This window comes from Rhea pennata, chromosome 5 (genome assembly GCF_028389875.1).
Source record: "Rhea pennata isolate bPtePen1 chromosome 5, bPtePen1.pri, whole genome shotgun sequence".
Lineage (NCBI taxonomy): Eukaryota > Metazoa > Chordata > Aves > Rheiformes > Rheidae > Rhea > Rhea pennata.
Window position 1 is genome coordinate 58,645,883 of NC_084667.1, and position 130,993 is coordinate 58,776,875.

General features: G+C 40.5%; 2 protein-coding genes across 10 annotated transcripts in view; one reads left to right on the forward strand and one right to left on the reverse strand.

Annotated features, from left to right (window-relative positions):
* The window catches only part of AMN (amnion associated transmembrane protein), a 24,537-nt gene extending 20,351 nt beyond the window's left edge, over positions 1 to 4,186 (forward strand). Inside the window, 4 exon segments of the mRNA XM_062577696.1 lie at positions 103 to 289; positions 1,665 to 1,848; positions 3,245 to 3,347; positions 4,076 to 4,186. Coding sequence (XP_062433680.1) covers positions 103 to 289; positions 1,665 to 1,848; positions 3,245 to 3,347; positions 4,076 to 4,186 — 585 coding nt within the window.
* Positions 4,187 to 9,008: 4,822 nt separating this feature from the next.
* Positions 9,009 to 102,421, reverse strand: CDC42BPB (CDC42 binding protein kinase beta). 9 transcript variants are annotated; one of them, XM_062576792.1, is made up of 38 exons: positions 102,218 to 102,421; positions 74,638 to 74,729; positions 62,355 to 62,438; positions 58,865 to 58,960; positions 55,335 to 55,483; positions 50,176 to 50,269; positions 48,617 to 48,817; positions 46,612 to 46,860; positions 45,265 to 45,344; positions 44,062 to 44,228; positions 43,833 to 43,952; positions 41,618 to 41,751; positions 39,543 to 39,785; positions 38,220 to 38,330; positions 37,398 to 37,642; positions 37,141 to 37,246; positions 36,459 to 36,583; positions 35,291 to 35,396; positions 33,524 to 33,672; positions 32,843 to 32,937; positions 32,675 to 32,754; positions 30,047 to 30,136; positions 29,519 to 29,593; positions 28,994 to 29,099; positions 27,390 to 27,526; positions 26,677 to 26,816; positions 25,056 to 25,137; positions 22,008 to 22,224; positions 21,530 to 21,592; positions 18,258 to 18,854; positions 15,520 to 15,617; positions 15,323 to 15,407; positions 15,051 to 15,168; positions 14,833 to 14,950; positions 14,346 to 14,531; positions 13,593 to 13,701; positions 13,413 to 13,483; positions 9,009 to 10,748 (listed from the first exon to the last, which is right to left on the reverse strand). In XM_062576792.1, exons 1-38 carry the CDS (start codon positions 102,393 to 102,395, stop codon positions 10,617 to 10,619), a joined length of 5,328 nt encoding a protein of 1,775 aa, XP_062432776.1. In that variant the 5' UTR covers positions 102,396 to 102,421; the 3' UTR covers positions 9,009 to 10,616. The 9 variants fall into 9 exon arrangements, with proteins under 9 accessions (XP_062432776.1, XP_062432775.1, XP_062432774.1 ...); XM_062576791.1 differs by having other exon boundaries at positions 15,051 to 15,171; XM_062576790.1 differs by having other exon boundaries at positions 29,519 to 29,608.
* Between the last annotated feature and the right edge of the window lie 28,572 nt (positions 102,422 to 130,993).

Below are 130,993 nucleotides of genomic sequence, written 5' to 3' on the forward strand. Positions count from 1 at the left end.
TCTCTGGATGGGCCTAATTGGTACATCCATCATGGCTGTCTGTGGACGTGACTCTAATCTCTGCCTACTGCTTTCTTTGCATGTCTTTTGCATTTTGAAAAGCCCCAATACGCTGCAGTTCAGATGGCGATATCCAAGGTACACAAAGCACAGACCTTCCTGGGAGTCGCACTGCGAAGCTCCACGCCTGTCATCCAGGTGGTGCTCATCGATGACCGGACTGGGTCGCAGACAGGCACTGTTGCTGAGCAGATGGCTGCAGACATCATGAGCGACATCGCACAGCACGGTAACACTGCCTTTCTCCTTGCCTGGGCTCCAACGGCTGCATCTAACCCACCGCTGATGGCAGCTCCTTGCCTCCCCACCAGCAGCTCTTCCTCACCCACTCCTGTCAGCTGTGGCACATTTGCTAACCCTGCGTCCCTGCTCTTTCAGCAGCAACGCCCTGTGATGGGAATCACAGGCTATCAAGGGGCTGTTCGGTCGATGCTCCCTGCGTTGAAAACACTTGATTGCCTGGAAATGGCATCTGCTGTGCACGGCTTTAAAGCACTGCCTTTGTCCTCCTCCTCTCTATTCTAGTCTGGCTCAGCTCTAAACCTTCCTAAAACGCATGTGTGCTGCTTTTCTAAAGATTTTGTTGGTGAAATTTTGCTTACCCAGAAGTTGTACCATCATAATAGGACAGCAGTGTGAGAAGAACAGAATCACGGACTTAATTACTGAGGTTGGCAGGGACCCCTGGAGATTGTCTAGGCCAACTCCCTGCTCAGGGTAGGGTCAGCTAGAGCAGGTTGCCCAGGACCGTGTCCAGTCAGATTTCGAGTATCTCCAGAGAAGGAGACTCTACAACCTCTCTGGGCAACCTGTTCCAGTGCTCAGCCACTCTTACTGTGAAGAAGTATTTTTCTCGTGTTCAGGTGGAATTTCCTATGTTTACTTTGTGCCTGTTGCCTCTCCTCCTGTCACTGGGCACTGCTGAAGAGTGTCTGGCTCTGTCTTCTTTACACCCTCCCATCAGATATTTGTACACACTGATAAGACTTTCCCTGAGCCTTTTCTTCTCCAGGCTGAACAGTCTCAACTCCCTGTATGATGGATGCTCTGATCCCTCAATCCTCTTTAAGGCCCTTTGCTGGACTTGCTCCAGTATGTCCATATCCTTCTTGTACTGGGGAGCCCAATCCTGGACACAGTACTCCACATATGGCCTCACCAGTGTCGAGCAGAGGAGAAGGATCACCTCCCTCGACCTGCTGGCAGTATGTTCTGCTTCATGCACCCCAGGATAGCTTGTTTTACCGTGAGAGCTCATTGCGGTCCCATGTTAACTCCTTGTCCACCAGGACCCCCAGGTCCTTTTCTGCAAAGCTGCTCTCCAGCTGCAATGCTAGAGGTGGATACAGTCATATCAGTTGGGAGATGCTGATGGAAGCGTAGATCATAACTGAGGAACAAGGCACAAAGCTGTGTTAGTATAAGACTTTATTATCCTGGTTGAGGCTACATAGCTGTTTAGTTCCTCCTTGCCTTGGGGAAATGAGCTTAACCAGGGGAGCAGCAATGGCTGCTTGTGCATGAATCAGGGCAGTGTGCGGATGGTGGGGGTGAGTGTTGCACTGTCCAGACCTTACTTAATATTTGTTCTCACCGTTTCCCAGGTGAAGCACTTGGCATATCCAGCAGCAAAATGGAGGTGGCCACTGGCAGCATGTTCAGCGGGCAAGCAGGAATCAGCCCATTGAGGAAGATCTTAACAGGGACAATTTCAACCCTGCTCTTCTGCCTCCTGCTGCTCGGAGGGATGCTCTTTCTCTACAGGAAGGGAATGCTAAGGTAGGAAACGTGCTCCTGGAGGCACTGTATGGGTAATATTGGCAACCACTGCAGCATACAGTTGGGCAGCCCAGGCCAGTGGCGAATGCCCCAGCTCCTCAGCATCTTCCAAGCCTGGGGCTGCTCCTCAGCTTCTGCTACTGTAGGGCAACTTGTTACTGAACGCTGGCCTTGCAGCCAGCCTTGCACCGGGAACCACAGCTTCATCCCTCCTGCCACCTCTGGGTGTAGCCAGGCACTCCTCTGTTGTACTGGAAGATACTGGTTCCTTGTTTTGTTTGGAGGCAGGCATAAACCAAAGCAGGATTCATGCTATGCTCATTTAGATCAAGGATCCAGCCAGGGCAGGGTGGGAAGGTCCGAGATGACTGAAAAGGCAGCTTTATACGCTTACTCTGGCAATGCAGCTTCCTCCACAGCCAAGAGGGACCTGCTGCTTGGCGCTGTGCGGTGTGCTGTGCTTGGAGCAGGAGCAGGGCTGTGCTGACCTTGCTGCTCCGTGGAAACCTGCTGCTCCCAGTAGCCTTTAGTTTGCAGCCCTGCGTGGGGATGGAGAACTGACACTGCCTGCTTTTAAACAAAAATACACAGAAATGATTCAAAATATTTGTCCTACGGCTTCGTAGTCAGGAAAGCATCAAGAAAAGAAAAGAAAAAAAAGGGCAGTGCTGCCCTCCGCTAGCGCCGTCGTCATTAGTACTGCGCAGAGAGCAGCGCAGATCCACGGGGAAGGACGAAAGCGACCGCGGCACCCAAGCGTAGCGCAGCCGCGGAGCCGGGCGGAGAGGGCCCGTCTCGCGCCTCTCCTCCCTGCGAGGCAGAGGTGGGGTGGGAAGGGCTCAGAGGGCGGGAGAGCCGCCCCGCCAGCCCCGCGCGGCGCGACGCGGCCGGCCCCGCGCTCCTCCGGGGGTCCCACCGCCTCGGCGTGGCCGTGGCGCGCGGCCCGGGCTTGGTTGCCACCGCGTCTCCGGAGGCCGGGACGTGGCGGCCCGCAGCGCGCGAGGGGCCGGCCGGGAGCGGGGCCGGGAGCGGGGCCGGGCCGGGGGGTGCCGGCTGCCGGCGCGGTGTCGCGTTGGGGCGGCTCAGAGGCAAAAAGCAGGTGGCGGAAAGGAAACGGGCAGCGCAGGGACGGGCCGGCGGCGGCCCGTGACCCCTCAGCACCTGCCGCGCCGGCACAGCGTTTCCTAGCAATAAACCAGCGCCTTCATTTCATTCCTAAATAAACCTCCCGGCCCTGTAATTGCTCCTTGATGATTTATCTCCCGCTGACGCGCGTTTGGATGCCGGACACGCCTCCGAAACAGGCGCTGTCAGCACCAAGAGGGACCTCGGCTGCGGAGCCGCTCGGATGGGTACCCCGGGCGCAGGGCGACACGGGCAGCTGACCCCCTGATCTCTTCCGCAGGCTGCCCCGGCCTGGGCGCAGAGCGCGGGGCCTGGCGTCCCCGGAGCCGGCGAGCGGCAGAGGGTTTGACAACCCCATGTTCAACGCGCCCACGGACACCACGGTGAGTCACCGTCCGCATGGGTTCTGCCATTGCCGGGGGCTGCGGGGACCCTCCTGCCCGGATGCGGGTTTCTGTCCCTGCTCGAGAGAGACGGTGCTCAGCACTGCACCCGTAACGCTCAGCGCTGCACCCGTAACGCTCAGCGCTGCACCTGTGATGTGCACTGTCGCACCTGCAATGCAGCACTGCACCTGCAGCATGCAGCACTGCGCCTGCAGTGCACAGCGGTGCACCTGTAATGCAGCATGTTTCACCTGCAGCAAGCAGCACGGTACCCCCAAGGCACAGCACTGCACCCCCAACGCACACCATTGCACCCCCAATGCACACCAGTGCACCTGCGATGCGCAGCACTGCACCCCCAAGGCACAGCACTGCACCCCCAAGGCACACCAGTGCACCCCCAAGGCACAGCACTGCACCCCCAACGCACACCAGTGCACCCGCGATGCGCAGCACTGCACCCCCAAGGCACAGCACTGCACCCGCGATGCGCAGCGTTGCAAACACGGTGCACCACGCTGCAGCTGCAGTGCCCAGGGCGGGGGTTTCTCACAAGGGAGGAGCTTGTGTGACGGCCCCATCTCTGGTGGCCACACCAGGCTGGCCCCTCGCAAGTGCCTCGGCTCCAGAGCTCAGCGCTGCTGCGGCGCCTGCAGTGAGGAGGGGGCTGCTCGAGCTTTGCTTCACGTCTCCGGCGGGTGTTTTTCCCTCTCTTGCTGCTGCAGGAGCCTCCGGGCGCTGCCTCCGGTGAGGACACGCGGCAGGAGATGGCTCTCAAAGACAGCCAGGTCTTCTACCTGAACCCTCTGTACGACGAGCGCGAGGTCGACGTCTGACGGCGCACCCCAGCCCGGCCGTGGCAGCGCCGCCGCGGCCCCCCCGGCCCCTCGCAAGCCCCCTCGTGCAGCCAGGGCGCGCGGCGCTGCGAAGGCGGCAGCGCCAGCACCGAGGTGCCGAAATGCATTTCGCGATACGTCCCCTTTCCCTGCCCAGAGCCCCCGGAGGCCCTGTGGCTCGAACGGGTGATTTGGAAATTATGGAGATGCATGCAAATATATGCAAATTCACATGCTGCTGGGGTTTCAGTAGGGCTCGTTGGCATATACCATAAGGAAGCAGCTATTTTAAGTTTATAATACTTGGTTCTCATCTCTGGAAGACGTAATCTCTTCCCCAAGGCCTCGGAAGCCAGCGTCAGCTGCATCGCAGGCCGGCGGGCCGTGCCTGCGGCTGAAAGGCCTTGCAGCCTACCCGTGGCTGCCAGGGTCGCAGCGGGGACGAGGCGGAAAACCGCCGAGACAGGGAGCTAGGAACAGGGAAAGTGCAAACCGCCGCCGCCAGACCCCTTCCCCGGGCACGGCTGGCTGCCGGGGCCGCTGGGGGAGCGGGGCCGGGGGGCGCCCGCGGTGCGGCGCGCTGCAGGGCGCTGCCCCGTGGGGGCTGCACGTCGGGGAAAGCTGCCCGCGGGGAACGGCGCGGCTCGCGGCACCGCCGGCGCAACTGCCCCCCATGAGCAACCGAAAAGCCTCGGCTCCGCACCCGGCCAGCGCGTGGCTGCGAGCCCGCACGGAGGTTCGTGTCGGAGGCGACGGGGTTTCGGGAAACGCAGCAGATATTGCAGAGCGGGCGCGCGAGGGAGGCAGGCGTCCCTCTCCGCGCAGATCAGCGTCGGCTAACCCCGCCGTACTGGTGTGTACGGATGTGCTGCTCGCGAGGCTTCATTTTTAAAATGCATTAGCAACTCGAGGTCACTTACAATAGAGGCTTTAATTAAAGCAGAGATCAATTTTTGTCAGTGTGCTCGCAGAGCACACGCTGTACTTTTCCTCCAGGACCCACGTTTGCTCGCTCATACAATGAACGTTGCAGGGAGGGGGAAGTTCTGACAAAAAAAATGAAGCAACAGACCATTTTGCAATGGCAGGGGCCAGCAGCTGCCGGAAAAACAGATGTTGCCCTACTGCTTTGGCTTCCTTGCCGGTGCAAACACACAGGCCGTGGTGCGGGGAAGGTAACGCAACGGGTTTCAGTATGTAGGAATCTCTCTTGGGAGTCTGCACAAACAAGGAAATTAATTTGCAGACAGCTTTGCATTAGATCAGTCAGTGCATTAGATCCCTGGTTTATGTTTTGGGGGTTGTGCGTGGAACATGCGAGCACCTGATGGCTTTGTTTTGCTCTTAGTCCTGAGAGTCAAGGATTCCTACTGTGACAGACTAATGCGAAATGCATTAGTGTTAATGGCAAGAACGCAGGAGCCATTGGTTCCTAGGGTTTTAGAAGAAAAAGCAACTTGCACAATACTAATGGACATCAAGTTGCATCATTGTGTCAACCCTCAGCATCTCCCCAGAGCTCACAGAAGCGGTGCAAACCTGAACTCAAACAATGCACTTTGCTCAGTAAACTGCACCAAGCAGGTCTCAAAATATCTCAGAATCTACCAACAAATCTGGCCTCATCCACTTTTAAAATGTGTTAGCAGATCCGTTTAAAATGTTAAACAGACGTGGTCTGAAACTCCTGGGATCAGAGCTGGCTAAGCTGCTAAAGGGTGGTCAGCAGAGCAGTGGACAACTCATCTCACCAGCACTCGCTGCTCAGCACTTGCCCATCGCATTGCTGCTCCTCACGAGAATACAGAACAGGGACTGCGTAAGAGACCGGAGAGCAGGCTGGCTGCGAAAATCCAAGGGTTTTATCTATGATAAGGCAACCAATAAAGCTGCATAACCTGCTTAGTCAGGTGACAAAAAAGTGCTGCATCTTATTGGGGAGCAAGGAAAATGTTTACTGCAAGGACATGGAACTGGCTGATTTTTTGAGTTCATGTTCCTCCTCTGGTTGAATTGCAGCATTGCAGCTCCCATTTGTTAATCACGTCCTGCTGTATGCTGCTCCTGTCCTCAGCTCACCCCAGCTCTAATGGTATTCTGAACACCACGTGCAACTGAGATGCGTTATCCCAACACTTAGCTTTCTCTGACACCCCCACAACCGTCATGCAGCTAACGTCTAGTCTCATCATCACCCTGTATCCCTTGGAAGCATGTTTGGGGGGGGGGGGGGTTTGCAAGGGAGCACCTTGACTGTGCTGCCTCTTTCAAATTACTGTGCCTTCCCCTCTGCCTCCCCTGCCTGCTGACAGTGCCTCATGTCCCAGACTGGAGCCCCTGTGCCCCATGCTGCCACTCTGCCCGCTGGCTCCAAGATGCTTTGGAGCCCAAGGCTCTGGGGCAGAAGGTCTCACCCTGCAGCAGGGTGCTGCTCCCCCTGGATCACCTGCACTGGGGGAGGGTGGCAGCACCTGCAGCTTCTCATCCCTCTGAGCAGCCTGGCAAGGACTTTTCCAGAGAACCTTACTACTATGCAACTGATAGCCAAGGAGTTGGTGCAGGGGACTCCCAGCTGCCTCTTCTCCTCACTGCCCACAGGAAAATGTCTGGTGCAGAGCCTGTTTTAAGCAGAGGATGCTGGTAAAGGTTAGGAGCACAAAGCTGCTGAGGGGAGATGGAAGTTAATCAAAAAAACCAGAGAAGTGGGCTGAGTTTATTGGGGCTGACCAGGTGGAGGAAACTCCTGTCCAGGGAAGTGGTCCAGGCTGCCACCACAAGGAGAGGCCTGGGCAGGTAAACACTTTCTGCCATGTCCTCCTTCCCAATGCTTGCTGAGGGCCACTTGGTACAAAGCAGGCAGAATACAAACCAGAAGATGAGATGTGCCAGTAGCCAGGCATACAAGATTGTCAACTCTCGCCTTTTCTTTTTAAATAGGCTAGATTCAGCATCAAGACAACGTTCATGATGTGACAACTTCCTTTAACTGCTACTTGCTTAATTCTCCTAAGAGTGCATTTCAGTTCTCATGGTCATCCCTCAATGCTCCTATTTCTTAGTGCTTCAGACTGCTTTACCATTCCATGTGCCAGCTATTAAGATATTTATGCATCTGATTCCTCCCAAGGATGCCTAATTTGGCATTGTGGAGAGTTAGGGTGTCTAGAAGTTCAGCATTTCCATGCTGAAGTTCCCCCCAGTGACTTAGTTGTTTTAGGCACTCATCATGCAAGCATAAAGCATTTACACGCACACAGTAGTGGATGGCATTCACTTAGGAAGCAGTTTGTTCCCAGAATATCTGTAGAACAGAGATGCTGGTAGATGTTTAGGTCTTGGGCAGCGAGTGACACCAGGAAGCATTCCAAAATACTAAACCTTTCACATTGAAAAATCTGTGTAAGAAGTGACCAGAGTTTTCTGATGAGTCCAGCTCTTGGAGAAGTTTGCTGGATCACCCCAACCATCACTGGCATGACCCTACATAATGCCTCTGTGAAAATGGCTTTGGCACAGAAATCGACAGAGAGCAAATTAGCCTCCTGCCTTGCATAAATGAATTTCTTACTTGTGATACTAGATTAGTAACCTCCAGGGAAAAAAAAGCACACTGTCAGAGGAATATTTCAAATGAGTCTTGAATTTCCACTTTTCTGAAGTTCTCCTGAGGGTTTAGAAGGACTTTTTAGGTAACCAGCATTAGAAGTCATAAGGGAATGGAAGATTTGAAATGGGCTACAGTGAAGGACTTGGGGAGGAGTTCTGCTCACAGCCAGATTAAAAAAAAAAAAAAAAAAAAAAAAAAAAAAGATTAATATATTCATGCTAAGCAATTCATTTGTTTTTCTAGAAATGTTCTCATGCTTAAATTATATTGCATTATAAGCAAGCTCTGGCACTGTTGAGTGCTGTGATTTAATACTCCCATAATTAAAGAGTTTGTTGTCATCCAAAGTCCTTACCATGCAGAGAAAAATCAGCTCAAGAACAGCAGAAATGTTTTTAAAAGTCAAAGACTGGTAAGTGTGAATACTTGTCAGACTGTTTCTGGTACACTACCTCAAATCTCCTGTCAACTACCACCTACCCTGATGCTCCAAGCCAACCAGCCAGCCTCCTGGCCTTGCCCAGTTGGTTTGGTCAAGCATGGAACAGCAGGACCCAAAATACTCATCCAGGCCTTCTTCACTAAGATAACCTGAGGTAAGATGGGAGAGAGTAACAGAAAAGTAATCTGGGTATATGTAGGCACTCTGTAAGGGACAAAGCAAACCAGGACATGTTTGCAAAGGTTTTGGCTCTGCTCTAGCTATGACAAGTTGCACAGTGCTCAAATGTTCAATTTTGAAAATCCTTCATATATTGGGGGACAGGGGAGGTGCAGACATCAGACACCCTATTCAAACACCGTTCCTTAATATGTATGTGTTTCTCTGGGATTACTGTTTTGACAACAAGCATCTTTAGTACTGTATCACACTTGAGATGTTTGAGAGGATCCTGCAGCCTCCTTACTATGCCTCAGCCATAAGGAAATAATCATCTATATCATTTAAAATGAAGTCATAGGGCCAGTGACTCAATGAAATGACAAGTAATGCAGAGTGCAATTTCAACACCACAGTCCACTTAAAGAACTCCTCTTTCTCCTGAACAGGCATTTACATACAGAAACACACACCTTTCTTGCAGCGTTCAGGTATGGAGTTCAAAGTATCTTTTAGCTTATGTAAAATTTTCAAGTGGCCAAAGTGAATTTATTAGGAAACTAAAGCAAGCATCAATGGTAGACTGTTTTCACACGTCAAGACAGACAACTATGAACTTTAAAACCTCCCTCTTCTGCTTTATTGACAGGTAAATTGTTCAAAAATGTTCTCACAATTCAATAATTACAAAGACTTAGACTTACATTAAAAAAGTAAAAACCAGAAAACCCCAAAGCAGTAGTGTCCAGCTCTAACTGAGCCCCTTTATCAATAATCTGAGAAAAAGAGCAAGTACTGTCGAACACTTAACGTAACAGGATTAAATGTTGACTAGAACACTCAGTTTAAACTAAAGATAAGTGCACGTCCTATACAGTGTTTCAGAATAGAACATTAGCCATTGGTATATCATTAGACCATTTAAACCAAATTTTAAATAAGTGACATCCAACTGTCATAAAATTGGCACAGAAGGCACACTAGTGTGACAATGACAAACTGGATATGCCAGCCACTGAATTAATTACAAGCTTTTAATGAAACATGGTCACAAATCTTTGATTACTAAATGTATAATACATGGAAGCAAGAGATTAAATATACACGCAAAACATCACCACTGCACGTGGGCCATAGCAAAATATACAGGAGTGTGTTGTGCATTTTTCTACATGATCAATACTTGATTAATAATCATGGGGTCTTCATGCAGGTGAGGATACAATTAATAAAAAAAGCAGCACCCTCAGTTACACATCCTTCACGTTCCAATTTGGTAACCAGTAGACTGATGTTTTAGTGATAAAGTCCCTTAGATCAAGCAGACTTCAAGGGCCATGTGTCCACAAGAAGGTTTGCTAGCTAAACAATGTAGTGTGTCTTTACACCCAAAAATCCAGGAGAAGATTTCTCAGAAGGAGATAGCAGGAACTATGAGTAAATTTTTTTCACAGCAGTAATTATCAATATTTTAAAAGCTCTGACTAATGATTGTGATTGATGAGGACTAAAAAGCAGGGTAACTGGTAGTAGTACTCCTATGTACAAGACTAAAGTTGGTAGAAAGATAGAAAGACAGTTATGCAGCTGAATATGTAATGGCTAAATGAATTAAAAGGCCACAAAACTATAACCAACTTTTATTTCACTTCTTGGTGATTCTGTTGATACTGGGAACAACGTACGCTTCCTAGCATTCTCCTTAAGGGTTAGGAAACAAACAGTTATGGGAAAAAGGGAGAAGTATATTTATCTGAGGATGTAACTAGACCTGCTTGCATTTCCTATTCAGAGGTCTAAATTGTGTCTAAAAGGATTTCCTGCTAATGAGACATTACATCATTCTATAGAAAAATAATATTCCTGATATTGTAGCAACATTATCAGTATCTCTCTCTATTTCTTTTTCAGCATAAGAATAAGACTATTTACTGGTGGCCTTAAATGCTCCTATGCAATAAAACTGTGTCACAGCTGTGCAGAAAGGAATCAACCATAACTGAGCAGTGAACAATTCTGCATAAAAAACTCAATCACTATTTAGTAAAGAATTTTCTTCATTTCAATAGTTTGTATCTACAATCTGGATATATAATTATTCTTGTACAACACTAGCAATTCAGTGTCAGTCTTGGCACTAGCATCTGCGACAGCTTTGCCCTGCTCTGGAATACTCCATGGAGCAGTGGATGATTGAAGCCAGAACGGTGAGAACTGAAGTGTTATGCATCACAGGTTGACTGGTCCAGTCCATCTAGTGTAAGCTGATTCCTATGAGGAGAGTTGGGACTTGGGGGACCACTTGGATTTGAGCTGTTCGATGGAGTAGACTGTTTGGTGGAGTCTGAATCAGGCTGTTAACAAAAAACATAAAAACATTACATTTATTTATATCAATTCTTTCTACTCAAAAACTTTTGAAGCACTGAAAGGCAAAATTAGGGAGCACAACACACATGAAGTACTGTTCATTAAATTAATTTCAAAGCTAAACAGTAATACAAATGCTTTCATTATCTTCAACGAGCCTTAGTGCAGTCCTGGAGGCAATGTTTTGATGTAACATGAATTATGGCAATGTATATGGAAATTGCTCAGACCCCATCTCCTCTCCTTTAGCCACTGAAAAGTGTTTCTGATAGAAAACATTTATCTATCTATTGTTGTGCAGAATTTAAAAGCAATTTAAATAGCCAAGGAATTCAATCATTGGCCAGGAAGGCCATGGTATCCTTGGGTGCATTAGGAAGAGTGTTGCCGTCAGGTCGAGGGAGGTGATTCTCCCTCTCTGCTCAGCCCTGGTGAGGCCTCATCTCGAGTACTGCGACCAGTTCTGGGCTCCCCAATACAACAGAGACCTGGAGCTACTGGAAAGAGTCCTGTGTAGGGCTATGAAGATGATCAGAGGGCTGGAGCATCTGCCCTATGAGGAACGGCTGCGAGAGCTGGGCCTCTTCAGCCTGGGGAAGAGAAGACTGAGGGGGGATCTTACCAACGTCTAGAAGCACCTGAAGGGAGGGTGTCAAGGGAAGGGGGCCAAACTCTTTTCAGTTGTCCCATGTAACAGGACAAGAGGCAATGGGCAGAAACTGAACCAAAGGAAGTTCCATCTGAACGTGAGGGGGAATTTCTTCACTGTGAGAGTGACGGAGCACTGGAACTGGTTGCCCGGGGAGGTTGTGGAGTCTCCTTCTCTGGAGATAGTCAAAGCCCACCTGGATGCAACCCTAACATGTTCTAGGTGACCCTGCTTGAGCAGGGGGGTTGGACTAGATGATCTCCAGAGGTCCCTTCCAACCTTACCGATTCTATGATTCATATAATATGTAAACAATTACAGTGAAATTGTGCTCAGTTTGGTGAGAAGGAAGGAAGAAAGCAAGCATATGAACTATTTACTGAACAGTGCCAGCAACAAAGAAAAGCATGTTAAGTGCATGATAAGAAAGTGAAGGTTGCTAAGTATCGACTGGAAATCTTGAAAAAAGATGTACCTACTGAAGATGCCCCCCAGTCAACATCTAATAAAAACAGTCTATCTCTCAGTTACTTCTCCAGTGTTAGACTGGTTGTCGGATATTTGTCTCCAAAGCCTGGTCTTGCTTCAGCACGATGGGTGGCAAGTTTCACACTATTTTGCTCAGTTACAGCTCTGAGCACTACACAAATTCACAGCTAATGAAATAAGTCACAGGAAAAATTTCTACCATTGCAGTAAGTTACTTTCAGGAAAGAGCATACATATTTGACAAATCTATTGAAAAGTGACATCCTTGAATAATGCTGTTTGCAAGATTTTTGCATGGCTCAAACAACTACAAGATCACCTATAACAAGATTATCCTAATGATAAACAATGCAGCTCATGCTGTGATAAAGCTATAACCCATCGGAAAAATAATATAAAACCAGAAGGTGATATCACAGCCTTCTTTTAAAAGTTATGAGCTACTGTTTTTTAAATTTAAGAAGTTCTAAGAAATTGTAAGGTCTACCAAAAAAAGAAAACACTAAAAACTCTCAGTACCTACCGCTACTTGTGCCTACAGAGGGAAATTATAATATGGAACGTAACGGAACTTGGGAAGGATGCTTGTAGTAAAATGAAGTCAACTGAAACAGCCTGCCATGACCACCTTTGAAAATTCAAGACAGTTTAGGCACCCACATTATAACATGCTGCTTTTAATTGTTTGCTTAAGATGACAAAGGAAGTCAGTGATATGGCTGTGACTAGAACTCCAGACACTTCAACTTAGGGTGTACTAAAGTATCTTGCAAAGGTCCAGTTTCAGGAGAGTACTGAGTACACCATTCAAAATCCGGATCTTTACACGTGCCTAGTCAGACAACAAAAAGCTCTAAGAAAATGCAGAGTTCTTGGTCCAGAAGTTTGTCTCTTACTGATACTGCTCAGGTGGCAAAAGCTTGAAAAGCTTGCAAGAAGCTACACCCACGTCAAAACAAGACCCCCCCCCCCCCAAAATCATACACCTGTTCTCCTCAGACTCAGGAAAGGACAGCAGCTTTGTGCTGTCAGGAAGTTTTCAGGTTGGTGACAACTAGCACTTACAAACTTGCAAAAAGTGCTTTTATGTATTTCAGAATGTCGTTCCTTCTGAAGTTACAGGACAAGTTCCTTAGGATCGCACGGAAAGCTATCCAGCTAGCAGCATTACTTTGCTACTCTATGCTAACAGCCCAGAGAACATCTTTAGGGGCTTCAGGGATACTTTATCGATTAGTCAGATTTCCCTTCTCTACAAAGCTTAATTTGAAACACAGTCCATCTTAAAATATCATCATAAAAAGATATTTTCACTAAAGCTTTGCTTTAGTGGCGGCTTATGTAGTTTACAATCAGATGTTACATGCTGGAGAAAACATTTGCAGAAGAAAAACATCTCCATAAAAACATGATCTTTACAAAGTATTTCCTCAGATATTTAATATCTTGGAAAAAGAAAACCTACAGCAACAAGATGTTGTCAGTCTCCACATAATAAAAACCACTTTACCTCTTTGTCAAACTCCTGATCAGGATCGGACATACTCCGGGAAGGAATGGCTCCTCCCACATCACTGCCACCTGCAGAGAAAGAAAAAAAAACAAAAAGAAAAAAAATAGAAACAGTTTTACACATTTGTTGAGGCTGTAAATTAGAGCTTAGAACTGACAAGCTTGCTTTCAGCCTTACTTGATGAGGGCCAGGAAATGTATGTTTTGTTTCTCTGCTGCTGCTGCTGCCGTGAAAGGTTAGCTGTAGAGGGACACGGTTTTTCATCCTGGGCAGCAGGTAAAACACTCTACAGTAGAAATGAAACATCTTGTTAGCCAGTAACGAAAGCTGTCCAGTTAAGGCTTCTTTCCCACGAAAGCTCTACTGTGCTTTTGAAGCTATTGCAACCCAGCATTGGTAGAAAAGCTCTGAACTTACTTGACTACATCCACATATTTTCAGAAACAGACACAAACCCTGAGAAAGACAGAGAAAGAGCTAAGCCCCACAGCAGCCATGCTAGACACTCCTCCCACCTGCTGGAGACAGAAGCCACTGAAACCTGTCAATCAGTAAACCCTCTACAAGGGGGCAGTGAGGGCACCAACAGCTCTGCTTTCCCGATTCTTTCTGCTGAAAGGACAGATACATTATCCTTATCCGGGCTAGCTGAGAATGACAAGAAAAAACCTGGCTAGCAGCTATAAAGTGGAAGGTATAGAACATAAAAGCATCCCTTTGACCTTACTCTCACAGACTTGACACTAAAGTAGCTCACAACATGTTGTATTTGTTACATCCAAAGCCAAAAATAAAGCTATAAAGCATTGCAACTCACGTGCATATTAGTACTCATCTTCCCAGGCATTAATATTTCCCCTTTCTGCTCTAGAATTGGTGAGGTGCCACAGCACACCATTCCAGTTCCTAATGGTTTGTAGCTATTCCTACCCTTGCTAGGGAAGCAGAGGAGGGACAGGAAGAGGAAGAAAGCAGAGGGGAGCCTTGTAGTGAGGAATGGTCGCTCTGGAGAAAGATTTCAGCAGAGACAGGGCTCATGTGATAGACGTGCTCAAAGCCTGTTGGAGGTGATACCAGAGTAGAATGTCGAGAGGATGAGGGGGAAGGAAATTCATTCTATTATTTTAAGAAGACAAACAAGAAAAAAGGAAGGAGGAAAGACTGATTATTTATAAAAGTACTAACAAACTCCTGGCAATGATATCTGTTTCTTTTAGTGTCCCATTCTTAAGTCAGCAAACAGTATTTCCTTGAGCAGGATTTAGAAGCATTGTACATCAGGAAGGTTCACTTCTCTCAAAATGATTAGAAGAATTTGGCACAGAGACGAGAACTGACCCCTATGTAGCTCATCTTCACAGTTTTTCAGAGTAAGAACAAATGCACATATATCCCTCTCCCTTTCAAATATATTTACCAACGGGAGGTCCATGAGAACCTGCATTCCATCTCCTGGTCCCATATGAGCCACGTGGTTGAAATTTGTTGGGTTAGAAATCATCTTTGACCTTAGCTCAGGGTCTCTAAGCATTTCCCTGCGGGGGTGGGAAAAAGATAGAGGAAGAGTGATTTTTACTATTATTATTCTCAGTCTCTGCATGTCATCATGCATTAGTTGTGTGATTAAATTCTTACCGCCTTTGTTGTAACCGCTCTTCCTCAGGAACCTTAAATACAAATCTTCTTTTGCTCCTAGTTCGAAGCATTTGCTTTTTGCTGTTGTCAGATGTTTCCGGTACACTGAGGACAGCTCCTGCTGTAATATCACAATGCAATTTTACACACATAGGTACATGTTGATCCAGAAGTATCCAATACAAGTTTCATCTCATGTATAAGTAACATTGCTTAAAATTATCTAGTCACTTTGGTATCACTTTCCCATTTATGTCTTGCTCAATACACACCTGCAAACTTGTTCTTGAAATATATTAGTCTTGGCGGCTCACAGTTAAGGAGATTTAGTGTTCCATCCATGTTTAAGGGTCTGATCTGTTTTGAAAAAGGAAGAGGCAAGGAATTAACAAGCCCAGCATACAGTGCAAGGAAACTTCTCATTTGGAATTAGTCCAGTCAAGTTCTGCACTGGAAGAAAACTACGTACCCTTCGCAGGCCAATAGTCTGGACCCATTCCATAGTGTTAACATCAAATACATCAACACCATACTCGCTGTACACTGTTACATATGAAGAATTACAACCTGTATATTTTAAAAACAAACAGGAAACAATAATGATGTTTCAGAAATCTAGAATTGACATAAATCTGAGCAAATTTTAATAGTTACAAGTTTTCCACTATGTGTAAGATGCATTAAAAGCACTCCCCTCCCAGTCAAACTCTTTCAAACGAATATTTTGACAATAAATTTGCTACAACTACACCAGCATCACAGATTTAAATTTGATCCTTTCAGTATTTTTAATTTCAAATTATGATTTCATTAAATTGCAAAACGGCAGCTGAAGTTTCTGAATGCATAATAAATTGGTTATTTGGTAGGAATAGCCTGTATGAGGCTAGCTTTTCTAAACATGCAAGACCGCAACACTTTGGAAGCATAAACTACATCTACTGTGTGCAGGGGGAAAGAGACGGTAACCATCTGTGAGGTGGGTCATGAAGTCATGCTGCAGAGCTATTTTAAAATTCCTTCCTCTTTGGCTAACAATTATCTAGTTTTAGATATTCAAGCAGGGGTTGCTGCCACCAAGTTAACAGGAAAGGGTCACAAATACATAAAGCCCACAACCTGCTTTCTCTTCTAAACTTTTTTTCTTTCCTTGAAATAAAAGGTGTCAGCAAATAACTATTTTACCTCAAAAGAAAAGAAAATCAAGAACTATTACCACTCTTTGTATCAACATGCTTTTCCTCATATAAGGATTGCATCCTGATGTAAAGAGCAGTTACTAGAAATTTATGGACTCAACAGAAGAAACTCAGCTGAGAGAACTGCTTCGATAAACAGAAAGGGAAAAACACAATAGAATATTTAACGCATTACAAAATCGCCTTTCGAGAATTGAAATAAGATTTCAGTGGCGTGCTCTTAAATTCCCTCAAAGACAACCTGGGACAGCTACCATGAATGTGCATCCCAGAAGTGACTTAGGGTTAGCTGCCTGTTATACGGGGTCATGGTTGGCTTGAATGTACAGATGAAGGGAGGCCAGAGAGCATCAGATGTAGACACCAAATGCCAGCTCAATGGCAAAACCAGAACTTACCAAGTTGATGAGCTCAATCAAGTCTGAACTGGGTCCCAGAATGTCTAAACTGGGCTCACCCACATTACAGCTTCAAGACCTGCGCTGCCTCCAAGCACTCGCACTGCACCCCAGCTAACAGCCCTACAAAGCCTGAACTGGCTCAGCACAGCTTCAACACCACATGGTGTAACTGCAGCCGAGACAGACTGCCCAAGGTAACACAGCAGAGTATTAAAACAGAGCTCAGTCTCTCCTTGCATGAAGTGACTGAATAACCTACAAAGGTCTCCATCATTCCATAAGCTCTCTCAACAACACTGTACTTTACTGTAGCAGAAAGTTCAACAGGGAGAGATCTGTGTCTACTTCGATGATCACCTGATGGGACAGTTAACAGGAAGGGAGGAAAAGCCATCTTCAATAGTGAAAGACACCAGGACTGAGGAAGCAGAACAAGGCTAATGAAAAGGGAAATAATCAAACTTCCTTTGGGAGTGGACATAGTTGATATTACTACAAAAAAAAAAAAAAAAAAACGCCCAGGCCAACGCCACTCAGGATTGCATATGCAAGAATGGCATTAACAGTTTACAGTAAAAACAGATTATAATAATAGCAATAACAGACAAAACAATCAACTAACATCTCTACTTTGCTGAAATACAAAAACTATAAAGCTGATTAAGGAAAAGGAAACACTAGCTTTGGCTGATGGTGTTTTAAAGTAAATTTGTGACTATTTTCTTTCCTTTCATCTTTGCTTTAAATTTCTGCACAGAACAAGGTAAAGCAGGTAAACAATTTCAGTTCAAGACGATTAAAATAAAACAAACAAAATTAATCAGGGCCTAGCCTGATTAAACCAATGAGCAGCTAGCTGCTCAGCGCACTATTTAAACAGGATATTTCTTGCCTTCAGTCACTCCAAAAATATTAACTGCTATTTGAGCTCCAAATAGAAAGCTAGGTTTTATCATGAACTGCCTTTGACTATTGAGCCTGAAAAGAATCCCCCCAACATGCTTCTGTACTAACTAGCTGATAAATCTAGGTTCCTGAGAAGAGCAGAGTAATTGAAAAATTGCCTTTACCCACCTATTTTTTTTTTGGAAATTTTCTCCTTAAAAATAAAACAAAAATGAGTGAATTGCAACTAGTTCTGCCTTGTATTTTGTTATTTTTATGAACCTTTTGAGTCACAGTTACATCTGATCTTCAGCTTTCCATTTTACTTTCAGTACAGGACACACAAGACATCCTAAAGACAGCTATACTTTTATGCTCTTCAGGAGAGCACATATCTTTACAAAATTTTACAGAACCAGTAGTCTTGTACTGTCCTGCATTCAGGGCTACTCTCTGTTAAAGAGATTTTGTGTTACGTTATTAATTTTTCTGTGTCCTATAACCAGATAGAGCTTCTTTTCTTGCAACTTTCAGGATCTCTGTGCAAGAGATTGCCAAGTCCCAAACCATCATCAGGAAGAACTATGTAGCCTGGTCACTCATCAAAACTTAAAACTGTAGATATTGAAAGACAAACCAAAGCAAAAATAGAATACATGCCGATTATTTTTAGACAAGTAAAGCAGCAACAGGGATATGGCAACAGAGAAACATATACATACTACAGGCAACAGGAGTTGCAGGCCACATTAGTTCCTGCATGCGTGACCTTCGACCTTGTGAATCGACGTATATTCCCATATGGCTGAAGCAAAGCAGGTATTCCTCATTACTGAGCTCCACAGCACAAAGGGCATCAAAAGACTGCTGTGAGAGGAACATAAGCGAGGGGTCATTAGGATTTACCAGGTTTATAGATTGTCCATCTCCCTGGATGTTCAACAGAGAGAACCCAGACTGGTAGCCAACACAGAGTTTGTCCTTGAACACTGACATCCACTGTACAGTCCCTGGAGCCTGAATTTCACTGAATTTTTTGTGGAAAGGTTTAGTTCTGTGAATTTCATAGCAAAAAACCTGTCGCTTGATAGCCACAAACAAACAAGTTGAAGAACTTTTCTTCAGGGTTCCAGTTGTAATCAGTTGGCATCCTTTAGTTTCTGCAAGCTTCATGTCAAAGCTTCCTTCCGATCCATCCAGAGAGGCCCAGGGGTAGAGGTGGACGTGGTGGTTCCGACCGCAGATGAGGATGATGATCTTCTCTTTGGGAGCAAGCTCGATCTGGTACACCTTCTTACAGTCAGCAGCTCGGACTATCACTGCAAAGAGGACAAGAGCTACCGTAAGCTAAACAATACAACTATCGGGCCAAGAAACATGGCAGTGTTACGTACTGGTGTCAGAAAATAAATTTAAACACAAATGCATCCCCAGTAAGAAAGAGCACTCATTACACACGCCCTAGATGCTCCTTTATGAATTTTCAGAACAAAATACGCCTGTAACTCTTTCACTGATACAAAGTCTCAGCAACACTAAGCAGGAAAAGGCTGCTTAACTTCTAGTAAAAGGAGAAAAAATATTATAAATAATAATATTCTTAACATATCAATACACCACAAGATTAACTTCTGAAAATGGTCTCCTATTCAGGAAAAATATTGATATCTTTAGTAAATTACAGCAGAAGATAGAATTGGGAGAACAAAAGAGGAAAAATACAAAGTATTTAGTGTTGAGAAGTGAAGACACAAAATGCTGTATTGTTAGAAACGGTCTCATCCCAATACAAAAGGCAAGGCAATATGTGGATTTTAAATACCTAAAGGGAAAGGCAAAAACAAAACAAAACAAAAACAAAAACAAAACAAACAAAAAAAATTATATGTCTTGGAGTAATGGTAAGTAGCAACACGCTTAAGTTGCAGCAAGGGAGGGTTAGCACAGACACTAAGGAAAACCTAGTAAGTAAAGTCTAGTTAGGTCATCTATGGAAACTGGGGCATCTTCACCCTTCGAAGATTTTTTCCAAGAATGGGTTAGGTGAATCTAATAGGGTTAGGTACATCTTGTTCTACCTTTGGGATAGTGGGTATATTAGCATTTTCAGGAAGCCAGTATTTCAAGCGATTCAAATAGAAAAGACTAAAAAATTCCGAAATAGGAAACAATGCGTAATATACACAAGCCAGTTAAATTAAAACACCATATTCACTTATCTGTTGGCTGAATGTATTCAAAATATTTGTGAATCATCATCAAAACAAGAAATATTAACTGGAAATTATATGCATTTTTTTCAGTAATGGTTGAGTAGACTAGCCAAGTACTAGAATCGTTACAAGAACTTGACCGTTCTGTTTCACAAAACCAAGTGTTTTCGTGGTTTTTCCACCAAGCTCAAACACTTCAACAGATGATACAACTGAATATATTTTCTACAAAATAACCAGTGCTTGTACTTTACCACAGAGAAAAAAGATTTTTCCCTAGTTCCATTTCCAGTGTACAGTTCAGTCTATTTGTCAAGAACCAGTTGACACGCTGACCAAAGACCCTTGATATAACCATCCGGCAGTTAAACACTGAGAATAACGGTCATAAAATAGAGACTACTGTTCATAAAAATGCTATTAACACACAGATGTTGTCCCTAGAAAACTCAAAAGAAGCATTTAACCTAAAACTAAAGCTGACAAGTTGTTTTCACTTTTACATGTGATACAGTGATGCAGATGATTGTTCCCTTCTAGGACAGGCTTTCCAGTTAGATGTAGAATTTGACTACTATTAAAAGCTGTATTGAAATCTCTCTGGCATTTCTTGCCTCTAAAGTAGTTATTATATCTAAGTAGTTGCAAAATGGTGACCACTGGAAGTATATTCAAAGGAATGGCATTTATTACTGCTAAAAAAAAGAATTTCAAGAATCTGACATCTGCACGTATAAACCAGTTTCTCCTAGAATTGGGCAATAGCTTATTTTAAGCAAGAGGAAGTAATAGTATTTTGCTTTTCACCTCAAAACCACATTTCTGACTTTAACTCAATTTTTACTTAGTATGTCCAGTAAGTTTTTAAAAACTGTAATCACTGCTGTATTTTACGTTGAAACAGGAACTTTACATACTTCCATCAAAATTTTAGGACATACCATTTTTGAACTCTGACAGTAATTAGAGAGAGACATACAGGTTTTTTCACAGGAGGCTGTCACAGTAATTTATCTAAAGTTGGCAAAGAGACCCAACATTGCCAACAATAGATGCCAACAAGTTGGCATTTACTACTTTTACAAATCTGTATCACTGACCTCAACATCCCTAAATCCCGGATGGTTAAAGACAACAGAAGAACCTAAGCTTAGAAGCTGTGAATACAGGTGAAGAAAATATTAAGTATTTTGCTAGAAACAGGTTGGTCAGATAGCAAAGGCTGTTCGCTCTCATGCCATGAAGAGTAGGATTTAGTGTCCTCTAAACTTAGAGCAGCTCAGGAGTTATAAAAAAATATAGTTCTGCTCAAGGAATCCTTGGCTGCTTATGAAGACAAAAAGAAAGGTAAAACTATTATTTCCTAATGGTAACTTCAAAAAGGATATCAGAAAAGCAGATTAATTTTTAATCTGCATCACTTCTTAACGCTGCTCTGTTACTAAGTGCCTGACTATTCACAGAGCATCAGCTGCTGTAGTGTGTGCTCTGAGTACTGAAGCGTTTTGTTATCTGCTGTGGAAACAAAGTTAAGGTGAGAAATGTCAGAACACGCACTGTAACTTGGCTGACTGCCTATATTCAGCTGACTGGCTGAAATTAATGATAATGACCAAATTAGTGTTTATATCTCACATTCACTTTTCCCTCTCATCAATTAACTGAGTGCTTAGCTCACTATACATGAAAGGCTGTTGTGTCACCTACATTCAAACAGCACTAAAAGTTATGGTGCTCATTATTCAATATGTAATTACTACATACATTATGGCCTATCTTACCATCACGGGTCACCTCTATCACATACAGTCCTTCTTCTGAACCAATTGCTATTCTATCACGATCTAAACAAGGAAGGGAAAAAAAACCTATTAATTCAGTTATGTTTAATGTTATCTTTAAAACAGATCATTTCCTTTGAACAGCTAGAAAATTTCTGAGCAAAAAGTAACTGAACAATCTTCAACAGAAAATCAATTTTGCTTAAGTTTATGCAGTCTACCTTTCAAAAGTATGTTATATAAAATATACACTGTTTTGCTAAAACAATCTGTTAATTAACTAAACAGTATTATTTACTACAAATAGTTGCAGAAACTTGAGTATTAACGCAAGATTAGCATTTCCCCATTATTAAATTCATACGAAGGTATTTAATCCAGACAAATTTATTTCAAGGCATCAGTATTTTCTTTGCAGATGCCTACCTAAAAGCTCTAGCAATTCATACATACGTCGTAAAAGTTAAAACAAACATACCTACAATAGCAGCAGCTAAACTTGCTTTAATAAGAGGCAGTGTACTGTCATAGGCTTCTTGTGGAATATGCACAACTTGGTTTTTCAGCCTGTTTTTGTGCAGGATAGATTGCAACCCTTCTAGAATTCCAACCCACTTTCTCTTCTCATTTTCATTTTCCGTCAGGATCAGCAGAGAACAAGACTTTGAAGGCAAACCTAAGAGAGAAGCTGTCACCTTTTAACAGATAGAGAAAGTCAAATTAACATCTAGCAATAAAAGTCTATTGTCATCAATAAAATATACTTTACAGAGCTGTTGAAAGTAAAATGCACTTTTGTAACAACGTTATAATATACATAAATGGTATGGTAACACAGCACGCACATAATATGGTCACAGAACTTGGAAAAAATGCACAAACTTCACCATTTTTGTTTAAAAATACTGTCTTTCTTAACTGTTGTGAATCCTAAAATATGGGAAAGGAATACTACATTCCTTTCCTACAATTACCATTTTAATACATGCCAGTAAAAGGCTACTTCCTGTTCTGAACTGGAATTTTATTAGTATGCAATAATTTTTTCTGAACCCTCTCCCCTCATATTTTTTAATAACTTACTGAAAATGAAATACATGCTTTGAGTCAGATGCATTTAATGCAACCGTGCTGATACAATCTATTCTAGATTTTGATTTTGCTGCTCAGTTCTCAAAATACATGTCCAGAGAGAAAAGCAATTCATATTTCATATTTATATTTCATTAAAGGTTCAGAAGGAAAACATTCCTTTGAGAGTGAAATATTCCATTCTTCCCTTTTCCTAAGTTAAAATAAAACCACAGTGGTTTCATCTAATTTTCAGGGAAATTATCCAACAGATCTCCAAGCAGAATGCATTCTGAACAGGAAAACTATCCAGGAACCATCTGCTGGTCACAGTACACACTTATTAACCCTTTATTTTAGCTTGTGTCCTGTATGAAGAAACATGGAACTGTTTTCAGTCACAAACAGGGCATCAATCAGTATCAGGCCTCAAAACATTTTTTTAAAATAACAGTAGTTAAATAGAAGAAAAACCCAGTAGCGCAGAACTGAATGCTGTAACTATTTGTACGTGGAATAAAACACCTTCAGTCTATATGCCTGCATAAGAAAAATTACCATAAACATGGTTGACATGGTTAGGGAACCTACTCCTCCTGAAAGAGTAAATTAAGCAAGGCCACTCACCTTAAAGAAAATAGTCTGCAAATAACTTTGGGATAACGAGATGTGAAAGACAGAAATCCAGAAGTAAGATGAAAGTGTAATAGGAAATGAAAGTGTAATAGGAAAGAACTGACTGGCTTGCACTGGATCATAGTCTGTATTACTCTGCATCAGACTTTGTATATGTGCGGAACTGTAACTAAATATCAACATTTTAAAGATGGCTGTAGGTATAATGGACAATATTTCTACATTTGGGGGGAAAAAAAGGAGACTTCAGCTGCAGCTCTCTCTTTGAAGCACTGCCACGTAGCACTCCTCCATCTTTTCACGGTGGTATCTTTTATGCAGTCAAGTCTGAAAAAATGGTCATAATATACCTAGCCTTATTCATCATGCAAAAATCTCTTATTTGCTATGAAACTCAAGTCTTTTTAACTTAAACTGCTAACTTATGGAAGGATCTCACCTACAGGCACCATCTATTATTACACAGGTTAAAAATTTATCTATGGAAGAACTTAGACTGCACAGTGCCTGGATGTTAGGATAGCCTAACATCTAGCTTTAGTTGGTTACCACCGAGAGATGTTGGAGTTTTAGACACGTTCTTCCTTTTCTTGATTTCATGCAGGGTCAGAGGTGGCAATATCTTAATGTTTGGCAACGTTCTGGCGTTGGTTTTTGATAGCAGAAGTTCCAAAACAATGAAGATCTGTCTTTGGTGGGCCAAAGGACCATATCTTCTATACAGATGATATAAACTATTTTTAAGATGATATAAAGTATTTTTAACGGTTGGGTGTATGTTATTCTATGACATTATGCCAGTGAGACACAGACTTAGGAGACATGATGTTCAGAGTGAATTACATTTAATTAAGAAAATAGATTCTCTTGTATCAGATGTCACTGGTTTCCAATTGTAGGAATTCCTTCTTTAGAAGAGGACATAAAACTGAGAAAAGAGATACACTCTTAGCAATATCTTCTCTGGTCCCTGTCAACAGGGGATCTAAACAGATATTCTCACACAACATTTCTTATTTTCTTTCATTAATTCATCAGATATCCTTAGTGTTTAATAATCTGGTCAAACTGTGGAGACATTTAATGATGTTCGTTCACACAAATATTTTTATACGAGGATTGTCTGACAAAAGCTTTTTCTCAGTCAGATGCCCTTTCAGTTAAAAAGGGCAGGCAGAAATTAGAGTACCAAGTCACGCAGGCTATACTGTATGGATGCCCTGATCTTGAACAAATCAACCACCGTTCTGCATTGCTCATCTTGTCCTCAGAAGTCCTTTCCCCACAATATTCAGTATTTGCTAATCTGAGAAGAGGGTAGGCAAATCTAAATTAGAAAAACATACACCGAGAAACCAGTAAGAGGAAAAACAAAGTTGGAGCAGTGAATGATGAAAATCCACTGCAGAAAATATTCCCACAAAATAGCTAGCAGAGCCACAAAAGTATCAAGTAGTCAAGACATTTCCTTAGTAAAACCCTAAAGAACCAAATGAGTGGCAGATCAGAGATTGCAGCTGAAAACAGTGAGAGTTTCTGTATTTAAATTCAATGGATTATAGTTACTGGTTATTAATATATTTTTCTACTCTGTTACAGCATTGTCTCCAAAGCTGTCCTCTAGAACTCCCAACTGTGAGTACTGTATCACTTTTATACACATTTCATCATCTCTTATAAATTCTAATACTTCTGCAATGGGAAAAAATGAAGTTTGCTTAATACAGTAAACATTACATATAGATGACATACTTCACAATGAAAACAGAACACTGATATTTAATTTGTATTTTCTTTAAGAATGAATTGATAGCCATACCCTGAATATACAAGGGACATCTTTACGAGTTGCATGTATTACATCTGATGCCAGGACAGAGCTCACACAAAAATCTTCATCTCTAGTTAAAGAAAAGAAAACAACAGAATCATATACATATCCACACAGGCATATACTTGTGCAAAAATTAAACAAAAATCTAACTGATATTGCAACTGTTTCAACAGGCTGTAATCTTGTAACACTGCACAGAGGTCACAACTGGGATTACTGCTTTGTTATGCTAGGAACTGCTCTTGACCCAAAGAGCTCAAGCTTTAGTTATGATTCTACAGCATTCAGTACATGTAACTCAGTCCACCTGAAGTCAAGTGGACTGCCTTTGGTTTTTGGTTTACTGATCACACCGATTCTACAATTAGCAGCAAGAAAATTGCTCTTCCAGCCCAGCAGACACATTAGAAATGAATAATTCATACCTCAATGTGTAGCAAGAGAGGGGCCTTTGGAAAAAAAGAAAAATCACATAAAAAGCTCTTGGCAACATAATTATAGTTTGTGGGATGCAAATAAGGGTTTTCAAAATGACTAGATTTTATTCTCTATTACAGTAAAATAAACAGACATCAGAACAACTTTTGCATTTCACAGTGATCCACCCCAGAGGGCTTGTCTACACAAGCCTATTTAACTGCATATGACCAAGCTGATCACCATAATTGCCAATTTTAGTGCAAAGATTACACTAATGCCTGAAACTTGCCCACACTAGAATTCATAGTAGTTGTGGTTAATGTCTATTAAAACATCTAAGGATCCTCAGAAGACAGACTCAAAGAAGCAGCTACAATCAGCAGAGAAAGCATGGGACAGTTAGTACACTAACTAGCTTGGGTGCTTCAAGCAATGTAGTGATATGAACACTGTTATTTGCTATACATCCACACTTCTTTTCCTGCTGCTGGCAGGTCAAAGGGAACCATCGGTGCCAGCTCTCAGAGAATAACTGGGAAAAGAATACCAATACTGGTGCAACTCCACGGCAATAGTGTTCAGAAGGTGCTTGTAAATGCAAACTTTATACTGAACAGAGACAGAAGACACTGTAACAGTATAGCAGGATATTACACTTTCTTGATGTTTCAGTAAATTAGAATTAAAAATTCTTGTTTACTCTGATAAATATAAGTATCAGATCTTTTGCAGACGGTGTTCAGTGTTAAAATGTTTCATTGTGAAAAAATGACTTGTATGAGGATGGAGGTTCAGAGTCACACTGCAAATAAGTTGGTGCTTTTCTGAAGACTACTTAGTTTCTTCTTAATGTTCTTGAAATTCCTGGCCATGGGATGATGTGTGACTCACTATTTTGCTCAGAATGCAGGGGAAGGACCAATCTTGCAAAGCTTTTCCATTTTCCATTTGGGCATACAGAATACTAGGAAAGAACATGCTAATACTATAATCATTTCACTTAAGTGGCTTATCATTTTTGTGCCAATTCTTTCAGCCTCAACTTAGCTGAATTGTATGCTCAGAATACACAGGTCTTCTCAGACAAGAGCTCTTATGATCCAAAAGTTTCTTGTGTTATCATAAATAAATATTCTTGTTAAGGAAAAAGTACACAGGATTTCTACTCTATCATGACAATACAAACCTGAGATCCAAGACTTGACTTGCAACAACTCCAGGCTGCGTGGATTTCCCTTCAGGCACATCATATAAGAAGAGTTTACAGTCACAAACAACTGCATAAGCTCTCTGCCACCCTTTCTTAACTCCTGTAGGCTTCGGAACCTGTGTGTAAATAACTGATTGCTTATTACATGGAAATCCATAGAAGACACAGGAAGAAGGGACATTTAGTAAAGCTCATATTTACATTAATGGAATCTAAATACACTTTACTTGCCCTTCAAAACTGAGTGGAAGGGAAAAACAAACAAAAAACCCCACAAAGAACCAAGCAGTATTTTTCCTCCCTTAAGTTCATCTATTATCTGTTTCAGTTTAATAAACAATGTATTCCAATAAACAATTTGGTCTGTACCGTCCACAAATACAAAAATAGGACAATTTACTTTTTCTATTATGTTTACATCAACTATGACAGAAATCTTCCTTAAAGTAAGTTTTCTTCTGGTACTTCTGGTAGCTAAGATGCCCAGTCTTCAGCTGTTCTACTAAAATCCACTCTTTCTTGCATATCTAAAGCCATAAGTGCTGAATACACTACATAAATTGCACAAAAAGCCTTAAGGCTTTAATAGAGTTTATGAGATGTTTAAACATACTGAGAGCTTCCAAACTACATAACTGTAAGTGAAGTTTAGCATTGTTCTCTTATCCAAGAACAAAAGACTCTGTTACCTTGACGTAGCCTTTATAGGCGGTTCCTATTCCTCTTTGCACATCTACTCCAAGAGGCCTCTTGGCTTGCTCAGGGGGTATTGGACAGACCTGAGGTGCACTATCCTTGCAGGAAACATGGCATGCAAATGAACACACTAAATACAAAAGAGAAAATCCACTGTGAAATGCACATATGAGTCAATTGTAACAGGAAATGAAAGTGGTCTGCTCTCACAAACAGCAAATCAATTAATTATGCTGAAATTGCTGGTCAGATTTTGCAATAGCTCACTACACTAAAGGAATGCACACACCTAGATATTGTATGGGACAGCCAGGAGAGGGAGCAGGCCAGAGCAGTCTGCCTGGCTTGTTCTTGCAGCCACAATCTGCTCCCAGCAGGAGAGCTGAGGGTTACACACGAAGCACTGCAGGTGCTCACCACAGCCACATAATAAATTCACCTTTTTCAGAAGGTGTCGTTATTACACAGGTCACAGAACAGGGAAAAGCTACAGAATATAGCCAGTTCCACAAGCCTCCAGAAGTGCAGGCATGGCACCGCTATATTTTATGGTAGTCACCAGTACTTAGAAGAGAAGAAATTAGGGAAAACAAGTGATAGGGGGTGGAACATGGTGAAAATTTTGTTCTGCTGGAGATATGTCAATGTGATTCTAGTTTGTTCTGTAGCTATCAGAATCGAGTAGAAAGGCAAATGGGAAAATTCATGATGCAGTATTTAATCAAAAAACATAAGTAAAGACGACTCAAGTTCATAGAAACACTAAGAAAAAAAAAATACTGTTTTACATCTTTTTCTGCAAGTTTGGAACAAAGTTCAGAACTGTCAGCAACATGAGAAAACAAGGAGCCCCAGGGCAAGTGCTGGCAGAGCAGTAGGTGCTCTAAAGGAAAAAGAATTGACTATACCCCTGCCAGGAACATAGCCCTAAAGGGCCAATAAGGCAATTGGGACATGGTGCTGAAGGTGTCAGTGGAGAGAGTGCTACTAGCAAGGACTAAACTAGGCACAGAGATACAAGAAGATTACTTATACTGTAGCATTTTGCATAGATTTGTGAAATACTTCTGACTTCATGTTTTTAATCAAGGCATAGGTAAGTATTTTTACAGCAAAATATCCCCAAATGCTCATACTTGCAGTTCAGTAGACACACATGCATCAGAGAAAGCTTTCTAAATAAAACTAATAGACAGCAAGGCAGGCTAAAGGCCAAAAAACTTAGTATATGCTCTCCCCAGCACCGAGTTCATGATCAGCATAGCAAAAAACAGAATGTTCCAGATTAATATGTTACCATAGTATTCCCACAGCCTCTTGTGCACCATTACACATTTAGAAACCCTCCTCTCCCCAGCTCACACTATTATCACACTAACGGTAGCAGAATTAGCAGTGTGAACAGACCATGAGAGCTTAAATTCATTTGTTCACTTTAAAAGCCTGATGATGCAAAAGAAAGGAGAATCATTCAGTGGTAGTCACCTCTCTACCTTCTTGACCAAAGAAATTATTGCCTTAAAATATATTGATGTTTTGGGGCATTTTTTAGGGGGAACTGCAGATTACTGAAAAACAAAAAGGTTAACTGACTCACCATCACAGGCATAACCTTGTCGAACTAATCCCACCATAAGAGAGGTGCAATGACTACACTGAGTAGGGCTTGTAAATGACTTGATATTGAGCTGGTGAGCTTTAGGCTGAAAGACATGTTCAGGATAAAAACAAAAATTTTTCAGTTTCTGTATTTATGTAATGGAAGCATCTCCCCCCCGCCCAGTGCCCCTCTAATATACTACACCGTACATTCTGAAATCTGAGCTTCTTTTAATTAACAGCAGCTTGTAGAAGGTGCAAGACAAAAGTAGCATCTTTTATTTCCATTTGCAGAAGACACTCAAACCCAATCATACAACCAAATATTTTTTCTGATGCTCCTTCTGACAAATCAACACCGATCAAAACTTGTATTTGGGAACATCTGATTAAAAACATAGACCTAACAAACAAGCAACACATGACAAACCCAAACAGGACAAGAACAAACATGGATGGCTAATCTATAAATGATAATATCTTTCCTTAGTTCTTCAAAATAACGTTAGTACAGTCCCCCTACCTTTGGTACAGCTAGAGAAATGGACTGAATGGTGGGGGAAGGAACAGCAGGCATCCTCTGAAGCCGAATTGGTTCCTGAATCACAAAAAACTGTAATTGAGCAAAATGAGGCTTCAAGAATTTGTTTTAAAATTGGGGTGGCAAAGCTTATCGGTTCCCAACTCCCCCTTTTTTCTTCTTTAAAAATCATAAAAAATTTAATTGTCGTAAACATTGCCATTCTGATTTAATCTGATTTTCAAAAACATTTGTATTTTAAAGCACTCACAGGAAAGCCTGCACACTAACAAACAAGCAGCAATACAGAAAACATAGGAAAATGTGAAACATCAACATACACAGAGCCTGGAAAAGGTTTCGTTTGCAACTGTCCTCAAAGCAGGTGCAATTAACACTGACACATTACAAATAAGCAACATTCAATCCTGCTTTTTCATAATGAATGCTGCAACATATATTTATAATGATCCACATATACAGACACTTTCTAGTTAATTACTCTTCAGGATAAAATAACAGCTGCCTTACTTCTTGTTGTTGCTCTGCAGTTATAACTGAAGTAGATGGTGAAACTTCTGGTTTGGGACCTTGTGTTTCCTGCTCACTAATAGAACTGGTCTGAAAAAGTGACAGCAAACAAATTAGATTAGATACCACAGATTTGATGAAAAGTTCTCACACCAACAGAATAAAATAAATTTCCAGGAAGCTACAAGTACTATCTCACAGGGAGGAAAAAAAAAAAAAAAAAAAAAAAAAAAGAACATTGATGTACTATACATACATCTAAAATCTTAACACTCTAAAAAAATCTTAACTCTCTAAAAAAAAAAAAAAATTTCCTCAAAACAAATCCTGCTGCCTGATGGAAAAATCTCTGAAGTACTGGAATATAAAACCTAGTAGGAGGCAGCATAAATGCCATAACAACCTTCTTTTCCCAGAAAGACTGTCTCTAATCTCTTGCATGCAGGTATGGAATGATGTCTGAGAAGCTTGGCAATAATCCACAAAATAGCTTATTTCTCATAGTAATTTACTATACTAGGATTTTTCTAGAACACAACAGCCACCAATTCAGCCACAAGAAAAATTCTCAAAGTGATACTACGCAGTCTCTATAAATAGAAGTTGTTTAAAAATGGTTGATGATTCTATTATCATCTTTATCATTAAAATAATCATGTCTATTTTATCATATTCAACAGAAAAATTTAAGACCAACATCCATTACAAGCCTTCTATTTATTTCACTCTTCCATTAGCACCTACTAATACTCAGCACAAGGGGGAAGTATGCTACAATTCCAGGACTAAAGAAGCTGGGTGTGGAACCAGGATACTCTACTACTGTACTCTGAGGACATCATGAAAATCATGATTCACAAACATCAGATTGGGCTTCACATAAATGATGTAATTAGCTCTAAAGACAACAAGTAATGAATCACTCACTTCCCAGCCTGTTTAGACAGGAAAATGGCTCAGTTCAGTTAGCTCACTAAATATATTCAGATATTTGTTATTTTTGTTATAAATTGATTGGTAGAGCTGGGACACTGAGAGGAATCTAATTATACCATCATGTATTATGAACGATTTAAAAATTACAAACACAATCCAGCTTTAGCGATAATAGAGTCAAAATATAAAATAATAAGCCTGTAAAGAAGTACTAAAAAAGGAAAACTAAACTAGCTCTATTTAGTGGGTTAAGTTATAGAAAAGTTAAGGGAACAAAATGTCTGCTAGTTTTAGAAGGCCATTTTTACTATGACAGGTCACAACAAAAAAAGTAGACAAAACTACCAGCAAGAACTTACTTCTTCCCAAAAGGCTAGCAGAGAAGATGTAGACGAAGAAGAAACAGAATCCTTTGTTGTAATGGATACGAGGGATAAAAATGATCACTTATCACCCACACGAAAACTTCACATGGAATATTAGTAGGCTAGCTAAATAAAACGTTTATATGGCCGAATGATATTTATACAGACTAAATTAACCCAAAGCAGATGACAGGGACTATCTTTGTAAGTATATGTAAAACAAATTGTTGATGGAAGTCGTTAAGATCAGTATCAGGAATTTTAATATAGTTCACCAGAAAACACCACCCCTATTCCTATAGCAACAACACGCATCCATTCTGCAGAATGGTACCCTGACTGGTTCTGGACTTGACAGTCTAACATGTTACTGTTATCAAGTTTCTCTCTCTTCCCCTCACCCCAGTATAGCACATCCTGCAGCTTCAGTAGTTAAGTCAGTATGGGCATTTTGTGACTGGAAGCAGCACATATACAAGCTATACCTATGCAAATATCATAGCATGCCCATAGGCTTTTTCTTTTTGACAACAGTAACAATTTGAAAAAAATACAGGACATACACATAACCAGACCAATGAGGTATTAATTTGAGACGGTTTAATTTAGTTCCAGAAATATAACCGTATTCTGCAAAAAATCCATCCCAGAAACTGCTTAAAGATCAAGAGTTCATGAAGTAAGGAAATGTAATTCAACGTTGCACTTAACAGCTGCTTCCTCAGGGGATGTACAAACTTTTCTACATGAAACGCCCACTTGGAGCCATGATTTGTATGATTAGTTTTCTAAGGATCAGAGGGTGTGTCATGATAAACATATTATACCAACATCTGTAGGTCCTCTGATTCTCTTCCCAGTTCCTTCTACTTTAACCACTCCATTAAGATCTAGAGCCAACACTTTTACATATCTGTTTATACATTCTCTGAACTGTATGAATACTTTTTCTTATATTAACTGGTATGTTTCAACTGCAAAGCACTTAATCCATTACTTGTAATAGGGTGTGATATCCTTTCCAAAAAACCGGAATATTTATTATTCTGCCAAGGATTTGAGATTAACCAAAATAAACAAACTAGAACAAGAAATAATTAAAGTGAGCTTTTGGGAATATTTCCCAGAGGTGCAAGCTTCTCTACAAAATGTTAAGCAATCTGACACCTACTGGACAGCCAATTCAATGCACTGTCATACTAATTTGACTTCCATATTTTACATATACCAGATCCAAATTTACCATACATGGCTAAATGTTACTTTTAAGTAACATAAAATAATTACAAAAATGTGAAAGTTGAACTATATTTTTATAACAACTCACTCTGAAAGTCAGATCACGTGCAAGAGGAGAGGTGTTGAAATATTCAAAAATGGAATCTTGAAAGTCTGGAAGTTTGAGACCTAAAAACCAAAATAGACTGGCTTAGGTAAAAGGCAACATCACAGGTGCTATTAGAATTCTGTTAAAAAAGAAAGTGATCTTAATTACCTGTATCAGTTCTGTATTTTTCTTCCAGCTTTTTCTTCAAACCTTCCATTTCTTCCAACAGTTCCCTGTTTTTTGCTTCTGATTCCTTTAATTTACTAAAGCAACAAAATACGATCAAAATGGGATCTTAAATATCTGAAAGTACATGGTATTCCTTTCTGCTCTAATCTCAGAGTTTTGGAAAATGCTTCCCCCTCCCTGCCCAGAATTTCTTTTTTTAGCCTGATTAATTTAATTTTTTCCATGAACTGGCATCTCACGACTTGGCTGGATAGTGAAAACTGCACTTAAGACTCCTGCTACCAGTGCATATATCTGCCAAACAAAATTATTCTAATTGTACCTTAGTCTTTTCTTCTCAAGAATATGTCCACTCTACAGTTGGTCTATGAAAAGCTATTGAATTTGCTCTGAATGTGCTCTTATGCTACTTTTTCCCCAGGTGTATAAAATCTGTATGTTATTACCAAGCCATTCATAGCAGTGTAATGTTTACTTCAAGAAATTTCTAGAGTTCTTACTTGAATTTAAGAAAAAAACATGCAGTCTGTTGAACGAGATCTTTCTGCAAAGTCCAGTATCATCCCAGCACAAGGGGTAATTTTAAAGAAGTTGTTACTATTCTAACACACAGATTAAAGCAGCACGTTAAACCTTAAGAGAACCAAAAGACCTTATTACCTTTCAAAAGATATGTTTGCATCTTTAACTTTTCGAAGCTCTTCTTGAACTAGTTGTTTGGCACGAATTTCTGCATCAAGAGCAGACTGTAACTCCAGCCTAGCTGACATATCCAACTTCTGACTGCGTCGTACTTTCCAAAGTGGATCCTGGTGCAGTAAGTTACTGAATATTAGTATCAACTAAATGGTATTTCTAATGTTGTTCAAGGACACAAAATAGCTTTCACACTGCTTAAGAAACTGCTCTTTTAATTAATTATGGACACTAATCCTGCTACATGGAAATAACTGATAGGCAGACTTCATTTCATGTAAGTGATAGAACGAACAATTTTTACACTAGCCCAACATACTTGAAACTAAAAGGCTTTAACACTGAGCATGAAAGTCAAACTGAGGGAACCCATGTGAAAATGGCTAGTTTCATTCATGTAAGCGTTTAATATAAAACACATTAACACTGACAGTGGCAAAAACATGAAAAAAAGAAATAGTCTGGATTTTGAGATATCCAAGATACCTAGAGTGTTTACCTAAACAGTTCTTACCCTTGCTATGTTGCATACACTATGCTTTGACATACACTATGAAATTCATCCCCCTCCTCCAGGCTAAATTTTCAAGCTTTTCCAAGCATTTTTCTTTGTGGACTACATCCATACTGTGGACTACTCCTTAACAGATCTCTTGCTGGTCAGGCATGAACCTGCAAACTGCATCCTCATAAAAGTGACAGCCATTTCTTATGTTGAGAAATAATTACCTTAGATCAGGTTCTGCTGAAGTTACAAAACCAGCTGCGTTACAAAGAACAGAGAGCATTCCTTATTCTGGCAATAGCTAAGAAGAAAATGCCAACTGCCTTTGACCTGATCCATCTTCCTGTTATACCTTCAGACATGTTAGACCATCCCTTTAAGATGAAGCCAAAGGTAACTCAATAGAAAATCGTAATTTTCTCTTGCTTTATACTATTCATAGATTTGGAAAGGATAAGTAACTTTTTATCCATATAAACCAACAGTAGACTGACTGTTTGTGTGACAGTTCAACTGTGTTGATCAGCATTGCTAAAGACATGGGCTTTCTTATTTGGCTGCAAATAGCTCTTCCCTTCCTTAAGCAGGTATTTAATATCTGCCATGAGAAAAACAGTATTTTTGCCTTCGGAACTGGGCACTTTGGTGAGGGCTTCACCTCTCTGTTTGACAGAATGTCTGGACAATCGTATTCCTCTCTACATAGGAAAAACTATGGCACCAGGTCTCATTGTTCTGCAGGTACATAAAAACACAACATGATCTCAGTGTGTTACTGGTTCTAACAATACCAACCAACCAACCAATGTTTGACCACAAAAGAAAACTTGTTATCTCACTGTAATAGCATTTAAAATTATTCACTTGCATCTAACCTGGTGAGGTGAGATGCATTTCCACACTCCCCTTTAAGGGTTTAACGTATTGTTTTTTCTCCTCCACACTGTTCAAAAGCAATTTGCGATGATAGATATTATTAAAAAAACCAAGCTCCACCTCAGAATTATCAAATTCTGATGAGGTGAACCAAGTGGATTTCGCAAGCAACTCATAAAACTAGGAAGTCATTACATAAGCAGACGCTTTATTAGAAAAGAATTCTGATTGTTTGCATGACTTTTTTTCCCCCTAATATGTGAACAGAGATGAGTAAGAAAGTAGCTGAAACCAAAAATTTTGCTTTCTGGACACCACCAAAACAGTATGAATGTTTGCTATTTTCTTACCAGTGTTCTTGAACCCAGACTGGAACTTCTTAATGATTCTAGTTCTTCTGTCATCTTGGAAGCTAATGCTTGGAGATAGCCACGAGCATCCTTCTCATCACTTACCCTATTATGCAATAATAATAAAAAAAAAAGTTGCTTGACAGTTTTAAGGCTCATAGCACCACATACTTTATTCACCTAGTGTCTGCACAGGGTTTAGGGATGCAGCAGAAAGAGACAGCGCAGAGCAAACTGTCTGATACCAAACCCTCAATACAGCCTAGATTGCCTTCTTTAGATTTATCTTCTATCTGCTGCTCTTGACTGTGGCAGTTGCTAGGGAAACTGAAACTTCCCTTCAGTCATCAACAAGAATTCTGCAGAGCTTCACTGTTTTTTGGAGCCTGATCTGCATATTGTTTGCTTGATTTTTGTAAAGGCCATCTTCAAGGCCTCCTATAACATCTGGAAGGGCAGGTACACACACTTTATGAATCCCTTTTACCCCCACAACCTCTTCACTAGATGAAATATGCTAAAATATTGGCCAGCAATTAAAAATCCATTTTTTTTTGAAAACTACCACTCTTCAAGACCCACCCTAGAATAGCATTTAACTTCAGCCAGCAGAAGAATTTCAAAGAGCAAATACATCTCAATGACCAAGTATCCAGCACTGCAAATACTTGCTTACTAACCCAACAAATGACAGAAGGAAGGACTGAGCTGCAAGTTAAGTGCAAGTGTTTGTTTTTGGAAAGATGGGAATAAGTGTCAGGGAAGAGAAACAGAATCCCTCTGGGGGCTGCTGGCAGAACAGCTAATAAGGTTCTATATTTTAACATGTACCTTGTAAATCATGACTATCTTCCCTGAAAGAATTTATCAAAATATTCCAGAAGAAATTGAGTGATCTAATTATCACTTTAAAGTTTGATGTGAGTTGACACCAAAACTTAACAAATTGTCAGATACTTAACAGTATCTGACAATAGCATTTGACAATTCCAATTTTCTTACTACTCAGTTCTACTACAAAGTAAAAGAGGAACAGATTACCAACATTCACATGAATATCATGCTTTTGTTGATCCAAAGCACAAAGGGCCTGGCTACCATACATAAAAAATCCAATCAGTATTTTAAAAACTGAAAATGGTCATCAAAATTTGTAAACAGCACATACCATTGAATAATTTCTGCAATCTGAGCTTCCCAGTGAGCAACAGACTCCTTCTTTGCTGCTAGATCTTGGAGCTCATCTTCTAGCTGCCTGTTCTGTGCTGTTAACTTATCCACAAAGGAGCAAAGCTGAAACAAAAGATTAACATCACCTGCAGCTTATGTCAGCTTCAGACCTTTTTTCGTATGTGTATGTATACCCATGTATAGAAACTGAACAAGCAAGATGACTCTGGGCTATCAGGAAGTTCTAACATATTAACCAAAGAACTGGAAGACGTTTGCTTTTGTGTAGCTGGAGACTAGCTTCTGAGCGTAGTAAGCTACATTACTATTTCACACAAAATAATCCAAGAGAGGCCATTGAGAGCAATGAAGTTTAACTGTAAGCAATCAAGAAGGCAGTCATACTTCCTCCTCTGTGAGACCTTCAGGAAAAAATTGGAAGGCAGTACCCTCCAAGTTGTGGGAATCAATTCCACAAAGGACAGTATACAGAGGCTACAGTTACTCTTTAGTTAGATTTTTGACATATATCTGGCCAAAATTACATCTGTTTTATTCAGACACTGCCTGAACATTTACAGATTATTCTAATCAATGGGCAGACTGTTACAATATTAAAATATATTAGAAGGTAACAAAATAAGAATTGCATGCTTAAAAGCGTTTCCTAATATAATTACCCTCTCATTTTCTGTTGTTAGCTTTTTGTTATCTTCCAACAGCATAGATCTTTCACGCTCGTATTTCTCTTTCATTGTTCCTACTGCTTCCTCCATCTCACTGTGCCTAAGGAGAGGGACAAAAGAATTGAAACACTTGCACTGTAAAACTGGCAAACATTTAAATTGTGATATAATTGAGGTGAAATGTCATTCTGCTCTCCTATGCAATGCAATAAGAGAAATTTACAATTAATCAATTGTGCTCAAAAATTTACCTCTCTCGTTTTGCTTTCTCTAGTTTATCCTTTAGTATCATGATCTCTTTCTGCAGCGCAAGCTGATGGCTCTCTGAATCGTGTACTTCTTTTTTTACATTTTTTACTTCCAAGACATGTGATGCTTCTCGTCGGACCAACTCCTCTTCGTAAAATAAGATTTTTTTCTCCAGCTCAGACTTCATTTTGGAAAGCTCCTGCTGATGTTCTAGTGTGACACCTGCTGCCCGGCCTCCCTGTTTTACCTGCAGAAGAAAACAAATCATGAAGAAACTATGATTTTTATATTTTGCAACGTTACACAAAAGCAGAACTGTCCAATTGGCAGCACATTGGAAAAATTTTATTTGGGCACTGAGTGAGTTAAAAGGTGCCTATCTTCAAGCACTGAGCCCCAAGACTGACTGCCCTGCTTCACAGGATCACAAAATGGTTGAGGTTGGAAGAGAGAGGGGTGCTCTGGTCCCTTAATAATCTTAGTAGCCTTTTGCTAGACTTGCTCCAGTAAGTCATGCTTACATGAGCCTAAAAAGTAGTTGAAGTGGGTTGCAAAAATCCCAGATTTGGACTATGCCAGTTTAACAGGCACTTCGAATTTGATATAAACTGGCCATTTTCAAGACAGTAGTGTACGTAATCTCCAGGATATTAAAGTATTTCAAGAAAAAAAAGCAATAAATCTGAGCAGGTTAGGTCATGTTTCTAGTAATGCTGTAGTTTTTAAATGTTTCACAAGCATCAACAGCTGAATAAGCAAAACTACTGCAAGTGTTGTGTTATATAAAAATTCATTAAAAAATGTAAAAAAAAAAAAAAAAACACCTTTAGAGCTTCCAGTTCATTTTCCAGCTGCTTGGAGAAGACCTCACTGTGCTCACGAAGCTTGCGTTCTTTTGATGCTTCTGCTGCAACTTCTTCCAGCTGGGCTTCCAACTACAATCAGAGTAATATTAAGTCATTTCATCAGAAGACAGTGCTACCTGTATCATTTCTTTCTTCTCCTCCACAGGGAACGGTCTGAGAGCCTTTGAAAAAAAAAACTGTTTTCTCCTTATTTCTGTCTTCATTATCCCACTATAACTATTATCTCAGAACGTAATAATATTTTGCCTACAGTATTCCAGGCATCAATCTGTATCATTAAGAACTACTATCAGATAAGTTTTTGTATCCACATAAAGTGTGCCAAATCTGCTCAGGGACAACTGCACAGCTTCTTTTCATCATAAGAGTAAAAAGTGGTGCTAAGAAGTCATTGCTGTATTTGAAGAAGCAAGCCTTCCATGTTCACAAGTCAGCGCCGTGCCTCACCACCAGTACCTACCAAGGTTGCTAAAAAAAAATCCTGATATTTGAACACAGTAATTGTAAAATACTTCTGGCGTGAACACTGAAAACTTGTATCTTGCAAATATGGAACAAAAACTTGATCATGCATTTATCCACTTCAAAAAAAGACTTAGGTATCAGAAAGGCAATTTAGTGGCAACTAGGGCAACTGTTGAAATTCAAGCAACAGTGGCCCTGTTCTAAAACCCAGGAGGATAAGACTTGCATTTCTGTGTTCAAATTCAGCTGACAAAATTGTTTTTAAAAGGACAGTATTTTGAGCTGTGGGCCAAAATAATGGATTTTTAGACTACATTCTGACTGATTTAGTCTGTATTGTTATTCCTTTCTCCAACTGAAGAGGAAAATTCAGTTAAAAAAAAAAAGATAAGTACTCCAACACTAAATGATATCAAGATATTACATTTTCGGGGTTTCGAGTTCACTGTGACTTGGAGTCTAAGATAATCAGGACATGACAAAAGAACTAAGAAGCTGGGTATATAGCAAGAATATTGCTTTCCCCAGATTAAAATCAGCCTGATTACAAAAAATAAAGATGACTCGGTTATATTTCCTGATACATTAACAAAACATTTGGGGGAAAAAGGGGAGGAAATCAAGATCTACTTTGTGAACTGCACCAAAACGGTATGGAAGAGTTGCAGTTCCTTATAGACAAAGTAAATTATGGGTAATTTCTTACAGACGAAGTAAATTATGGTTAATGCTCCTGATTTATTATCATAACCACATATGAAAAACAATATAAGCAGCAGCTGAAACAAGTTATTGTTAGCTATTTTGTCAGGCTACCTCTTTTCTGATTTTCTCCGATTTACGTATGTCCTGTCGCATGGCATCAATTTTCTGCATGCTCACTTCTACCTCCTCTTCTTTGTCGCGAAGTTGCCGGGAGAGCTTCTGCTTTTGAGAGCGCAAGTCTCCCATCCTCTCACTGAGCTCAGAGAACTCCTGTACAGCTAGCTTTCTTTGCTGATGGGCATCCCTCAGTTCTTTGGATTGCGCTTTTAGTCTCTCTGAGGCTTCTACGAGTTGCTGGTTAAAGGAAAAAAAGAAAATAAAAATTAAACTTCTTGAAGTTCAGTTTTCATGAACTATCACAAAGCAAGTGGAAACACATAATCATGACTTGAAAGCTCAACCAACTCAAGTAACTTCTAAATATTATTTCTAAAAGTTAATTTATACAAATTTATTTTGGCTAAGCTGCAACAGTAACAAGCAGTATCAAGACAGTAGTTATTTTGTTATATATTTGAACATCATTATTTCAGAAAATTGTAAGGCAGACTTTTCACTTCTAGTGTGGCAGTTGGAGCATCTTTGCTACTCCAGGAGCCTTTCTTACAAATCTGACTAGAGAAGTCACCTCAGTTAATGGTTTTATTTCAGTTTATCATCGCATACTTGCATGATAATATATTTTTATTTTTTTAAAAGAATGTTTTAGCAGACTGTACAAGTCAGGGGAATCATGATACTCTGCCAGCGCTGAGATGCTGCTGCATGTCTTGCAAGATTCTTCCATTCTTCAGAAGACTCTGAGGAATATCCCTTAGAATAACTGTTAAGCTTTAACACTTTAATTGAAACTATACAAACTATGTTTCCTTTTGGCAAGAAATCAACACAAATTAACAAGATTAAAGTACAAATTTAATGTTCTACGTAAAATCATGAGACTGAAAATAAAAATGAAAATAAAGCAAAACTAGATTCCAGAATGTGTCCCCTGGCCAATGGACATATAAAGACTTCTGCCATTAGTAGTGAAATTCATGTACAATCAGTAACTTTCAAAAAGGCAAGTGTCCAGTCAAGGAGGAGATTCAGTTGCTCTGCTAATCATATCTTTTGATGAATAACTCTTACGCATGATTTACAGACAAGAGACAGGCTGTTAAATTCTAGTGGATAAAAACTTAGAAGTGCTATAAAAAATACCCTTCTAATACAGCTGCCTCAAGGATTTTGCCCCATGGATAACTTTTGGTGCATGTTAACACATGACAGTATGGCCACTAAACCTTTTGAAAGCTAGCTATTTGAATATATGTAGCATTCTCTGATATTACTGAAAATGATATGTAATATATGCAAAGCCACTATTTACTTCACAGTAAAATATTTTGGTGAGTTAGAGTAAATACCGTTTACATTTTGAAGAGCAAAGGTGTAATTTACACAACACTAAGTAAACTCAGCAATTACATAAGCCATCCCTGGCTTTAGGCAATAATTAAACTTTGTTGGTATTACAAAGATTAAGTGGGCTCAAGCTGGAACAGTATCTTAGCTCTATTAACTCATTCCATATATACATTTTTCAGAATCTGCAGAACTGATTGCTAGTCACAGATCTGCAAATTCAACTCCTGTGTATATTGTAACATCTTGAGAAGAATCAAACAGAGAAAAAAAAAATTCTCAAAAATACTTTTCTTCAGATTTCCCCCCCACACCTAAAAAAACAATTTCAAACTTAATATCCATATTCTTGGGCAAACCATATCCAATCTAACTTTACGATTATATAGTCTATTAGCTAAGGCAGTCTGCTTTGCCTTCCTGAGTGTGTAAGTTTCCACTGTCTTCAAAAGACTATAATGCACAAAAAAGGCAGTATTAAAAGCTGTTTATCACATCTAACAGAATGTACTTTAATAAGATTCCTAACAACTTTCAATAAAGTATGTCACTTTTGAAAGCTATGGTATTACTTATGAAATTAACAGATTCAGTGATATCTCAGTAACAGTTAAAAAAAAAAAAGGCAGTTTTAAACACTAAAATTGCAGTCACAACAAAGCTGCTCTAGAACTACCTTACGTGGCCATTTTTAAAGGCATACACCTTCAGACTAATACCTTATGAAGGTCCTCCTTCTCTTGCCGCAATACTCTGCACTGTTTTTCCAATCCTTTTAATTTGTGTATAGAGTCTTCATGTTCTTGTCGAAAAGCCACTGCATCTGCAAGCTGCCCTTCCAGTTTACTTATATCTGTAGAGAAATAAATACTAAAGGTAAATTGTTCCAAATTTGTATCAAGTAAGCAAGCAACATTACCCAAGCAAATTGGTATCACTTTGGCTAGGAAATTCAACTGTTCAATTTCTGTCCTCTTCTCCATTGCCATTGTCTTAGACAGCTTAAGGTACTTTCGGGGTGTTGAAGGCTCCATATAATTTTTAACTTTCTCAATACATTACAATATTACAAAAAAAGAAATCCTCCCATCAAAGACAGTTATCTCTTAAAGTGAAAAAGCTTAGCTTAGCAACAGCTACAGGACTGTTTGGAAGTGAAAAAGCCTTAGCACAGGGATCTGTTTTATGAGGAATGCAATTTCTAGCTCTTAACAACATAGAACTAAACTTGAGTTATTTGATTTCCTGTTCTATAATTCGACTTTTAAATAGTTTTCATTATATAACATGTAAGACTATAATCACTAGTGCATCCACCAAGACAGAAAAGAACCATTTCCTAGAATACATAAGTGCTTACAATATAGGAAGAAAATACTATCCCTGCATGAGACAGACTGGAGTCCCAACCGTTCACATTCCTGCCACCATATTCTCCTTGCAGTTTTCCCTTCAGTCTCGATAAAAATTAAACAAATTTGATTGAAATAATCACTTTAAGCACAAAGATTAACCAACTTCATGTAGTTCAGCTCAGTCTTAAGGTTGGTAAGAAACTGAACTGTTATATTCATTTGGTTTTAATTATTTCTTCTTTTAAACAAATAAAGAAGAAATTGCTTAGAGAATAATTGCCTTGCTTGAGGTTCTACTGATGTCTGTGGCAGAAGAGGAAATTGGATTTATATATTCACAGATCCATAGCACAGCTGTAATTAGAGTATCATTCCTTTTCTCATTTTAGTACAAAGCTGTGCTAAAACCCTTCCCCACCTTACATCAGCTAATGAATTACTTTTTAAATCACACTAAACTGCTATTGTTTACATTTAACAGCACACTATAGGCTGAAGAGTTGGATAAGCCTGAACCATTTGAAGAAGCAGCACAATAATCTATTTTGACTCCAACCTAATTGAAGAATATACCAGAATAATTTTTCTTGTAATCTGCTTTGGAGAGCAAAACTAATACTGCAATAGATCCACCTAGAAGGCGGCACATTCACAAACCGTAGAGGAGAAAAAGAAAAAAAAAGCTGGGGCTGATAACTGATCATGACACATACAGAAAGGTAATGAATTAAGAGAACACTAGAAACTTGAAAGTAGGAAAAAAATACTGACGGATCTAAAAAACAGTGGTGAGTGTTACCTGAACGGCGTATAACAGATGGAGGGCTTAGACATCAGCAGCTCAGCATCTGAGCTCACTTACCGGATATTACAGGCCACTACAAAACTCTCAGAACCGAGCCATTAGCATTCAAACCTGCCATTTAGTTTATCTCCAATTCCCACATAAAAAATGGACACTAACAGAAGGTTTGCATAGATGAGCCAGTTTTCTCTCAGGACTGATGCCAGTATTTGATTTTCTGCAATGCTTTCTAATTACTGTATTAAAAAAAAAAAAAAAAAACAAAAAAAAAAAAAAACAACACCCCAAACCCACCACACACACACACACACACACACAGAAGGGAGGAGCTAGCTTTCTCTTTATATTGTCAAAGGGCAACTAATCCTCTCTCCCCACCATCTCTTACATCTTCCCCCAATAAAAGTCCTCCAAAAACATACTTCTTCAAAACAGGAAAATGATGAGAACAGGATCTGCGGGGATTTTTATGGAAATGAACATAATACAAAAACTAATTGAATCCATCTAGCCAATTCCCTGTAGTTTAGACTCCTCACTCCAGTACAAGCTATCAGGACAATGAAATGGAAGAAAAAAGGTAAGTGCTTATCTGAAAAAACTGAAATGCTTCAATATTGACCAAGACTTCAGAAAACCACCTTTCTTGAGCAACTCCAGAATGTTATTTCTGCTTAGCAGAAACACACTGCAAAACCACAATATATATTTTGCTACTGCTAGTAATATTAAACTGCATTACTTTAATTACAACTAATCATACCAGAGGATTACCTGTTAATTTGTTCTTCAACCGTTCAATTTCTTCATTTAATTTTTTTACTTCCTTATCACGGTTTGTATTTACTGTAACACACACTGGACCCTGGAGGTTCTGCACTGTTTGTGTAGATTCTTAAATTCAAAAAAGGAAAGGAAAAGAAATAAAACAATGTTCAGTTAAATACATTCCAATTCCTTCTGATCAGCAAAACTAAGAATCCAACAAATATACACTACTAACCTTGCAGTTTTCTGTTCAAATCTTGCTTTTCTTGCTCCAATTTCCATATTTTCTTTTGATAGCCTTCTATTTGTGAACTGTTCTTTAAGTCATGCTGTGCATCCATATCTTTGGTTACAGTGTCAGACTGCATTGCACTCTTTAAAGAGCCTCTATCAGATAAAGAACTGCAACCAAATACATAAGTTAACACATTTTAATGAACAACCATAGCAGTCTGTAGTGGAGACATGCTCTGATTCCACCAAATACACACCTTAAATCTACACAAACAATTAGTACAATAATTGTTACAGTTAACTGCCAGGGTAGATATAATTATTATTCCCTAGATACTGTGTGTGCTGCCATAGAATTAAGATACTTGCATTTAGGACACCGATGATGTTTACATATGTTCACTTTGTAAACTCCCTGAATGATTAAAAATGCTAACTCTCCTATGCTAAAGGCTACTACCTGACAGCAAAGCAAGCAGAATGGAAGGGTGTACCTGCGCTGAAAGAGCTGAGGCATAGAACAAATGGTTTCAAGTGCTGACAAAGATGGATTTAACTTAAGTGACATGATCTAACTCTGAAAAGGATGAGATAAGCATACTGGACCCTTTCTGCCAACAGTATCGTTAAGAGTAACAAACTCTAAAGAGAAACAAAGGAATAACAAATATGGCCAAATAATCTCAAAAACAGAGACATAAGAATATGAGTGAGGTGTCTTTGCAATTAGAGCAAAGCAAACTCTCTTCCATTTCAAAGACGGAGAAGGTCAGCTGCATCTGTCCATGCTTAGAAGCACCTGAAAATCATGAATCAGGGTTGGAGCAGCACTAAGTTACATTAGCTTATCAGCAGAGCATGGGGGCAATGAGCCAATTTTGGACAAACTGTTTCTGGTAGACATGGAACATGGACAGGACTTACTCTCAGCTGCTCTTAATGCAAGAAGAGCAAGTTTGTACCTGCCTGCAAGTGCCACATCTAGTCTCACAAGTTTCACCCATTTCAAACAGATAGAATATTAAATATAAAGGTATCTAAATCTCGAGCAACTTACGTTTAGGTACTTTAAAAACTGAGATGATGTTTTACTGAGAGGTACATCCATGCATATCAACCTTTCTACATACTTATGAAAATGAGATTTTCTAGAAATAGGTGTATTTTGGAAACAGGTCTAAAGAACAACATACTCTTTGCTTACCTATCGGTTGTGTATGTAAACCCAACAAATGGTAAATGCAATCCAGAAAAGCCTGTATGAGAACTTGGTGGCACCACTTCCTGCATAAAAACAACAGCCATGAAAACCCCAAAGAGAACCATAGAGAGCTAAAGGCTTTTGAGGTAGCCTCAGTGGTCAAACAGAGATAGCTGACAGAAAAACTTTTCTTAATGACTATTGATTGCACATTGGTATGCATTCTTCATTGTATACCCTTTCATTGTTCTTGTAGGAACTTTATTACAGATTAGGTCACTTAACATAATGACCTGAATTTAGGAGCCTCTGTTTCCCAAATCCACACTTAGAATGCAGCATTTCAACAAGTTCAAAGCCCAGCGCAACCATTAAAAGAAATCAAAAACTTCCAAGTCCCTAATTAAAAGTGACCTGGCACCAAAATGCATGTTTCTGTTTTAGTATTTTAGTTACTGTTACCATTAGACAGGTAATCAAAACCAAGTCAAAAGCTCCTCATTTCTTGGTATACAAGCTGATGAAGAAATTGCACAAAACCCTCTGCTCTTCTTGACATTAATTTATAAACTACAAGACAGGGGAACACCAAACAAATCACTATTCCCCCTCAAACCAGCTCCTTGTTTCTTAAGTGACTGAAGAAGTAGCGAAAGCAATGTGAGCTCACCTCACCTGGACAGCTGCAATTACAAGCTGCATGGCAAATATATATATACATTTTTGAAGGCTCATAGAATTTATTCCCCTCTGATGATGAATAAACAACAACACAGGCTCCTTGAAAAGGAAAATTACAAAGGGACTTTTTGTCCCTCTAAACGCATTTTAACTTTGACTGACCATGTCCAATGCTAAAATAAATAAGTAAACCACGTCATTTCAAACTTGAAACAAACTGTTTCATCCTTAAGTCATTTTGAGTATTCAAAAATTGCGAGCTTCTTTTCTAAACAGTAACGCTTGCAAAAATGGATCAGTTCCAAAGTTTAATGGGGAATGATTCTTTTGAAATTTCTCAGACCAGCTCCACTTGTGACCAGCTCTGAGCCTTTGAGGATTCATACCATTATGACTGTAATGAGAACACTGTCTAGTGTAAGACTGTACCACACTGCATACCCATATGAAAGTTCAACTAAATCTGATAGTCTCAGAAACCAAATTCATGGCTTTTTAGATTTAAAAACAGAACAAAAAACCTTATTTTACTAGCTCAACTTATTAACAATTTTTCTACTTACTCCTTTTATTAAAGCAAAACCAAAAATCAAAATGTCCGTTTGCTTTGACATGGTAGTGCAGCAAGGTTGCATACTTGCATTATTAATATTTTAATAAAAGACTCACTGGATTTCTTAATACATCATCATCTACATCAAAGTTTGATGTGTCAGAAGGACTGCTAACATCTGGAATATAAGGCGCTTCTAAGTTTCGGATGTTATCCCAATTAAGTCCTTCAAAAAACGCATGAGACTTAAAATCCTCTATTCCATTTTGTCCCAGTCTACGTTCTCTACTGCAGATAAGACGCTGAATAAGATCTTTTGCTTCTTCAGATACATCTGTAACATGGGATGGAAATTGAAATCGCTCCTAGAAAACAGAAACAAAACAATTTGAGATATTTTTAGAGAAGGAACCCATTCCACTGTTTGCAATAGCGATTTCAAAAAGAAAGTGCTAAATTACATCAACAAAATTGGAAACGAATAAGCAGACATTGTTGTAATTCCAGCAAGCAGTGGTAAAGCACAATAAAACACGGCTGTCGGTAGTCTTTGTCTTAAATGGATTTTGAGGACAAGTAACCATTTCTCAATTCCTTTAACATAGATCTGTTTGAAAATAGTTGGGATTACAGTAACTGTTAGAAAAAATCATTTTTTTAAAAAGCTGTATATATGAATTCTGATACTCTATAATATACTAAAGGTAATGCAATAAAGGCAGATACTCACTGGTATTTCTACACGTAGATCCACTGATTTGCTGAAGAACTACTCTCTGAGGTTTCATTAATTTCAGCTCTTAAAAAACCCATAATGCTTGCCATTCCCCCACGAAACATTGTTACATATAAAAATGCATTTTTGTAATTTGCGTGTTAAATACTTGGGTTTTTAAAAATCAAAATGTAATTTATATTGGACAAAGATTTATCATCATCAACAACAAACAGAAGTTCTAAAAACATAGTTACCACTAATATATAGAATTACTCTAGATATAATAAGGATAACTTTTTTTTCTGTATTTTAGCTTGCTGCTACCCCCTGTATAGCCAAGAAGGTTTTTTTTTAGTCTGATTTTTCAAGAAGGGACAATAACATTTATTTATTGCAGTACCATTTTCAAGTTTAAAATGAGATAATTAGGGATCAAGACAGAGTAATCCAGGTTAATCTTAAAATAATCAATTAAAAACTTAAAAACATGTTCATTGTCTGTCCAAATGAAATTATAATATTAAGACTGTAGGACAAGAGTTTTGTACATTTGTAAATGCTTCCTCAATGGTAGACTAAGAGCCAGGTAGCCATGAATTACCACTAGGTTAGTCACATATTTTAATATAATTAACAGAAGCGTGCCATCAGTCAGTTCATTGAAGAAATTAAAGCAAAAGCAATTAATATCCATCACTGCTAGTGTTTCAACTCTTGCAGGATTTCATGTCTTATCCATCACCGCTTCATTGTGACAGCACAGTATTGCTAACATCTGTAAACTGCACTCATCTTACAGGGAACAAAACAATATACACCCTACACAACAGCTTCTTGTTACTTGAGATGAATATGCCCATCCTCCTAATAAAACTCTCCAAAGGACACCATGAACTGGTTTATTCCTACTCTCTAATGTTCGAAACACATCCAGAATTTTAAACTTTTTTTTTTTTTTTTTTTTAATCACTTCTAGTCTAGGCAATCTCCCTGACCTCAAGTTCTTAATGCAGCTAAGTCCACAACACTAGACTTGCCTACTTCCTTTTTGTACCGATTATCAGTGTGACAGCAAATGTGCACAGCTGTGTAAATAACACTACTTCATTTTTCATGTCCAGAAGAAACTATTATTGTGCTTAACTAAGAGCTGGTTTTAATTTCTACTTTTTGAAGATTTGTTAGATTTTTACAACAACAACAAAATCAACATTTGGAGTTTAAGAGAGTTTAATTTCTGCAATTCAGAAAAGCAAGTACTCTTAAATAGTGAACTAGTAAACCTACACAATCAGACATGGTTCTAAACCAGTGTGAAAAAACAGAGAACCACCATCACCTCAACATCTTTACGTGGTAACAGTTTCCCCAGTGTATACATATAGATTGAATACATTTCTTACTTCATGATTCATAATCTTCCCGTAGGTTTCCACTAATGACTCTGCATAAAAGGGTGTTTCACCATAAAGCATTTCATACATGCAGACACCCAGTGACCACCAGTCACATTCAGGCCCATATTTGCCCATTCCATCTTCCATTGCTTGCAGTATCTCAGGAGAGATGTAGTCAGGAGTACCCACAGCTACTGACGACTGCACCTTAAAAATAAGGCAAATGTCATTTCAGTAAGCTTTCACATTTTCTCAGAAAAATTCTTAATCATATCCTAATATTTTGGATAAATTCAGACAACAGAACATTCTTGGCTTCGAAAAGGGAAGAGATGTATAAAATTATAGCAGAAAATAAATAATGTATTAAGAAAGTAACAAAGACTAAAGTTCGTGTCTACTTCAACATAAAATTTGTTGATGTTTTATTCTAAACACAGTAGAAACACAAAATACTCATACCTGTTGTGAGAAAACAAAGACAAGAGGAGAAAATGTTTTGGTTTTGTGTGTGTTTATACATTTAAAATTATACATTTAAAATTGCATTTGCCTGACAGAAGTTGAAATGAAGAGTGTGTAAGCAGGGAGTTCAAATTTTATGCCCGAGTTTTACAATTTAATTTGATGACAACAAAACAAGATCCCTGGGCAAGTAGCATCCTACTTTTGTTGTGTAAAAAATTAGTTTATTAAAAAATGTTTATTATGTAATTGTGCAATACAATTACACACATAACACAGGGTGGATTTCCATATGGCCAAGGAGTAATGAAGCCTTGCCTATCATGACAGTGGCTGAGCTCTAATCTCTAGAAATATGCACTGAGGATTTACATAGCAGAGTTGTCTTGGCTTCTTCTAATTCATTCTGCATTTTAATCTAGTAAATCCTTGACAGGCATGGCATGATTACAGAATGTCACCAAGACACGAGCTTGTGCCAGAATTGGTGAATAATTCTGCATGTCATACTTTGGCAAGATTGTTACCCCTGAATACACCAAGCAAAGGAAAAAAAAAAAAAAAAAAAAAAAGATACAGAATTTAGCTTATAGTGATGTAAAACCTGGTGCACAAGGTGGCTAAATACTGTACCAAAACCTTACTGTTTCTTTTGTAAAAGGCACCAGGAATATGAAACAAACTGCTTATTAATCATCTCATTCTAGATGACTTTCACTTCAAGTATTTCATGACTGTTAAGCTCTTGGTCACCTATGACTCTAGCACATCAATGGCATCAAACTTGTACCCTTTTAACAAAGGGTCTTCAGACTTTTCAGAAAGAAAAGGCCTCATAAGAACTTAAATGGCCAGTAGGAGAGAAGGTAAAAGATTAAAAAGCATAGAAAAGGATACCTTTAAAAGTTAGCAGTAGATGAATACTTCAAAAACATTAAAAATAATGTGTTATACACTTCCCCAAATTTTTAGCATATCAAAAAGCTTACAGTCTATCATCTCCCTGGTGTACACTGACAATGCCTAATGCCTTTAAAACCAGCAACTCACTTAAATTTAACAGGTTAGTTAGTAATGGAGTCCTTTTGCTTTATACATACCGTGCCATCTTCACTCATTTTCAAACAGGATCCAAAGTCTGCTAGTCGTATGTGGCCATTCATGTCCAAAAGAACATTATCAGGCTTTATGTCTCTGTTATAACAGAAAGAATTGAAAAGACTTCAATACATAAATTACTAGCTCTGCTTGTGAAGATGAATCTTGCATCAGAATAAAAAGAAATTTTATGTTGGATATCTATTGGTGCAAATGCTTTTTCTGTACACGATCTCCTCCTAACAACTTAAAACTTTGCCTGCAACACTAAAGGCTTGGATTACATCAGATTTTCAGATCAGCCAAATTGAACTCTGAATGGTCAAATAACCAAACAGAACAACTACAGTGAGTCATAGCACTATAACAGAGATGTAGATCAGTTCATCAACATTATTTCAAGATTATGCATGTCACAACACATTGTTTAGGGGCAATAAAGACAAAAGAGAAAAGGCAATTTATTTCAAGCTGATGTTTTTTTGCCAACTAACTAACTTTTAACTTCTGGTCTGGAAACATTTGTTCCTTCTTCTCTAGATTTTGTCCATCATTTCTGTTGGTCAGTAATCTTTCCTGCTTGTCAAGGCTGTCTTTCCATACACTATTGTATAGCAATATTTGGTTCTGCTGGTACCTAAAATCCTTTGGCATGATGTGTACATGCAACAACTACTCTACAAGCACCGAATTTCCCTTGCTCTGGAATCAGGGCAATGACATTTCAGTAGGCTAGAATAACACTGGAAAGTCTCTCATATCAAATCACTTCAGTTCCTTTCACATACAGCTGCGCTACATAGCGGGGTATAAAATGGTATTCAGCATGCTGAGGCTACTAAATGACCTAAATGATCCAAGAATTTCATTTCACTGTAGATCATTATTTGATATCATTTTTGATATCAGGAAAGCAGCCAAAAAGGGCTTACTAAAGAGCATCTTAACTGAATTTAGTCCACCAACTAATTGCATTTTCTTTAACCACTCTGTACTCAATTTCACATCAGGTAAAAGCATCAGTTAGAGAGATTAAGACATCTGGACAATTTAACAAGATAGCACTAACACTTCCTCTTTCTTTTTCTCTCTCTTCTTTTTTTAACAGCCTCAAAATATCATGAATTATTTTAAGAGCACCTAGCCAGTATGTTGGGAAAACAAAGGGTAAGGAGGAGAGAAGAGCAAGAGGGCAGAACTGTCTCAAGTTGAACATTAGTTCTGTTGGATGACACCATACAGTCTCCACCTACTTGTCCCCTCTCCTTCTCTTTCCTTAGCTACACAGGATAAACTCCCGATATGTCAGCATATCACCAAGCCACTTCAAAACATCACTGACTATCTAAGCTGGCCTAAGATAACCAAATCAACAGATATGTGTTTGTTCAGGTTTTTTGTTTTTGTTTTTTTTAAGATACCATGTATTTAAATAAAACTCTCTATTATCAATAATTAAAACCCCATGTGCTTTATACGTAATTCACCAGTCTTCTCGCATCACAAAATGCTGAGCTTCCTTTCAGATGTGAAGTTCCAAATGTCACTACATATGGTTAAAAACAATCAAATAAACCCATAAAAACAGCCATTCTCAGCCATTCTCCCCAAAATAAAAAAGCCCCCCCCAAAATCCTCACCCATTCAAGCCTCTCAAAATTAAAAAAAAAAAAAAAACTAAAAAACCTTTAAAAAGCTTTTTAAAGCTCCAAAAGGCTCCCCCAAAGCTCCCCCCCCCAATTTGTACAACACTACTAGCTTAATTTTTGAGGAGGAGATTAGAATTTCTAGGAACAAATTAAAAAAAAAATGCTCTTAGACCTTGTTACACAGACGTGGAAGTTGATGATAACTGCTTTTTAAACTGCTGAATTCCACAGTGTTACACTTGAGCAAACTTATGAAAGAAAATACAACAATAGGTTTAATGACGAGTCCTCATATGTACAAGAATCCTGCCAATCTGATATATTTTTCCAAAACAAACTTGAATTACTGCTTTTTAACCAAAGGCTAATACTAAGAAAACAATTACTGAAACTTCACTAATACTGTTGTTCAGTGGCAGTATTAGAAAAAATATTAAACGCTAATCTATGCCTGTCAAGACAGATAAAGTGCCTTCTTACTTGTTACAATAAGGAACAATATTTGCTAACCCAGAAAATTAAGCTCTCACTCTGCTTCCCAGTAAACTAATTAGTAATTTTCTACTGTAAAATTTATTCCACATATTTCAGTATTAGATATTGTTATGATTCTCTTGAAGTCCCATTATTACAAGTCAAACTTGGTGGAGGCAGAAGACTATAAAAGCTCAACAAGAGCTTTTATTTTTTACACTAGAGCATTCAGTGCATGAGCCAATGGCATCCAACACATCTCTGCTTTACATGCAGATCTCCCTTACCTAAGGGAATAATGTGTCTGTTCAGAAGGCTTGAAGCGTCATCTTTGAGCCCTACTGTTTCTTATCTACAGCTAACAGGTCAAACAAGCCTTTAAGAGGTCCTTGAAATCCTCTCCAGAGCAATCATGCTTCTTGCTAATCCATTCCAGTTGCCACACAATAGTTTCTCGGGCGTTCATACCTCCTCCATCCAAAACACGCTTTGCCCTCACACTCCTGTTGCCACAGTGGACCTTCACTCAATCCCTGTGCAAAGTGATAGCTGCTCAGTTAGTCACATCACCTTCCTTGGAAATGGGTGCAAGGATGCCTCTGCTGGAACTTTTCTGTCAGCAGATGTCTTCTGTGCACTGCTGAAAACTCATGTTCACACCAGAGCATGCTATACCAAACAGGATCTGTATGCCTTAATTCAGTGCAGACTTATCTCAAATCTGCCAATAGCCAAGCCAGGCCTTTTGGATGTAAAAATTATGATAATGTTGAATCCATCAATATTTACAGTATTTTATGTTTTCAAGCACAAGAAAGAACTTGTTAACAAGTTCAGTCCCACCAATTAATATGCAAGTAGCAATATATTCTCTTGCATGGATAGTTTACAGTTCAGTTTCTCCCATACAGACAGTTATTGAATCCATCTGAATCTAGACCATTTGCTTTCAGCAGATCCCAAACACATCAACACTAATGTTGTACTAATCAACATACAGTAGCTTCATTATTGACCATTTGGCAACGATACATCTACTGCATAGTCTGAAAAGGTCAAAGCACTCAATCAGTTCAAAAGCAAATACTAATGCTTATTTAGGATAGCAGATCACCTTGTTGTGCATTTGTCGTAGGTCTCAAGAGACAGCACTGCAGACAGTTATTACTGTTCTTTCCTGCAAATTCTTCTATAAGTTTACTAATGTTAAGTTTACAAATACTGAAAAAGACAGCTTTTTTGATAGATGCATAGACAAAGCACTTAAGCAGTCTTAGCTTTAAACAAATGCTTAAGCCAAATTTGACTTGTGTAGCTAATATGTAATTAAATGACTTGCCCTAGTAAGATATCAACAGGTGACACATGAACAACCAAAGGATAGCAACAGCTGTGCCATATAACATCTAGGGCCCAATTCAATTTCTAGTAAGACTGCACAACAAAAGGCTACCATTATTTTATTCTCATAACATGCAAACCTCTTACTCCCTAGCATATACATTTACATACAAAACACTAACTTTTCAAGCATCCTATGAAATTGCTGAGTTATTAAACTTCTATTCATCTCAAAAGACAACGTATGTTTACATACTTACAAAAGCCTGTCCTAGAAAGCAGAGTTAATTTAAGCAATTATAATTGCCAAGATCCTGTAATACTTTAAAACCTCAATATATTGTCCACATCTGCTTACAAGATTATTAGAGTTTTTATGTAAATATATCTTTGCATGTGTGTATTTCTAAATGAAAATGTATGTGTGTATATATATATCATATATAAATATATATTAATCTTTGAAACAGTGATAAAATTTTGAATGGAATAAAGATCAAAGCATTGTATTTTGTTTTAGAATTCCCTATACCTTTTAAATATTTGTTTTGAATAAAATCATCTCACTTATCTAATGGTTTTCACTCAAATTTCACGAGAAAACAGTAAAACTCTCCTCATCTTACAGATACAGAAATAAAGGCACGGAGAGGTAAAGCAGCTTGATCAGAATGTACCTATCAAGTCAGATGCAACACTAATATGGAGCCCACTTCTCCTCAGCTGTCATGAATCTGCTCGTATGGCCACACACAATATTCATTTAACTAAGAAAACATCACTACTTTCACACTCAGTATTTTGTAACTTCCCTGTTTACTGAAACCAAGCTATAAAGTCAGGGTACAAAGACAGAACTGCAAAGGTTCCCAGGACCAATATATAATTTTGCTTTCTAATTGCACATGGTTGTTAAATCTGAAAAGCGTATCAAGGACAGAAATTCTCACTTGATCAAGATCCTTGCAATGACAAATGTGAACCTTTAACACTATTAACAGTTCTTCTGAAATAACTCACTGCAAGGGGTAACCCAACGGAGAAGTGTATGCTGCGTTCCTGACTCATTTCCTCTTCCACAGCCCAAGGAACCTTACCGTCTTAACTGCTACAGAATGTGACCCAAGCTAACATGATGGTGGAGGCTTGCAGAGACTGATCTGGAAATACGATCTGTACACAGAAACAGACAACTAGACAGTGCCCACTCGTTACAGCAAATGTACATTTCTGTTTGCTGAAACAACAGAAACATCAAGCATCATCTGTTTGATGACGGCCTCAGTTAGACAGATGCACTTAAGTTATCATGAATTTACTGTAGAAATTTTTTCCATAACATCTAAATATTTGCAGAGAACTCAAACTGCCTCAAACTTTTAAGCTGTCTTCGACAAAGGCAAATAAACATTCATCAAGTGACCTTGTCTGAACTGGAAATAAGTCAAAAAGTCTGATTAAAAACAAAAGCTTTAGTAAAAGGTTAGTGAGCTAAATGTAATCACTTCTAAAAATGAATCCACCAAAACTCAGTATTTAATCTGCAAAAGCTTACACAGTTATTATACAGTAAGCAAGTGCCCACAGTAGTTTGTCCATGGCTGCAGTACTCATTTGCATTTGTAACAATTTCTTTAGGATTAATTTCATGTAACTGTATACCTATTTTTCCCCCCCTAAGCGAGACAGTATTTTACCTGTGCACATAATGCAGCTCATGTATGGAATGTATAGCAAGCACCATTTCACCAATGTAGAACCTAGCCATATCTTCAGGAAGCTTGTCCTCAAACTTACTGAGAAGCGTCAGTAAGTCACCACCAACATAGTAGTCCATCACTAGATACTGAAAAGGGAAAAAAATGAAGCAGTGAAGTACTGAGAGACAGTTGGTTAAAAAAAATTAAAAGTTCATCAGTTAATGCTGAATAAATTTTTTTCTTAAGAATGGGGAAAGTAGTCAAAATTGGTAATCTGTTTTGCTATTTGCTTATTTATAGTAAATGCATACAATATTCCTTTAATAACCATAGTAAAGATGATACATTAAAATAGTTTTTATCATAAAAAAATTAAGATAGTGGCAGCAGCAAAACAAATAAATCAGGGTCAATTTATTTCCATCTTAATTAGTGTTTAAAGACAAAAATCAGTGTTTTCACACAAAAAAAATGCAGGTTATTAACCCTTAAACGGAAAATATCAGGAAGGGACAAAAAGAAAATAAGCTAGTTAAAAGTATGAATTTATTGAAGAATATTTGAGCTATACTTCTCATTAACAGGAAATACTTGATACCACTTATAGGAGACAATACTTTGTGAATGAGAAACAGTGACGATCAATGTTTTAACTAATTTTATGCAAGCTGCTTTTTGTCTAACTTGTGCATCTATTTTCAGATGGTAAAATTTTGAGAAGCAGCACGTACTTAAATGTAGGATACTTATAGTATGCTAATCATTTGTTGAGGGAAACATTTCTCTTTATAGACACAAGGAGCAACAACCCAAACTTCCTCTGAACAGTATTTTGATTAAAATTTCACTGAAAACTCTTATGGAAAAAAAGTGTTTTTAAGACTGATATGTCTAAATATAAGTATTTCATTACTACAACTAATTTTGATACCACTTCATTAACATTAGTGGTTCCAAGAGTGGGACTTATCACATCAACATGTTCAAAAAGTGCCATATTTCATGTACCAGGATTTCATTAATAAAAAAATAGAACCATAAAGTTTCATCCCTCTGATCAGCAAAATTATTTTCTTAGAATTTTCCACTAAAATAGCTATTTCTCCATTTTTGTGCACAACTGCAAAATTGTTCCAATGTGACAAAAATGGCTATTCTACTGCTAGAAGTAATTCATTATTAAGTATTGCATTTAAGGCAAAATTAAAAACCAACAGTTGACAAGTTATTGAATACAGTGTGAGGACCAGCCTATATTGTAAGAATCATTGCTGCATATATGCAGGTCTTTTTAACTACAAACCATTTTTAGTATATCTTTAAGAAATTCACTGGAAAACAAAACACTGGAATGTCTATATTTTGTAGAATTGTGTGTATAAAGGGAATAAAGCCTTCAGTTATTTCTAGATTCTCCAATGTCAGCTACTACTTGTCTACTTTAACATCTTATCTTTTCTTTCTTTAAGTGTCTCATTAGGAAGTCTTTCATTATGCAGCCAAAGGAGAATGGCTGGTCTCTCGGTGTGAAGACACCAACCTTCTGCGTCTGCTTCAGGCTTAGCTGGCATGGTTTTGCATTTAAGAATCACTAGCTAAAATGCACAGAGATCACTGGGAGCAGATATCAGAACCTAGAGCTTTCTCTTCCGGGAGTGATATCCTCTCCAGGCTGCAGAACCAAGCTCAGCTGCCTGTTCTCCTCTTGCTCTTTGTTCCGTGCTACAGAATAATCCAGGATCAACAGCAAAGCTGAAAAGTAAATCCAACCTGCTTGGGGTCTACAATGTGGCAGCACTTTCCTGAGATAGGGAAAACTGCAGCTATAAACTTTTCCAAGTTGAGCAGAGGACTGAATGCAGATCTTTTAGTCCCTAGACAAGTGATCTGACCACTAAGATACTATAGTGAGAGACCCTTCTGCCCAAGTTGACAAAACATATCAGGAAGTGGCTTTCACTTGGAAACATTTTCTTCTTCATATATCATTTATAATAGAGTGAATGAAACGCAGATACACTTCATCTGTGAGTACCAGATGCTTACAAGACAGAAATGCTGAATAACAGTCCAAAACAGAAGGCAGCATCTCAGCACAGGCAGTAGCAGAACTCAGGCAGGCTGGGAATCTCCTATCCGGTTGCTACGTAGCTGTTGGTTTCTTGGATATTGGATCTTAAGTCTAAGTTCTGCTGTCAGCTAAAGCTTCAACATCTAAGATGCCTTTGGGAACTTGGGGTACATTATACTGCTATAACTTGTTCGGAATAGATTTTTATAAGATGGTATGACCAACTCAGACCCCTGTTTATATTGTTACTAGTACTGCTTGCTGTAACTACAGCTCAAGTTTTTTCTTGAGTAGCTGCATTTTTAGGTGGAAGCTACTTGGAAATACCACACTTAAGAACATCTTGAATAATTTTTATGCAAGTCTGAAGGCTATTTCTAAGAGGAACTGAAATTATGACATATCTTCACCTCAGAGGCAGTGCCCCAGGTAACTAAACTCTGAGGGGTAAAAAATCTGGCTCTGTCAAAGTAAAGCACTAATTAAATGGAAATTGACTGAATGAGGGCCCTGATCGTTAATTTGGCCACAGTGTGCTTGTTACTCTAAAAATACTTTAAACATGACACATTCTTAAAACTGTTTGTTTTGTTCCAGCACCTCTGAGAAAGTCTGAGCATCTTCCAACTCCTTCTTATGCTTGGTTCCTGAACCCATATATATGTTGTCATCAATATGCTTTTTCCCTATTTATAAATGAAGAACTTGAAAACTTTTACACTGTGATTATGCCACTGTTACAGTGCTGCAGGCCCACAAAGCTAGCCACGTGCAAGCTGTGTGTTTCAGTCTGCTGACATATGCCAGGGCCTAACCACCACTTTTACCTTTGTCACAGAAGTCAGAAACATGGCTCGTATGTTATAATGCTAGTTACCAATAATTTTACAGTATAATCATTACAATTTTATTTTAAAATATTGGTATTTTTTGTCAAGTGTTGCTAAACTCCCCAAAACTGAGACGACTAGTCTGTTGATTTACATATTTTATTTAATTGCTTTCAGAAAGCTGTTATTTTTATGGACACTTTTCAAATATGAACTTAATTAGTTTTTAAAAATAAAATGTTAAATTTCCTTTGCCATCTTAACAAAGTCTTGCTTCAAAAGACATTTTGAATGTTTAAAGTAAAATAAAAATAATTTTTCACAGAATCAGCGTACTTCAAACTTGTTTATTGCACAGTCATCCAAAAAAATGTTTAAGCATAATATACTTTAAGGGCAGATTCATTAAAGCGATTAACTAACTCTGAGTATACTACTGGACGACATGAATTTCTCACTCTCCTGTAGTCCTTTGAAGTTTTTCTTCAAGGGAAAAAACAAGAATGTCAAAACACCACCGCGAGGCATAAAGTAGCCTGATTTATTGCACCAGTATCCTTAAATTTACCAAAAATAAAAGTTCTTTCATAGCATAAAGCTTTTGTTTGCTGAAGAATCAAACATACCAAATAGTTCTCATCCTGAAAGGCATAGTGCAATGTAGTAATCCACTGACAATCTCCATTCACCAAAACATTTCTCTCTTCTCGGAAACAAGCGGTCTAAAAGAAGAGAGGAAAAAAGCCATTGTCAATATCTACAAGGATTTTCACAGGATGAATACATATGCATGTTTTATGGGATTATTGAAATTTCTGAATAGAAGTCTCTGTTCATTAGAATTCAGTCTACGCAAGAGACAAGCTCGGGAATCTCTGCAGGTTTGTAGTTAGGCAATCAGTCATTCTAATCCTGACTGTGGCCTTAAAAAGCAAACAATCAAAAAAAACCTAAACAACCCACAAACCAATTTGAGATAACACTGAATCTTTGTTCCATAATGTATTTAAAAAGACGCAGAAAAGTGGTAACTTGCCACTGCAACGTATGGCAGAATGATAATGGTGCTAGGAGAATAAGCCTGGCTCTTCCAAACACAACCGTCATGAAAATACAGTTTCATGTATGCATCTCTTACACTGCAGTTTCAGTTGCAGACATTGCCAACACTGTAAGAAATGGGCAAAAATCACTACTATTCTCCATCTTTGTCCTGTATAACATATTTCCATTTTCAATAATCTTTCCTCTACTTCAAACGGCACACTGCAACACTTCGAAAAACCTAGGCTCTATGCCGCAGGTTTTCACAGCTTCTTTATATAAAAAAAGAACTTTTATAAAACTTCTATATCCTTCTATAAAGGAGTCTTCCTTTATAAGAATACACTAATGTTTTTTATTAGATTAAAACCAACAGGATGCAGACCTTAGGATTCTTTCACTACTCCATTCAGAAAGTCATTTGGATGTTCCGTATTTGCCAATTCAAGTGCTCAGGTTCTAGATAAAGATTGATTTGTTCTTGTTGGTGCCACTTTTCCAGAAAAAGTCCTAAGGAAAGAACATTCCTGGAAAGCTCAAACCTCTCCTACTGGAGAAGATCATATTAGGGTCAAGTTGGAAAGCTAGCAATTATTGGTGTGAAGAAATATAAATAGTAATTAACGTTAACTCAGATGATTTTAAGGTTTACAAATACAAGGCCAAAGTATCACTTTACAGAAAGTCTGGCAGCAACAGTAGCTTAAAATAATCCACTCCCTTGCTCTAGAACAGCAGTTTGTTGTTTTAGCTCCACTGTTTGGCAAGACTGCCAACACATAGAACTAATATATTTATTTTTGAACATACAAGCTGATCCAGTTCACCGGGCAGCCTCAAACGCTGAGGGAGTGTTATGAACACTTTCAAACCAGTTTCACTTTGCATCACGACTTCACACCGCTAAGCTATCCTTTTCAGCTTCCACTAGTTTAAAATGCCTTATGAGCCATACCTGGAAAAGTTTGACAGTCTACCCAACACCTACCTGGGACCTGTTTGGAACTGTAACACGCTAATGGCCCTGCGTATTGTTGTCGGAACAATGAACACAAATGCTGCACCTTATCAATTTAAGTAACATGCCCATTTTTGCGTGTGACCTCCATTAACAGGTGTCAGTTGATGTTTACTAATTTTCCCTGCATTTTAGTCACAGTATCTTTTTAGAGAGCACCTTCTTTCTCGCAGCATTTACACAAATAAGCAGTATTTGGATTAACTTTTTGCTATGTTTAATAAGTTACACAATGCTCCATATTACAATTCACAAATCAAATATAAATCAGTATAATATGCTTCCTGAACCATTGATACAGTGGATGACAAAACATCTAAAGGGAGCTTTTCAATGGAATGACCCAATTAAGAGGCTATTGTATATTTGCAGGTTTCACTTTAAAATGGACATTTACCACACAGAAAAATTAAAATTTCCCAAATGTTTTATGAACTTGATATGCAGGTTATAAGACCTTGTTTATCCAGGAAAAGTAGCCAGCCAAATCCAGCAAACAAACCACACAGGAAGAGATTCTTGATAAATGAGTATGGCATAAGAGACAGCTGCCCTCACCATCCCATGAAGAAATTGGTGGAAAGAGGACTTAACTGGACTGTTATTTGTCCCAAGTGTAAACTGGGAGAACTGTTGCTCATTATAGCTCTTTCTTGGTAGATACCCCTCTTCTACCTCTTGCTTGCCTAACATATGTGAAGATGATACTTCCTAATCATCTCTTATACATCTACATGAAAAGGTTAGACATTTAGTGAAGCCATTTAATTAAAGCCACTTTAGAAAAAGACTGAAGCCAGCATAGTTGCATCTTTATTAAAATTTGAAAACCTCCCAAAGGCATTTTGATTCAAACTAATTCTATACTGATTAGTGAATTGATCTGACTGAAATCTGTGTAGAAATGGCACCAAGTTTCCCCACATAGGCAAAGCCTTATTACAGAACCAGTGGTGCAACACAGCCAAGAGCATAAATCCTCCTGACAGCTCAAAGAACAGTACAGTAGCAGCGGCTGCCTCCGCTTGTAAAGAAGAGTAAGGACTGATGGACAGAGTGTGACTAAATCAGGCAAATACAGTGGTGAAGAGGGGCTTAGCAAAGGGCAAGAGATTTAATCATGGGAAAAGAGGTGGAACTGACTTACTGAAAGGGAAGAGAGAGACTACAGAGGGTGGAGAGGTGATGCCAGGAAGGCGAAAAAGAGTAGGACAGGGATGGATCAGTAGGCTTAGTCTGCAGCAAGACATTAGCCCTTGTCTCTTATTACAACTGCTACAAATATTAATGCAGTATATATATCTTCACCTCAAGCCTGTTGCTCATTTAACTGTTGATTTTTTTTTTTTTAATAATAAACTTGCCATGACTTAGGTTTTTCTTCTATAGCGCAAGAGGAGATATTCTAGGAATACGCCACTTACCATGGCATATTCTCAGTGGGTTCTTTGAAAACTGCCTTTCCTAATCTGTGAAGTACCCATTACACATTTATGGTAGATCTTCTTTTGTAAAATATCCTTTATATTATTATTATTTTTTTAAACAGACCTACCTTCTTAATTTTTGGTTTTACAATCTCAATTTGTAGTTCCAAAGTGTTTAGTTATAGTTTTACCAGTTATATAAAGCCTGTTGTAAACTGTAGGATGCAAAACTCCTTAATATATGCTTCTGAATGCAAGAGAAAAAAAGATCTTCTCATAAAGTTGTTGTATGCAGCTGTGAATGTCATAGTAGCACCAATCTCAGCTTTCATGTAGTCTTTAACATGCCTTTACTGTAAACAAAAAATCTGGCCAATAAATTCAGGGTAAGAACTAGGGCAGACTGTCTGGTAAACGAATATGCAGTAATGCTGAGAACAACAGATGCCTGGAAGGGACTGTCAGACTTGATTGCATTAAAACAGCTTAAGAAAAAAAAAAGAAAAAAAGAAAAAAGAATGAAGCTCCTGTGCTCATGAAATAATTCTTCTTAATCTGGAAGAGCTTCAATATTATTTTCCTAATACCATTTTAAAAATTCTCTAAGTTGAGAGCCATATTACTTACCTCTGCCCTTTTAAGCATTTCCCACTTATTTAGAATTTTCATTGCATAAATGCGTTCTGTACACTTCATTTTAACCACCGCAACCTGAAATAATAAGATACCTTGTTTAACAAAAGCATGGTCAGAGAAATTTAATATTTTAACAGCTTAATATTCTGACAGTATTAATAAAAATCGGTTAGTAAGCAGTCATCAGCAATCAACACACATGTGGGTAAATTACAAATTGATTCTTTGTTCCTTCTACACTGTTCCTCCATTACTACAAGGCACTGGATGCACAACACCATGCTTGATCAACTGTTCACGATCAAGTACATGGCGGCTGATACAGGAAGAGTACGAAGCTTTTTATCTGAAGATGCATAGTAAAGCTGCATTGTCTGCCAAGAACAAGCAATGTTTGTACACCATGCCTTCAACTAGTGAGGGAGCATTTAAAAGGGCAGCCTTAAGAAACAAGTAAAGCTGCTGTAAATAGAAATACACTACATTCAACTAATTTCTTTTACATTTTAGGTTTCAGAAGCTTGAAAGATATTTTCAAATTAAGGTCCTTTTGTGTACTGCATGCAGATATTTAAACAGAAGCAGAAACAGTATTCGCTTACTTATTCATAATTCTGCTTGAAGCATTTTACCACACATCCTATGTATTAGATTTGTTTAAATCAGTAGTTGTGCATATAGCTGTACAGTAGAAGAAAGACAGAATACAAGAACTCCAGGGCTTTATAGTCTTTGAAATCCTCTATAACTAGGTTTGACAGCAAGGTTTGTATTCTCCAAGACTAAAACTAATTCTTCTTTTACTAAAGCCATCATTTCCATGAACTCTTAATTTACATTAGGATTCTTACAGTTGGCAGAGAAAAACGAGAATCATAACTAGGACATCATCTTTACCGGATTATACATCGACTGCTTGAATACTTCTGCTTATACTGAGCTTGTTTCTATTTTGGAAGTATAAAACTGACCTACTATCAGCTTTCATTGCTTCTAGCAGTGCTCTGTATAGCAGTGGGTAAAGTAACAGGAATCACACCATGCTCACCTCTTCCATTGCTCAAAAACTTTTATCATGTATAGGGGGATTCAGATCGTGTATATATCATATAAAGGGGATATGCCAATTCTAAGATGCTGCTGCCTAGAAAACAACGTTGGGATAGTGCATCAAGCACAATGCAAAGTCAGCAGTCCTGAGGAGGCAAGAAAGGACATAACACCACCTTACAAGTAAAGAAGCTCCAGACAGGGGGCAGAGGTGAGACTGCTCCTCCAGTAACACAAGAATGGGACCTTCAACTTTAGGCGCGTCACTCTGTGGACTTACACCTAAGCCCCCCACCACTGAGTGCACGAAGCTCCCCTTAGTAGTCACATAGTGGATGCGGTACACCTAGTACACTACCCGCACAGTTATGTAATGGAAGCATATCTTAGGAAAAGGACCAGCAGGTACCTAACACAGGAAAGACAACATGGAAATTTAGCTCTAAATGTAGCTGGAGAAAAACACAGCTTACAGAAGAATTATTCTTAATGCTATCGAATATCCATAACTACATTACATCTCAGTCCCTCCTAGTGATGAGCATCTCCCATAGTTACCGCTCATGCTGTGGAGGGAGGATGAGTAAAATAAGGAAGTCTCAGCTGAGGTTCTTTAGGCACATATGAAACTGTTGAACACTGACGTTTAGTAATGGTTTAAAACATCCAGCTTTTTTCCTAGCTTTGTCATGACATTATAGTAAAATCTTATTGTAAAAAACTCTCCTTGCATACTCTTAATTGAATCATTTGCCTGGTACAGCTGAAGGTACATTCGAAGTTAAACTGTATATTAAAAAGTTTGTCAAACTCCAAGATGCTGATATGCATTTTAAATCTTATTTCACATAGAACATGACCAGTCAGGAAATACCCTGATTTCCACTAGTGGAAGAGATCAGAACAGAAAATGATTAACTGTTGCAAAAGAACAAAAGCTCTGAGAACACAGATTTGCATCAATTACACTTTATTTGAGGTCATCACTGTCAAAGCACTGTGGAATTGTGGAAGTTTAAAAACTGAACAGTGCTCAACTGTTAGGGTATGATGTGAGCCTGGCTTCTTGGAGGACATACACAGTTGAGAAGAGAAGCTGTGTAAACATTAAAATAAAAAAGAGTACATGAAAATAGGCCCAGGAATTAAAAAAAAAAAAAAAGAAAAAAGAAAAAAAAAGCGCCAAATCTGCAGTATCTAGCCTTAGTTAGCATTTCCCCAACTAAGCTACTTATATTATTCCTGCTATTCTGTTCAATAGAAAGGACTAGTTAAAATGCCCAATTTAAATTTCTGAAGAAAAAGTAAACTCAGTAAAAGTAAAGTCGAATCTCATATTTTCACTCTAAATAGTTATCAAATTATTGCATCAGTAAACACGCTGGTACTACAGTTGACAGGAGGAGAGTGGGACATCATCTTATACAAGCATAAATATGCAGCAAAATGAATAATTACCCAAATGCAAAAGATGAATAAGTAGCAAGTATTTTTACATGGAAATAAACCTGAAGTGTGCTGAAAGATATCTCACAAAAGTAGCAGAGTTTTCTCCTGTCTTGACCTCATTCCTCAATCCAGTCTAATCATTCAGGGTTATTTACTTTTTTTCTTAAAAACAACTGATAAGACTACCATTGATATATGAACTGATGCAGAGAAGAACACACAAATTATGGCTTGATAAACTCAACATTTTAAGTATGAATTTTGTAGCAATATTGATTTAAAAAGCTACATCCTTTGTTTCATAAAGCATTTCTGCATTTATCCAAGTTCGCTTTCTGTTACTTTGTTCATCAAGGGGCTATATTTCCAAATTTACAGCCCTCGTACAATGTTTTAGTTGCTTCAGAGATATTGTATTATTGATATTTGTTTTTTCTTATTTTAATATTTATTCCTCTTTCACTGGCATACTTAAAAATGAATTAAAAAACATGCTGACCAGTTTGTAAGAGCAAACTAAAACCTATCTGCAATAGTCGCAAACATACAAGATACTGAATTTTAAATGTGATGACTGCTGAAGTAGCACATACAAAGCCACCATGTCTACTAGCATAAGAAAAGCATCAAGTTACTGTTCAAAGGTGCTCCAAAGGCAACAGGATTGCAGGTTACTACAAATGATAAAGAACAAATAGTGTTGCTCATCTTCCACAAAGGTTTGAAAACTTCACGGGCCAAACCAAGTGTTCATGTCATGCACAGACTGTAAAGACTGGAATTTAATTTTGATTCTTATTCTTCATTTCAAGGGCTACTGGAATGTACACTGTAATAAGACTTGATGGGAAAAAAACAAAGAATAATAAAAAGAATTTTTTAACAAATTTCGTTGCCTGTATAGACACATAGCTTTTTTTTTTTTTTTTTTTTTGTGTGTGTGTGTTGGGGGGTAGTTTATATCCTCCCATCTCTCCTTTTCAAGAAGATACATCAGAGCTATGAAATATACAGAGAAAGGCAGTATCATAACCAGAGGTATCAAATAGCTTTAGTATGATAAGATTAAATAACCTAAGATGTTCCAGGCCTGGAAGAGATAACATGTTAGGCATAGGACTATATGAGTGACTTGATCAAGAGAAAACAATTACTTGCTGTTTCTCACAACACAGAAAATGAAGACCATCAAATGAAGCAAAAAAAAAAAAAAAAAAAAAAAGTAGAAAATTTTCTTTTTCCACACAATTTTTGAAATCTGCCACAGGCTGCTGTGGACTCTGAAGTAAGCGTTCACAAAGTATTTAAGTACATACTTAATACATGTGTAATAAACATAGTAGGAGTCTTGGAAGCTACAGAACACTGAACCACAGCTGAGGTTAGGAGTCCCTAAGCCTCTTTCCCTGGAAGCTTGGAAAGTACAACTCTGCTCTCTTCTTGGATTCTCTTCCTACACATCCCTACCTGGCCAAAGGGAAGGGCTACTGGCTCACCCATCCAAGTACATTTGACACAGCTGTCAAAAACAGCTGTTCTGGGTCAAATAAAGAAACAAAGCTTACTTAACTTGCATCTCACTATGCTAGCTTGGAATGGAGAATCAGGATTTCTAAATACTGAAGAATATTGGAGTGGTTTGGTAGAGAGATTTGGCTTTACTGAGGAAGTCTTATAACTGGAGTTAAGGGAAAGCTGCAGAGAGCAGACTGCTTGTTCTCCTGCAATCCTCATTCCAAGTTAGTCCGTATGGGTATAAGCTGTCACCAGCTGATTTGATTACCATCATTGTACCTCTCTATGCCCTCAAGATTCACAGCAATAAAGACACTGTAATAAGGATGTTTCCTCAAGGACATCAGAAAGCCTAAATGAATCCTCGGGCCTACACTTTAACCAACTTAAATTGTATTTATGTCTAGAAATGTGAAAACAGGTATTAAAGCTAAGTGAGAGCCAACTGTGGTATTACATGCCACAACACACCACCAAATTTGTATTACTTCTGCCATCCATTTTCTTACAATATTTTTTGCCTCAAACAAAGCTTAACTTGTACTGTAACAAAGGAAAGACCGAAACAATACAGGTAAAACAGCACTTTTAAACTTTGGCAAGAGATAATACTTTGGTTATAGAACTAGTTCATAAAAGTCTTTTGCTGCAGTTTCATCTTCAAAAGCCATTTGATACTGACATTTAGGGCTGCAATGTGCAAAGTTATCCCAGGCCAAGTTCCACCTTCTCTTATGCCCCAATAAAATTTATAGGGTGTGAATCTGAGCCAAATCAGGCTGAACAAACATCATAGAACTTTTCTGCTGCGCTCTGCCACTTTGAGTGACACAAGCAACCAGCAAACTCTTATCACATTTTTTTTTAATAATGCAAACCATAAAACTGGTGAAAGAAAGTGCAAAAAATGTTTAAATGAAAGACAGAGTTTCCAGAAAACAATGAACATTAAAAGCAAAAACTTCCTGCTAAGAATCTTATGAATTATTTGATGTTCAATTTATTGGAAACCACGTTGGCACTAATATCAATGCAAAGACAAAAAGTTACCTATTTATGCCCACATCATGTTAAACTTCCAGGGAACACTTGTCCTCAAGCACTGGACTTTCAGAAATTCAAATACAAAACAAAGTTATCTGCTAAAAAGGACATCATGGACCCAGACACATAGTTGGTGATCCTCATGAAATCAGCTAAATAATAATAGATAGTCAAGAAAAAGGCAAATATGATTCTGGAACTAATAGGCAGATACACACCAGCAGGGACATGTAAACATTACTGCCTTATAGAAATACAGTCTCACTGGGAACACCACACACTTAGAGCCACATAAGAGAGAAGCTCAGTCTGGAATAGGTAGAAAGGAAGGCTATTTAGATGACCAAGAAATTAAAGAGCATCTCATATTAACAGGAAAATAGAAAAGATTTGCTTGTTCAAAATAGAAAAAAAATAAAATTAAAAGTGCATGTGACTGCTATTTACAAATCAAATTGGAAGGAAGGACAACAGCAATAAGGATGGAAAAAGATCTGCTTAGGTTAACAGACAATGAAATTACATGGATAAAATGGTGCAAATCACCGTGAATTAACCTTCAGCAGGAACTCAGAATGGCTTTAGACATTTAAGTAGAGATTTTACACAAGCCTTTCCATGAGGAGAAGAGATAGAATATCATTTCACATATAAACAACTTATCTGTAGTGTCTTATTACTAAATTCATAATTGAATATTATAGTCATTTTCCCCAGCTGAAGCTTCTATTATATGCTATTTTCACACTACTCTCTGCTTTATCCTCCTGATGCTCTTGGATGTGAGAAGTCTTTGATATCCAGCTCATTAGTTAACAGTTTAATACTGCATCGTGGAGAAAAACTGGTCTGGATTATCTATCTGGAACCATCTTTTTATGTCTGTTTTACATTTCAAATGAGCAACCAGAGTATCCTTTGTAATGTTCATATTCCATGGCGCACATTTCCAAAGCAAAATAATTTTTTTGAACATGCAGTGTGGATCTTCATGTTGCACAAAAAAGAAATCATTTACCAGTGTTAGCCGGAAAGATTCTGCAAAGTCCGCCCAAAAAGGCCCTGAATAACTCCTAAGCTATTCCTTAGCAATCAGTGGGACTGCACAGACAAACGACTGGTCTTGCAGTAGCACTACAGTGAATATCCTATCCAGCTTCTTACAACCTGTGTGTCACCATAGTAACTTAATACCTCCACACAAACAGCAACAGAGCTGGTGAGGACTAAGATAGCAACAATCTCTTCTGAAGTATTTTCAAAACAGAACAGTTTTTTTCTTCATCCCTTGGACATTTTTGTGAAGGGCATACTGTGGAAAAGCATAGCTAATTAAAGTATTTTTTTCTGCATCAAACTCTGAACACTCTCTTAATTCCTAACAGATGGATGAAAACTGTCATACATTACCTCCAATAGTCATGACTGCTATTAACCTACAATTTAGGAAGGCACAGATCCTGTTGGGTACCTAATACCTATTACTCTGAATAGGAGACAGAAATCCTTTACTGCAGTCTGTAAGCTCACTGCGTCCCAGCTTAATTTCTAGATCTACATAAAAATACAAACATTACAGTCAGTACCATAAAGCTATGATTACAACAGGATAAGGGCACAGACACACTGGACCTCATTGCCAAATATGACTGTCAACAGGAAGTTTAGTTTTTGCATATTCACTTTTGAATCTGTGTTCTCAGCCAATATATTTCTCATTAGGAACCACATTATTTATCAAAAACCTGTGGTACACATTGGATTATTCCTATTCTCTCAATTATTGTTTTCTTTCTGGAAACACATTTTTACATGTCTTGATTCCAGCTAAGCCTCTGACTAAGCATACTGAATAGAGGTGACAAGTACTGTTACTAACCACTAAACAAATCAGGTCTGTACCTCAACGATATTTATATGAGAAAGTATTTTTAATCCATCAGTAGGAGTAATACTTGTGCAGGGCATGTTATTAAAAACTTGAGTTGTTTTTGTGCTAAGCAAAACAAAAATGTTCCACCCATCCGTTGCAACCACAGTAAGTGTTGCTCATTCAAAAAAAATCCTTAGTAATAAACAAGGGAAGGAAAACAATTGTTTCGGTCCCATATTGCCCTATTTCCAGGAGGTATCAGCCACTTTATACAATCCAAGTTCTGAAACAATGTACATCTTGACACAGTTCTGCCTTCAACAACTCTCGTTAGACTGCTAAATCACACATATTGAAACATGCTAATTTCATGCAATGTGCCGAAATGGTCCTTTACACAAAATCTGGAAGAAGAATCTTAAAGACTCACAAGCACATTACTGAGAATTCAGATGAAGCTTGCAGAGCAGCAAGGACGAACATTGTGAGCCCGAGAGCCCCCATACACCGGATCCTTCTCGTACCCCTCTTGCCATGCCCTAGTGCTAGTACTCCCTGCCTCCTCGGCAGGCAAATAACAAGACACCCTCCCCCCCAAAACAACAACAACAACAAAACTCTTCTCAGGAAGTTTCTCAGGCAGGCAAAATCCCATGAAGCCCAGGTTCTCAGGGCACTCTTTCTTTTCCATTAATGTTTCACAGCATTTCTAAAAAAGGGAGTAGTCAGCCACATGCAAATTTCAAGTCACAGTTTTTTGTTTGTTTGTTTGGTTGGTTGGTTTTTTTTAAGGTTAAATAAAACAACAGGTATTTTCCACTGCGTATTTCCATTTTGTACTCACGTGCTTTCAACATAGATTTTCACCAACTGACTAAGAAAGGTGGTATCTTTTATTAACAAAAAAAAATTCCACTCTATACAACATACTCATTCTTCTGATTCACTACAAGGACAGAACTAACTCTTAGTAAGTTAGAACTAACTTACTTCCACATGGACACTGCCCCTCTGTGCATGAGCTGTCTGCCTACATGACCCCAAAAAAGAAAAACTCAAAGTAACAATCATGATAATGTAACACCCAATTGGATAACCCTGGTAAAGACTCCTCAGGAAACGGGGTGCAACAAGGAGTAGTTTATGCTTCTCACAGCTAACATTTTAAACTATATTCCACTGTAGCAACTGTTCATGCTACGCTCAAGGGACTTTTTAAACTTTTCCTGTAACTATGAAATTTCTGAGAAAAATAAATGACATTCTCAAACTAGTGACTCCAGGAGTCAGAGCCTTAAATATTCTTGTAAAGGATATTCAGACGTTCAGTTTACCATGCATGCAAAGTAACTGTCTTAGTTTACGAGAAAAGGAGAACTGTATGTTTTGGCAGGTGGCTAGAGAAGAAATCTCTTCGTTCTCAAACTAGGCATTTTTCATCTTAGCATACTAATGAAAACTTCAAGAAACATTTTTCCCTTGCTTTTCCAGTTCTCCCTTGTTAAATGAACTTTCACCCAGGTGGTTTTGGATTACCAGTTTGTTTTTTCTTTTCACAATGCTGGACAAAGTGTAAAGAACAAGGCTGAGTTCTGCTGGTTTGAAAGGAGAAAAAAAGAAAATGCACTAATAGTAAAAGATAAGTACTGCCTTAAATTAGATATTGCCTTTGCAGTTGTGTTCATAAGGCCACATTCACATGAAGTCTCAATCCACTTTCTGGTCAAAGACCATGCTTCTCTGGTTTGCATGTTATGTGGCAAAATCAATTTCTGATCCTGACTGATAATTATTATTAGTATTATACCTCCATTTGGTATAAGCTCGCTTTTTTCAAAGCTACTGATTTATGCAAATATTTTGCATAAATGTCTTTGGTAAGACTAAAGCCCTTGAGGTTCTCCAAAAAGTCTAAAGTAGTTAAACTGTGAATATAGCTACTTCAGACATTCAGGAGAATGGAATGTAATTTTCATCCTTTTTGAAGTCTGGCTTGTTTAGCTGTTCAGCTTTTTAAATTAAACTACTTAATTCTAGTAAGAATATAGTTAGCTTAATTCTGATTAAATTCTTCATGCATTCTAACAAGTTTTTTTTTTAAAACCCTATTTGCTAAAAATAAGTTAGTCAATAGCAAAAGCATTTCATGAATAAACATCAGAATCCCATTGACTAATTTGTAATACAGTTCCTATATATCTATGAATGCACTACGGAGAAAATACTTACAGATCCCCCATTCAGTTTTCTGAAGTGTCGGCTTTACATAAGTCAAATGCCACAAGACCAACACCCTCATTAGAAACTAGATTTAACTTATTTACGGAATTTCAACTTTCACATAATTACTATTTATAACATCGATAATATTAGGCACTTACAGCAGTGTAGAATACACAAAGGTCAAAAAAAATCAGTAAGTGACGAACAAAATATTCTCTGCAAAAGGATTAAGGTATAATGAACTTAAATCAACAATTCCTGCATAGTTAAACTGTTCAAGCTGCTACAACTATAAACTAAATCTTTCAAGTAAAAGATGAACAAGACAATGCAATAATGACAGATAAATACCAGCACCATCTTTATGAGTGCTCAGAGATCTAACAGAGAAATTAAATAAGTCACTGCTTATTTCACACTTTTTTCAGAAAACCATTCACAGGAAAAAAATTAAAGATGTACCTATAAGTTTAGTCAACTTCCAAACCAAATCAGCATGCAGCAAACTTGGACATTCTGTTCAAAACTGTACTACTGCTCTAAATCAAAAAAATAATGTAAATGTTGATTGCTGTGTGTTACTCCTAGGATTCCCTAGGATCCTATATACACTCGTAAACCTCTGTTCACACCTCTTTTCTAAACATAATTTGTAGCTTTCAACCGTTCCTTGGTCTTATCAAAATCTTTTCCCAATTCTGTTTTTCCTGCTGAACTTCTTGCAGTAACTTTTCTCTCTAAAAGCAGTTTTCAAATAATATACTCCAGCTAAGAGCAAGTACTCACGTGAAACACCTCAGTGAACTGATTCTGGTGCTGTATTTCCAATACCTAAGATAACACCTCCTTTTTTTGTAAAAAGTGTTGCAACTCAAGGTCAATATACACTACAAATTGAACTTTTGTCTTACAGGTCAAGATGTTACTATCAGTCTGGGCTTTTTACTTAACAGGCTCAAGCTCTCTAAATAGCTATGCCTGCTATCATTACATGTGAATCTCATGTTACCTCACGAGAGCACTAGAATATAGAACAGATGGAGAGGTGGGAGTTCCTGAAACATTAATTTCTCTTTTTAGGTGCCTACCTTCCTCAAAAAACAGTCCTTGAAACAGCTTAAAAACATTTGGATTTGAAACTATTCCTTCATCCACTACCAAGAACACACATACGTATATATCTCACTGTTTTCTGAATCCAGATTGAGTACAGTCCTAGCATTTTCCTAGCTCAGTTTCTGGTCTGACTGTAATCTCATTAAATAAGATGGCTCTTCAAACCACTCAACTCTCAGATGGCAAGCAGCACTCCATAAGAATACTAGCTTTGCAACTCTTCCACTCAGGCCTGCAGTAACATGAATGGAGAACTGACATCTGAGAAGGACATCAATCCATCCAAAACAGAATTACGCAGAATCACAGAATGGTTGAGGTTGGAAGGGACCTCTGGAGATCACCTAGTCCAACCCCTCTGCTCAAGCAGGGCCACCCACAGCATGTTAGACAGGATCATGTCCAGGTGAGTTTTGAATATCTCCAGAGAAGGAGACTCCACAACCTCTCTGGGCAACCTGCTCCAGTGCTCCGTCACTATCTCAGTAAAGAAATTCCTCCTCATATTCAGGCAGAACTTCCTGTGGTTCAGTTTGTGTCCATCACCTCTTGTCCTGTCACTTGGCACCACTGAAAAGAGTCCAGCCCCACCCTCTCAATACCCCCTTCTTAAGATATTTACAGACATTGATAAGATCCCCTCTCAGTCTTCTCTTCTCCAGGCTAAAAGGGTCTAGCTCTTGCAGCCTTTCCTCCTAGCATTCATATCCATTGGAAACAAGCTCATGTAGAAACTTGCTGCAATCTGGGACAGGGTCTTCAGCCTACATGTTAGCAACAGTAGCATTAGTAGGAATACCACTCTGCACATGCATGAACATGCTCTCTTCCCCCTCTTCCTACTCAATTCTACAGAAAATTCTGTCCAGGGAGCAGAACTGACTTTTCCCAAGTCTCTGGTTTCTGAACATCCAGCAACTATGATGAATGACCTCTGTTACATAATCAAATCTTCTGTGAAAGAGTTTGAAATGTCCAGCACACACCAGGCTCAGAATGAAAGTCCTGTGCAGCCCAGTCATGTCTGTGGAGATGACAACAGATTAAGGTAAGGAAGCCTAGCCTTAGCCAATGGCAGTAGAGGCTGTAACCAGCTGCTGATGGGGCCAAGTGAGCCATTAGCAGCTGCCACTATATTTGACTTCAGTGTGGTACTACTTAGATTTCTTTCTGGAAGCTTCTTTTAAGTTTTTTACTCCTAGAAATTCTCCACTTAATCACATCTTTTGCTGACAGCTGTGGCTTCAATTATGTTGACTCAAGTGCTGAAAGAGTTGTCTTTGAGGTTCTCCAGAAGTCTCAGGTATCCTATGTGGTATCCTATGCCTACTAGAGGGGGCAGCTCTTGAACGTTTTTGCCAGTGGCAAGGCCTATCAGATTTCTGTGACTGATGAGACTTTCATTAAGCATGTGAAGAAATAAAGCTTCAGTCCAGGGTCCTAAGACTGGTGAGTCCTCAAAACACAAGGCGTTCCTATCATTCCAGCATGATTCAACTTGCTGTCCAAAAAAACAGATCCAGCAGCCTTTGATCTTCAAAGATGACAGGGAACAGCCTTTGAGGCAGTCAAATGCCTCTTTCTGCTTTACCAGATTGCTACAGAGACAGGCAGATGGGTGGAGCAGCCTCTGTGTTCCTACCACAGAAACAGCCCAGTTCTGTGTTAAATTACAGCAGCACAGAAAAGTACATACGGCAAGTGGGAGAAGAGATAAATTCAGCTGTACAGCTGCTAGGTGGGACCACCCTAGTTATATACCTATTGAAGAAGCACTTGTTAAGCTTGTCTGAAGTCAGAATTAGCAGAACTGGATACTAGGTACCCTCCTCCAAAGGACCTTTAGTAGTACCTAGGTAGTATGCTAGTACCACGCATTTGGAAGTATTATAATACATCTGTATGAATTTATCTTTAGGACAAGCACAGGTCAACTGTAGCAAGAAATCAGAAGCAGGAAGGACAAAAACTACATTACTACTATTGACAGCAAAAGTATCTTACCTCACCAAATGCACCTCTTCCAATCACTTTTATAATTTCAAAATCATCTCGATGAAGTTGCATTTCCTTTACCAGTTTTGTAAATGGTCTTGCTGTTTAAAAAAAAGTAAAAAAAGAAAATTCAATTATGAATGGAAATACTGTAAAGAACTCATAAAACAGAGGTCAAAGGTACTTTTAGCATAACCAGTTCATTTTTCACATACTATTAGAGTACAAAGAAAAATTATAATCAAACTATTCAACTAACACTTAGAACTAAAAAAGAAAAAATGATTTTCATGAATACTCAAGGTTTTGCTTATGACTGTAGAAATCACTAGTTCAACCTCTGTTATCAGTCAGATTATCTGGTATATTTAACGTGGCTATGGGCCACAGTCCAAGCACTGTATTGGAGATTATACAGTCAAACTGTCTTTTAAATTCTTAGAACTGCAATTGAGGGGGGCTGTGCATGAGGTAAGGAAAAAAGGGTAGAGGAATAAGCCAAAGGTCCTCTATTTTGTGATCTTACAGATACCAGCTACAGATTCCACTACAATTCACCCTAATACATTGATGGTCAGTCTCAACTTGTGGCCTGGGTACTGACCTTGTTCCCATCAAGCAAAGATGAACAAAGTATGCTTTTAGATGGACTTTTTTTTTCTTTAGGGTTTCATGAGTCAGCGAAGTACTACGTGAATGGGAGAGAACTTACTCAGTATCAGTAATTCTTAAAGAAAATTCACACTATTCTTTAGCCACTAGAAAAGTTTTCTTCTTAAGCAGGGTCCAGTTTAACCTTTAATTATTTCAGCTAGTACCAGCTAAAGCTTTAACAACCTAGCCTCAGAAGATAGCTGTCTCTACTCAACAGCAATGAAAGAATCTCTACAGGATTTGTGGCTATTTCAGGATTTTTGCTCTGAACTATCCTTCCGTTCGAATTTAGCAACACTGGCAAGATCTCAGAACCAGTATTTCTGCAGCCTAAAAGGTGATCAGTAGCTAATCTATACTTACTTAGTTATTGTGGTCTCACTGGACTTGAGATATTTCTCAAAATGTCCGGATGATAAATTCTACTCTATCTGCAGGTCCTATCAATTTTCTCCTCTTCAGTCCCTATTCAGAATCAGTACATTTTGAGGATTAGTGTTCAAACACAATACCTGTTACAATTTACTATTTATTCTGATTATGAACACCAAATCAATTAGGAGAAAACACTGGTGCAAAGATGACATTTCTAACAAAGCCACCACCCACCAAAACCACTCTTTTCCATCTTATCACAAACATTATTAGACTGAAGAGATTGGACGTTTCTTATAGGTATTTTTTCCAGGTACGACCAAATGAAACATCACACAATCACTACTTGTGATTCAGCTCAGATTCCCACTTTCACTCCCCTTGTACTATCAGTTATAAGCCAAAAAGAAATCCTGTAAGATGGAGTCATGCCTTGACAATAGATTTCAGATGCAAACAAACAAAACCCTACAAACACACAGAAAATACAGAAGTCTGAACCGAATATTACAGTCTCCAATAGAAAGTCTAATCAAAAAAGTCTGAAAACCTCGGGGGGTGGGTGGGACAAGTAATAGTCAATAAAATGAAGAATTATCCATACTTAAGAGTAGCCATACTTCTTGTTTGTACTTGAGAAAAGTATTAGTGAAAAGGGTTTATCCACAAATAATAGCCACTCCATCAGATGGTTTTCTGTCTCTCCAAAGTACGAAATCTAAGAAAGAGAAATCCCATTTTCTATTAGGATTCCACACTGCTAGAAACAGAAATGAAATCACACTGCATAGAATTTTCAAAGAAGGAAGACAGAAACCTATACAAGTATAACCTGCCCTGTACACTAAAAATCCTCCTTATTTTTTGCATTTTTATTATTATGTCAACAGGTCATGCTGTTCTTATTTTCTAGTTTCCCTTACTCTGAAGTGCATTAAGCTTCATCTCACAAGAAATTGAGATTTGGTTTGAAATCCATTAAATTGTATCAAAGCAAGTAAAAGCAATTAGTTTAATATATGAAAAGATAATAAATAACTTAATTATTGTCAAGCATAATACGTACTTAAAGCTAAGCAAATAGAATTAATCCTTTTCTCTATAGACATTATTTCTTCTGTCTGTCTAGGAACTGTATCCTTCAGGATATGTGGATTAGAAGTTGTACTCAAGAGGATGAAGTCTGCAATTCAAAAACCTGCAAGAGTCCTAGAATGGTCTTGCCTTTTCACCTCAATTCATCAGTTTATGTACTTCATAAGTTCTGCATGAATGTGAGGAGGAATTTCTTCACTGTGAGAGTGACAGAGCACTGGAACAGGTTGCCCAGAGAGGTTGTGCAGTCTCCTTCTCTGGAGATACTCAAAGCCCGCCTGGATGCAACCCTGTCTAACATGCCGTAGGTGACCCTGCTTGAGCAGGGAGGTTGGACTAGATGATCTCCAGAGGTCCCTTCCAACCTTACCAATTCTATGGTTCTATGATATATCAAAATGAATTATTTCAACACATGTAAATGAAAAACATGTTCCCTCCCAAAAGGAAGTTACCATTTTTACAAGCTATTTGTGCACTTAAACATTGGCTTCTGGTATCTGGCAAGGGTTGGTGTTCAGAAGTGTGGCAACTTCAGTGGTATGACTCTTGGAAAGGATACAAGCAAACATTCATGTTTGCTGCTAAAGGAAAAATACTAAATTGGACAGGACTTCCACTAAAATAGACAAATTCTTTTTTTTTTTTTCTCCAAAGCATGTAGGGATTCTTAAAAAATAAAGTTTGAAAATAGGACCTAAAATTCACAGTATCTCATTATCAGAGACTAAAATAGAGGTTGTGTAACAAATTATGGCACAGAGGAGGCAACAAACCAGTAAATATCTTAAACTGATACTTTACAGACATTTTGGAGTAGCATGTTGTATATACCACTATGCAGCCTACTGCTTTTAAGTAATTGACTGCACAATTTTTACCTCTTAATATTGAGGTGCACAAAACCTCTTGGTTTTAAATCAAGAAAAATACTTCCAGTTTGCTTTTCTGCTCCCCAACAGAACTGTAGTCATTCCTGCTATGCTCAACCATCTAATATCCATGTTAGTAGCTTACAAACAAGTGGGAAAATTGAGTGAGCAGAAACTTGCTCCAAAAGGTATGAGCACGCTACATTCGTTGTGCTTCCAGAATGCCACCGATATGCCCACTGCTATATAATCAGTTAAGAGCACCAGCTTTTCCTTCCACACACAATCAAGCACTGATAAAAGGAAATAAAGCATACCACTATTTTACAATTAGAGAACCCAAACCAAAATTCTTTCCATTTACTAGTAAGTTAAGTACAATTTACTGATTAGTTCCGAGTCTAACATTAAAGGCAAGACTTCTGATTTGGTATTAATGTAAGACTTCACGAAAACATTTCATCAAAAATAAAAAAGCATTAACTCTGAGGGTTTTCTTGGCAATAATTACTGAATTTTGATATATATACATCATTGTCAGGATAACATTATCTGTGAGTAACTGCTAAGTTAGTTTATTCATGACTCTGAAGCTCTAATCAGAATTTGGGATTGGCATTCTATGTGCAGCATACCTGTATACATCACTACGTCCTCTCCCTCATGCTGTTTTTGCATGTTTAGAGACACATTATGGATTTTTACTTTCTTTCCACATTCTGAATCATTCAATTTATATTCCTAATTTTCCTTTCTGCAGTCACAAAAGCTATATGCTTCATGGCAATGTGGACAAAAGACTACCACTGGGTTTACGATGCTAGTTACTGCTGCAATGGTGGAGTAGCCCGGTGGATCTAATTTGAGGAAGGATAGGACTCCTGAATATTTTGCTAGGCAGGCCATGAGTCCAGAAATTCAGAGCCACAAAAATCACTAAGTAGAAGCTGCGAGATATTCAGGAATATCTGATGCTTTGTATTATCAGTAGCTTTGAGTTTAAAGCAAATGTGACAACTATAACAGAATAACACAAAGAACCATGCTGGTTTCAGACCAAGTTACTTAGGATTTTGTCCAGGCAGGTCTCAAAAACCTCCAAGGATGCAGATTCCACAACCTCTCTGGACAACCTGCTCATATACTTGACTGCCTTGAATCAGACAGTTTCAAAGTTTAGAATTGTTTTGTACGTGATTTGGGGTTTAAGTCATTATATAACAAGATGATAACATTCAGGAAAATCTACCTAGAAGATGAATTCCTCTGTAATGAAAAGCTTGAAAGTACCTGCCACACTCCCTTTATCCACTCACTTCATTTTCAAAAAGTTATGGTAGGAAACTATGCGAATTGCAAAATATTAATGTCAAAGAAAATAAAAAATGACAGATAATCATCTGCAGAGCCATACTCCCATCAGGCACATCCAATATCTTATTTAAGATGCTTTCTTCTCTCTGTAGAAAAAAACATGAAAGAGAATGGAGCTTTAGCACTTCCCTAACCATTTTTCACAACTTACATTCTAAAAATCAAGTAACTTGTTCGCCCTTTGTGCACCCCTTTCAAAGAAACAGCATTCCTGTGATACTGCTACTAAAACAGTAGGCCGACAGGTTTAACAAGTTAGTGCTTGTATACATGTCTTGAGAGATACCCACACCCAGGTAGCCCCAACCAGCTTACAAGGGCTGATAAATACCTGTTACAAACAACACTTTTGAGTTTTAAAGAAGTATAATCCTCTCTCTACTTGACTGTGAAATTTTCACCCACTAGTACTTTAGAAATGTAAATTTTTATTATTCTTGCATCCTTTGTTGATTCCGATCTTATTTTGTTTTTCCAATTATAGACCCTTGCCTCCCTTTTCCTGTGCTAGCCAGTTTCCTCTTTTCATCCACCATGTACTTTTTTTTTTTTTTAAGCCTGGTTTCCTAAGGAAATAAGGGATGTGCGATCATGCTACTTGGCAATCTGAGTCCATTCCTTCTCCACAGTAACTTCTGATCCAAGTAAGATGCTTCATCCCCTTTGCCGAATTTCACTGAAGCTGTCCAAAAATACCAAGTTCCTGTAAGTTACATAAAAACTGACAGTGAATAGGAAAGACACACCATCAGTATCATCTTCACTAAGGGAAAGGCTACAGCAGGAATACAGCAGTCACCTGCTTAGCTGGACAATCAGCATGTACCAAGCTGCAAACCAGACACACGTTGTTAGAGCTATGGTGTAAAATTTCTGCTATTTATAGACTTGGGTGTTCTTGAACATATTTTCTATTGCTTATTTCACTTCATCCCTGCTCTCTCCCCCTTATGTATAATATTACACACACATACATACACTTCATTTATTCTGTCTCCCTCTTACTCAAAGATCTGATCGTTCACCATTTTGTCCAACAATCATTAGAAAAATAAATTTAGGGGTCCAAGATTTAGTGCTTCTAGCTACCATTACAATGAATGCAAGCTCCACTAGATTAAAACTGAAAAACCTCAAGCTAGTTACCCATTGCAAAGAGTTTACAATCCTGGTAGAACAGCCTGCCCAGATACAAGAAAGTGATTTGCACTCTGTTGAGTTACCTCTATAACCTGAACAGGGCTACTAAGTTTTACAGTTCCTGGATAATCAGTACTTGATAACTTCAAGACAGTCTCTTCTAACGTAAGATGTTATTTATGTTGCCTGAAATGCCAGTAAAAACAGACATATCCACTAATACAATCCCAAAAATGTCTCAACCTTCCTGAGATTGTCTGCCAACATTTTCCATGAGTTAATAATAAAACAGCAAAAGGAGTAAGTTTATTATGAAATTTAAGATTTTACTATGAAAAAAAAAACAATATTCAAATCCTTTAAGTTTCTTTGTGAAAGTAGCATACAAGTCACATCCACTTGCAGTTACGATTACGGAATTTGCTTTCTTTCATAGAAGTCTTCTGTCATACATAACCTGACTATTTTCAGTCAGATATCTTGTTAACACCTAGTAGAGCTGAGTTGGACAAGATTAGGATTATATAATTATATGCAAAATCCTCACAGAGATTTAAATGAATAAAGCAGTCATTACTTTTGTTCATAAACCAAGGCTGGGGGCTCACAGCTTCTGCATTTTGCTTCAGGAGTGGCTTTATCAGTAGCAGAAGGACTAATACTTGCATTTAGAATTTGTATACTAGTTTATACTAGTTTGGGATGACAATGTATGTGAAAAAATTATCATCACATAAAAAGGTATTGGCATCAGAAAAGGCTTTGAAGCAGAAGAGAAAAGTAGTTCTGGTGCTGATCTTATCACTAAGATTTGCTGGCAGAAGAGCAGACTATTTACCTTGAAACACCATTTCTGTTCACCAAGCATGCTTTCTGTGCAGCAAGCCCTAAAAGCAAGTACCACACAGAAGAAATTTCTTTGCAGCAATATGCTATCATTTGCCAGCTTGTTGATGAATGACACCACTGAACACTAATAGCTGGCTAGGTGCCTAACTAGCCCATTCACTGTTTTTCACACTTACAATGAAAAGATACCAAAGATGATGCTCAAGATTTGTACAAACATGTAGTGAAGAACACACAGATGGTTCTAAGCAGTCCAAGTCACAAACATCCATTACCATTTTAACTCCTGCCAAAATAATCTTGCTTTTCTTTGAGAACTAGAGAGCAACAGAGTTCGAAGAAGCCAGAGGAAATAAGCATTGGTTTACATATGCAGGAACAAATACCAAATGATTAACTACTATACTTTTATATGTAGGACTGTAGCTCACCTACAAAAAAAATAAGTCAAGTAAACTATAAGGAACATGCAAATCAGACCTAAAGGTAATAGCATACACTAATGCTAGGATGTACGCAAGTACCACAGAGAGGAAATGCACATGTGAGATTTAAGTGCTGAAGAAGCTGACTGCCCAATATCCCATTTTCGTGTCGTCTTACTCTCATGGAATGATCCATAACTGAGGAATGTACATCTTGGTCTCTAGAACCAATTCAGGTGGCTTTTGTTGTTGTTTTTAAATACCAAATTTTATTTTGGAAGATGGAATCATTATTATTAAGATGAAGAAAAATGCAATTGTGATTTGCATTTAACCTGGGAAACCTAGAAATCATCCACACAATGCATCTCGATGCATCTCTACAATGCCTAACCCTCTGGCACACAGAGGGACCTTTTTGCACAGGACGACACATTCCGAACAGAAAAACCTGCACCTTTGAGTATTAACCGGGGCATTTCAAAAACCACTTTGTAGTCAGAGATTAAGTTCTACTCCAGCTCTCCCAGGAGAATTAACAAAGCTCCTAGAGAAATCATGTTTCTGACTGCAGTCTGTGGTTCAGTCTTTCATATCTGCTTCAAACTTGCCACAGTTGTTTGGGAGAAGGGAAGTTGCCTTTCTAACTTTTCTCTAAGTCTCACAGCTCCTTGAGCAGACTGAGCATCAGCCATGGGTTCACCGGTTGTCAGCCTCTGTTCAGCCTCTTCAGCCTTAGAGGCTCCACTACCCATCGTGCAGAAACTCTGTAATGCCCAGCAACTCGTAATTTTCTGAGGAGCCCAAATACCAGCTCTTTGTTCATATTAGAATTTCGTAAGGTTTTCAAAGGTATTTTCCCTCCTCTTCCACATCACTGAGAAATACTAAGAAAAGATTACTATTTCACCACAAAGAATCTTCTCTGTTCCTAAACAACTGTTGCTTACTAACGTCCTGTTAAGTCTCCTTCAACTCTTATTTTCTTCATGGGAACTAGACCCAGCCCAGAAAAGCATATGTACAAGTCACATACAGGCTCTCTGAATTAAGGATTTCCTCTGGGACTAAATATCTGACATCCCAGACACTTTAGACAAATGAAAGGGGAGTTACTCAACCACTTTAAGCCAGCAAATCTATTCTGCTGCTGAAAGAGTTGGTCTCACTTCCCTGTTTTTTTACACCACAGCTCCTTTCTATTGTCTGGATCATCATTAACATCCATGTGGTATGTCAAACCAGGAAACATTTCCAGCCAAAAAACTAACTTGTCTATCCCATTCCCCCGCCCCCCAAGTCATTCCCTCAACCTGACTCACACACAGCTGCAGAGTACTTGTCCTAATCCAAGGCAGGCAGCAGGAAGTGGTTGGAGGAAGGCAAGGCTCTGAACCCAAGTGGATCAGTCTGATTAGGGCGAGCAGGGAACTGCTGCAGGGTCCATTTCTAGCCAACCTAAAGCACATTTAAACAGGATTTTCTGAGGTACGTGTCATAGCATCATAGAGGAATGGACAGCAACAAACATCATGCAGTAACATCTCTGCTAACATAGCTTAACTCTTTTTCAGGTACTTGAATTTTTCTGTCTAGGGCCAGATTTTGCAGGTGCTGGAGAGATTATTCAAACCACAGCAAAGGGAGATCACATATTCAAGTACATCAATAATGGAAATAGTTTCATGCCTCTACATGAATCACTAGTTCCAGACAGTAAAATTTAAATGATTCCATCTCTTCTGTTCCATAACAAAGCTGTAAATATTGCTAAAATTCAGATTTTACAAAATGATGATCTAAAAAGCAGAGTTAAGAATAATTTTTGCACACTAGTTCTGAGGATTATGATTGCTCAAAAAAAAAGACATTTTCACACATTTTTCAGATGATTGCAAATCAAAGATTAAAAAAAAAACAAATCTGAACCCACCTAAATTTCCATGACTATAACATAAGTATAAACCTTAACTTCCTCATACGCAGCATCTGTTGCACATCTTACTAAGAAATAAAACAATTCCAGTCTGATATCATACTGTGCTGATATAAGTTTACACTACACTTACATTAAGAAACTACCACAGCATCAATGGGCAAAGTTCCAGGTTTCTGACTGCATGCTTTATTTCATCTTAAAAGTAAAGCCTATCAAGACAACTAGCATAACCATTTTATCAGTTATTTACAGTAAGCCAAACGCCTTTTGTTCCGTCCAGATACATGCAAGATGCAGTTGCTGTTTTAGAGTAACTGAAAACTTAGTACATCATTAGGTAACAGAAAAATTTGTATTTTACATCGCTATTATATTAGCATGCCTCCTCCTTTATTTTTTAAAAAATTGAAGCCTTCTATTCATAAACTCTGCTTGATACCCCTTCCTGCCCCCTCCACACACACACCTGGTGACAGGAGAGAAATCCAATTTATGAGGTACCACTTCTCTTTGACTATACGTTTAGAGTGAATTAGAGAGACAGTTCAATGAGACGACTGAAGCAATCTAATAGAGCATTGCAACCAGAGGGGCAGCTTCACAGACCCACACTGTCTCTCGGATCAGCTGCACCAAATTTAGCTGGTCTCACCTCACAGGTCCAATTCTGATGTGAAAGCTGACCCACCAAAAAACAAAGCAATTATTTTTGTAGTTTAGCAAATTGAAGAGCCAGAGGGACAGACACACCAACACAAGGGAGAAAGTCTTTCTGCACTGTCCATGATCTTAACAGTACAGTTCAAAGGCAAACAGTTAACACAAGGACTACCCAATAGTTTAGTTGATGCAAACTTGGCCTGCCTTAGTGCTGACTCTTGAGCAGTTGTGCAGTAAACTGGGTAAGGGAGCTGATGGAATCAATTGAGAATTACTTTTTTTTTTTTTTTTGATACTTTTGTTCTCATACCAAGTAACACTACAAACTGGGAAATAAAAGATTGAGGCGACAGGGCCTTAGATCAGCTTACAGTGCTACAGAACCGTACCTGGTATTTTGTTTGCTGACTCAAGCCTGCAGCACTACCCATATAAACATCTGAATTGTTTTTCAGTTTGAAGAGTTCCAGTAGCAATGACTATGTTAAATACAGGTGTGGCACATCTTTCTGTTCACTTCACTTCCTTTTAAATAGCAGCATATAGCAGAACATTTTCTATGGCATTACACACCAGTTTCAGAACTTCCTTAGAGCTCCGTATCTAATAAAAAGGTCAATGAAAGTCAAAATTCTGCCTCAGGAAAAGGCCACAAAGACATGTGACAAGCAATTACTGGAACCAGCAACTGGAAAATTTAGTGTAGTTGAAATTGCTCAGAAATACAGAAGAGAAGAAACTCTCCAAATCTTCTGAAAATATTATAAAGTCTGATTCTAAAATTGGTATTACACATTTTTAGTGAAAGGCTCAGAGTCCTTTTTACTATTAAATTTCACTTCTTCAGTTCCATTTCACCTAATCCCATAGCCCAACACTCCCTACAGTAGGAACTCCAAAGCCATTCTCATTCTGAAGCAGAAGTATTTAAACTCAAACAAGTTATAATGACCAGTCTGGTTGCACGGTGACATCAAACCGAGGCTCTCTACCTTGCTCTGCTGTCTCCCATGCCTCAGGCTGAAGTGCCGAAGAGGAAGACAATTTACAGCAGCGCTATTGTTCAACGAATTGGAGCACTAAAAGTCATAACCAGCGTAACACCAAGAGACATGCTGGGCATAAGCAGCAGGAGGAAACAGTCCCTGCAGTCATCCAACAGCAAGGGGTGAGACCTGGGTTTCAGAGCACTTGGGCCAAGGGCACCTCCTGACTCTTGCTCAGAGAGAGGCCGTAAAGAAGAAAGGGGAAGAGGAAAAACTCTTTCTTAGACTTTCAAGGCATGATGTGAACTTCATCTGGATCTGGAAGTCTGACACATTTCTATGCAATGTTCAGTGACACAGGATGTGACTTCATCAAACAAGTCAGACAAACAAGCAAATAGTATTGACTACTTTTCAGTTTATTTAGCACAGTTATTTTGGGAAGAACAACATGCTTTTATTTTGCTATGCTACTTTTCCTTCATGTTCAAATCTGATTTAGCACATGTCAAAATTGGCCTATATCTATACCTCACTTTCCAAATACTACTGTTTAAATTGAAAAAAAGAAAGTAATTTTGCAGGAAAAGAAATCTGCTAAAAATCTACAAGGAAATCCTAAATCCTGCCTTAGATGTAGATTTCTAGAGATGGAATTAAACTGTAGTAGGTGTACTGCTAGCAGTACAGGAGAGTTCAAAAAACAAACAAACAAACAAACAAACTCATAGTCAAAACAAAGCCAAAAAAGTCACTAGTAAGAAATAAACACCAAAGTTTGCAAAATTCTGTTCTAGTGTTGCTTATTTAATTACCAGTCTGCTAAAAAAAATCCGCTAATTATTCTAAAATTTCATACTGATCTAGTTCATGATTTCAATTAACTAAGAATAAAAATCAAATCTCAAACTCGCTTTGAAGCAATTTTTTTGAACACACATTGAGTATCTCTGAAAAAACACATTTTGGACAACACAGAATTTGGAGTATTAGATACATAACAGTTAATATATTTTCAAATTTTGAAAATACCCTTTAAATCAAATAGTCACCTCTACGAATGGTAAATCCTGGAACAGTAGATGTGAATTCTTAAAATGCAATGGATTTACAGTAGAAGATTGCAGAGATTCTTATTCTGTAAACACTTTGCATATAAAACCAGAAAAACATCATGCATTTTTTTTAGAGACACTTAAAAGCCTCTAAGCATTCTAAATTAGCTTTTCTAGCACAGAGAGGATGAAGTTCTTCCGTGTTCTCTTCCCCTCAACCTACAAATTTCCCTCCCCTTTCTGTACCCCACTTTTTTCTTCTCCTAGTTTAAGTACAATACACTGAGTAAGCTCTCTTTCCCCTTATCCTAAAATTGGGCACAACATAACACACACTTTTGCTTTTGCTTTAGTTTAATATGTTTACCCCTGTCTTTTCCTAGTATCTTTGCCATGTTACCTTTTAAAAGAATTCTTAAACGTAATTTCTGGTTCATTTTGGACGATTTGTTATTCTCCGAACAGACTGTGGGACCACATTACTACATAATTTAAAGGGAAAAAGTACATGCTTCTAGACTTTCGCAAGCTTCTTGCAGGCTCCTAGAATGCTTACATCCTCCACACTATCATTCTGAAATACAACATACCTCCTATTTCTGTGCTGCCCAGGTGATCAGAAGCAGCGTGGCTGCACGGCTCACTGGGTTCTAAGCTCCTCCTCCTCGCACATGCTGGAAGCCAGCAAGAAATAAAAGTCTGTTCATGGTCTTTAGCTGATACCAAATACCATTTTTTCCTCAGTCTTAAAGTTACTTCAATTAAAATATGTGCAGAATTTCAATCACCACACTTCCAGTTCTAAACACCATACGTGTTACAGCTTTACATCCTGCTCCTCCACTCTTTAAAGTAGGCATATCAATGGAGGATCATCCTAGCAAGGTTTTATATCAGATACAATATCTGACGGAGGATTCTGCATTCGGGCTTTTCAGTTTAAATACAACTTTCCAATTCTCCACACTCCTCTTTATTTGAATTTAACAGTAAGATTACCCATATGCCACCTTTCCTAATAAGAATTGCATCCATACTCCTTTTGCCCTAACGTTCATTTCCACCTATTTAAGTAGAGAATTCCTGCTCCTAGCTCTATGGACCATCTCAGCAGGACCTACCAATCTGAAAACAGAAAATCAAATACCTTCACATCCACAACAAGGTTGTGATAGGCTAGCTATTTTAAACTTTCACCTATACTACAGGTTTCGTTTGGTTAGCTTCCAACCTTTTCCTTTACTCGTACTAGGGAAAAATAACAATGGTCCAGTGCAATGGCAGAGGGGGCATCTGTGTATCAGTACAAATGCTACTTGAAGATCGTAATAGTGTAGAATAGCTTTTAGAATTTTCCATTTCCAAAGTACAGTTCCTGAAGGACTCGTCAAGATGCATTAATTTCCTTTCAAAATTTTCTGACATAGAGGAAAAACAAGCGGCCTCTGAGACCACAAAACATTTTAAACCACTGCAAACTGCAAATTAGTACAGATGAAGTCAATTATTTACAGAGAGAAAAGCCAAACAGATTTTTGACCACTTCCACTTCACCATGTAGCATTTCAACTCTACTCCATTTCTTTTTCCTCATTCTCCACACAGAATTTTGTTTTCCTTTCCAATTTATCTCCAATATCATCTAAATAAGCCTTGGCTACTTTGACGATTCAGTGATTGTTTCACTTAATGACTTAAGCTATTTTCTTCCACTTGCATTTTCTCACTTTAAGAAACCATTCAGTCCCAAAACTACAATCTTTAAAACACTGTCAATTTTTTCATTCTTGATAACTGCAGTTCAGATGCATTAGTTTATTCTTGATGCTAGTATTGTGGAGTTGACATTACATAATCCTTTTGTTCCACAAAGATACTTGAAATTTCCCAATGGAAAGAAGTCTGAAAGAGATGGACTCTTTAAAATTTTCTTCATTTTTTCACCTCCAAGATTCTCAATACTTATATTGATTACATCCTTTTTATTAACCCCCGTGAACAAGGTGCACAGGACTGCTTACTTAGTAACACATCATCCCATCTTTGAGTTGCCACTGTGAATCCAGCAAAGATAGGAATATGACAAGAAAGTTATGTTACTTTAAACATACTTGCATGTTACATGCAAGTTTTGGTCTAGTTTTCATGGATAGGTGCACCTACAACACAAGAATGATAGTGATGTCTAAGACAGAGATACCAAGCAGAATTGAGGGAAAGGAAGAATGCGCTTACAAAGCTTCTGGTTTTGTTATTCAAACTTTCTATACAAGAGTTTGAAGCTTTAAGATTATTCTTCCAGCAGCTGCCCTAATGCTGATAACTTAACAGACATTATCATTTCTAAAAGTTTAACTCTTGCTTCATATCTACTTAGAATTTTGAAATTAAGTTCACAGTTCCATCATTTTAACAAGCAATTAGCTCCACAAAACCTTTAAAAAAACATTAGGAACAACTACGTGTTGAGCTATTCTATCCGGTTGTTTGTATGAGCAACAAGTGTCATTTTGTTGCAGTTTCGATTGCAGTGTTCAGGTATTCACTCTTACAAAAGAACAAAAACATACCAAATTTTCTTGCAAGATACTTTACGATACCTGAGTAATTTGCGCAGTAACTGGCAAAAGTTCATCGCTGACTGTTCAGCTTCATTTTAAAGGAAGAGAAGCCAGGAGTGTTTACAATTGGATTCTGCAAAATCCAAATTTAAGAAGTTGGCTTCTTCTAAAAGATCACTATTTCTTCACTGTAGAAGAAATGCATTTTCAGAGAAGTAAAGACATTTAGGAGTTTCATCCTTCTTGCAAGAACATATTTTAATGCAGCAAAAACACCTGCAGAAGTCTAGCTAGAATCTTTTAGTTATCACAGATGAAAATTTTTCTTCAAGTATTATTAGCTCAATTTCTCTTCTTTAAAATCTTTACAGATTAGAATAGTTAAACTTTTTAGTATATAATCTCAGCATAAAGCTTTCCTTGAAGTACTGTCTAGCTGATATTTCCAGAAATGATGAAGATGGCTATCTGACCACTGCTGTAAAGTACTGATCAGTGATGCTTTTTCAAGTCCTTTCTAATCGACGTACCTGCTTATTTTCAATTCAATACTGCAAATTTTTATTCAAATCCTACAACTTCTCAGCAAAGAGTTGTATTTCTGGACAAGTGTTAAAAGATTAAATGTAGACAGTGTTGATTTCCTCTTCCACGAATTGTTATGCACAGCTAAATTTATTTCCTTGCCAATTAATATTTTGCACAAAAATGGTAACTAACATTCACCAGAAGTCCCTCTGAAAATGTAGCAGACAGGTTCTTAAGTGTTATATGGGACATGATGGGGGGAGGGCAAGATGAGATAGAGGAGATTGAAGTAAGAAGTAGGTCTTGTCCATGCTTCTCTTTTGCAGAAAGATAATCCATTATCTTCCACCAGCTGTCACCCATTTCAGAGCTCCCCATAGAGCTCTGAAGACAAATTACTGGAGCACATTTTCCAGTAAAGTCTTTGTATTATTCATTCTGTAGTTATCAAACATACACTTGAAGTAACAGCTACTATTACCAATATGCACAATGATACATTAGAACCACTAATGCACAAGATCAGTGCACTGGTGTGCAAGCATGCTGTTTTAAAGACATCACTGAAAAACAGTGTTTCTCTAAATACAGACAGCTGGTAAACAAGAAATAAAAAGTCTGAGTAGTCAAATAAAAGAGGAATCTGAGGACTTAAGGGGAGAGGAAGCACACTTCTCAGTTTTATGTAGTGAGACTCGGTCCAAAAAGAATTTACTGTCATTGCTTCACCCATATCACGTTTCCTCCCCCGTCTCCCCCAAGGAATCTGTACAGTGTGCAGGTACATCCCAACTGACTTTGAACACAGGGGGAACAACTTTCACATACCAACCACAAACATGGCTAAGTCCTTACAACGAAAGCAATCACAACAGCTACACAAGGCTTCGTTCAAAGTTTTTTGAAAAATTATGAACATCATAAATTGTTCATGTACATACAGAATCATACCTCCAAAAGGCAAAGGACCATTATATTATACATAACTGTCAATAAATGCCTTCATCACATAAAACTGATCGTATATGTTCTCTGATAAGGATGTCTACAAAACATCCACGTATTTAAGAATCATCAACATTTCAAGAAAACCTTATTATTTTCCCCAAAGAAAGTTGTTCTTTGTCCACAGGTGCTCAGCTTCAAGCAATGCACTCAAAAACACAGACACAAATTCACTGTATGGAAAGTCAAGTGTGACTTGACAATGTCCTATTAACATAACACACAACTAAAAAGAAAGGAGGAAGATGCAAGAAAGGAATCAGTTCTTGGGTTTTATTCCATTTATATTATGTTAACCTTATTTATTTTTCTTATTATGGTATTTTCTACTTAGCAATACATAATTTCCAAAACACTGAAATTGTCATTGTTGGTCTTGGTTTGCTAGTGCAGCAGCAGCAAGAAAGAACAGCACTAAAACTCGCATTTCAAGTCCATCGGCAAATACATTATACAAGCTCTTATTTTACAGAGGAAAACAAAAATTTGTAATATCTCCCATTAGAGCTTTCCAGCTATGAGGAAAATTAATTTCACTCTGTTGCTAGTAACTGCTCAATCAGATTCACATATTGTCAGATAAAAGAATATTAAGAATTCTACTAGGGATCCCTTTGCCATACCCTTCTTCCATCTTGCAGGACACCTAAACCTTTACTTTCTATAAGAGTCAGACTTTTAATCATGCAGGGATTGCAGGGTTCTCTGAAGGCTACATATAACAAAGCTTTAAAATATTTTAACTATTATCAACACTAGCAACCTAGACATAAGGAAACCAGAAGTAGATACAAAACTTTAGGTTCAAAGTCCCTAAAACCCGTTCTGACAATTCTGTTCCAGGAACAAGGAAACTTGCTTTGATTTAGTACATGGTAGGACAACATGAACAAAAATTTAGTTTAGTTCTCTATAATTTACAAGTCTAAAATTTAGTTCAAATGTCAATACTTACATTCAGACCACATAGTAAAATGTCAGCCAGTCAAGGTAAAGAACCGAGTACTGAATGAACGAATGGCGAATTTATGCAAGCTGTTCAAACTTCTTTAACAAAAAAATGATTCTATTTCATGTATTTTTCATTTTAAGAATTAAGAACAACAACTCTTTTCTCTTAAATAAATGCTATTTAAGAGGATATTAGCCAACGCTAATGGCTAACGCATACAAAATTGGTAATATAGAAGCACAGAATAATTTTGGTTGGAAGAGACCTCCAGAGGTCACCTAGTCCACCACCTTGTTCAAAGCTGAGCTAAATGCCAAAGTTTAACCGGGACCGGGTATCAATTTAAACATCTTACATGATGGAGAGCCTACCACCATTCTGAGCCTGTGTCCCAGGGCTGGACTAGCCTCACAGTGAAGAAATTTTTTCCTTGAATCTAATCAGAATTTCCCTTGCTGCAATTTTGTCCATTGCCTTCACTCTTTGGCTGTGCACCTTAGACGAGTCTGCCTCTGCTTCCTCTCTAACACCCTACGCGGCAGTTGAAGATTGCGATTGGATCCTCCTTCCAGCCTTACCTTCTCCAGACTCACCAAACCCAGGTCCCTCAGCCTGTTCTTGCACATCATATACTTCAGGCCATCTGCTGGACTCATTCCAGTTTGCTAGTATTTTTTCTGCACTGAGAAACAGAAAACTGGACGCAGTACTCTATGGGTGGCCTCAGAAATGTTGGATAGAGAGGAATAACCCGCTTCCCTCAACCTGCTGGCTACACTCCTGCTGATGCAGTCTAGTATGCAGTTAGCCTCCATTTTCAGTGATGTACTGCTGACTTATGTTCAATTAGCTGTTCACCAGGATCTCCAGATCTTTTTCTGCAAGGCTGCCTTCTAGCCACTCATTCCTCAACTTGTACAGTTTCATACACAAGAGACTGCATTTGTCTTTATTGAATTTTGTGAGTCTTCATGGTGTGAAGGAAAAAATAATGCACCTATGCAAAAGATAAGTATAGAGAGTAATCTCTGACCTCAAGAAGTACCTTCATCATTAAACAAAATCTTTACAACATTTAATACTATCTGCAACAGCAGTAAGAATTTATGCTAGAATACTAGTAACCCTGATTCTAATTCAACCAGGCATCTCTAATCCTGCTTTGAGTTACTCAAACAAACGCTTACCTTACCATTGAAGGTAATTACTGCCAGACAGCTCATGAAGAGCTGTATAAGCTCTTTGAAATTTTTCATCACCGAATTTTTTTTTTTAAATGAAAAATTTTCCCCATAAAATGGTCGGGCTTTTTGTCTTCATCCTCTACCTCAGATGCAATTAACTTGAGAATGCACAAGAATTGTTTATTTTCAGCCGCAGATTTAGACCTAGTTGGTCAAGCTTAACCAGTAAACCATATCAGTACAGCACTACATCTAATCCAGTAATCTTGCTAGCCCTCAAGAGCATACACAGAACAATAACCACACTTCAGCTGCCCAAATAACCAATAATTCCAAGGGTAAGATAAACCAGTCTGCAGGCCTCATACAGCTTCCAGTTAGGTAGCCCTACTGTACGCTATTATGTATCTGGCCAGCTGAAACCACAAAACAAAACAAAAACAAAAAAAATCCAAAACACATCACCCACCCAGCCCCACAGACACAAGATCAAATGATCACAGACTAGGTAACAGATATGTAATTCCTTCATTTAAAGTTTTCAATACAAATACCTCACCCAGATGCAACTATCCTTAGGAAAAATATATATTGTATTCATCTTTGGGTCTGATGCTCCAAGAATAGTCAGAAAGCAATGACCAAGGCAAATTTAGGCTGGAGAAAGAGGTGGGATGCTACAGCTAGAAACCAGATTAGAGAAAAAAAAAAAAAAAAAACTTTCTCTCCTCATTTTTAAACTTACAAGCCATATAGCTGAACTGCGAAATTTGCGGAACACATACACTATGTGTTCCTCTCTTAGCACTACAAAGAGAGGAGGAGAACATGGCCATCATGCACAGAAACTGAGGGGGAAAGGAACCTAATTGGTCTTATCACAAGAAAGAGAACTAAACTCAAAGACTAAACGCTTGCACTTTAAAGTGAGCAAAGTTTGGGGAAATTATTTCAAAGTGACAAAAAAAATCCTCAGGTATAAAATAACCTGCCCTAGTCCTCTGCTGCTAGTCTTACTCTACCTTAATTGCAGTAAAACAAAACAAAAAGACAAAAAAATCCCCAAACCTCCCTTACACTTAGCATACTCCAGCTTTCAGTACCAATAATCCAAATCACATCGGCAGCAGTGAAGCTCACAGCACAGAGTTCTGTGAAGAAGCAAACTTTTGAAGAAGGATGTACAAGCCCAGAAACAGAAGTTGTGTTTCAGTTGCTGTTAAAGCATAACTGAGGCTACCTCATCTATCTCCAGTGTAAACATGGATCTCCAGAAGGAGGAAACCAAAGACAGAGAAATTCCAGAGGGATCGGAAAAGGTTTATGACATCCAAAAAGTATTACCGCAAAATTATTAGAAACCTCTTCCTTTCTCAGATGAGGACACAGTTTTTTTCACTCAGCACAGCTCTTAAACTGATTTTAGTTTGTTATGCTCTGCATTAAAGTGGGGGTTTTTTGGTGGGAGAGGGTTGTGTGATTTTTTTTCCTCTCCGTCTCCAGAGCTGTATACGTCAAGCTCCATTAGACTAGGACGTGCACAAATGAAGGAGATGGGTAAGACAGGATAAAGTGTTGTAAAGAACCACTCTGTCCATCTTCTCTTCCTCTACTACCAGCAGTACTTGCCATTTTCAGTCGAAGGCTTTTGAACCAAATTAAAATATGAATCATTCTTATGTACATTCAGAGAATTTCTAGCAACATAAAAGTTGTTTCATAAGTCTCATCTGTCAAGGGAAGGCATACAGTTTAGTTCCTAGACTAAGGTACCATTACTAGCAGGGGAACCATACTACACAACAAAAACACACTACTACTATGGTTGCCATATAAAAAAAAAGAAAAAGAAAAAAAAAATCTGTGTCCCATGAACAACACAAACAGTCCCAACAAGAGCACTGTATTGCTAAAATAGCTGCAACTCTTTTAAGACTGGCCTGAATTTGTGCAGACTATTGAGTCTATACTTAAATGAGTTTAAATCTGGCTTGCATTACCATATCTTGCACTGATTTTTCTGATGCAAATTAAAATATAACCTCTGCTTACATTGAATTCAGTGCCCAGCAAAATTTTGCATAATTTTTTCTAAAATCATCACTATGCAAATCTCATTAAACTGGCATAAATATGTTGCAAGTAGGCCTTCACAAAGCTGTTACCCATGTTTATTTTTATGGCAGAGAACAATTAAACATTCTAAAAAGCATTTGGAATATATCTGGAATTGATGTTGTTTCCAATTTCTTTTGGCCTTCTTGGGAAAGGCAGCTACATATACAGTCAGTCCTCAATGGCACTGCACTTAAGCAAATCAAGAACTAGACCTTAGCCTTCATTAACATGTACCTGAATAATAAAGTCCATATATTTTAAAGGATTTAATATTCAGTGAAGACATACTCAGCATTTTCCAAAGCTCAGACTCCTCTATAGAGGTCTTAGGTTGGGCATCCCGAGGTACCAGTTGCATTTGAAGGTTTAGGCCATGGTTAAATAATATCAGGTTTCAGTGCTAAGACCCTGATGACATAAGTGACAGAAATTAAGATCTCAGGCACTTCAGGATGCCTAAGGCCTCAGCTGGCAATGATGGATGCACATACTTAATCTGAATGCTCCGTAAGTATACACAAAGGCATGATTACTGAGTTCTATGCAAAATCAGGGCTTAAGAAAACAGCATGCAGTTTCCTACTGAAGAAAACTACATTCATTATAGGGTACAACGGTCATCATAAATGAGAGGTTGCATTCCAACAATCTGCATATGTTGATGAAAAACAGAGTGGAATATTTTAGCACGAGAAAACAGTTAAAAAGAATAGTTCACATTGAACCAGAGACCAAATGCACTTTCAAAAAAAATTTTTTTTAATATTACAGCTTCAGTCAGATACATTACTGAGCATGATACAAGCTGTTCAGTGGCTATATTAAGACTAGATTGGTTTTTTGAATCTTTCACGAGGTACACTAGGGAATTTCAATCTCAACTGTTTAAAGTATTATCAAAGGCACAAATCTAGTAAAAAAAAAAAAAAAAAAGCTTTAATAAGCCCTTTTTCCACTTTTCCAAACAGATTTGCTTGCGGTCCATCATCCAATTCATCTTTTTCAGACATGGGTAAATCAAAACAAACTCATACAATTATTTCAATCCTAGGCACTATATTCTGTTGAGAGCTCTGATACATTTGTGATTGTTTAGGCAAATATTGTAATTCTTCTCCTTTTAATACCCATTTCAAAACGCATGAACTGCCTTAAATTATAGAAGACAGACGTAAAATTTACAAGTTTGAAGACTTAAGTGCTTTAACAGCCCCAAATAACCTCAGCTATAGACCAACATTTCTAAAAACCAATACATCAGTATGTAACCGTGAAGCAAAGCTAGCTTGCTATAAAAAACACTAATGAAACAAGTCTTTCAGTTCTGACTCACAGTTAAAACCCTTTGTTTCTAGTAGGTGTAAAAGAACTGACTCACTCCCACATACGAATTATTTGCAAGAAAAGGTTGGTTCAACTTCAGCTGATAAAAAAAGTTCATTGCACTGAATCTGCTGACTAAACAAACCAATATCCAGGCAGTTTCTCTCCAGCAAAGATGCGTAACTGGTGCCAACTACAGAAGTTTTAATGATGTAAATGAAGTATTTTCTTGGCAAAATTCAACTGATAATAGTGTCACCTATGAAAAATAATATTAAAATCATTTACATTTCTAAGAGAAACAAGTCAGAAAAGTTAGATGTATGGGATGCTAATTGTTACTGTATTTTATACATAATTTTGTACCACAAACAAGAGACTGCTAGCTACACACATTTTCTCTCTATGAAGACAAATTTACCAATGACTTCTCTATTCCTTCCTGACTTTTCATACATAAACAAAGTTAAAATACAAGATACAGGTCGTGACCTTTAACACATCACACAACTTCTCCAGTGCTCTATAAAGATAGTTGCTATTTACTAGCAACTTTACCCACAGGAGAAAAGTGATACTGAATTCCTCCTATTGGATGAACAACAAGCTGTGCCTAAGATGGCTGTCATTTTAACAGCATATGCCAATGTATATCTCATCCTCCAAACCACATTCCTTTCACACTGTCAAAACATCATTTTGGCATGCAGTGCCAATGTTTTGCAAAATAAAACATTACAGTAAAACCCATTAAAAATTATTGCCTCATTCTTAAAATAACAGGTTAGAACAGATATTATAAGGAGTCCATCATATATTCAGCAACAAGCTTTGAACTTTATGTCTTCAGATCACTAACCCTGACTACAGTTCTATTAAAGCTAATAAGGCAGTTTTAGCAACTCTTTGACGAAGTAGAGGACAGCAGAACAAGGAACTCAGGCTGACATTCAGTCTCCTGTTCATCAGCTATTTTCATTACCCAACCAAATTCACTTCTTTCTCGTGCCCAACAAGCTTATCACTCACTGTACAGCTTTTGCCTGCACAGAGAAGGAAGGATATTATACAAGCTAGCAGAGGATGGGGATGCTTCCTGGCTTTCTAAGAGTATCTCTGCATGGAGGAGGGGGGAAGGACAGAAGTGAGGAATTTGAAAATTAACAAACCATGAAGTTAGGAGATAAGGTGTTATCAAATGGCACTTTTTCTGCTGTAACTCTAAAAGGTCACCAACAAAGAAAATATCCTCGTAAGCAGCCCTCAAAGTCTGATACTGCTAAATTCATCTCAAAAATAGTTAAGAATGGTTTCTGTCTTCCATACCAGTAACATGCTTAGCCACACACCATATCTTCACACTTACCTGTAGGTTTTTATAGTACATCAGCATCCCTGACAATCACAGGACTAGCTCTACTCTGCATCTTGTTTTGAAGATGCTCTAATGCAGGGCTGGCAACACCTGTTCTCAGCCACATCTGCACTCAGCATTGACCTTCCGAAAGCAACTGACTTCAGACAGAGATTCTTCCAAGAGAAGAATTCTTCCTAATTCTTCCAAGGGAAAGGCCACCCTGCAAGATTCTCCCACTTTCATTTAAAAGCTTAAGGTACCTCTTTAAGGAGAGATGGAGGAAGGAGAAAGTAGGTTTGGGGGCTGACCAACTACGTACAAAGCTCAGAGTCCTATTTTTGCTCTGCCAACAGTAAGATCTAAAACCTTAAGTATCAATCCTTACAGTGACCCAAAGCTACTGATGTGTGATTCACTGCACTAAGGCATCACAACAGCAACTTTTCTGGTGAACTTTCTGTGCAAGATTTTTCCATCTACCATCCAGTCTCAAAAATATTAGGTATATCCTCAGAAGTGGCAGCTTCATGCTAGGCTAAAGAGATTGTTGTGAGTGCTCTCCACATTCTTCTCTCCTCTAGCTCAGAGTGGGAACATATTACTGCTACTACAAAAGCATCCACTGCCTGCCTACTACGCCAGGCTATCTCTAAGGATTTGGCAGCAGGTGCCCAGCTGGCCTACCCATGCCATTCAATGAAAGTCGTCATCTTCCTCAGAGTTTCAGGCCCCCTAAATGTAAGTTCTTCTCACAAAAAAATGAACACCAGCCCAACTGGGTAGCAGATCTTGCACAAACGAAGAACACAGAAGAGAAGCTAGCATTCAAACACATGGCTCATAAATTTATCAGGAGGAATGGTCCACAGAAGCATCTCATGCACCTACCTCAAGGAGAAGACACTACATTTCAGACCAGTTCAAACTGTTCTGAAAATGGTTTTGAGGTGTTCTCACCAAAAAGACTAGACATTATACAGTCCAGGAGTGAGACAACATTGAAGCAGCTATATGGGGACATGTGCCATCATGCCCACTGCAGCACACCAGCAGTACAAAACGGGGTCAGAGGAAACAAAGGCTGGAGAAACAGAGTCTATGCAGCACCAAGAGCATTTGAACACAAATAGAAGTCCATTCTGGTCAGATTCCTCTTTGAACATTCCCACATATTGGCTGCAAACACTGCCAGTAGCTGTTCAAAAATAGAGCAGCCAGTTGTGCCAGTTTCTGCCAACTAGAAGAAAAGGCTAGTAAGCACTAGCTACAGCCAGCAAAGATAGCTCCTGTAAAACAAGGTGATGTGTCAGATGTGCATGCATATGGTGCTAGCCAGCAAGGTGCCCTGTGAGCAACCACTCTAGGGTCCCAGCGCCTCTGGCACTGAACAATAAAGGATTAAGATCATTTGGCATGACTGAACAAGGCACTCAATAACGAAGAACACACTGCATCTGCAAGCCAAAGGAGAAGTGATGTATGGGTACCTGAGCTGTAGCCATGCTGGTCCACTATTTGTTTAGTTCTCTTCTCATCATGTGGAAGATGGGCAAGCATACTCCTTTTGTAGGGAGAGTCTTTTAGGAGATCCCTCTGCAGTGCATGGATCATACCAGTCTGCAGCATCTCAGCACTGGGGTGGTAGCATAATCCATTTGTAAGTCCAAAGGCCACATACTGTCCTTTGTGCTTGTCTTTTCTAGAATGGCAGGATAGCTTTATGTGGTATTTACTAGTGGCCTGGGTCAGCTTTAGGCAAGGAAAGTACTGCCATGCAGACTATTTTACAGGTGCTCTGGTACACCAAAAGGGCTAGGCAGTCCCAACAGCTTCCAGGACTGCAGCTAGATTGCTCTCCTGACAGCCCTAGGGGACCAGAAGGGCCAGCAGAGATGGTCAAGGAGTCTAGCTTCAAAGACACAAGGGCTGTAGCATCCTACTTTCACTGATGACTTTCAGGGAGCAATAAGAAAATATCAGTAGAATAAACAGGACTCTTAGGATTCTTCATTCTATTTCTCACCCTAGCAGCAGCACGTGTAGCAACAGTTTAAAGAACACTAAGCACAGATATGGCAAATTCTTTCTGAACACACACGACTAGGGTTACATGCAAGTCTGCCATGTAACAGGCTTGAATTCAATTCCACTAGAAAATACTGAGTGTTATGTCAATATCTATTATATAAACAATACAGTAAGAATCAGTTGGATGAGACCTTTTTCAAAGAGGATTATAAGTACAAATAAACTGCAAGAACCGAACTTTTGAGTTCCTAACTTGCAGCTCAACTAGCCCCTCTCTGAAGATACTTTGGGTGAAAAATGTTTCCTATACTTCCAGTATACTGGAAACGTAGTACATTTGAGAGCTTCATTCACCATGGGAAAGCTACAGCTGCCAAGGTGAAAATGGCAGATTCTTACATTTCTAAAGAGAGGGCAGTCACAGACTGCCTCAAAGAAAACAGCCACACCCTGCACTCTTTTGTAGTTAGCGAATAGGAAGAAGATTCTGAAGAAGCAATCCTGTGGTAGGACTGCCAGGAAGCAGTAGCTAGATATATAGGACAGAAGCTATGAGATCCAGTTCAGGCTCACCAATCTCTACCAGTGAGGCACAAAGTTTCTACAGAGGTTCTGTGACTCAAGAAGCCATCCAAACTCTCAGAGGATAAACGTAGGACTTAATTTTCCATTCCTTGATTCCCTTCTCCTGTAATTTGCTTCTCTAGAATATAAGCACTAGTGTGCTAGTCTCAGAGAGCAGAAATATCCACAACTCAACATCGCTTCTGCACCTGCATTCCCACAACAAGGAGAAAAACCTCTGCCTCATCTACCATGCCTGAACGCTACTTTCTCTTGTCAGTTAAGAATGCAAACAATATTTTAGCCATGCTTAATGACTTTAAGGGAAGTTTGTGCACAAGATACCTCACATCCAATTGTAAATTCAAAATAGTGAAGAAATGCTAATTATATAACTCAGCTTAATTTAAGCTTAATATGTAGTATACCTTCCTTTGTCAGGGATAAGTTTCCATTTCGTCAAAAGGAAATTCCTTGTCTCCAGTTGATAAAGAAACATGCTCATCTTCAAAGTATAGCTCAAATATTTAACTACAATCTCATGCCACCACAGCACAAAAAACTTCTGCACATCAATCCCAAATATCTTCTAACAGAGAAGCAGACTGCAATTAAGACTGCACATCATGACATGAGGAGGATTAGCATGTTTGGCATGGTATTTTCCTTATTATTAGCTGGAGGCAGAAGTGAGTTCCTTGTCAGTGGAAACATACTGTGAGGGCATTAGGACACAGATAAAAGGTGTCTTCTTGTCTGCATTTATTTGTTTTTAACAGCTTGGAAGAAAGGGAGGAACACACACTATCAACTTCAATTGCTTTTAAGGGAATTCCTTGTTGATGAACATAAATATACAGCAGTTCAGATTTAGGCCCATCTCCTTACCATAAAGGGCCTGGATTACCAACTTTTATCCCTACTCTACAGCACCAGATGGTAGCTCACATACATTTCAATTATTTATTGAATAGGCACTTTGTTATACTAGGGTAGTCCCACATTGCAGTAAGAATTACACACTGTTTTTATTGCTAGCTATACTTTTCATCAAGTCAGTAACCTTTTCATATTCAGTGAACATAATAAATAGAATTAAATAAGCAATTGGATAAATAACTGGATAATCTGCCTCTCCATCACACAGAAGATGACAGCACAGGGATCAATCAGTAATGTACAAACACCACCAGCAGTATAGAAAAAGTGCATCTTTCCTTGGCCTGCCCCATATCCTTCTCCCAGTTTCAGAACCTGAAAGCATGATCATGGTCTGACATATCACACTGAGCAGTTTGTAGTCGCCTGCTCATTCAAGCCATCAACTTGTGAATAAGAGCATAAAACTGAAGCGCACTTTGCAGAAGATGTACAAAGCTCCCACCCCAAAACAAATACTCAACGCTCCCCTGGCTGCAGCCTTTCAGGGCAGATGTGATAAAGTGGTTAACTATTCAGTTGGCAATCGCATTACTGACGTCAGTACAAGAGTCCAGGAAGTGAATCCTCTTAGTTTGTTAGCATATGACAAAGAGTGGTGGTCCCCACCACAGAAATTAAGGAGAACCAGCTGTCCCTACATTTTAGGGCAGCAGTCTGTATTACTAAAGACACACATTTGCATTTACTGAAGTCAGCCACTCCCCCTCCCTTAGGAAGTCCTTTGTTTTGTTTTTTTGAGAGAGATCTTTAAAAGGCTAATTAACTGTACATGCATGGAACAGCTGATAAACGGGACAATGAACTCGTGAGCAATGGTCTCTCCCTCCACCCTCCCCTCCAATTCCTATTCCATGAAGATAAGTCACCTTCACCATAAAGTATTATTCATAACTTACTCAGCTGAATAAACCAGTCAGCCACCATGACCACTTTAATCACAGATTTACCATAAGAGATAGAGCTCACTAGCCACATGCCTGCTGTCAATAGTTGTAACTAACAAGACAGGATAGAAAACTTTTATCACAAGGATAATTACGAAGAGTTTTTCTTTTCTTTTGGAGGCGGTGTTGGTTTTTTTGTTCAGCACGCTCCGACTATTGGAGGTTTCTCATTATCAGGTAACTTAACGCTACGAAACCATTAAACAGATCTGTGACAAAGGCTGCCAGGAGCTACTCTGCCCTTCGGGGGTATGCCCAGGTTAAAGAGCACACCCGGAGAGCGGTAACTGTTCTCCCTTGAGGACACGCACACCCTCTCCACCAGCAGCAACAGACCTGGCACAAGAGCCGCCCCGCACACCCCCCCCCGGCCCCGGCGCGGCAGGGCGCACGGCGAGGAGGCGCGGGATTACCCCGCCGCTCGGGGCTAAGCCGAGCAGGCTTTCAGGCCAAGGACACTCCGGTGCCGTTCCTGCTGCCGGCACCAGGCCCGGCTGCCGGCGGGGGCGGGGACAGGGAGGGAGGGGGTCCGCACCCCGCCGGGCCGCGCACGCCCGCGGCCGAGCCGAGCCGAGCCGGGCCGGGCCGGGCCGGGCCGCCCTCCCCTTCCCTCCCGGAGGGCCCGGACCCTCCGCACCGGGGGCCCCGCCGCGGCTCACCCCACTCGAGGAAGTCGGAGACGTATCGGTCGCGGCGGAGCGGCGAGTCGCGGCTGCACTCGGCGTAGACGCCGACCAGGAGGTCGAGCAGGGTCTCCACGCTGAGCACGCTGTCGTGCCGCTGCGGCCCGTCCAGCACCAGCTGCTCCAGCCGCTTCAGCCGCACCTTGGCCGACATGGTGCCGCGCCGGCGGGCGCCGGGCCGGGCCGGGCCGGGCGGACACAGGCGCTCAGCCGCGCTCAGCCGCGCCGCGCCGCCTCTCGCCCCTCACGGCCGCGCCGGGGCCGAGCGGCTCCTTCCACGGGCTCCGCCTCAGGCCCGGCCGGTCCATGGGCCGGACTCGGCCTCCCGCTCCGGCCCTCTCGGCGGGCACCCGGCGGCGCTCCCGGCCCCGCTCCCGCCGAGGCCCCCGCGGCAGCAGCGGCGGCGGCTCCGCGCGTCTCGCAGGCGGCACCGAGCGGCCCCGGCCGGGACCGAGCCACGCCCACACGCAGCGCCCGCGCGCACCGACGTGGGCAGGGCCGCGCGCAGGAAGATTGGGACCAGCCCCGCGCCGTAGTTGGGGGGGGGGGGTGACGGAGGGCGCGGCGCGTCTGCCGCCTCTGCCGCCTCTGCGGAACCGCCTCGGCAGATTCACCGCGGAGGCGGGGCCGGCAAGGAGGAGCGGCTGTGGGTTCCGCTCGGCACTTTCGCCTCCCGGTGGAAGGGGAGGGAGGGGGCGAGCGCAGCCTGCGCGTTCGCCTCGGCACATTCGTGCCGCGCCCCTCTCCCCACCACCATTTTCTGGCCAGTGCCGACAGGGCTTGGGGCGCAGCGGATCCCCCCAAGCGGGGGGTCTGGACCACTGTCTCCAGCCACTCATGGGCAGACCCGCTCTCATGGCTGTGGCCTCTCCCACCCTCAGCGTACATCCCCCATGGGCTGCGGCCAGCCATGGTTCGGGGCCTCCACGCAGCCCTCATGTGCCAGGCTGCAGCCCCTGGTGCCCAGCGTGGGCTCCCGTGGGTGTGACCCAGGGGCCCATGTGGGCTCTTGCTCCCTGGCCAGGCACTGCCCTGGTGGGCAATACACGCTCAAGGCATGTGGAGCTGCCAGCAGGGCCTCAGACTTGGGCGGGGGGGAGGGGGGTTGCAGCAAGCCCTTGCCCTTGCCCTTGCCTTTGCCCTTCCCTGTGCTAATTCCTTGCTCTGCTGCTCAACTTGTCTTAGTGGGGCCCCTGGCAGCAGTGGCAGAGGGCTTGCAGGACCAGCAAGGCCTTGCAGCAGGAAGCGGCACCTCTAGACTTGCAGCTTTACGCACCCTTCAAACCCAAGCTGACTTACACTAGGAGTAGCGGCTAATCAAGGGAACCTGGAATAAGACACTCAGACTTTCTGTAGTGCCTTTTAATGGCATTACAATTTATTCTGAGAACTGTTTTCCCTGGAGATTGCAGCACCTTAAGGCAAGATACTCAATAGCTTGATGGGAGTTTACGTCTCTAGGAATGCAGCCAGTCAGGTCCCAATGCAAAACCAAACTAGGAAGAAAGCTTTTTCCTTGGTTGTCTCCCCTGGCAATTAGATAGAGCCCTGTGCGCTGAAAATCATCACACCGGAAAGAGCAGCTGCTCAGTGCTGGTTCTGTCACTGTTGGGAACACCCTGCTGCAGAGAACTAGAGCTGGACAGAGGTTTGCATACTAGTAGTTGTTGTAGTTGCCAGGGGCCATGGGTGCTTCATGGTCAGAGGTAACTTGTCAGTAATTGTTGAAATACCTAAATATTCTCAACTGTGACCTTCAGCGCCAGTGGCTAGGCCAAACGCAACCAGTGCTGCAGTACTGGGAGGTGCCTTTTTCAAGTGGTTGTGAGCACAACCAGACAGAATGAGATGGACTATTGTGCAGCAGAAAGTGTTGCTTGCAACATGACACAGGGCATGACAGGGAGGTCCAACACAGCATTACAGAAAAACGTCTTCCTAAGAGCCCTTGTTCGTCAGGCATTTCTGATCTCTCTCTGTCTGATATCTCGTCTGAGGTAGAAATATCTCTAACATCTGAGAGCTATTCAGGTCATAATAATACTGTGTGCTGTGCATTTGGCATATGGACTCACTACCTGCATCAAGAAAGTATAGGCACGTTGGGACATATTAATTCTAAAAACCACAATTTGATAGAATTCCTATGAATCATACTTTTATACTAAGAACCTATAATTTTTAAACAAAGAAAAACCACAATGGACTAAAATAGCATTTTTCTTTCTAAATGACTTCTATCCCTTTGTACTTCCCTCTTCCACAAATAACTGCGTGAAAAAATATTTCACAGCACATACAGGAGTTTTCTTTATACTCCCTCTGTGATCCTCCCTGGTTACAGTTGTTTCACCTTACCTCAAGCTGCTTGATATTGATATGTTCATCTGCCAGACCCTTTGCATTTTAACCATCGCAGTTGTTTTTCTGGTGCTGCTTCTTTATGTAAAAGGAGAGTGTAATGTTTTCCACTTATTACCACATTGGAGACTCATTTTCAGGGAGGGTTGATCAGAATAATGGCTAGGGAGAACAGAGTTTTAGAGATCTTGATGCAGTATCTGTCTTTTCCCTTCTTATCTATTGCTGCAGATGGCGATTATCACAACCTCCTTCAGCAAGGAAGAGATTATAAAGGAAACTGCATCTGGAAGAAGAAATAACTATTTTCTGCCTACCATTTGTGCTAATGCTTCCAATCTAGTTGCTCTATTCTACATTAGAAGAATTCAAGAGCCATTGCTGACTTAAACCAGTCACAGTGAAGAATCAGATTGTATGCTGAGAAAATGACAGATGGATAATGGATGATACTGAGACCTACTTTAACAATTGTGGAAGGTTTGGCATATCAGACTAGCACAAGCAAGATTATTTATTAATAATAGTCTAGGTGTTCCAGAATTAATTGAAAGATTTTAAAAATATTGCAAAGAGTTAAAAGTCATGTACGTTGAAATAATGCTGGGTTTTGACATCAAGGTTTGCATTTGCAAAAAGCCTGCCTCATTGAAAAGTGTCACCCTGTGTAATTATTAAAAAACATATGTAAGCTTGAAAATGTAGCTGAAGATACTCTGCTTCTGTTACATGTGCCAACTCCAAATACTAAAAATAAATGTGATTCGGCTAAAATGAGTTAAATGATCCATCTTACCAGTTCCTTTTTCCTGCAGCATATTTCAGTGGAAAAATACAGTCCCCCCCTTTTTTTTGATTTTACAAAATTCTTCTTTTGTGAGAGCGAATGTAAGCAAAAGGATTCTCTCTTACATTTTCTGGAATCACTGTAGACTTGCAAAACTGAAGACATGAAATCCATATGGATACTGAAAAGTTTTTTCAGATTCAATCATATTAGGTCTCTCTTTTTTGTTTTTGGCTGTACTCCAGGTAACTTAGTAACTAGTAAAGGAAGAAATTCTGTTATAGAATTTTGATGGCAACAGGAAATAGCTGTGTCACTGCTTTATGACTTCAGGAAAATCCACCCACAGATCAGTATTGGATTGAGAAGAATAAAGAAATAGGAAAGACTATGGACAGAAATTGCAAGCATAGACCATTGACAGTGAAAACCTTCATGCTAAAAAAAAGTGAAGAAGATTTGGCAAATATCTACCTTGTCATATGCAGACAGATAATTCTAGAAAAATAAGAAAAAGCACTGAATTGAAATCTTTTATACCTCCTCATACTGTTTAAAAGGAGTGTGAAGGTTGGGTTTTCTTTATTATGTTTTGTTTTTATATTAATAAGTAAAGGAGAGACTCTAAACAGCTAGAAAACCAACTGGAAAACCTGGTTATATTTTACTTATAAAGGAAATTAAATGAAACCTTTAGCTGACAGAGAAGTTGACTAATGTGGAGCAAGGAAAGTCTTTCTCTCTCTCTCTCTCTCTCTTTTTTTTTTTTTTTTTTTTTTTTTAGGAATTATAATCCAAAATATAGTTAAACTGAAATCAGAGAAAGCTCTTACTAATGAGTTCCGAAGGTAGAATATAAGAAAGAGATAAACATGCCTCAGAACAACACGCCTGGTTTATTTCTTGCTGTTATCACAGACTTTCCTTCCTGGAATTATTTTTTAGGAAGCTGTCACCTTTCCAGCTCTGTGTTTTTGGCAATATTCTAAAAAGATTCCCTCTTGCCAAAAGCAGCATAAATCTGCAACTGTTGCCCATATTGGAAGCCAAATATAGCCTGTTGATGGGGTCTGTCTTTGATAATGTTGCATCATGTAAGCTAGATCATTGAGCTAACCTACTCAATATTAAAAACTAGCATCTAAGGCACCAGTGGAGACATCGTGATGGTAGCAGTGATGGGAATTGTATAGAAAGTTGCCCAAGGAAGACAAAAACTCTGCTCTTTTCGTAGGATGACAGATGCTAGAGCTCTGTTTCAGCTCCCAGGAAGCTCTGTCTGCCTCAGTTCACTGCTATTGCACTGTTTTAGCAAGAGGATTTCACAAATGTTCTTGTCCTTGCACATGATGATGAGTGAAGTAGGAGTAAAGAAAGGGAAGTTGCTCATGGAAAAGTGCTGGGAAGGGCTGAGAGTGTTCATTTCCAATTTTCACTAAAATGCTTTCTCATAACAATAATAAAAAAAAAAAAGACAAAGCCATTTGGCAGGCTACCTTCTGTTAAGTGCATTCTGCTATTAAGTGCATTTGTTGGCAGTGCTTGTTTTTTCTTGTTTTAACTATCTAGAATTTAGTGATAGTGTAACCCAATATTTTGAACTGAAAGTGAGGCAAACTAGAATAAGTAAAGACTTTTCATTTCATAAATGCTTTCTTAAAGGAAAAAATTAAAGAAACAAAAAATCATTAGATTTATTAGTAGAGACTTTTAGGGATAAAACACTTCTGACTGGTTTGTTTCATAGCCTCTAGAGAGCAGACTGCCAGCAGAGGCAAATCCCTCACTTCTTCCAGACTAGGTGCAACAGGTTCTCAAGCACATTGTTTTTTCCCCAATAATTTGTCTTAGGAACACTGTTTATTTTCCTCAATAATTTATACCTATTTAAAGTCCGCATGAAAGGAGGGAACTTATCTCCCTGCTGCTATTTTAGGAAACCTTCTGTCTTATTGATCAATGTGTTCCTTGATTGCAGACAGTCTAATACATAGAGTCCAAAATGGATCACGTCAAATTAGCTTGCTTCCCATTCGGTTCACATGTTGAGAGCAGCATTAACTGAAGTGGCCAGCTGTTTCTATCAAAGTCAGTATGCAGTCGCTTGTTCTTTTTTCCAGAAGTTGTCTGAAAATGACTGAAGTGTCAGGGTGAGGTGAGGTGTCAGATGAGGTCATTGCTGTGGACATCAGGAACAGAATGTCATCACCACATTTAGGCAACACAACAGCTCAATTTATTTCAGTTCTGATTTCAAGTCCACAGTATTCCAAGGAAGGCATTGGCTCAGTGATCCAGTCTGTTGGGGCACATGATAATGTTAAAAGACTAGCAGGACAAAGAAAAAGAACTTACATGCAAGCTACTTCAGGGGTCTTCAAAGGAGGTAGAAGCAGTGGTACAGAGAGGATATAAAAAAAAACCCCAAACCTTTTTGACAATTATGACATCTTGCAGTAGCTGTACCTGGTCTTGCTGTCTGTAGCTGCCATTTTCTCATTTAATAGTATTGTGTTATTGCAACTTCACATCTGCCAGACTCTGTCAGATCAATCTTTGAACAAAGTGTGAAAAGCATCATGTTGCTAGAGGGGATTTTTTGTGCCTGAGTTGATGCTGTACCAAGATTATTTTATTTTTGTATGTTTTCCTTTATTTTTGCTAGATACTCTGGCACTTTGATTCAGCCAAGCTGAAAGTAGTACTGTTTGCTGCAGAGAATAAGAAGAGTTTTAGCTGATGTATGCAAAAAATAAATAGAAAATATGTTCTTTTTTCTTAGCTAATCCATAGGATTAGTTCTGTTGGGTTGCTGAGAGTAGCAGTGTTATTCATATTGCATTTTATATTAATACTGCGTTTTACTAATATTTTTATATCTTGGGAGGAATGACTAGAGATGAAAATAAAACTTCTCCAATCTTTTCTCCTGAACCTTTAAAAATCTGTCACTGACTTTAATATGAGTGTTCCCATGGAGATAAGTGCAACTAAATCTGCCTACAAGAAAAAGAACTAGTCTGCTTTGAAAGAAATATTTTTTGCATATAAAGTAATGTTGCTTTAATACATGCTTCATTCTTCTATGACAAAGTGTTCTTTGATTTTCAAAGATGGCTAATCAAAATAAAAAGCAAGTGCTATTGTATTCTCTTCCCTCGTTCCCTCTCCACAATGGAGAATCCATTGATAATCAGCTTGTGGTAATGAGAAGTTGAAATCAGAAAATATTGCAATCTATTTCTGAGATACAGACAGAGCATAAATAGCATTCCGGAAAGTACAGTTGTACACTGGCCAAAAAGCAGCAGGAGTTACAGTTCAAAAAACACTTTTATTTGTTCAGTAATGGTGACCTGGCAAACTATCTATGGCTGTTAGTGGTACTTAACTCTGTTATGATTTTCCAGGCAGTGTTCAGAAAAGCAGCAGTGGGACCAAAATGGCTTTCATTTATTCGCAATATCCTGGGACACTGTAAAAAATAACTGTATCGACTTCAGCATCAAATATACTGAAAGGCTGCTCCTGATCATTCTCACTCTTCATGAACATCTTTTGTTCGATGCAGCCTCTTTGGAAAACAAGGTGATTTTTTCTGACAATGTGTAAAAAAGACATTTTACTCCTACTCACAGAACAAAGATTTCACCCAAGTCTGAACCTGATCTTAGCCACACCATTACAAGTCCAAAAGCACTCAGTCTGGATTTACACAGATGCTACTATCTTTGTTTTCCAGCTTATCCAGTCTCAGCGAAGCTGTGCAGAAACCCTCTGTCTCACATATTAAGCCAACAATTACCAAGATCTGTAACAATATTGACAGCAATTCAGAAGAGATCCAAACTTCCAAGCACTGCAGGGGAGCGTGGATGCTGTCCTGCCTGACTCCGATCCTCCCAGCCACCAGCAGCCACCAGCAGCCACCAGCCTCCCAGCGCATAGGAAATATTCGTGCCCCCTCCATCCCACGCTCTCTGCCCGAGGGCTGGCTTCCCTATAGTCCCACACATCAACCCCTTCCTCTTCAGGGTTAGCAAAGAGCTACTTGTCCTCTGGAAGCAGATGCTGTAGGAGTGGGCGATGGGCACAGTGGGACTTTTCAGGGGTCTGTAGAGATGATGCTCCCTGCAGGAATCAAGGGGAAGTGAAGATGAAAGACTGGGGAGGTCCCCCAAGAGCTGAGCATGTGCCTACTGACTGGAGATGGAAGTTAATGGTGGCTAGTGATGCTCCTGGGAGTGTGTTCACCCCTCTCTTAGAAAGAGCAGCAGCAAGCCTTACTCTCCAGCTTCAGTGAAGGAAAAAAGAGCTGATAGTCCTGCATGGGACTCAAGCTGGCTTTGTAGTCATCAGACCCCAATCAGTCCTGACAATAAAATGCCATTTGCAGTCCCCACTTACTTATCTTGTTTTCTTTTTAGCAGCTCTGTAAAGAACAATTTCAAAACTGATCCTTGCACTTTAGAACAATTTGAAGTTCTGAAAATTAAATTTGCAATAAGCTATGTCACTGTGACTGGAATTTTGTAGAAAAGACAAATAGTGTAAAAGTCTGTCTGAGTGCGAGCGCAAGTCCTACTAACGTGGTGGGGGAAGAGGCTGTGTTCATTACTGTGTGTGAAAAAGTCAACGACACATTTTATTGCATCACACATGTTTTATCAAAGCCCTGTTTTCAGCAAGAAAGGCCTGATGATACTGATTGTAACAACTGCCCTCCCTCACAGTACCAGTAGGCAGTAATCTCTGGGAATAAGTACTCCAGTGAGCAAGGGCCATGGAAAGAGCAGCAAGAAGGGATTTCTTGAGCAGGCATGAGTTCAAGGTGCTTATTCCCTCACATGACATATAAGGGCAGACATATAATGTAAGAGGAGGCAGCTGGCATGATTATTACTTGTTCTGAGTCTGTCAGCTGTGATGGGGGAACAGGGACTTTCATAAGTGCAGAAATGATGACTCTTCAGCGACCATTGCCACAGGCTGAGTGCTCGGTCTGGGCAACCCAGAAGAGCATGAAGTCATGATTGCTTTTTCTGAGAGAAGGACTAATGGTTAATTGGATGCTTTTTCTCTTCCTGACATTAAGCACGAGAAGAGGTAGATCCTCAGCTACAATAAACTATCATAGGTTCACTGAAGTCAATAGCAAATTGCAGAGACTCGTTGTGTCAATAGCTAAACTCCCCAGGGCTGATCTTCAGCTGGGAGAAATTGTCATAACTTCATTGAAATCCACCGATACCCAGCTGTCCCTGAGATTTTGCTATTGATTTTGCTGGGAGTAGGACAAGACCTACAAGACCTAAATTTAATTTTGTGATGGCCCAAGAACAGGATACATTGTTTCGAAGCAGCTGTCATTACTGCTATTTATTGGTGCCTGTTCTGAGCAAGGCTGTCTCTTTCAGTCATTAAAATGTCGCTTGCCAATCTATGATTTGCCCTGTGGATGTGAAAATCTGCACTGACATAATAAATGTAAAGCAGAAGGGTTTGACTGTTCCAGGTTTCATTTAGGTGTGTAGCCTATGGTTGCCTCAGGTAACACTGAGGTACTATTTAATCATGATAACGTGATTAAGATGCAAATTCACATACCTAATTTAAATTCATTTTTGCTCTGAACCATACAGCTGCATGTAGTTTCTAAGAGCAAATGCAAAATAGTCACAGCAGGCTTCAGCTCAAACAGAATCTCAGGGACAGCTTTCAAACATAATTGCTCGTTGTCACAGTAGAAAGTTGAGGTCACCTTTTTGAAAGTGCTGGGACCGGGCACTACGCATGATCCTCACTAATTATATTAGCCCCAGACAGTCATTGTCTTGGGGGGGAAACAGGCTTTGTGCAGGAGTGAAGAGGGTTTCACCGCTGGAGCCAAGCCTCAGTTAGAGAACCAGCTGAGCCGCTGCTCGGCAGGGCTGGTAGAGCTTCTCCTCTGAACATAACAACAAAGACTGCACAAAGTTAACCGACGGATCTTCATTGTCAGCCCCTTGCTAGACATTTCCACCTCTCTGTCTTACCACAGATCTGTCTGTCTAAACTGCTACTGTAGAGAAAGCCTCTCTGAGGAACAACCACCACTGAGCAGCATGATCTGCAACCCTCCTTGCAGGATCCTACTGGAGCCCTCAGCAAAACACAAATCTTGTATTTGTGCTGCTCAGGTCAAACCCAGATGTCTTGCAGTTAATGCCTTTTCCCGTTCTGCCTGGATCTCCTCCTAGCTACTGTATTTCCCATTGAGAATAACTCCTGAGGCTTCAGTGAATGTTTACTTCATTTTCACTACCTTGAGGCAGGGCTGTTGGCCTCATTCATCACAAAGTATGAACTATAATCATGTTTTAATGTCCCTTTCTAGCTATTGTATGACCATGCAGAAGAGCTTTTGTGTTCCCGTGGGCATGGAGCTAAGCCTCCATTAGTTTTGATTGCAGATTCCTTTACATGTCATCCTAAAGGCCAATGGCCAGGTTAAGGAGCAGTACACTTGTCCTTTATACTGGGGACTGGGAGTATGGCTGATCCCTTTGCTATAAAAACCATGATTGGTAAGAAATTCAAATACTCCTTAGAAAGTGGAAATGATACAGAAAAGGACAGGAAATTTGGAACACGGAATATTTTGACGTTATATAATCCAGCCCACCTCCAAAATGTGACATCGCACCCAGAAGTTGCCCAGAGGTATCACAGGCATGCAGGAAGATGCTGGAAGTTCATTTCTTAGAAGTGAGCAAACCTACTATTTTATAGCAGAAGAAACCTGCTAGGCATGCAGTGTAGGCACGTATTATGGTGAGCCTGGGTTATTAGCAGTCACTGGCTTGGAAGCCCTCACTGAGTAAATTTGCTTTTTCAGGATAAAAAGGAGAGAGCACAATATCTGCCTCATCAATAGTCACTGAAGAAGCCAATGATGAAATAACAGGAACAGTCTATTTATATCTATATTGATATATGCTAGTTTTCTCAAGTTTGCTGTAAAAAAAATGGGCAAGATAACTGAAGTGGTAAGGTTTATTCTACCACTGAAGTGGTAAAATAAGGAAAGAAACCAACCACAGGGAACAAGAGTCCTTGTCCTATATGTAATTACAGGGGAATGAGATCAGTTAATTGTGCCGCTAGATATGGCTGTACAGATCTCAGCGATCAGGTCACTATTAATCAGATCAACACATTAGTCAATATTGATCCAAGATAGAAGTGGTTCATTAGCAGCAGAACTAAGGAATCTTTTTCCAATGGAACGATGCCCTGTGTGCTACCTGCATGCTAATGCTAGTTTCTCCTTATGTCCCCCTATAGCATTTCCTCAGCAAGATCCCCTAATCTTCTCCATAGCTCAGCACTCCAATGCAGTACCTTCCATCCCCTCTTCCATGTTTCCCAAGTTTTTCAGCCTTGTAATATGCCAAAGCATCTACCATTTCCTTCTCACAAAATCACAGAATGGTTGAGGTTGGAAGGGATCTCTGGAGATCATCTAGTTCAACCCTCTTGCTCAAGCAGAGTCACCTAAAGCATGATGCACAAGCCTCTTGTCCTGCTGCTGGCACCACTGAGAAGAGTCTGGCCCCATCCTTTTGACAACCTCCTTTAACATATTTGTACACATTGATAGGATCCCCTCTCAGTCTTCTCATCTCCAGGCTAAAGAGGCCCAGCTTTCTCAGCCTTTTCTCATGGGAGAGATAATCCAGACCCCTTATCATCTTCGTAGCCCTACACTAGACTCTCTCCAGTAGTGCCATGTCTCTCTTGTACTGGGGAGCCCAGAATTGGACACAGTACTCCAGATAAGGCCTCATCAGGGCTGAGTGGAGGGTGAGGATCAGCTCCATCAACCTGCTGGTAACACTCTTCCTAATGCACCCCAGGGTACCATTGGCTTTCTTGGCTACAAGGGCACATTGCTGGCTCATGGTCAACTTGTCATCCACCAGCACTCCCAGGTCCTTCTCCACAGAGTTGCTTTCCTGGGTCAGCCCCCAGCCTGTACTGCTGCATGGGGTTTTTCCTCCCTAAGTGCAGGACCCTGCACTTGCCTTTGTTGAACTTCATGAGGTTCCTCTCCACCCAACTCTCCAGCCTGTCCAGATCTCTCTGAATGGCAGCACAGCCCTCAGGTGTGTCAGCCACTCCTCCCAGCTTGGTATCATCAGCAAACTTGCTGAGGAGGCACTCTGTCCCTTCATCCAGGTCACTGATGAACAAGCTGAACAAGATTGAACTCAGTATTGACCCCAGGGAACTCCACTAGCTACAGGCCTCCAATTGGACTCCGTGCCACTGATGACAACCCTCTGAGCTCTACCATTCAGCTAGTTCTCAATCCACCTCACTGTCCACTCCTCTAATGCACACTTCCTGAGCTTATCTAGGAGGATGTTATGGGAGACAGTGTCGAAAGCCTTGCTGAAGTCAAAGTAGACAATGTCCACTGCTCTTCCCTCATCTACCCAGCCAGTCATTCCATCATAGAAGGCTGTCAGACTGGTTAAGCAGGATTTCCCCTTGGTGAATCCCTGCTGACTACTGCTGATCACCTTCTTTTCCCTCCACATGCTTAGAGATGACATCCAGGGTGAGTTGTTCCATCACCTTTCCAGGGATGGAGGTGAGGCTGTCCGGCCTTCAGTTTCCTGAGACTTCCTTGCCCTTTTTGAAGGCTGGAGTGACACTGGCTTTCTTCCAGTCCTCAGGCACCTCTCCCGTTCTCTGTGACCTTTCAAAGATGATGGAGAGTGCCCTAGCAACAACATCTGCCAGCTCCCTCAATATTCATGGGTGCATCGCATCAGGGCCCATGGATGTGTGGGTGTCAGGTTTGCCAGAGTAACTTCTAACCCAGTTCTCCTTGACCAAGGAAATGTCTTCTTTTCTCCAAACTTTATCTCTCATCTCCAGGGTCTGGGGTTCCTAAGGACTGGCCTTAGCAGTAATGGCTGAAGCAAAGAAGACATTCAGTAACCCTGCCTTCTCTGCATCCTTTGTCACCAGGGCCCCCACCGCATTCAGCAGCAAGCCCACATTTTCCCTAGTCTTCCTTTTGCTACTGATGTGTTTGAAGAAGCCCTTCTTGTTGTCCTTGACATCGTTTACAAGATTTAATTCCAAATGGGCTTTAGCCTTCCTTGTCATGTCCCTGCAGTCTCTGATCACGTTCTCACATTCCTCCCAAGTGGTCTATCTCCTCTTCCACATTCCATGTACTGTCTTCTGTTTGAGTTTTGCCAGGAGCTCCTTGCTCATCCATGCAGGTCTCCTGCCCCTTTTGCTGGACTTCTTACTTATAGGGATGCACCGCTCTTGAGCTTGGAGGAAGGGATGCTTGAATATTAACCAGCTCTCTTGTATCTCACTTTCTTCTAGGGCCCTAATCCATGGGATTCCTCCAAGTAGGTCCCTGAAGAGGTCAAAGTTTACACTCATGAAGTCCAGGGTTGCGATCCTACTTATCGCCCTGCTTCCTCCATGCAGGATCCTGAACTCCATCTCATGGTCACTGCAGCCAAGGCTACCCTCAGCCTTCACATCTCCAACCAGTCTTTCTTTGTTTGTTAGTACAAGTTCCAGCAGCACATCTGTCCTCCTTGGCTCCTCCACCACCTGTGCCAAAAAGTTATCACTGATGCTCTGCAGGAGCCTCCTGGACTGTTTGTGCCTAGCTGTGTTGCCTTTACAGCAGATATCAGGGTGGTTGAGGTCCCCCACATTGTGATCATGAAGATACTTCTAGCTGTCTGTAGAAGGCCTCATCGACTTCCTCTTCCTCATCAGGTGGCCTGTAGTAGACACCCACAACAATGTCACCCATGTTAGCCTGCCCTTTAATCCTTACTCATAGGCTCTTGACTTGCTCTTCATCCACCTCTGGGCACAGCTTGATACATTCCAGTTGCTCTCTCACATAAAGAGCAGCTCCACCATCTCACCTTCCTTGCCTGTCTTTCTGGCTAATCACAATATTTCCAGCTTCCCTCTTCTCTCCCACCTACCTGTTTTGGCCTCTCAGCTGAGTGCCATGAGCATCTTGGCAAGCTGGGTTGTCTATGGTTGTTGTCAGACATGGTGGGTAAGGACAGGAGCCACTCACACCTTTCTCTCTCGGAGGGTACAAAGGGAGTATCTCTCTCCTCTATTAAATCAGCTATTTTCACAAAACTCGCAGGAACACAGCATCTTTGCTTATTTCTATGCCTTTACCAAATTTGGTAAAAATTGGGGTCAGAGTTAATGTTGCAAAGTGAGCAACTGACATATAACCCAATCACATGCTGTTAAGGAAATCAGTCTGACAAAAGAAACAGCCAGAACACCCAGCTCCTAAGCAGCTATGACTGTGATTTGTAAGAATGCTGATAATGGAAATACCTGCATGATGAAGAGCCAAATGAAGAACAACCATAGAAATACCATAAAGGCTTTGAAGAACCCAAATCTAGATAGGAGCATCACAGAAATGCTAAGAACTTGAGGTTTTAGCTGAATATTGTATGAGAGTTATGAAGGGTGTTGATATCTGCAAGGTATAAATAACATAGGGAAGGTTTGATGAAGATCACACAAAAGCAACTGAGTATCTACATGCAGCAGGATGGATTGTTTGCTTTCAAAATCCAATTCAGTGTCTTACTGAGCAATATTATATAGCCAAAAGTGACAAACACTGATAGGACAAAGACTTTTGTGGCTTTCTGGGGAAGATGGGGCAGAATAGAAGTCCTAATAGTGTGTGAGCATTTTACAGAAGCAGCAGTAAAGGCAAGTGTAGCAACTGGGAGTCAGCCTGCTAAAGAGCGAAAATGGGGGTTTTTAGTTATAAGGAATTCAATTGTAGAAAGGCAGAACAAACACTTTAATGAGCTCCTTAACAGAGAGATAGGCAAAAGTGAAAAATAAGTCACCGTATTCCAGACAGATGAGCTGTTTGTAAAAGAAATAATAATAATAAAAAAAAAAGATGCAAAAGACACTTGGGAAGCTCAGGAACAGCAAGGCAGCAGGGCAGAGTGTTCCTGCTGAATTACCGAAAAATGAGTGGTGGAGATAAAATTAAAGTCTTTACAAGCTATTTTTATTGACTTGGAGGTTTGAAACAGTAAAGGGAGGGTTGACAGTGACCTAAATTATATGCCCAGTTTGGAAAAAGCAAGAAAAACGAGTGTGTGAGACCGATTAGAACCTTCTCTTTAAGAACTATAAAATCTAGCTGTGATACCCTGGAGAGACAAATCCCCTTGTTCCAGGGAAGCAGTCTGGCTTTCCCAAACACAGGACTCGGACAGTCAGAGGTGATTTCCCTGCTTACACTTCTGGAGATCTTTCAGCCAGTGCCCTGATCCAGAAGCCCAACTTTCTCCATTCAGGCTAGCCAGACATGCAGACATGCAGACCCCATGCTCTCCTCCTCTGCTGTTCACACTGTATTTTTAATATATCTTCTTGTATCTGTTCCCGGATGGCCTGTGAGATTTTTCTCTATCTCTCAACCCTTGTCACTCTTGGCCTCAAACGATACCCAGACAAAACCACTCTATCCAGAGCAGTCAAATTCCTGAGCAGCCTTCCCTATTTGAAACATATGTTTGCTAGGTCTTAAAGTTCCCTTAAATGGAAGAGCAGCATATAAACCTGGCAGAGCTCATGAGGTTTAACCCAGTCCTACAATAGTATTTATGGAATTATTGCATTTGTTTCACACTGTAATCTCAGCAAAATGCACCTACCACCAACCATATGGTGCAATTCTGCATTCAGTACCACCAGTGATGTCTTTATTTCTCCCAATTTTATTGCAGGCACATATAATGCTGATGAGCTCAGAAATTTTCTGAATAGGACTCCCAAATACTTGGCAGTGTATTGCATGACAGTGCTATTTGCAGCTTGGCATTTCTCCCTGATTTATTGTTTCACATTAGTCATTCAACATTAAAGCACATCTCTCCTTTATTGGCTTTGGGTCAGAGTCTGATGCCCTTATTCACTTTGAGAAGCACCCAACTCTACAAATATTCCTGCTGACATTCAAGGACCTCCAATTTAGTTTGCAGAGCAGGTGATTATGAAACTGTCATTTGCTTGTAAATGAAATATAATCACGCAAAAATTTCAGTAGGTAATTTTCACAGACACTTTTCAGAGTAGAGCTGTATTGCACACAGAACAGCTCTCTTCCTGCTTATTAGATCTCTAGCTATTGTCTTAACCTGCAAATTTTGCTAACTAATATTTCATATTCCAACCTAGTCATTTAGAAATACAAAACATTATAGATAATTAAAGTCTTAAAATAAAATGCCTGCTGGTTTGCTCATGTCCTAGCCTCCCCACATAAGCTGTTTTTAAGCCAGTTGTCTATCTAACTAACTGCTTTACTCCATTATCATAACATAGTCAATAGTTAATTAATCTTTATCTTTTCTCTTTATGAAGAGCTTCTTGAAAAAGCTTGGCACAAAATATCCTCGCTATTTTCTGTTACTATCATCTCACTAACAGCTTTGAAACATTGCAGCAAATTAGTTATGCAAGACTTCTCATCATTTCACATTGTCTGTCTCATCATTGTAAATAAGGCACTGAAGCGCTGATTTACCCGGAACTGTCTCAAATAGATTACTGCATCCTTGAGAAAGAACAGTATTTTCTGTCTCATACATCTTTATGCTGGTTTTTTTATATATATATTTGCCTGCATTTTTCTTTTGGGAATATTCTCTCGTTCTGATGGGATTGGTTTTAGTATTTTTGAACTCTGCAATTCTATGACTCGCCTCTAATTGCTTGTGATGTCTTTCACCTTTTTACTGGGCCGGCTGGCAAGTTAAACCAGCTCTGCATTCCCAAGGTATAGAAAAACCAACAAGATTTCTATAGCTTCTGTAATCATGCCCCTGAGCAGAGTTGCTGAAAGACTGAGGAGCGCCAGCCTTCATCCTGGCAGCATATCGTTGCTTAAGCACGTATTATAGGTACTTCAACTGCTAGGACATATGGTGCAAAATATGTGCCGACAAATCATCTCCAACTGCTACATTCTTTAAGGTCCCAAGACACCTTGTTCAGTGGCCTAGACAGCATCAACCGCACCACTATGTACTGAGGCATCTTCCTTTTCTGGTGACTTATATCCCTTTGAGCAGAAGGGAAGGAGTAGCAGCAGATTGATTGTAATATAGTTACCACTTTTCAACACAGAAGGTTTTATTTTTAAATTATACTTTCCCTTTATCTCATGTCTCGCTTGTACCTGTCATGTTGGCAGTTGCCAGGTGGGAAAAGGAAAGAAATACAACCCCAGCTAACCAAGCAGACAAGTATGTGACAATCTAATTTTTTCATGAAGAAATAATTCCACACTGTGATGATTTAGCAACACCTACTGTAAAATCTTTGAATGTTTGAATTATGCTTTTTGTGGCAGTGGAGTACCTGTGGCGCTATTACACCCCCTCAGAAAAAAAGACAGCAGCTTGCAAATAAATCTGACAGTTTACTGCTCTAACAAAAGCAAAATATCCAGCAGAGCACCAAGAACAATTAATTCACACTTGTCCTAATGAGAGTGTCCAAAGAGCCAGAGTGATCTGAGCTGTAAGGCAAAAGCAACTTGGTTTTTGTTTTCAGGAAGCTACAAACTGAACGAAGCACCTTGAAATGGCTTCTGCGCGCAGGGCACAGCTGCAGCTCCCTAATAACCGTCGGTGACACTTGGCGGGTGTCGTGCACAAGCTCCCGTCGGCCCCAAGTATGTGACTGTTGTGCTGCCAGCGGAAGGCAGTACCAAATAACCTGAGCCCTGAGGAGCTCGGGGCCATACCCTGGCGTGCTTCTGCCGGGAGACGGGGCTCGCACCGGAGCGCCGCCGCAGCCTCCTCCCTCTGCGCGGCCTCGCTGGAGATGGGCTCCAGAAGCAGACATGGGGATACGCAGCTGTTGGGCTGTGACCGCGGCTTATTGAGCTAATCGGGACCGTCTCCCCGTTACCTTTGCTCCTCCCTGTCTGCGGGCGGCTTCCATCTGTTGTCTCCTGCTCTGCAATTAAACCGGGAGCTCTCTGGGGCAGGGACCATCTTTCCGTCGTGGGGTCCCAATCCGAGCCGCTAGCGACTACTCCGGTGCTACTCGAGAGGCAATAAATAAGGGAAAATGCGGCCCTCCTGGTCGACGTGAATGCCAGCTGCGGCTTAGAAAGCATTGCTGCTAACGAGAGGTGGTGTGGGAGAGGCGAGCATGTGCACCTGGAGGAGAGGAGCGCGTGGCTGGCTCCTGGCGAAGGCTCGGGAGCTGCGGCGAGGCTGTTCCCCGCCGACCGCTGCCGGAGGGCGAAGGCTTCACCCGCCGCCAAGTGCTCGGCTCCGCTGGAGCAGCTCCGGGGGCTCAGCTATCCGTGGAGGAGGCGTCAGCAAATTTGTTTCGGTCCGCTTATTCCCTGGGCCAGGGCCAGCTCCGACCAGCAGAGGCAGCCCGGGGGCTGTAACCAGTCTCCACGCGCCCGTTGCAGCCTCCCTCCCCGGAGCCGTCATCCGTCCAGCCGGCCGCTGCTCCCGCGGGCCGCCGGGGATGGCCGTAGTACCGGCGCAGGGCAGCGTGTGCGCGCGTGTGCGTGTGCGTGTACACGCGTGTGTGCTCACGTGTGCGGGGGTAGGACATGGGGACGTCCTGCCACTGGGGAAACAGCGTAGAGCTGAGCCAAAGCAACCGCGCCACGGTGACTTACCTGCAGCCGATCCAGCCTCGCGCTGGTGGAAGGGAGGAAGGTTTGGCCCCTCGCCCGCCCTGGGAGAAGCCTGGGGTACGGCTGGATTCCCACCTGTGCTGGGAGCAGGGAAGGTGGACGAGCAAAACCGGGATGGGGTCTGTGGCATCAGGACAAAATGAGGGAGCAAACCCTCTGAGGAAGGGGTGCAGCGCAACAGCTTCGGGCAAGCGCTTCGTCCCTCCCGTTCCTCCCGTTTAACAGGACCTTTCCTGGGTCCCTATAGAAGTATTTGACTTCAGCGCTGCTTTAAGAATCAGTTTCTGAGGCCATAAGCAAGAGCCCATACTCTGAGGTTGTACTTCACCACACATTAAGTTACAGATGTGTTAGTAGTTGGTTTTATTTGAAGGTCAGTGTGGCTGGGAGTTTAATTACTGCAATTAGCAGTTTATTGAAAGCTCCCCAGGGACAGGGCCTATCTCTCGCTCCCGCGCTGCTTCAGCATCCAGCAAGAAGGGGTCTCGCGCGTGGGCTTTCGCCGACACGACAGCACTCGCGCCGCGAAGGCCACGCACGCGCCCGTCTCGGCCAGCAGCCGTGCTTCCGGAGTGGGCGAAAGCCCCTTTGGCGTCCCCCCTGCGCGCTGCCTTTGCCATCATCTCCAAACAGCTCTAAAAAACCACCGATACCGTCAGAGAACCTCGCCAAGCCGCCCCGAAAGCGCGGTGCGCGGTTTGAATGTTAATATCAAAGGCTCAGTGGATGAAATAGCTGGAGTGCCCTCTAGTGACATCCACCCCGAGATCTGCCCAGCGGGAGCCTCCTCGCGAGGGGCCGCGTGGCACCCCGCGTCCGAGCCCTCCCGCGGGGCCGAGGGCTCAGCGCCCGCTGCCCTGGCGCCCGCCGAGCCTGGGCAGAGACCCCCCAAAGTGGCTGTAGGCAGCCTGGGGCCACCACTGGGGCTCTGGGTTGGGGCTCGGGGCTGGCAGTGGGGTGAGCGTGAGCCGTGGCGAGCCCTCAGGAAGGTGGGACTTTCTAAAACTAACCTCTGGCCCGTGTTATCCAAGGCAGTCTCAGGCGCAGCTGCCAGAGGCAGGTGCAAACACTGAGCCGGCACGTGCAAGCCTGCTGTTAAAAAAAGCTCACTATTAAAATATACATTGCCTTCGCTTAACTCCCTTTTATTAGCTGTACTTGATCAGCCGCAGCAGCCTCCTTGTGCTAGTTTCTCTCATTCTCCGGCTTTTTCCCGACTTGAATTCATGGTCCCCTGTGACACAACATTTTCCATGGAAACCAGTTATAAAGTCACAGATGCGTGTTCCTCGCAGCTCTGTCATCAGCTGCCCTTTCAAATAAATCAGGCAACAAGGGCAGCCAGCAGGGCCTTTTCCCGTCTTGTTTCCATCCATGCACAGCACCCGGGCTCCTCGCGAAAGCCGGCTGCGCAGCCGTGCGTGCCGCGTCCTCCCCGGCGCTCAGCCGCTCGCACAGCCAGGGCAGGGAACAGCCCGTTCTTCCGACTCTGCCGCCCTGCCCGGGACTCTTTTGGCAGAAGACTTTGGCGTACCTCTCCGTTCGTGTTACTGCTATGTATTCTTAAGGCATGCTCAGATAAGAGCCTACCTGTTCCCCGGCTTCTGGGTGAAAATCCATTTACTGGAATAAGTCAAGTGAGGAAATGAGCAGCCGAGCAAATTGCCTAGTGCTCTCGACTGACAAGCCCTCATTCTGCATGCAGGTTGGGCTAGTGCTGTTGTTGCTAAGATGATGGACTCAATTAAAATGGTTGGCTTGACTGCCAATATATCTTCCTGATCCGATGTGCTGGCTTGGAATAGAGAGAAGCTCTTATGCAATAATAAAAATTATCATAATGAGTAAAATAACAAGAATAAATAGCTAGGAATTGCATAATAATGCTGATGGGAATTATTATGTTTATTATAGCCAAGCAAGACAAGAACAGAGCTCTGCAGAGCTGATCTTGTAAACTGTCCTTGGCCTAAAGAGACTGCAGTCTAAATACACAGGGTCTACAGAGTGGTGAGGAAGATGAAAATGACATTAAAATTATCCACGTAAAGTTCCTCTAGAAAGTCTGCGGGTTGTGACCTGCTTAGTCAGAGATCCTAGACTGTCTAGTGCAGTCCAAGTGTTCTGATGATTTTCCACATTTTCATTAAAAAAATAGCCTAAATTAAGTGAGTGCTGAGTAGATTATTACTTGGCGTTGGTCTGCTGATGGATGCGGCTTTTTTACGCATGACCAATTTGCAGAACTTTTTCTTTTCTGTTGCTCTTTTGCAAAGCATTTACACAAGGATCCATAAAGCAAACCTCCAAACATTAATTCCAGACAAAAAGCTCCCCCCCCAAAAAAAATCAGACTATGTAGATGTACCCAGTAGATGCACTTGATTTATAAAATAGCATCCTTGCAGCTCTGGCCCCTGGAAAATTGCAGCTGCCTTTCAAAGTGTATTTTTCAAGCCCTGGCTATCCAACAGAGGCCATGACATGACTGCTGTGACTGCCAGGTCTGGTGGTATCCCAGAGGAGGGCCCCAGCATGGGTCACTCCAGGGTCAGGATCAGCAGGCCATTCGCTCCCCAGCTATGGGGAACGGCACAGCTATTGCCAGATGCAATCCACACTTCTGCATTGCACTGCAGAGAAGAACAGTCAGCCTTTATTGCATGGATGTGTCCATAAAATGGCTCATAAATCACACCGGCAGCAGCTTGGTGAGAGGACAGAAGCCTGAGACATCCCATAGTTGCAACCAGAACCCAGTTTCCTTAGGGCCATTTTTCCTACTTTTAAATCAAATCCACCCCATGAAAATCACTAGAAATTTTGCCATCCATTCCAGGAGATATATGGCATTTTTGGTTTTATGACTGGCCAAAAGAGCCCTAGTAAGCTGGTTTGAACAGTCCTGTGTTGGCTTTGATCTCCTTCCCCCAGACTTTTTCCATAGGGCTTAGGCACCCCTACTGGCAGCAGCAGCAGGAGGGGTTTAAGGGGCCCTTACTGTTGGTGGCTTTTATAATGTCTTGTTCAACTGCTCAGAGCAAGTCTAGATGGCACAGTGTTGGGACTACACCGGCTGAAACACCCTGTCACCTGCAGATCCTGCTCCCCACAATGGGAAACTGTATAGAAAAAGAAACCATGTAGACAAAGCTGCTGGCCACTTTCTGCTTGTGAAATGTCATGTTCTTCCACAATGTTCCTTCATCATAACAGTTATGAATAAGATGACTGAATTGAGCAATAAGATGCCTCATTGCTGCCTGTGACTGTAGTTCTCCAGCCTGACTAATTGAAAATGCTCTCCTAAATAGGTGGCTTGACTGTCAGAGATGCCAAGGGCCTGTGATTCCCAGGTGACTAACTCAGAGCTTCCAGTGTTCAAGATATTTGAAAATGAAGCCACGGAGCCACTCCTCCTTTCATGCAAGCAGACGTGTGAGAACAGGCCCCAGCGTGGGGACGAGCTGGCCATGTAACTCACTGCCATGGGCCTTTCCTTAATTTGTAAGTTCAACAGTCCAGCTTTGCAGTTTTACTGCTAAAGATGTAGGCTCATATATTTTTACTTTCCTCACCTCTCCCTTGCAAATTAATAAAAATTGACTAAAAAAGAAAGGAAAGGAAACTTTTGTGTTGGAACGTGAAAACTAGCATAATACCAACTAGTGTAACTAGGCATGCTATTTTGCCCTCTGTTCAGAAGCCATCATTCAGCCAGACCCCAGTCTCTATCTTGAAATCTTGTATCCTGCTGTGTCCCGCTTTGGCTGCTTTCCTCCCCTAGTTAAGCGATGCTGATGTCTGATTTGTGGTCTTCTGCTGTCCGTGGTTATACCTCTGCCTTTCCCTCTCAGCTGCTGCTGTAAAGTTCTCCCCGAAGCTGCCTGCCAACTGCAGCAGTCTCTCTGGTTAAGTCATCCTCAAAATCTTTTAGCATAGGGAGCATGGTGAACGAGGATAGCCTAGCAAGATCCTGCCCATACAGGAGTGAAGAGGAGTTTAACCTCTGGCTGCACCTGCCTCCCTCTGCTTCTGCCCTGGGGTCACATTAAGTCCCCTGTCCTGTTCCTCCATGTGAAGACCCTGGGGGAGGAGAGGACTATTGGGGGGGGGGAGTCTGCACAGAACCTTACCTCACACAGCCCACCAATGATCCTGCCAAGGCACAGAGGTGATGGGCAGCAAACACACAGAAATGGGTTCAGAAAGTCCAAGGGTAGTTCATTGCAGAGGTCTGGCCATGACAGTCAGCAGAGAAAGTCTCCCAGCTGTGGAGGAAAATGTGTGCTTGTGTCTTCCCTAAATACCTACTGGTAGCCTCTGTTGGACACAGGCTAGATAGGTCTTTGCTTGGCCACTTTTATGTAACATTAAATTGAAAAATAAATAGAGAAGTAATAAAAAAGATAACCTGGCTGTGAAACAGAATCAGTGCTATAGCTGTAAATAAAGGAGTAAGAAATCTTCCCTGCTTGCTGCTCTAGACATCTGGTGAGGAATGATAAACTCTGACTGCCTAGATTAGAAGAGAATAAACTCCATTTACTTGCCTTTACTTTTGACTATGCCAAGGTGCAGAATCAAAATCTCCAGACTACCAGCGCTGATGGAAACAGCACAGAAATGCCAAGCCTTTCTTAGGACCTTTACAGTTTCATGTTCCTCTCATCCTTCCCCTGCTCTCTGCCTTCTTTTTTGCTCATCAAGTGTCTGAATTCAAAGAGGTTGATGCTGGAGTAAGCACTCTGCCTTCACTCATTTCTATTATACATCAAGAAAATATCCTCTGAAATAAAAATGGATCCGATAGCAAAGGAATCAAAAGGCAAAACTCAGCTCTGACTGCTGCCATTCCCAAACCAAGAGACAAATACCTAATCATTCACTGCTTCTCCTGGGCAAGAAATAATTCCCACTGAAGAAGGGGAGAGGCAGCCAGGGAGCACGCGCTCTTTCATTTAGCAGCGCATTCCCAACTTGAATTGCACAGAGCAGCCAAGCTGCAAGCTGGCATTTATCCCTCCGATGAAAGAACTCAGGGAAAAGTGGAGTCCAGGCTGCAAAGGCCCTGAGATGGCAACGATGTGGGCTGCTACTCTGACTGGCAGATGCTGGCCCCCGACAAGCTGAAACTGTTCCCTGGCTAGCAGGAAGCCCAAAGTCATGCTCTTCCCCTGTGCCCAAGCCACACCAGACCCTGAAACAGGCGTTAGTCACCAGCAGGAGGGAGGCCAAGGAAAGGAGTTTGCCAGGTAAAGGCTTTTCAGTGGCCTCTGCCTCAGTGCTCTGAAAACATTTTCTTTAGCAAGGGTCAGATCCGGTACCTGCAGATTGCTATGGGAATGCAGCTGCTGAATTCCGTGGGGGCCGAGGTGGAGCTCTGAGCTGGCAGCCTGCATCCCCCAGCCACAGCCTTCACTGAGCCACGAAAGCCCCACGCTGCTGTCAGTGACAGTGAAGTTGGGAGCCTCCTTCTGACTGCCCTTTCTCCAGACATCTCATCTCTATTTAAAGATTGGGGAGCTCCCAGGCTTATGGCAACGGGTGGTTTGGAGGCTGCACCAGGCTGTGGCTGCCTGAGACCATCTCTGCTGGCTCGTCAGAGCTGTGAGGGTTTGGGAAGCTTCTTTTGGGGAAAAGAGCTAGGACCCAACAAGGAAAGAAACTGAATCTTTCTGTTCACCTTTCTTATCCCCTGCACTTCTTTTAGGCTTTGTCTTTTTATTGGATTGGCTAGAAAAACGTATTTATCCTGCCTTCAGCCTTACACATTGCATATTGTCTCCTTTCAAGTGACAGAGCAGGCAGCTAAGCCTGGGGTTGAGGTCTCTTGCCTAAAGAAGGCGGTTTTCCATCCCAAGTGAGAACGGGGATCAAGAGGAAAGGAAGGCAGAAGAGACTCTATAAACAAGGAGAGAAAAAAAACAGGAACAGGATAGAGAGAGGACTGCCAGATGAAAGGGAAGGAGGAAAAGGTGGAGCTGTGGGAACAGACGAAGCAAAGAATGACTAGGAAGAGACCTGTGGCAGATATTTATATTGCTTTGCAATAGGCAAACCATCTTCCTACTGACTCATGGTGCAGGACATGCTTTAAATAACTGCCTGACCTTACTTCTGCAGCCTCTGACTTCCCTTTGCCCTGGCTGGACCCTCTCCTTTGTGCTGCATTAAACCCTCTGGGGCAACGAGAATTGTTTCCAGCCACGTTGGCTGATGGGTCTGCCACGTTCTTGGGGGCTGCTGAAATGAAATCATCCTTAGCTGAATTGCTGCCCTGCTTGGATGCCTGCAGATGAACGCATCTGTCCTAGGCGGGACACCTCCCCAGGGTTTGTTGCTGGCAAGATACAGGAAGGATGTTTTGCATCTTCATTCCCTCCCTGAAGCTGCCTCTTACACAGAGATAGAAGTCATCCCAGAAACAGAGGGAAAGGGTAACGGAGGGGAAGGCTCTTCCCTGCAATGGGCACAACCACCCACTCTGCCCATCTGGAGCGATGTTGAATCAAGGAGATACTTCCTCCCTACGTTTGGACCCATGCTGACTCTGCTTACTGGGCTGAATGTCGCCAAGCACAGTTAGCTTGTCTGCCTGTGGCCCTGGGTATGTGGCTTAGCTCATTTACATTATCCTTTCCAGCATCTCACTTTCTCATGACTCGAAGGCTATCTGGTATCCTGCCTCTTGTTCTTTTACAGGCAACCAGCCACCTCCTCCGCTCACAGCCCAACTCAGCCATTCCTGTCATGCTTTTTTCCTTTCTGCAGGCCATGTCTTTCAGATCCTGGCAACACCACTGCACCGAATAATGTATACAGTGGGAATCGCTGCATGGGCTTTCTAGTCCTCATAGAAATGTACCTTTGTATGCAAATAACTGCTCCTGCCATGGGAGAACATCACCATATCCAGCAGATGAGTATTACTGAACCTGCCAAGCACTTTGCAAGGCCCAAGACGGGCTCAGGGGGCTCCACAGCTCCCACATTTGCTAGTGCAGGTGGATGGGACAACCGCTCCCTCTTTGCCCGTGGCAGAACAGCGGCAGTCAGTGTTTAGCTCTTGATTTCCACAAGCACATTACTTAAAGCCATACAAAAGGCTGATGATGGGGGATATCGAAGGAGACGCTTCCAGCAATCTCTACCTCTGCCAAAATGAGCCTGGGTGGTGGCACAAAGCTGATGATAGTGAAATTCCAGAGACATGACAGAGAGAGACAAAGCTGTGATTTGACAGGAACACACAGACTACACTTGTGTTAGCTTGTTATTATCCACGTTGTTTTGTGTTTTTATTCCTTATAACCCATACCCATATTTCAGTAACACTTCATCTTAAACACCACTACTCAGCTTTTGGCTGGCCCCATAGGGTGTACGAGACTATAAAAGCATGTAAAGTGTTTGACATTCATTGTATAGGCTTGGAAATTTGTGTCAGTGCTAAGCTGAGAAGCTCTGTCAGCACTGCCTAGTACAGGGTTGGTCTGTGGTCTCTAACTTAGCTGGACCCAAAACACCCAGACATGCAGGGGTCCAAGTGTTCCCAAGCATGCTCAGCTGAGGTGAGCCAGCAACTGTGCAAGCTGTTGTGCTGAGCTATCAGTGGTTGTCTGCTGACATTTTCTACACAAGGACTTTGTTTCTCACCCTGTGAGGAAGCCCAGAGGAAATCCTGCCTTCACACTGAAAGCCCTGCATACTGGAGCAGAATGGGGCTCTGCTTCCTCAAGCTTCTTTTCAGTGTTTAATGAATGAGGTCAACACAAAGGCATTTGTAACCCCACATACAGCTTCTGTGCAGGCAACATTGCTGAAGATCCAGATGATGAGATTGAAGGGAGATTGAAAAAATCAAAGCAAAAATGACTTCTTTTATCAACTATTTTACTAATTAATAGCCAAATTCTAAACTGATAGTGAAACCCACCAGTTTGAATGATACCATTCTGAAATGTCCTTGTTTTGTTTTCCAAAGATTTTAGACATTTCCAACACGCATAATCCTAGATAAATTTCCTAAGCAAGTGGCATGTAAGCAGTGATGCTTGCACAGAAAAGAACACGTGTTTTCCACTTCATTTACACCCTTTGTGTTGTGAAGCAAAAGAGCTCTTTGATGAATCTGGGGCATAGAAGGTCCAGATGTGGTGGGGCATGCTCCTCCTTTCCTAAAGTGACCAGGGAGCCCGAAGAAACCTAGACAGTGAGAAAGACAAGACAGAAATAGCACAGAATGGTATCATTTGCCATAAATCTTCAGTATGCAGTGATTGATGTTTCTGAATAAAGCACATCAGGCATATTGGATGGCTTGGTGACTGTTCTACACTAAACTGCTTTCCAGCTCCTTTTTCATATGCTGTCACTAAGTCTTATGGAGTATCTCACAAGTGGAAAATGAGGTGGAATTGAAATAAATTGTTCTAGAGACAGCTGCAGGCTTATGAGTGTTTAGTGCGTAAAAGTCTAGCAAGCATCACTTCATTGCAGGAGATCCATTTGCAAAAGGTTTATTTTACAAGCTCTGTATGCTGCTGTTATTATTTGTGCTATTATGAGCCCCCAGATTCTAACAGAAAAGAAGACCTCTATGAATTTAGCATCTTACTACAGCAGAATAAGCAATTGTCCTGCATGAGGCAGCCTAGATTTGAAATATGAAGGACATGAAGGAGGGAATGAAAGGAAAGGAAAGATTCAGTTACCTACCTCAGTTCACCCAGCAAAGCAGCAGACCTTATTTCCCAGACCCTAAGCAGCATGCAAGGCCCGAATCTCACATCAGCTCTGTTTCTGTGGACGACGCTCTCCATCCTCACGCAGTGCAGCTTGCTCTGGTGGAGCTTGCCACTCTGCCTGTGAGTCCCAGGATGAGTTACAGGTGCAAATGAGGGATACAGCTGGGGCTGAAACATAAGAGCACAAGAAGAGAAAGTATGAAAAGAAGCAGTGAAGGAGGATACGCCCACTTCCAGGTGAACTGGGGACAAAGGGATGAACAAAAGATAGGCAAAGTGACAGAAGCAGGCAGCAAGGGCGACAGTGCCCTGACAGAAGACAGCGCAGGGGGATGCGGAGAGCGGAAGGTGCGGAAGGGCTGAAGGCCACATGCTGCAGCACTGCCCGTGCTTCCCGGGAAGGCGGCTGTGCCTGGCTGTGCTTCGGGCGAGGCCCACGAGAGGGAGCCAGAAGGAAAGGGAAGGGAAGGGAAGGGAAGGGAAGGGAAGGGAAGGGAAGGGAAGGGAAGGGACGGGAAAGGCCCCAGCTCCGCGGGCGCGGCCCCGGGCGCGGGGCGCCGCGCTGCCCGCAGGAGCCGTCGGGCCCCGGCGCGGCCGCCGGTGCGGCTGGGCTTTGGCCGCGGGAGGATTAATGCTGCATTTACTCTTGATTTTGCTGGTTTGCCCGTGAGAGGAAAGCTGTAGCCAGATGCAGCAGCACCCCTGCAAGTTCCCATGGGGTAAACTTCCCCCAAAGCCTTTACTGCCAAAGGCTTTAGTCTGACGCTTGCTCACCCAACGCGTAAGGGGCAAAGGCACACGTTGCCTGTGCTCTTCCATGGTCCTGCTGCTGTAAGGCTTCATGCCTTCAAAAAAACGGGACTTTGCCATTACAGAAACCTTCCTGGCCTTCAGCAGCACCAATGGGGTTTAAGGGCACTTGCTGCAGGCTGGACTTTTGCCCTACAGATGTTGCCTCTGGTCTCAGCACAGCAGTGGGGCTGAGTGGGGAAGCACATGGCACAGCAAAGCGCTGAGCACTGCAGAGCCCAAAAGGTGGGGCAGGTCCATTAGGACTCTCTGAGCCAGAATCTTTCCTCTGCTTGGAACAATCCCAGGAGCATAAGGAGAATGACTGGAGATGACAATACAAAGAAATCTAGCATTATGGGAAAGATAAATGCTTCTTTCTCAACTCCCACTGAAGTCCTTGCCTTTCACTTCACTGGGAATTAAACTGGGTTTCAGCTTGCACAAGCATGATCCCATTGAGCTCTAAGCTAGCAAAGATGAGCTTTGTGTTAAGCATCCATTTAAGCACTTTGTTGAATCAGAGCCACAGAGCTCTGCATCTTGCAGGGGGGAGATCTGAACCCACAGGAGCTACACTTGCCTGTTTGGGGCTCAGTCCTTTTCCCCTTGAAGTGTGGGAGATGTGGTGGTGGCCCAAAGAACAGGGAGATCCTTAGCACCTGACAGTGAGTGATTCCTAATGTTGCTGGTGCAGCAGCAGTTTAGCGGATCAGAGTAAAGGAAACTCCTGAGGGTGCATTAGTAACCTGATACATAAAAATTGCAGTTTTAAAAAGTGACTACGAAGGAAAAATATAGCTGTTATTGAAAGACAAATTAATAGCAGGCTGTCTCCAGCAAGTGTTTGAGGAAAGCATACAGGGACCAAGTTGCTATTACTCTCCATGAAGCTTCCTACTGCACTGTGAGAGGCACAGCCAGTGCCAGATAAATAATACATCATAATTTTCAAGTCCCAGAGCGGTGACTTGGAGGTAGTTCAAAAGTTCAGTGACTTATCAGCTCCCTTTTGGGTTCTTTATCTCTCTTGCAGAGGATGCTATCAATCTCGATAACTCACTAGCTACCAAAAATAATAATAAGTAAAAGATCATTATGTTGAAATATGTGTTGTGAAACAGCTTAGCAATTTGGAAGATTCATTCAGTCCAGAAGGGGCAATAGCTTCTGGCTAGAGATGGGCTGGACACCAATTACTGCTCTCACTCATTACTTCCACCGACTGATATTGGGAAAACACCTGCGGTGCATGAATAATTCTCCTTGAGTTAACATGCTTTCATTCAGTGATGATTAAC

What these genes read in the sequence shown, in the direction of transcription:
- CDC42BPB (XM_062576789.1), bottom strand. Translation starts at nt 102,395, where the DNA reads ATGTCGGCCAAGGTGCGGCTGAAGCGGCTGGAGCAGCTGGTGCTGGAC. An exon ending in CGGAGAAAATCAGAAAAGAG is followed by an intron (nt 38,331 to 39,542) that starts GTAGCCTGACAA and finishes CTCTGATTGTAG; the next exon opens with TTGGAAGCCCAGCTGGAAGA. An exon ending in GAGAAAGCAAAACGAGAGAG is followed by an intron (nt 37,247 to 37,397) that starts GTAAATTTTTGA and finishes CCCTCTCCTTAG; the next exon opens with GCACAGTGAGATGGAGGAAG.